The 144,179-nt window shown below is 41.1% G+C and overlaps 4 protein-coding genes across 7 annotated transcripts in view; 2 read left to right on the forward strand and 2 right to left on the reverse strand.

Annotated features, from left to right (window-relative positions):
- Positions 1-16,113: 16,113 nt before the first annotated feature.
- On the reverse strand, positions 16,114-28,971 carry nle1 (notchless homolog 1 (Drosophila)). Of its 2 annotated transcripts, XR_006080297.1 has the most exons (14): positions 28,863-28,971; positions 25,857-26,030; positions 25,455-25,675; positions 25,303-25,382; positions 24,773-24,849; positions 22,283-22,380; positions 22,002-22,194; positions 21,740-21,875; positions 21,545-21,591; positions 21,237-21,439; positions 18,857-19,016; positions 17,526-17,596; positions 17,171-17,440; positions 16,114-16,391 (listed from the first exon to the last, which is right to left on the reverse strand). XR_006080297.1 is itself a non-coding variant. In XM_024392848.2 (13 exons), the coding sequence occupies exons 2-13, from the start codon at positions 25,989-25,991 to the stop codon at positions 17,428-17,430; spliced, it is 1,434 nt and encodes a 477-aa protein (XP_024248616.1). In that variant the 5' UTR covers positions 25,992-26,030; positions 28,863-28,971; the 3' UTR covers positions 16,114-17,427. The 2 variants fall into 2 exon arrangements, 1 of the variants encoding a protein (XP_024248616.1); XM_024392848.2 differs by having other exon boundaries at positions 16,114-17,440.
- Positions 28,972-43,313: 14,342 nt separating this feature from the next.
- On the forward strand, positions 43,314-100,302 carry LOC112227875 (amyloid beta (A4) precursor protein-binding, family B, member 1 interacting protein). Of its 2 annotated transcripts, none has more exons than XM_024392847.2 (13): positions 43,314-43,334; positions 82,127-82,186; positions 83,258-83,345; positions 83,815-84,101; positions 85,234-85,311; positions 90,110-90,269; positions 94,281-94,402; positions 95,186-95,260; positions 95,391-95,534; positions 96,139-96,249; positions 98,518-98,616; positions 98,730-98,853; positions 99,048-100,302. In XM_024392847.2, exons 2-13 carry the CDS (start codon positions 82,127-82,129, stop codon positions 99,743-99,745), a joined length of 2,046 nt encoding a protein of 681 aa, XP_024248615.1. In that variant the 5' UTR covers positions 43,314-43,334; the 3' UTR covers positions 99,746-100,302. The 2 variants fall into 2 exon arrangements, with proteins under 2 accessions (XP_024248615.1, XP_024248614.1); XM_024392846.2 differs by lacking the exon at positions 43,314-43,334 and adding an exon at positions 69,818-69,964.
- On the reverse strand, positions 49,040-55,630 carry nell3 (NELL (neural EGFL like) family member 3). The gene is made up of 4 exons (XM_024392845.2): positions 55,437-55,630; positions 54,527-55,206; positions 51,987-52,622; positions 49,040-51,823 (listed from the first exon to the last, which is right to left on the reverse strand). The coding sequence occupies exons 2-4, from the start codon at positions 55,185-55,187 to the stop codon at positions 50,286-50,288; spliced, it is 2,835 nt and encodes a 944-aa protein (XP_024248613.1). The 5' UTR covers positions 55,188-55,206; positions 55,437-55,630; the 3' UTR covers positions 49,040-50,285.
- Positions 100,303-121,084: 20,782 nt separating the features above from the next.
- LOC112245115 (solute carrier organic anion transporter family member 5A1) overlaps positions 121,085-144,179 on the forward strand; it is a 109,530-nt gene continuing 86,435 nt past the window's right edge. For both annotated transcript variants that reach the window (XM_042308661.1, XM_024413091.2), the window contains exons 1-2: positions 121,085-121,240; positions 121,765-123,467. In XM_042308661.1, coding sequence (XP_042164595.1) covers positions 122,465-123,467 — 1,003 coding nt within the window. In that variant the 5' untranslated portion in view covers positions 121,085-121,240; positions 121,765-122,464. The remainder of the gene's footprint in view (positions 121,241-121,764; positions 123,468-144,179) is intronic.

Below are 144,179 nucleotides of genomic sequence, written 5' to 3' on the forward strand. Positions count from 1 at the left end.
CACATTTACAGTCCTCATGCCTCCTTGCAGCATGCCTAAGGCACGTTCACGCAAATGAGCAGGGACCCTGGGCATCTTTCTTTTGGTGTTTTTCAGAGTCAGTAGAAAGGCCTCTTTAGTGTCCTAAGTTTTCATAACTGTGACCTTAATTGCCTACCGTCTGTAAGCTGTTAGTGTCTTAACAACCGTTCCACAGGTGCATGTTCATTAATTGTTTATGTTTCATTGAACAAGCATGGGAAACAGTGTTTAAACCCTTTACAATGAAGATCTGTGAAATTATTTGGATTTTTACGAATTATCTTTGAAAGACAGGGTCCTGAAAAAGGTATGTTTCTTTTTTTGCTGAGTTTAGGTGTGTGTGACCGAAACACATGACGGGGAGTAATTCAGGCCAAGTTGTATAGTCAGCCATGTTGTTTGTACCTCTCAGTAAATTGATATACACTGAATATACCAAACATTAGGAACACCTTCTTAATATGGAGTTTTAACCTGTCTCCTCCCCTTCATCTACACAGATTGAAGTGTATTTATCAACGGATCATAGCATTCACCTGGTCAGTCTATGTCATGGAAAGATCAGGTATTCTTAATGTCTGGTACACTCAGTGTAATTCTGTGGCAGTGTCACCTTCTTGGGATAGACATCAGACCTTGTAGAGCAGAGTCTTCATTGGAGAGAACCTGTATTTGGAGTGGAGTGAAGAGATTGGGTCAATATACTGCTTATTCATGGGGCCAATGAGCGATTAATTACATGTAGAAACTGATAGAATTTTGATTTGAGTATAGGCACTTCACCAGGCTTGCAGCTATACTTGACATCACTTGCACAAAAGCATAGGGAAGAGAGGTGCCTCCCTTATCATTGTGGTTGAGGCATCTACAGTGTATTAATTCTCAAGCAATTACGTATTTATCTGGCCAATAAAAAAAGTTAACAAGCATCGTTTTGGTCAACTCAGTAGTCTACAAAATTAGATGATCATATGAAAGTGTCAAAAAAATGTATAACTTACAAAAACATTGTTAAAAGTTATGGACAATTGCATAGGTCAGCAGAGGGCAAGCCCTGCTTCACTATAAGCAGGGGTTTTGTAGCATTGTCATTAGAACACAAGTTAGAAAAGCACAATTTCCTCAACATGGTTTGTCAGTGTACAATCCCTTTTAATCATAGGTTGTAAATATAATTTTTAGATACCATAACTGTAGTACATATCTATGTGTATGCATTTGTGTATACAAAAGGCATATAATCAGAGACTATTTGTGAGGTAAAAGGATTCATATTTTCTCTATTGAAAAAACAGTATTTTCATCCCTGTTAGTTGATATTGCTTCTTCCTGTGTTTTTATGTCAAAATACTTGACTTGATTAGTGTATGATAGCTACTTCAAAGATAAATGTGTTCAGGGACTGGCTTTCAAAGGAAATTTTCCGAATTCATCTTGGAAACCATTTCAGATTACGACTATGGTACAGTGTAGATTTCAAATGAGTACGCAAAGCCATTTCTAAACTCAAGCCCTGTGGTTTTTGTGTACAAGTGATACAGTACTTGACAGTATGTGCCAATGTGTACTTTTGTGTGTTTGTAACTGTGTTGCCTTAGTATCAATCGCCAGTATTGTCTAGTTCTCCTCAAAGGGAAGATTGTGCACTTTAGACTAAACGCATAAGATGACTTAATAATGTGCAATGTCCAATGGTTGTTCATAGTTCGATGTTAAAAGACATACACAAAAAATGGAAACTGTCATTAGTCTGAATGTGTGGCGACTTAAGGGTCTGTTGGAAGTACCGGGTTTGATTGGAAAATGCTTGCTTTTATTGTTCCGTTGTTTTGTAGTTGGAGTGATCTTTAGATATTATGAAGTCCATCAACTGTCTTCAACAATGGAAGTTTAAATATTTAAAAATAATACAAAAAAATGCTGCATCCTTAAATCTATTTTCTGAAGTGATTCTATCTTTCCATGCCTTATCTAAATTGTCAAGCACACTGTGACACAAGCAACATTGGGTATTGAATCATAGAAACAAAAATAGGAATCTCACTGTGGTAGTCGGAAAGTCAGCCATTTTGTTTCTCTTGCTGCTGCTACTAGATTTACTTCCTTTGCATGTGCATGAAACGCCTTGCCTTTCCAGCTTGTGAAATACAATCTACGGTATATGTAGTCCGGTTTCCACTAGTTACCATAGCCACAAGTCAAAATGGTCTTTTTCGTGAAAATGTATTTAAGGATAGGGTTAGGCATACGTTTAGCAGTGTGGTTAAAGTTAGGGTTAAGGTTTAAAACCACATTTTATGAATATACATTTAAGAAATAGGCAGGGTTTGTGTATTTTTGGCTGTGGTAACTAGTGACAACCATGTAGTCCCTCTTAATAGCTTTAGCGTCAAATTAATAGCTTAGTTTATACTATAGTGTGCACTGTCGCTAGCCTTTAACAGCTGCTTTGTGTATGGTTGACGTCCTGTAAAAAGTTAGCTTCTCGATCAGCAAGCATGCTAATCTTGCCTTGCAACTGTCCTCTCTGTGCTAATCTAACTTTCTCTATACTGTATCTCTTTCGCTTTAAGTCTGTCGCTATGAACGTAGAATAATATATCTTTATGTGTAGATCCCAAGCATGCCTTTCTAAAAGCTCTTCTATACATATATATATATATATAACCTCTCTATCTCTCTCTATCGCTCTCTAGCTTTGCCCTAGTAGCAATCAAATCTCACTAGGAATAATGTATTGCTTTCCTCTGAAGTTTCTTGGCTACCCACAATATTCGCAGTCTGTTTGAGAATGTTTTTGGCTTATGCTGGCTTGTGTCATGGTGATGGACTTGATAAACAACATTACATAAGTAGTTTCATTTAATCGTGTCAGTGGAATCTGAATACAAGCGGTCCCTTTTCTGAGGTCCCTAATTGCCTGAACTGGTGTCTGGAAACAATAGATCCTGTACAGTCAAGATTCCCAACCTGGTTTCTGGGATGAGTCTAAAATATATTATCTTTGCCCTGTAACAAAGTATGTTTGAAATGACAAATCTGAGAATTGACTGTGTTTACAGAAATAAACACACAAACATGCATTCATGTGATACAAAAAGAATGTATTATATAAACTTATCCTGTAAACTTGGTTACTGGTTTTGAATGAATAGGAACCCTTATGTACAGTCGCATGTATACAAGCCTCTCTCAAACATCCAGTTATCTTGAAATGTGTGTCACTCTCTTGGGGAAATACAAATAAATATTCTTCTTGCCAAAAGTAAAAGACATCCTCAGTTTTGTCTTTTATCCTGCCTCAACACAATTTCCAGACCTCTGGAAATGTCAGAAAACGTCCAAACATGAAAGAGCAATATTGCATAGTTGGGTGATTCTGCAACTACGGGAACTTATGTCCTCAGAGTCAATTTTGGGGATTTTTTTCTTTTTTTAATGATTTTATTCTTTATATGTTAAGTTCAACAATCACCCCAGATTTCTTTATCGCCTCTCTATCATGTATTTTAGCTACTTTTCAGATGCATTTTATACCTTAATTTCACTCTTTCGCCTTTGTCCCTGACCCAGACATTTGACCTACTACAATGAGAAAACATTAATAACTACACATTATGAAATGTTACCTTTCAGAAAAAGGTGTATACTGAGACCATGTGACAGATCATGTGACACTTAGATTGCACACAGATGGACTTTATTTAACTAATTGTGTGACTTCTGAAGGTAATTGGTGGCACCAGATCTTATTTAGGAGCTTCATAGCAAAGGGGGTGAATACATACAGTATGCACGCACAACTTTTCTTTTTTTCTTTTAAATAATTTTTTGAAACAAGTCATTTTTTAAATTTCACTTAACCGATTTGGACTATTTTGTGTATGTCCTTACATGAAATCCAAATAAAAATCAATTTAAATTACAGGTTGTAATGCAACAAAATAGGAAAAACTCCAAGGGGGATGATTACTTTCGCAAGGCACTGTATTTAGTGTAAACTATATGCTAGCTGTAATACTAGCATATACTAATAATACTATTTGTTTGTCCTTTGCCTCTAACCCCTTTCGATGTGTGGAACGGATGTGGGTGGCGCTAGGTCTACATAAGGGTGCAATTTTTTTTTAAATCACAAAAGCTCTGAAGAAGGCCGTGAGGCCGATACGTAAGCTTATTAAATATCAGTGATACTATCAAGAGCAGTGTGCGGTTTCCTTTTTCCTTCAGCTGGAATACTAGCCAAAGCATGCTAAGAAGTCTGTCATTTTTCTCCAGAAATAGTAGAAGCGTCATTTCCATCACAAACTTAACTGTGGTGGAAATAACAGAACGTGGTGGAAATAACAAAAATCCATTGTTATGACTTTTTTTAAAAACTTTAGACTTATTTAATCATGTTTTAATCTTTAATCCTTTAATCTAGAAAATGCTCCAAGATGTGCAAAATTGGAAAACTTAAGTAGTATTTTATTTGTTTTTAGAAGATGCCACATAAAACAGCACAGATGTCACAGACATAGAAACAAAATAAATTATCCTACACGATACAAAGAACATCTGCAAAAAGACAGAGAGAAGATAGTGAAATCTATCTCTGAGCTTACAAAGCGAGAACAAAGAAGCAAGAGATGGCATTTTTTTTTTTGCATGACAAATGTCAAACTTGATAAAGCTTAACGGAAAACTGAGGAATACAAAAAAGGTATGGTCGACTGAAAATGGAGAGACAAGATTCCCCAAAGACAAAACAGAAAATGAAGGGAACTCCGAAGAACTTGAGAAGGATTTTATTATTTCAAAATGACATCATTGCAGAGTTAAAGCAAAAGTATCAAGAAATGTGCAGTGCCAAGGTCAAAAATGCTCAAAGGCAACATCCTGAGAAAGTATGGCTTGGTCAAAGAATTTGGATTTTCAGCAAAAGCAATGAGGGCAAATAAAAACAGGCCAACAAGTCTTCAATACTCCAGGAAAAAGCAGTGTAACATAATTAGCACAGTCAAAGAAGAGAAAATCACTAGATTCTATGAATGTGATGTCAACAGTGGAGCAACAACAGGGAAAAAGGACACACAAGGAAAAAAGCAGAAGCGCTTCTTGTGTGGCACAATTCAGAAACTTTATCAGACTTTTAAGAGGGAATATTCAGAGATTAAGATGTCCTACTATGAATTCTGCAAAATACATATTTTTGGGTTGTCAAACCAACAGTCCAGGATAGGGACACATGACTCTGAAAAACCCACAACTTCCAGTTCATGGTGGACAAACTACAGCATCACAGAGTGATCAGCTGTAGCAACAATGAGAACCTTATTGAGTCTTTGTGCTGTGAGAACCTGAAGAAGAGTGCATGTACACAGAGTGCTCCCTTCTCCAAGCAAAAGAGCTTAAACATCTGACTTTGATGCTAGTGAGCAGACATGGTGGTTTGAGTGGAAAAGCAAAGTTGAAGAGAGCGAAAAGGAAAAACAAAGAGGGAAAGTTCACTGTACATTTTTTTCTTTATTTATTTCACCTTTATTTAACCAGGTAGGCTAGTTGAGAACAAGTTCTCATTTACAACTGCGACCTGGCCAAGATAAAGCATAGCAGTGTGAGCAGACAACACAGAGTTACACATGGAATAAACAAGACAGTTAAAGAAAAGGTTTGTGGCACACTGCATATTCTACTGGAGAAATTCTCCAAAGTATTGAAAGAGAAGTTAGGGAAACACGTGTACAACATTTGACATCAATACTCTAAACTGAGAGAATTAAAAGAGAATCTGCGGAAAGAGGAGATCTTCGTGCATATTGACTTTCCAGAGAACTCAGGGGCGCAACTTTCAATTTCACCAGTGAAATCCAAGCAGTTAACTTGTGATTCTCACAAGCAGGTGACCCTCCACACCTGTGTTGGGTATACCACAAATGATACGGTTTCACTTTACTCACTGAGGTCTTCTATGAGGATGACATTTATTTATCCGTTTTAGATAGGGAAATCATATGGTTGTTATCATAATTTCACAAAAAGGTTGGGTGGAAATATCTTTTTTTTTTAATGATAAGTAAATGTTTCAGCGGTCACAAAGGCAGGTTTATGCATTCAGGCGTTGTTTAATTATACATTTTAGGAAAACCTTAAAGCACAAAAATATTCAGTGCAAGTTCATGTACAAATGTATAAGAAATGTGTTATAAATTAATTGTATGATATTTCATTTTCAACTAAAATTGATCTTTAATGACGTGATGTAAATTACATTTGTCTATGGCTGTCAGAAAAATGACAAAAATATATCAATTCCCGAATAGTACAATTGCAGCCATTATCAGATATTATTTCTAGACAAATCAAAGAGAATTATAATACTGTTAAAATGTTTTTTTTTCAATACATTTTCATTTCTGAAAGCTTGCAGGGCCAAAGTGCTCAAAGTTGCAGAATCACCCAGTTACATTTGAGCCATTGGGTGTGTCAAACAAAGCACTATTTCCAGAAGCCTTTAGGATTGGTAAAATCGGCACTCACAAGGCTTCCTGACACAGTGCTTCCAATCACAGAAATAATGGGATATGACTACTGCTTCTCTCTCATACTGAAATATGGTCTAAGGCATGTGTCAAACTCATTCCATGGAGGGCTGAGTGTGGGTTTTCGCTCTTACCTTGTACTTGATTGATTAATTAAAGGTCACTAATTAGTAAATTACTCCCCTCACCTGGTTGTCTAGGTCAGTGTTTCCCAACCCTGGTCCCCCAGAACACCCAACAGCCTAACCCTGGTCCTCCAGAACACCCAACAGCCCAAACTTGGTCATTCAGTACCCCTAACAGCCCAACCCTGGTCCTCCAGAACACCCAACAGCCCAAACTTGGTCATCCAGTACCCACAACAGTACACATTTCTGTTGTATCCCTGGACAAACACACCTGATTCAATTCGTTGAGGGCTTGATGATTAGTTGACAAGTTGAATCAGGTGTGACTATCTAGGGCGACAATGAAAAGGTGTACTGTTGAGGGTACTAGAGGACCAGGGTTGGAAAGCACTGGTCTAGGTCTTAATTGAAAGGAAAAACCAAAAGCCCACAGACACTAGGCCCTCCATGGAATGAGTTTGACAGCCCCAGTTTAAGGGATAAACCAGGCGCATAACCTGCAGAGGACATGGGGGTCATGACCCCCACCCCAATGTTAGAGACAGGCCAATTTGACCCCCTCAATAATATAGCCAACCATGATGAATTTGATGGATTGGAAATGATTTTCCCACCGTAGTTACTGGCTTTCTGTGGCTTTCCACTACACACTATTACTCAATTCCCCATTTTATGATTGCATTCCTCCGCAACAAATTATGCTTTTGGTTCGGCCAGGTCGGTTTGTGAAGGGAAAAAGGTTGCGCAAGACTTTTAAGGAGGATGGAGCAATAGCTCCTGTCTTTCTCTCTTCTCCTTGACAAACCCTTAATTCTGTGAGCTAACTTGAAACAAATAAAGAAGTACAGTTTTATTTAACGGTGGTAAATTCATAACAAATAAGAATTATATAGAAAAGGATATTTTTCAAATGGTTAAAGTTTCTATTGCAAAGTGATGAGATGAACATCTAGCATGTGAGCAGTATTTCTCAAAACCAGCAATCATTTTTAACTCAATTTTAGCTCAATTTTGTGAGTTCAAAGACAACTTTGCTAGTATTATTAACTTTGAAACAACTGGTTTCTAGTAGGCGACATAATTAGGCATTAGGCTAAAGAAAGCCTGTATCTCAGACTCTGACAAGCAGCAGCAACCTACTGCCTTATTTATGTTTAGAGGGCAAATTTGAAGGCCAACATTGTGCGGGGAAAGCACTCATCTTTATGCAACCTATATTCCCCCTAAGAATACTTCCAGAACCACCTTTATATTTTATTTTAATTGAGAACATCTACAAAAGAAATTTGCCCACCCTAGTCTTCACTAACCACGTTTCCATCCACAGTTTTTATGTGAGTAAAGTCATACCATATCAAATTAAATCACAACAGCTATGATGGAAACACAAAGTTTCTGTACAATTTTATGAAAGCCAACAGATCATTTGTTCGCTAGACAGGGTGGGATCTTTTTGTGTCAGTAAAATTGATTGGCAAGAAATGGTAGTGGAAATGCCTTTATAGACAAATATTGATATAATAACCATCATATCGAAGTAAACTTGGGGAGTCACGCGATGATATGGTGTGTGGTCCTCCCACTATGACTAGACTGCATCTCAGTGCTGGAGGCCTCACTTCAGACACCCTGGTTCGAATCCAGGCTGTATAACAACCGGCCGTGATTGGGAGTCCCATGGGGAGGCGGTTTGGCCGGTGTAGGCCGTCATTCTAAATAGGAATTATTTCTTAACTGACTTGCCTAGTTAAATAAAGGTTACATTTAAAAAATATGAATAAAAAGAGAGACATGAAAGGGGGCCATAACAGAAAAAGTTTAGAAAGCACATTTTTGGAGGGGAAAATTATATTGTAATGGTGTCACCATCATTTTATTTTCATTCATTTTGGAGTAGAAAAGTCACCAGGGCTGCGTTCAGTACAAATAAACATGATGCAATGTTCAATTAAACAGAAACAGCGCTGTTCTGAATGTCCAGTTGAAAAACGGGGAGGTGTTGGGTTATGGGCTCAAAATGCATCACTGCCCTTCAAATATGTCACTCTTTGCTTCAAGCCACACACCCCGCTCCCCTCCATTGCCGAATGGAGCAAACGTAGGTTACCTCAAAGTTTGTTTAAGAACGTTGAACATTTTGGGGAAACGTGTCGTTTCATTACAACCCATTATGCAACGTAGCAAACGTTCAATCGAACTGAACGCACCCCACACCTCAGAACTAACTTTCTCACAGCGTGGTTACTTTTTGAACTGATAGTTAAACCAACCTGTTTAAAGTAATATTTCATTTGGACCCCTAGAAGGGTATTGACCCTGGAACCCACTGACCCGGAACCCCACCCCACAATATGCAATACAAAGTTACGCCCTTGGGATGAACTATGAAACAAATTCATTTCATAGGGCCATTTGTCTGAATTGGAAGTTGTGTAATATTCCATTTATGCTGAATTTGCTTTAAATATGCATTATTGTCGAATTAGATATTAGTGTATGGGGTTCTACAGAGCAAAAATACCATAGTGACTGATTCCTGCTGTAACCCAAGGTACTGTGAATACAGTCTCCGCCAACGCAGGAACATTACCTTTACATTTCAATCGCACTATAAAGCAGGGCTTCCACGATAAGGATTGAACCAAGTCCTAAAGCTACATTCCCTAGGGTGCGAACAACATCACCAGCGTATGAGGGAGGACATTGTCCTCAGAAGCACGACGTCAGTGGCTCCATCTAATCTCTAGGTGGCACTGCTTCCTCAAGTTTCCCAAACCTGGAGAGAGCATTATATCAATTCCATTTCCACTCTTAACATGAAAAATAGTCTATCTGAAAGCCCTGTGTCACACATGGTTTATTTGTTTGGTACCGTGCATGCTTTTCATCTTTCGGGTCATTTTGGTGTGTTATATGCTTACAGTTATTTAGCTGAGGATTGTTTTATGAAAGCCTCCTTTAAAGTTGGTTGAACATCAGATGAAAGTGAAATTTACTGTAAGCAGATCTTCACTTCCAAAACTCTGTAAAAGGTTTCCAGATGGGGGCTCCCAAGTGGCTCATCGGTCTAAGGCACTGCATCTCAGTGCTACCACTACGGACCCTGGCTTGATTCCAGGTTGTATGACAACCGGATGTGATTGGGAGTCCCTTGGGCGGCACACAATTGACCCAGCGTCGTCCTGGTAAGGGTTTGGCCAGGGTAGGCCGTCATTGTAAATAAGAATTTGTTCTTAACTGGCTTTCCTAGTTAAATGAAGGTTAAATAAAAATGGTTTACCTCCACTATCCTCTCCTTTTCAGGACGAGAGTTGCTCGCGGAGATAGATTGAACACTGATGCAAGGGAACTGGCGCCATTTGTGTCTCTAACAGACTTCTGGCCCACATTAAGATAGGGTCTTACCATATTTGTTTACTTAATGACAAATGTCCTGATCTGATCTGTTCCCTAAGTGTTATTTATTATGTATGCTAAACATTTGGAGACCACATTATTAGCTGGCTCAGGCCTGCAGTTCTCTCCAATGAGATGGGTGATATCTTGAATGTGACATGGTGGTAGTAGCCCACTTATTTAACTCGTTCCACACTACAGTAAGTCTCATCAGTTGCCGAAGTCTGTTCGGGTGATGTTTGGCTACCCTTCTAGTTTCCACACAGACATGGGCATTGTTTTCCACTGGCCTTGATAGCAGAAATTAGGTCAGGAGTTGATTGATTCCCATTCTAGAGCTTCAAAGCCAGTTTCCTGCTCTACATTTATAGCAACATCTCTAGGCCCTGGTCTGACAGTTGTTATGACATGGTTGCCCTGTCCCAATACAATAAGTCACATTCAACTTCCTCCTCTACATAAAGAATCCTCTCGCCAAAGCACATGTCCTCTCATGTTGTAGATTCCCTTGGCTGGGCCGTTTATCAACAGTGTATCGGTTTAGTGTCAGCCATGACCCTCCACATGTGGCCCACATCTCATGGCCTATAAAGCACTAACACTGTAATCCTCAATGTGATTATTCAAAGAAGAGGAAAGCCCTCCAGTCCAAACACTGGTTCTGCATAAACCAAATATGTAGCCGAAAAGGCCGGTGACAGTTTATCACTTTGGTGCCATTTTCGCCAAAGCAATAAAAGCTGTGAATTATCTAAACTCTTCGTACAAAAACTGAAAACTGGTACCACGTGTAACGCAGCAAGTCTTACATTCAAAACCTTTTATCGGGCATTCATTTTATTTGGAGACATCTTTCACCACACATTGACCCAAAATCACTGTGAAATAGCATGAGAACATTGATTCAAGAAAGATCAGTGGACCAGTGTTCCCTGGGCCACACCCCTCTGAGTTCTTTCCAGTCAGAGTGGCAGTCCTAGTAGTGCACCCTTTGTTTTCGGCCAGCCAGAAAACTACAGACCCATGGTAGCATTGCTGGTCTCACGCCCAGTTGGATCAGACACTCTATTACTGTGGTGTGGTCAAAAGGCTTTGGAAAAGTCTGGTGATTAAGCGGATATTGTGGATGGAGTGTCAGCCGCTTTGTATAGGCAATCAAGCATACGGACCAGGGCATGGGTGGCTGATCTGTTCAGCCTGCTCCAAAATTGTCTAGGCTCTACGTTTGGTGACATGTCCTCTAATCCAGGATGCAGCAAAATTCTCTGCTACTTTAGAGAGCTGTGGAGTTAATGACAGCCGTTTTTCTGTGTCTGATGGGCCGTGTGAGAGTAGAGGTTTCAAGCGAGGAGAATGCTCCTCCCAGACGTGTCAAATCCCATGGTAAGGGGGCTGGGAACACCGGGGGACCAACGCAACCAAGCCGGGCTGCTCCCCAGAGATTTACCACACCTACTCGGCTATAATGATGCTGGTGGCCACGGCGGTCAGAGGAAGGAAAGTCACCCACCTGGGGAAGGCCATTCTAGCAGGCGAATGTAGCAGCTAGCTACTGTTATAGAAATATGATGTAACACTGTAGCTCTAGCAGAGACGATTTCATTGCACAGCAGTTACTGTAGCTAACGTTAGCGGAAAGCTGTAATGCTAGACAGACAGCTCACCCCATGGAACCGCATTATCGAAATCTCATCTCAGTGAGCTAGCTAGTGGAACTAGGTTTAATGACCTCACCCAGTCATTCATTCTTTGACAAGACAAGCTGGCGTTGCTATGGCTAATGCCTAGCTAGATACACAACATTGTGGAACAATGATCATGTCTATCTAGCTAGCTATTTTGACAAGTGAAGTTCGCTATCCTAGATACCTACAACATAGGATACGAGTAGCTATAGCCTGTTAATCACTCCCTCCCAGTCAGGTTTGGGACGTTCTAGGTGGTGATACAACCATCACCTAGATAACACACGCAGCCCATGGTGTGGCCTGGTGGCAGGCAAAGCGGAGGCCATTATCATCGTCTGTCCAATGAAAATGCTTAAGGTGGGCGAAGCTCCAAATGAGATATAAAACATGACACATTGTAACAACTGGCCAAGAGATAGAACATTAACATTATGTATGTTATCACAGCCAAATCACTAATTATATCTCAAGGCCATCAGACTGTTAAATAGCCATCACTAGCCCAGAGAGGCTTCTGCCTATATACATTGCTCGTCCATATATTTATATATTCTTAATTCCATTCCTTAGATTTGTGTGTATTGGGTATATGTTGTGAAATTGTTAGATATTACTACACTGTCAGAGCTAGAAACACAAGCATTTCGCTACACCCGCAATAACAGCTGCTAAACACATGTGACCAATAAATGTGACGCACACACACACACACACACACACAGGGACAGAGCGAAGCACTGTGTGCGTTTAGGAATTTGTAGGATTTACCGGTGTGTGTGTGATACAGAAGAAGCTTGATAATGCAAGCTGGCCACCTAAAGTTAGCAAACCTAATGCATAGCTGGAGCCCTGAGCTGGAGGAAATGTATTTGGATAGTAACTAATAGTTACACAATATTTAGCAGGCAAACAGTAGTTGTGAATTTCAAGTGTAACTTGATCGCCTCTAGTGCTGCTCAACAGTGGATCGTCACGTCATGTTTGTTCCGTGTGCTTTTTGTAAAACAATCATACCATGTGACTGGCTCAATTGAATTAAAAAAAATACCCTGATATACCACCGAAGCCTAAAGTAGGGGTTAGGCTTCGGTACAGCAGCACGATGGACTGTGCCTTCCAGATCCTCAAGAACGAAGGACCACAGTTGTGAGTATCACTCTCTCTTGCTCTTCCTCCACTCTTTCGCGTGGATGTGGCCATTGTCTAAACCAATCACCCTTTGTGCGTGGCTAGGTTCTATAAGGGTACGGTGCCGAGGCCGGGCAGGATGTGTATATCGTGTTTGTCATCTATGAAGAGGTGGTCTGACTACTCAACAATGTCTGGAAGTCTGACAACTAAAATCAGGGGACAGGTGGAGGACAGAAGAGAGGGGGAGCATGGGGAATGACTAGATTGCTGATGTGTTTGATAGGGATCACTCAAGTGGCACTTTTTTCAGGCAAAATGAGAATTGAGATGATCAGAGTGCACTTGTATCCCAACTACAGCTTGTAAATATTACAAAACCAATGTGCGCATCTTGTCTGCCGAGACCTGTTTTGTAACATGATTCGCTTTGAAATACCGCCAGTGTCGCTTGTGTTATATTTATGATAGTTTGACAGCTTGCAGATGAAGTTAGACATGTTTTTGTTTTCAGAAATCAGTCCTGACCACGCAGCCAGACTTGTCTCGAGACTGTATGCAGTGCACTGACTAGTTATTCCCTGCACATTTTACTTAAATAAAGAACAGCACCAAACACCTTAGATGTATAATTGCGTGACTAAGATCTCTTCATCTACAAAAAAATCTAAATGAGTTATTTATTGAATTATCTTAAAGATTAATTCGTATTATTTTGAGGAAGTGGCTAGTTACTCAGAACAGACCCTGACATGGTACGATATGCGAACATAACACACCCACATCAAACCCCACTCCCAAGGAAACTCTCATTTGGCATCGGTAATGGCTGCTAGCATTTCTTAATGAGCAATTTTCCAAACGAGTCCAAAACAGGAAGCACAATTATCCTTTACGTAACCATACCAAATATAAAACATCATTCTAATTTGAGTGTCACAGATATACATTTATGTTACGTCTACGGAGGCCAGGCTGAGCACTTAGAATGTTTATACAACTTCTATACAACATAGTGACCCAGCTGTCTTGGTAATGGCGTTTGAAGAGTATGATTGAGCTACTGTGTCTACTCCAAGTCTGTATAAGTCAGCTTGTATCCATGATACTGAGTATTACCATAGACCAACACATGATGCTGTAGTCCACACTAGCTAGCTGGCCCTATCGATCTATGGATGTCTGCCGTCTATAGGATATCCCATAGACAATTTTCCTGCAATTCTACAGTTTTACATGGGGAATCTATATTTATGAACAGAACCATTTTAGATTTTGCCACAATAAAGTATATTGAAAAGTGTTTATGACTAGATAACCAATCTACTCCCTTCCCTGAAAATCAGACCCCCAATAAATAAGATGGCTCTGAAACCCCGAGTGGCGCAGCCGTCTAAGGCACTGCATCTCAGTGCTAGAGGTGTAACTACAGACCCTGGTTCGATTCCAGGCTGTATCACAACAGGCCGTGATTGGGAGTCCCATAGGGCCCAGCGTCGTCCGGGTTTGACCGTCATTGTAAATAAGAATTTGTTCTTGCCTAGCAGAATCAAATATTAAAAAAGAAATACCAACCCATTCAAACAGTCAAACATCCCACCCATTTCTCTGATGAGCCCACCCACAGTGATCAATTGACAGGCAGGAATATTCATGTGGCCTGAATAAAGCATGACAATGAGGAAATAAAATAAAACATTTGGAGGAACAATTTTGTTTTACCTAATAAAAATAATTTTGTACTTGGTAGGTTAAGAAAAGGTTTGTCACAAATAATGCAATCACAATAATGTAGTAGAATTTTTTATAAATCTTTTAACAATGTTCTTTCCCACTATGGCTGTGTTATCAGGTAGGGCACTGAACAAGAACTTCCAACTTGAAAATGCAAACTGGAGTATTTATTTATAATGATCAAATTAGATTTTTTTTGTGAGGGCAGCTTTATTTATATATACAGTATATAAAAATTGCAGCCATAATCTGCAATAAAAAAATGATATATAGCTCTAGTAATATGGATCACTGACAAAATGAAAAAAAAAAGGTTTTTAGAAATGTATTTAAATTTATAAATTGAAATACCATTTACATAAGTATTAGGACCTTTTACTCAGTACTTTATTGAAGCACCTTTGGCAGCGATTACAGAGTCGAGTCTTCTTGGGTATGACGCTACAAGCATGGCACACCTGTATTTGGGGAGTTTCTCCCATTCTTCTCTGCAGATCCTCTTAAGCTGTTAGGTTGGATGTGGAATATTGCTGCACTGCTATTTTCAGGTCTCTCCAGAGATGTTCGATTCGGTCCAAGTACAGGCTCGGGCTGGGCCACTCACGGACCTTCAGAGACTTGTCCTGAAGCCACTCCTGCATTGTCTTGGCTGTGTGCTTAGGGTCATTGTCCTGTTGGAAGGTGAAGCTTCACCCCAGTCAGAGGTCGTGAGCAGGTTTTCATCAAGGATCTCTGCTCTTTGTTCTGTTTATCTTCCCTTCGATCCTGACTAATCTCCCAGTCCCTGCCGCTGAAAAAAATCCCCACAGCGTGATGCGGCCACCACCATGCCTGATTGGTGGAGTGCTGCAGTTGCTTGTCCTTCCATCTCCACAGAGGAACTTGAGGTCTGTCAGTGACCATCAGGTTCTTGGTCACCTCCCTTTTGGTGATTCCAAACATTTTCCATTTAAGAATGGAGGCCAATGTATTCTTGGGGACCTTCCATGCTGCAGACTTTTTTTGGTAGCCTTCCCCAGATCTGTGCCTGGACACAATCATGTCTCGGAGCTCTACGGACAATTCCTTCGACCTCATGGCTTGTTTTTTTCCTCAGACCTGCACTGTCAACTGTGGGACCTTATAGACAGGTGTGTGCGCCTTTATAAATCATGTCCAATCAATTGAGTTTACCACAGGTGGCTCCAAGTTGTAGAAACATCAAGCATGATCTAAATGGTTCTCTGATCCATGTCCCTACTTTTTTTAAAAAGGTATCTGTGGCCAACAGATGCATATCTGTATTCCCAGTCATGTGTAATCCATAGACTAGGGCCTAATTTGTTTATTTAAATTGACTTATTTCCATTCTTGAAGTCGGGTAAACCAATCACAGAGACTGTTCTATCTCCAGAAGACAGTTCTGTGAAAGAGTACATTTTATTCCTCTCTGGTTCTATAAACTAAGGAACAAACACAAATTGACATCCACAAAATGACAGAGTACTCAGAACCTTCGATATCTAAGGTGTTTAATGATGAAGCACTATGATCTTGGTTTACATAGTAGAATACAGAGGGAGAGGTCCTTCAGACAGTGACTAGATCAGACACAGCAGATAACTTAAAAATAGAGCCATCGGGCTAGGTATAGAGGACCAGTCAGTCAAAGGACAGAGCAGCTAAGGATCCTGTCACTAACGTAGAGGGAAGCAGCAGGGCAGGACTTCGCCTTTCAGTTGACTGACCACAGAGGATTAGAGCAGAGACACAGCAGGTGTCAGGAACGTAGGCTGTATTAGTCAAGAGAGAACCAGCAGGTCAGAAGCAGCCAGGACCAGGGAGGTGATTATAGTTTGAGTTGTATAGAAAAATTGCTATTTCGTTTGTATATTATTTAGTTTCAGTTTTAGCTTTAGTGTTAGAGATAGAAAGCATGCGTGGGAGACTAGGAGAAGGGGGGGTTACTTCTTGCCACTGGGGGGCAGTAATACAAAAGGAGATGGTCATTAGGTTGTTTATATTATAAATGTGGTGCCAAAAATATAGAAGGAGGAAACCCTGTTGCACATGTTTACACCAATCCAATACTTTTCAACTTTAGTAGTACATTTAGATGTTTTCCTGATAGCTAGTGATAACTAGTGATACACAAGCTAGGCCTATTTGAAATATCGCCATCTTCTGGCAGCACTTACCCCCCAGATTCAGTAGCTTGAACCCCCCCTAAACCTTGAAAACCCAATTACATTATTGCAGAACATTAGGGGGGAAAACTAAAACTGATCATTCAAGATGGCTTTTATTTTTTAAGTCGTTTTGGAGTCAAATATAGTTTTCATTTTTCAAACGGGTTTGTTAATTATATTTATTTCAATTTACTAAATCATTTTTTCCTGATTAGTTTTACTTTACTATGTTAACCTTGAGAGAGAGGGGATGCATTAATAGAAGACACCAGGTGTTCCAACTACCTGTATTAAGACTCCTTTATTCCTACAGTCCCCTTGCTGTGTACCTGCCCGCTAGGGCTCAGGTATAGACGTCAACACACACCTATTAGATATAGTACCTTACTAGCCTCCGGCTCCCTCCACTACTTCCTTGCCTCTGGTTATATCCTCCTCTCCATTTCTCATCACTCGCTCCCTCCTACATCACTTTGATCAGCAGTCCTCGGTAAGTGTGGTTGTTGTTGACAGGTAAAGCAGGGCATTATGTTCCAATGTAGGACCAGGAAGTCTCAGATCACTGGCCCCGCCTTCTGTCCGTCATCCTGGCTTCCTGATTGGTGGAGACAGGGGCTAGTAAGGCACGTGATTGGTGTGGCTACCTCCTCCATCTGTTAAGATACAGGAAATAGAGCGGTTACTCTACTGACCACGGGAGAGATCGTGTGAGGTAGTGACTGTGTGAGAGGGACTTACATTCTGAGACACTTGTCTTTTCCTCCACTGACTACTCTCTGGCCATCAGGACTCCAGTCTACTGCAAACACCTGTGAGTGAGAGAGTGACAAACATGTGCATCTTCAATATGTTCCCATTGTTTCTCTTTAGTTAATTTAACTATATGTCACAAGTAAAAGCCTTGGGTAGCAAGTTGATACAATTCCAAGTCTGGAAGGTTATAACCACCCTCCGTTTTAGGAAGTGTAAAATAAAAACATTTAAAAAACTTCCCCTTTTAGTCTACACATTTTATCTGCCCATATAAAGCCTTATGACCAAGAATACTTTTTTAAAGGATCTACTCAGTGGGGTAATTGTTATTACCAAAAATAAACAAAAACTTTGGGAGCCATGCCAGTTATTATTTTTCTTACTGCCATCATTTCATACATTTTATATCCTTAGATTTTAGAGTAAAGGAAACCTGCTAATTTTGTTTATATTCATGTTTACCAATACCTGTTACCTTTGGGTCCTGTCTAATTCTTTCTGCAAGTGGTTCATTTGCCAGTGCAAACAGGAGGGGGGAGAGGGTACATCCCTGTCATGTGCCGTTTAAAAAGGCAATCTATTGGTTTTTAAAACAATAACACTTAACAGAATTCCCAGTCAAATCCTATTGCCTGGTATGACGACTAGGGAGCAATGAAGTTCTAACGCAGTCACACAATAGCTTGAATTTTGTACCGAAGTTGACAATCACGTCGACTGTTGTTCCTTTAATTTGTTATGTGCATACGCGACTCAACAAAAATAGCAAGTGATCACAGCTCTTTCCCTTAGTTACGGGTCTCACTCAATTTCGATCCGACCGCACCCAAGATCCCATTAGGCTTACAGAAATGATTGCCTATAAAAACATATCTAACAGATGGGATACACAAACAAAACTGTAGCAAAGCTACATTCCTTGCCAAATCACAACACTTTAATCACAAATACAAAATGGACTGGTTGATTAAAGTAGTGTTCCAACCATGAGCTGCAGCTTTGGAATAAATTAGTCTCGTCTATGTTGTGTTTTTTTCCGAACTGCTATAGTGTGCCATTTAGAGTAGGTTCCAACCCCCAACAGACTCTTACAAGATTCTTTAAGAAGAAATTAGTGGGTCAGTTAAGTATTTTTTTTAAAATAAATAATATACTGCAATTCACAAAGAGTTGCAAACACTTGTTGAAATTCCTTCACTCATTTAACTGATGGAGGTTCCATCACTTCTCTTAACACGTGTGGACCCAGAACTTAATTGAGCATCTCTTTTAATTTTAGAGCCCCATTTGTGGAAAACACCATCCCTCCCTCTCACCTCATCTGCGTGTCCAGGTAGATCAGTGTGTAGTTTGCCAGTCTTGATGTCCCAGACCTTCAGAGTGGAGTCACTGGAACCACTGACCATCAGTCTACTGTCTGCTGACCACGCCACCTGGTACACTGCTGCTACATGACCACGCAGGGACTGTAGGTACCTACACACACACACACACAGTTAGAGTCCCACCCGGTGGAGAGCAGAACTACTACATACAGAGACAGTGTTTATGTAGGTTTACATATTGTACCAATGTTTTTATTCTCTGTAAACAGAACTGGTGCTTAGTGAATCAAATGTTCAGTGTGAATCAGAATAGAACAGAGATCTGGACTCTGTCATTATGCAAGCACAGTCGATAGAACATGGTGCTGGCAGCCCCAAGGCTTGTCGGCTCAATTCCCGCTGGGGCCATTCGTATGTCAAAAAATGTATGCATGCATGTCCAAGTCACCTCCAAGTCACGTCTGATAAATGGCATACATTATGGATTAGAATTCCCCCACTCTTATTACATACTACCCGGAGCAGTTCCCCCACTACTATACATACTTCCCGGCGCAGTTCCCCCACTACTATACATACTACAGTTCCCCCACTACTATACATACTACCCCGGCGCAGTTCCCCCACTACTATACATACTACCCGGCGCAGTTACCCGGCGCCCCCACTACTATACATACTACCCGGCGCAGTTCCCCCACTACTATACATACTTCCCGGCGCAGTTCCCCCACTACTATACATACTATACATACTACCCGGCGCAGTTCCCCCACTACTATACATACTACTCCCCCATACATACATTACCCGGCGCAGTTCCCCACTACTATACATACTACCCGCAGTTCCCCCACTACTATACATTACCCGGCGCAGTTCCCCCACTACTATACATACTACATACCCGGCGCAGTTCCCCCACTACTATACATACTTACCCGGCGCAGTTCCCCACTACTATACATACAGTTCCCCCATACATACATTCCCGGCGCAGTTCCCCCACTACAGTTCCCCCATACATACTACCCGGCGCAGTTCCCCACCCCACCCTACAGTTCCCCCACTACTATACATACTCCCGGCGCAGTTCCCCCCCACTACTACCCGGCGCAGTTCCCCCACTATACATACTACCCGGCGCAGTTCCCCCACTACTATACATACTTACCCGGCGCAGTTCCCCCCCACTACAGTTCCCCACTACATACATACCCGCGCAGTTCCCCACTACTATACATACTCCCCACTACTATACATACTTCCCGGCGCAGTTCCCCCACCTATACATACTCCCGGCGCAGTTCCCCCACTACATACATACTACCCGGCGCAGTTCCCCCACTACCCCATACTACAGTTATACATACTACCCGGCGCAGTTCCCCCCCTATACATACTACCCGGCGCAGTTCCCCACTACATACATACCCGGCGCAGTTCCCCCACTACTATACATACTTCCCGGCGCAGTTCCCCCCCCACTACAGTTCCCCCACTACTATACATACCCGGCGCAGTTCCCCCCCCATACTACAGTTATACTATACATACTACCCGGCGCAGTTCCCCCCCACTACTATACATACATACCCGCAGTTCCCCCACTACTATACATACTACCCGCAGTTCCCCCACCCATACTACAGTTCCCCACTACTATACATACTACCCGGCGCAGTTCCCCACTACTATACATACTACCCGGCGCAGTACCCGGCGCAGTTCCCCCACTACTATACATACTACCCGGCGCAGTTCCCCACTACTATACATACTTCCCGGCGCAGTTCCCCCTACTATACACAGTTCCCCCACTACTATACATACCCGGCGCAGTTCCCCCCTACTATACATACTAGTTCCCCATACTATACATACTACCCGGCAGCAGTACCCGGCGCAGTTCCCCCACTACTATACATACTACCCGGCGCAGTTCCCCCACTACTATACATACTTCCCGGCGCAGTTCCCCCCCCACTACTATACATACATACTACCCGGCGCAGTTCCCCACTACTATACATACTTCCCGGCGCAGTTCCCCACTACTATACATACTACCCGGCGCAGTTCCCCACTACTATACATACTTCCCGGCGCAGTTCCCCCCTATACATACGGCGCAGTTCCCCATACTATACATACTTCCCGGCGCAGTTCCCCACTACTATACTACAGTTCCCCCACTACTATACATACTACCCCAGTTCCCCACTACTATACATACTTCCCGCAGTTCCCCCACTACTATACATACTTCCCGGCGCGGCAGTTCCCCCACTATACATATACATACTTCCCGGCGCAGTTCCCCCACTACTATACATACTTCCCGGCGCAGTTCCCCCACTACTATACATACTTTCCGGTGCGTCCGTCCCAGATCTTGATGGACTTGTCGAAGGAAGCAGAGGCAAGGAGGCGTGTGTCGGGGGAGAACAGGACCTCGTTGATCAGAGCGCTGTGACCCGTCAGTCTCGCCAGAGGCTTCTTATCCTCTGCTGGGTTCCAGAGGAACAAGGTGAAGTCATCAGAGCCCGACACAAGACGCTCCGGGGCCTCACCCTACACAAAGGGTAAGAGGTTCAGTGGACCCCAGGACCCCCTTGGCGGCAGCTAATGGGGATCCTAATAAATACTAAATACACAGCAGAGACAGGAGACACTCACCCGGACTTTGTTGTATCTCTGCAAGGCTTTCTCTTTGAGTTCCTCAACTGTGGAGAGAACAGAGGTGTCAAAACTATGTTCAATATCACTACTCCAAGAGTTGGGCAGAGACAGAGGTTTACGTATAAAGTCAGAAAGAGCAAATAGAGAGGCACAGAGGAAGGAGAGAGAGGCACAGAGGACAGGTGTACGTACATGTGCCAGTCTGGTCCTGGGGGTTGATGGTAGCGTCGGCGGGTTCAAAGGCACCAGTCCGTAGCACATAGTCAGTACTGAGAGCCAGGGTGTTGACCCAGTGAGCATGGCCTTGAAGAGTCCTGCACTGGACCCCCTGAGGAGGAGGGGGAAGAGGAGAGGGGTCAGATGAAGTAGAATGTCTGCCTCCCAAATGGTACCTTATTCCATATAGTGCACTACTTTTGACCAGGGTCTCACACACACACACACACCCACTTACATCTTTTGCCCTCCAGACTTTAATGGTCCTGTCCTGTGATGATGTGTATAGCAGTCCGTCTCCTCCCCACTTCACACAGGTAACAGACTGGGTGTGCCCCGTCAGGATCCTCTCACAGCGCCCCAACACAACGTCCCAAACCCTCACCGCCCCGTCCTTACTGCTGCTAGCCAGGTAACGGCACTCTGGGTTACTGAGAAGAGAGTGCACAAGATAGTTATATTAGAGAGAAAGGAGAAAAGAGAGCAAGATGAAAAGATAAATAGAAGAGTAAATCTTACAGGTGTAGAGGTTCCCAGGAGATCCATGTGATCCACTTGGTGTGTCCTGTCAGGGTCTTCCCCATCTGCTGTCCTGTCACTGGGTCCCATATACAGATCTACACAGAGAGACACTGGTTAACACACACACCTGAGACTGGGTCCCAGATACAGATCTGAGGAGAAACAGTGAGTGTGTGTGTCAATTCCAATGTCATTTCAATTCTGGAGTTGAAGCAAGAAGTGGAGAAATTACTTAGAAATACTATTTGGGGAATTGAATTATAATTAAGACTGTCTCAATTGGAATTGAAAAAGAAAGCCATCCTTGGAATGGAATTATAATTTTAAAACTTGAATTGTATTATAATTGTGCAAATTCCAAATTACTGGAGTTAATGCATTTAGCATTGAAATGGAATGAAACTTTGTTTTAAATCAAATAATTATATACATGAATGTGTATACATCATTTGTTATGTTTTCTAATGAGGAATTGACATGCAATATATTTCCAGTTAGATCATTTTTTGTCCAATTAAAGTGATAGTTCAACTAAATTACATATTGGTTTCCTTACCCTTAGGCAGTCTGAACTATGGCATTGTCATTTTGTCATTTGGGTGAACTATCCCTTAAAGGGTAGGAAGCACGACTTTTTACTCACCAAAGTAACAGTGTGGTCAAAGACAGTTGTAGTCACAATCTGGTTACATATAACTACAAACAGTTACGGTTTTTATACATATTTATTAACTTATCTGCGAACATCTTCTAAACGACCCACAATGCACCATTCTTCAACATCATATGGAACCCAATATACTGCCGTTACAAGAGCCATGCTCTACTGAGCTACAGAAGACTACAACATGTTGCATTGCTTACTTTTAACTTGGAACAATTCTGGTGTCAGGGGGCTGATGAACATGTTTCCCTGCATGCCATTTGACTGGTCCATTCTTTGTGTCGGTGTAGATTGAGCGCTCCTTATATTATGCCGCACAAAGGAATATATATATTTTTTTTTAAATCTACTCCAATCCGTCAGCGGTTGGATTTACTGCACCCGTTGTTGAGATGGTGGAGCCAGTTCGTATGGTTTAGGTTCTCTGGTCAACTTGCAATCAGTCGGAATGCAAAAGGTGGGCGATGAACGATCCTAAATACTGCAAATTCAACAATTGGTTGGATTTCAATGGGAAATAAACACCACCCTGAAGGTTATCATGCGTCGTCTGGTATTTGAATAAACGTACAATTGCATATTAATTTATGCAGCCCTTGATAAGAGGCTGGACATGCAAGTGAAGGCTACAAGGTTGATAAGAATTGAATAAAACAACCATCACTAACAAAACAGTCATGAGTGGTAATTCCAGTGTTCACTCTAAAGGCACACTGGGATATATGCAAATATCTGCATATATCCCAGAGTAGAGTGCCTGTTAAGTGAACGTTGGAATTACCACTCATGACTGTGTTTGCTAGTGATGGTTGTTGCATTCAATTCTTATCAACCTTGTATCCTTCAACAAATGAGCGGATAGTGAATATAGTATCCTTAAAAATGCAACCCTTTATGAAAATCCATTACATATCGCAAGGCTATAGCGCAACAGTCTAGTTTTACCCTAACACAGATACTGAAACAAACCATTTTTATTAAAAAAAAAAAATCTGCCTGCAATAAAGTATGCTGGAAAACATGATAATGATGGGTGTGGTTTTGAGTGTCTGAGTGTAACTTTACACAGTAAAGTAAAAAGACAATCACACTCAACTCAGTTATTAACACCTAGGGGTTATTTTACAACACTGAATGTTAATTTAACTCCTCAACGAATAAACCTCTAATCCATTTTTATTGAGACAGGGACTCCACTCTACTTTCAGTATTGCTGCTTTCATGAAAGGTGGAGATGGGAATTGAACCCTGGTCTCCGGTGGGGAAGCACACATTTGCTTGTTGCTGGGAGTGTTGCCCACATGACCACGGCTGTCTGCTGTGAACAAGCCTCTTATTTCTATCATGAATCCGTTTGTAAACTATGCATTTAAGCAAATAACAACATGTTTAAATGTTACATAAAGGGTATATTACAGAAATGGTTGTTTGAATAAAATAAATAAAAAACGTAGCAAATGTGTTTTAGGCGTTGCCCATTCTCAAAAAATGGTTTAGCGATTGTAATAATTTATAGAGCATGGAGCTTTGTTCCCACACTGTGACAAACAAATTGGGGAAAAACATGTATAAAGAACACAGTAGCCATTACCGTGTGGAATAGAGTATTTCATGCTGTTCATATTAAACAGCTTTCATTTATCTAGAATAATGAAGTAGGAATTGTATTTTTGAATAATTAGAATTCGAGATTAGTTGAATTGACTCAATTTAAGAACTGCTCAAGAACTACTCAATTTAAGAATTTTGAATTGATGGGTTTTCTGGGGAGAGGGAACTTAATTTGTGGAATTGACCCCAACCCTGGTGTAAGTGTGTCTCACCTGGCTGTTCTTGCAGCCAGAAGCCAACTTCCGTCCGTCAGGTGACCAGGAAATAGTCAGCACCCAGTGGGAGTGGCCTAAAGGAGGAGAGGAGACCGTGAGTGTTCACAAGGGTCAGGTCGATCAATTCTACACATTGCTCTCTGTGTGTGTGATGGCCCGATTATTTGAATATTCGAACGGACGTTAGTATTCGATTACCTGACAGAGTATTCATTTAAAAATAAATAATATACTGTACAAGTATTCACAACACTGACTTAGGTCCTAAGTCTTAGGACTTAAGACCCAGTTCACGAGCTCTATGGCTTCTTCTACATGTCGCCAGTCTTTAGGCATTGTTTCAGGCTTATACTCTGAAAAATGAGGGAGATACAGCACTTTCAATGAGTGGACAGTGGACATTTCCAACACCTGCTGGTTAGTCTGGCTTAAACACTTTTTTGCTGTGGTATAGTTTTCGGTATCGTCATACTAAACCTGGTATCGAAGTAAAAATTCTGATACGGTAACAACACTAGTGCGTGTACCTCTGGAGGTATGTTGTGGTGTCTCGGTGGTCAGGTCCCAGAACCTCACTGTAGTGTCTCCAGAACCACTGGCCAGGTACCTGAGGAACACACATTACAGTTAGCCCAGTGTGTGTGTATATCTCCGTCTTTGTGTGTGTGTATATACTTACTTCCCAGTAGGGCTGAATGCGGCAGAGATGACAGCCTCTGTGTGTCCCTGTAGGGAGGAGGTACAGCGAGCGACAGCCCTGACCCTGAACACCGCCTGGGGTTGGTACACTACGGGCAGAACCGCCTCAGTCTCCACCCCCAGGGCCTTCACACACACCCTCAGGCTCTCCACCACCTCCGCCTCGCCACGCACAAAAAATGCCAATGGTACCGGCTCCTCCTGGAGTGATATTGAGAAGAGGTATTAGTTTATTTGGATCCCCGTTAAGATTTGACTATCACAACAGCCCAGGACAGAGTAGAGGGAAGGGAGTAAGAGGCAGGGTTAGAGAGATGGAAGTTAAGTGTGGATCCTTGGGGATTCAAAGCAATACGTTGCAGTGTGTGAGCGTTGTGTGTACCTTCTGTAGCAGTGCATTGCAGACCAGCTGTAGTTTGTCAGGTGTGATGTCCAGCGGGACATCAAAGGGAGAACCCAGCGGCTCCCCCGCTTCATCCTGAAACTGGATCAACAGCCGCTCCACATCACTGGACATCCTTTCTGCTCGGGGATGGATTAGGGGTTGGAGCTAGGGCTGGGACGATACAAGTAGATCCATGTTTTTCCATGGCAAAAATAAAAACACACGAAGCAGACCAAACTCATTGGTCGTTAAAAAAAAAGTTACACATGTCAAATACCATGCAATGCTACAAGCTATACCAAAACGTCTGTACTTTTCCCCATACTAGACCATGAAAAAACGGTCCAGTACTAGAATTTGTTACTTTCAGTACTTCTATCAAATGTGTCTCATGGATCAACTCGCATACTCATGTCTATCAGCGCAGCAGAGGTCCGTCCCCCTTATAGCGTGAGACAGGCACTGTGCCCTGCTCCAGTTACCCATTGTTAGCCTGCCCTGCACTGGGAGTCTGGGCTGCATCATAGCTCCTCAGTCATGCTGCACAGAAGTTAACACACTAATCATGTCTACACGGCATGTAGAACATTTTGAAACTCAATAACTAGGGATGCCAAAAATTGACAGTTCAGGTTCATGAGTCTGCGTTTAAAAAAGCTGTAGTGTAGTCTACCCTAACAGACAAACAAACACGCCATAATAAAGGGGCCACAACATTATATCTGAAAAGGGTAATTGATGTAATTTCATATTATGAGACAAAACACCAGCAACAAAAGACTAGCCCAAAGATACTGTATCCCTGTGACACCGGCCCCATAAATGGCCTAAACTAGGATATTCTACACACAATAGACCGAAGACTGAACACATCCAGTCATTAGAAAACAGCAGGCAGGCCAGGGAGAGAAGAGGAGCAGGCAGAACCGTGGGCATACACTACCAGTCAAAAGTTAAAACACCTACCCATTCAAGGGTCTCTCTTATTTTTACTATTATCTACAATGTAGAACAATAGCGAAGACATCAAAACTATGAAATAGCACATATGGAATCATGTAGTAAGCAACAACAACAAAAAAGTGTTTAAGTCTAAATATATTTTACATTTGAGATTCTTCAAATAGCCACCCTTGGCCCTGACAGCTTTACACACTCTTGGCATTCACTCAACCATATTCATGAGGTAGTCACCTGAAATGCGTTTCAATTGACAGATGTGCCTTGTTAAAATAATTGATTTCCTTCTTAATGCGTTTGAGCCAATCAGTTGTGTTGTGACAAGGTAGAGATGGTATACATAAGATGGTATTTGACCAAATATGGCTAAGTCCATATTATGGCAAGAACAGCTCAAATAAGCAAGGAGAAACAGTCCATCAGCTGGTCTTCAAGACATGAAGGTCAGTCAAAACGGAACATTTCAAGAACTTAAGAATGTTCCTTCATGTGCAGTCACAAAAACCATCAAGCACTATGATGAAACTGGCTCTCATGAGGACCGCCACAAAAATGGAAGAGCAGAGTTACCTCTGCTGCAGAGGATACGTTCATTAGAGTTACCAGCCTCAAATTGCAGCCCAAATAAACACTTCACAGATTTCAAGACATCTCAACAGCAACTGTTCAGAGGAGACTGCTACAAAGAAACCATTACTAGAGGACACCAATAAGAAGAGACTTGCTTGGGCCAAGAAACAAGCAATGGACATTAGACCGGTAGAAATGTGTCCTTTGGTCTGGAGTCCAAATTGTAGATTTTTGGTTCCAACCTCCATGTCTTTGAGAGCCGGTGTGGGTGAACGGATGCTCTCTGCATGTGTATTTCCCACCGTAAAGCATGGAGGAGGAGGTGTTATAGTGTGGGTGAACGGATGCTTTCTGCATGTGTATTTCCCACCGTAAAGCATGGAGGAGGAGGTGTTATGGTGTGGGTGAACGGATGCTCTCTGCATGTGTATTTCCCACCGTAAAGCATGGAGGTGTGATGGTGCTTTGCTGGTGACACGGTTTGTGATTTATTTAGAATTCAAGGCACACTTAACCAGCATTGCTACCACAGCATTCTGCAGCGATACACCATCCCATCTGGTTTGGGTTTAGTGGGACTATCATGTACCTGTCACCTGCAAAACAATTTAAATACCTGCTGACTTCAGTTAGTATGTATGTATGCAACATGTGCACGCATTTACTCATGACCGAAGGCACGAGCAAAAGACAGAAGTACGTGCACACTAAGTGAAGTCAGCAGGCTTTTACATGGCTTTGCACATGTGTAACCGGTGTGAAATGGATAGCTAGTTAGCGGGATGTTGTTTCCCATACTCTGCAAGGGCCGAGGCTTTTGTGGAGCGCTAAGTAACGATGCTTCGAGGGTGTCAGATGTGTGCTGAGGGTCCCTGGTCGAGCCCAGGTAGGGGCGAGGAGAAGGACGAAAGCAATCATGTTACATGCACCAGGTAATATACATGTCTTCTTCAGCACCGCACTCTAGAAAGTGGGTTAAACATTAAGTTACTTTTCTGTCTCAAATTTCCTACATGTGAAGGCCAGACAACACAGACAACCGGTAGAGTAAGATCAAACGTAAATGTAAACATTCTGGCTTGGAAATAACTTCTACACGATTTTGCAGTGTAGCTATCCCAAATAATTATGTATTAGAACCTGATTAATCAGACTAGGCGCTCGTAATCCACTAAAGTATGTGAAGCAACAGGGAGAGATGGCTTCCCATCTAACGTTATGGCAACAAACTAACGTAAATAATGATAATAATAGAAGTCAATAAATTATATCATATATTTGGTTCAAACAGTAGCCAGGCTAACATGCTAGCTTGTTTCCCAGACATGTTATTGTGGCCAACTATGCCGGTTCTGATCATTTGTTTCGGTCCTCCAACAATCACATCCTCCTAACAGCAGCCGACAACTCAACCTTAAAACCAAACGATTTTACAACATCAATCCGTAACGTTAAACACAAATAGATAAATACCTTTTCAGTGTTCCAACAACTTCTGAAATGCACGTGTGTATGAAGTTCACGCAGCAGCAACGGAAGTTTCTCACACGTCACTAAAATGCGACTGACTTGGTTAGAAGTGAAAGGGAGGGGCTCCCGCTGGATAGGAGAAATCTGTGGCTTTATCGTACACATTCATGAACAAATATTAGCTTTAAGGTCTTAATTGAATTTTAGGTATAAGCTTAGTGTGGTTGAGGATAAGGTTAGGTTTCAAATCAGATTTGAAGAAGATAAATTGTAGAAAGGGGCGGGGTTTATGACTTTGTGGCTGTGTTAACTAGTGACGACCGAAATGGAGAGGCTATACCAAAGAGTATCTATTATATTGACAAGATAGAACTGTCAGTCGACTAATTGTCCGCAAAAGGCAGGCGGGAGGAGGCGAGATCAGGTGGGAACATTCTAGCCAATGAGTGGCTAGATTTGCGCGTGAACAGATAATTCCGATATAAAACGGTTTTAGTCAAAATTGCCAGAATGCCACGTGGGAACATTCTAGCCAATGAGTGGCTAGATTTGCGCGTGAACAGATAATTCTGATATAAAACGGTTTTAGTCAAAATCGCCAGAATGCCACGTGCGTCCATTTATAGCAGTACATTTGTAGCCAGTAGATGTGGTGGGTGCAATCACCGAGGAAGCCAAGCAAGTAAGAAGCCAGATTAAGTTGTTTACTTACAAACAATTCATTCATACACCACCATGATATACAATAAGGCAGTGACAACAAAAAGACAACAGTCACATAGTGGCAGAATAAATTCATCTACACATACTTTTGTCAGGTGAAGTCCACAAAGGAAATATTGCATGAACCAAAACATGACATAACCTGCAGCATGGTCAAGGATGTTAATGTTTTCAACAGTTTACTAAAGAACTACTGATTTAGAACCACAGAGTTACTGCAAGTCAGAACAAAGACAACAAGAGCACTGCCTCCACTATTCCAGCACCATATCAAGAAGGCTATATGCCTAGTTTAATACACTGAAAACAAACTTAAAGATTACAAAAATAATTACGTTCAGTCAATGTTGCTCAATATTATGTGGCTGGCCAGGATTTCTGTCTGTTTGTTTAAAACAAAAAAGTCGACTCACCCTACTTGTAGACTTGTTGAACGCCAATGCCATCCTCATTGTTGGCAAAACGTTCTGACTATGGCTCGGTCATACAGTACACTTTTTATTTTGTTGTCATAGGCTACCGAGCTAAAATGCTAGCCTAACTTCCATGCATGGGCAACAATGAACCACAGAACCAGCAAAGTTATCTAGCTAACAAGTTAACACGAGCCTACTAGGCGACATATTGAACAATGGTCTCAGGCCATTGGCACAACATTCATTTATGGTTCGATCATAATCATTGGCCTATACAGAGAATGTGAAAACCACAAATCCCCATCCATGGCTTAGGAAAGGGACAATTTAGCAAGCTAGCTAGTGCAGGACATCAACACAAGCAGACCAGAAACAGACACGTTTTTCTGAAAATTAGTTTTGGCTTAGGACGCGATTTGATTGGTCTGAAGCCACATCCAAACTGGCCTCCCTTCAGCTGGGGTTTGCTGCACCAGGACAACACACAGGGGTAGCCTAGTGGTTAGAGTGTTCGACTAGTAACTGAAAGGTTGCAAGATCCAATCCCTGAGCTGACAAGGTAAAAATCTGTTGTTCTGCTCCTGAACAAGGCAGTTAACCCATTTTTCCTAGGCTGTCATTGAAAATAAGAATTTGTTCTCAACTGACTTGCCTAGTTAAATAAAGGTAAAATAAAGAAGTTGAGCTCAGCTCAATGCTTTTGGGAGCAGGTAGGTATTTTGTTCAGTTCAGCACCGAGGTAAAATTAGTTTTATACTGGATATTCGGTTCTCTCTCATCAATAGCTATTGAACCAAGCATGCCATGAAAATGGTATATTCGGATTTGGGGGAGGATGGAGAACAATCAACGCTTTTTTATTTAGGTTTTAATCTTCCCAAAAAATGTAAAAGAAAGTGTGTATTGTTCTCCATCCTTCCCTGATTCAAAATATATACATTTTCTTGTCATGGCATGCTTGAAGAGGAAGCCGCCCTGATGGGAGCCCGAATCGCTCTCAATACCTAGGTTTCCAACCAATTGTCAACAGATTTAATACAAATATTCTAAAATCTGCATAAAAACATTATGCACATTTTCCCACCAGAGGTGTGTTTAGATCTAATCAACTTTTTTAGGATAAAAGGATGTGTGTGATGACGTAGAGCACATAAAAATACCATTTGCAGTTAAACTCCCATGTACCGAATAAAAACTACAAGTTAAATGGGTTTCCATCGCATTTTCAACTCTACTGATGGTTTTCCCACAAAGAAGTGTGTTATTTATATCATGAACCCACTCTGGTATTGGCACGTGCTCTCTAGCCTGCTATAAAAATAGAGTCGCACACTCTATATGTAAAATGCATGTGGAAAATATTCAGACCCCATGACTTTTTCCACATTTTGTTACGTTACAGCCTTATTCTAAAATGTTTTATAAATAGTTTCCCCCCCTCAGTCTACACACATTACCCCATAATGACAAAACATAGTATGGATATAGTTAGTATGCCAAAAGTTCCCGGATGTCATACTAAATTTGCCAAAATAAATTGTTGCCAGCAGCACAGTTACAGTCACCAACGCTCTGGATAACATGAAAACAGCCTAACCAGCTCTGCTAGACCGTTTAAAATGGTCAGAGTGAGGTGTTCTCTCATTTGTGTCTGGAAGTAGCTTGTGAGCTTGACTGCTGTTGAACACTTGGATCAACCCTACTCCTCGACCAAAGAGTCTGAATGCTCCGAGAGCGAAACACACTGAATTTACAAATGATGATCCAACAGAGTGCACTCTTGCACTCGAGAATGAATTTACGAACACACCCGAAATCGTAAAACGTTTAGCTAGTCATTTGTTATGCTAACAAGCTAGCAAAAGGTTGCATAGCAACAGCATCAACTTCCGGTAGACAGGCAAAGCTCTAGTATGCTCAACTGAAACGATACCGTTAATTTACAGTATACTAAAATGAACTAATAGTATGTAGTAAATACTCATTAAGTATGTAGTATACAGTATGTTAGTATGGGTATTCGAACACAGTTAAGATAAGCATTGAACTACAGAAATTCAGCCATGGCAATATATTCAATAGATATTCTGCCGGTTAAAGCAACTGGGGCATTAGTCCATATACTGAGGTTGGATTGAATTGATGTGTGTGTTCTGTTATAGTTTCTGGCAATGGTTTTATCTAAGGAAGGAAATAATCTATTCCCAAATATTTCAAATGGGAAATTATTGGGATTCCATAAGTAGAGATGGAGTCCTCCGTCGGGGTCTTGAGAGGCAGAAGGGCTGATTTGGTTAGATTTATTTTATAACTTGGAGCTTAATTTGTCTTTTATCTTCAAAGCTTTTGGGAGGGATTGAGATGCATTGTTTCGATAAAGTAACATATCGTCAGAATATAATGAGATGACGTGATCCGTAGAATTTAGAGATATCGGTGTCATTTCTTTCGATTGTCGAATTGCCTGGGCCAGGGCTTCCATAGATAGTAAAATCTAGATATAGAACTGCCCAAGGAGCTTTAGTTTCTGATTAAGTATGTACGATATTTAATAGACGGAGGTTATCTGAGGATAATAGTTTAACAAACTGCTTTGGTCCAGATGTATCAATTTAGGTAAGTAAGTTTTCAGACAGGACAACAACATTTGAGCAAACAGTTTAATATCTGTGTTAATTAAATATAGGGGTGATAATGAGAGCACTGGCGGGCATCCTTATCTTTTTTTAATAAAAAGCTTAGTGCTGTATTTTTTCCTAACTTGACCTATTTAACTAGGCAAGTCAGTTAAAACTTCTTAGGGCTACAATCCCGTTAACGGGATTGATATGACAACAGCCAGTGAAAGTGCAGAGCACCAAATTCAAACAACAGAAATCTCAAAATTAAAATTCCTCAAACATACATGTATTTTATACCATTTTAAAGGTAATCATGTTGTTAATCCCACCAAAGTGTCCGATTTCGAATAGGCTTTACAGCGAAATCACCACAAACGATTATGTTAGGTCACCACCAAGTCACAGAAAAATTCAGCCATTTTTCCAGCCAAAGAAAGTAGTCACAAAAAGCACAAATAGAGATAAAATTAATCACTAACCTTTGATGATCTTCCTCAGATGACACTCATAGGACTTAATGTTACACAATTACATGTATATTTTGTTCGATAAAGTGCAGAATTATATAAAAAAATCTCCGTATACATTGGCGCGTTATGTTCACTAGTTCCAAAAACATCCGGTGATATTGCAGAGAGCCACATCATTTTACAGAAATAATCATTATAAATGTCGATGAAAATACTAGTGTTAGACATGGAAATATAGATACATTTCTCCTTAATGCAACCGCTGTGTCAGATTTCAAAAAAGCTTTACGGAAAAGCAAACTATGCAATAATCTGAGAACGGCACTCAGAAAACAAATAGAGATATCCGCCATGTTGAAGTCAACAGAAATCAGAAATAACATTATAAATATTCACTTACCTTTGATGATCTTTATCAGAATGCACTCCCAGGAATCCCAGTTCCACATTAAACGTTTGATTTGTTCGATAATGTCCATCATTTATGTCCAAAGAGCTACTTTTGTTAGCACGTTTGGTAAACTTATCCAAAGTCATGAAGTGCGTTCCCTAGTTGCAGACGAAATGTAAAAAAGTTCCGTTACTGTCCGTAGAAACATGTCAAACGATGTATGGAATCAATCTTTAGGATGTTTTTAACATAAAACTTCAATAATATTCTAGCCGGAGAATTCCTATGTCTGTAGAAAAGCAATGGAACGAGAGCTAACTCTCTCATTAAAAAAAAATCGACCAACCTCAGATTTCCCACTTTCTGTTTGGATTTCTTCTCAGGTTTTTGCCTGTCATATGAGTTCTGTTATACTCAGACATCATTCAAACAGTTTTAGAAACTTCATAGTGTTTTCTATCCAATACTAATAATAATATGCATATATTAGCAACTGGGACTGAGGAGCAGGCAGTTTACTCTGGGCATCTCTAGGCACCTTTTCATCCAAGCTACTCAATACTCCCCCTTTAGCCAAAATAAGTTATTAAGAACAAATTCTTATTTACAATGACGGCCTACCGGGAACAGTGGGTTAACTGCCTTGTTCAGGGGCAGAACAACTGATTTTTACCTTGTCAGCTCGGGGATTCGATCCTGCAAACTTTTCGGTTACTGGCCCAACACTAACCACTAGGCTACCTGCTGTATTTACAGCCCTTTCAAATGAACCTTTGTGAACAGCTGTGTTAATAATTTCAAGTAATAGTGGACCCAATTGGTTCCAACATTTTAAATAGACCTCATTAGGAATATTGTCACAACCAGGTGATTTGCCTTTATTCATGTTATCCAATGCCCTTGAGTTCATGGAGAGAGATTTGGGCTCCCAGCAAGCCGGCTTCCTCACTTGAGAGAAGACAAGTTAATATATCTTTGAAAAATTGATCTGGCTTGGTGTGGATTTACAATCAGATGTGTACAATTCTTTACAGAAAAGGGATAATCTTTGGTTGATTCATTTAGGTTCTGATAGTAATTCACCTGATTCAGATTCAATAGTTGTAATATCTGCTAATTGGTCCTTACTGCTAAGCGTGTTAGCCAGTAGTTGACTGGGTCGATTACCATGGAAGCCATGGAAGTCTAATTCGATGGATGGCAAGTTCTGCTCTCTGTCTTATCAATAGATTTAGTTCCGTCTTGACTACCTGGTCTCAAAAAAGTGTTTATTGAGAATGCTCTAACATCGTTAATACCTTTTCCCATTCTGATATCTAATTGTGATTTATTCAGCCCAGATGCAAATGCAGTTGCATTGTTTTTAATAAAACATTTAATGGCGTCCCATGAAATCCGAGGATCATTGACAAAAATGTTGCTAATCATTATCAATTAATTCAATTCAGTTTCAAATTGTTCACATAAAGTAGGATTTTGTAGTGAGGAAATATTAAAGCACCATCTTGTGGCTCTTTTATGGGATTCTGAAATGTGTATTTGGCAGTATTTTGCATGATCTGCTCATATTTCTATTATCTTGATTAAAGAAAACAGAGGAGTAGATAATAGTACGAAATCGATTCGGGAGAATGTTTTTTGCCTGTTTGAATAGAAAGTGTAGTCTTTTGCTTCAGGGTTATGAACTCGCCAGGCATTGATGAGGTTGTAATCAGAGAGTATACTGTATGTTCGAGAGCCTTGGTTGCCTGCGGATTGTTGGGCTTATTGGATTTGTCCCGCATGTCCAGAATGACATTCATATCTGTCTCAATAACCAGTTGGAATTCAATATATTCTAAATATGCTGTTCAAAGAAACGTAGGATCATATACATTTGGCACATACACATCAACAAAGGCAATTGTCTTTCCATTAAGGAAAGTGATTCTGCCTTCTCGGTCTTCGCCTTTACCAAGGATGGTGATTTTGTTTCTTATGTATCATTATGATTACACCCGTAGTTTTGTTTGGGGCACATGAAAAAGCAGCCAGTTTGTACAAATGGTTCTTTATTTTCTTGCTAGCATAACGGCGAGTGGCAGCCTTATATGTGAGATCTCTTAACCAGCATATTTAGGGTCTTTAGGTATAATAATAATAACAATTAAGTTAGCCGACTTGACGAGTAAGAGTGGGTAATGAAAAAAACAATTATGAGAATGAAAACAAAAAGATATGACAGATATGCAAGCCTTAATACCTAAAGTGTCAGAAATAGGATAGCTGTAGGATCCATATACAGTGCATTCGAAAGTATTCAGACCCCTTGACTTTTTTCACATTTTATTATGTTACAGCCTTTAATCTAAAAATGGATGAAATAAAAAATCTGAAATCTACACTCAATATCCCATAATGACAAAGTGAAAAAAAAGGGTTTTCGAAATGTTTGCAAATGTATTAAAAATAAAAAACAGAAATACCTTATGTGCATAAGTATTCAGCTCAAGTGCATCCTTCAATTGATCATCCTTGAGTTTCTACAACTTGATTAGGGTCCACCTGTGGTAAATTTAATTGATTGGACATGATTTGGAAAAGGCACACACCTGTCTAAAGTCCCACAGTTGACAATGCACGTCAGAGCAAAAACCAAGCCATGAGGTCGAAGGAACTGTCCGTAGAGCGTTGAGACAGGATTGTGTCGAGGCACAGATCGGGGGAAGGGTACCAAAACATTTCTGCAGAATTGAAGGTCCGCAAGAACACAGTGGCCTCCATCATTCTTAAATTGATGAAGTTTAGAACCATCAAGACTCTTCCTGGAGCTGGCTGTCCATCCAAACCGAGAGATTGGGGGAGAAGGGAATTGGTCTGGGAGGTGACCAACATCTTTGTATACCATGGTTTATATTTGTACCTATGTTAGCAAATGTTTTAAACAAAAATACAGTTTAAAAGTCACACACAATATATAAATGTATAAACCATAGCAAAGGTTTATACAAAGATTTAAAAAATGTTAATTTTATAACACATTTCATTCAATTCTACTCATTTTGCCATGGGGAACTGAGAACGTTTTGCTGTTTTAAGGCAAGTTTTCTGCAGTTCTACACACTTTGCCATGGGGTGGACAGAAGTTATTGCAGTTGTAAAGGGCAATTCCACCACTTTTCAATCTCATAGTCACAATCTCTGCTGCAAAACCACCTGAATAATCAGAATAAAATATTTGTAAAATATTGGGTGAATGTCAGTGACTGACAAAACCAGAGAGAAACTGTTGATGCACAACCACATTTTCAAACACCTTGTGTATTCTGCTATTCTAACAGTTGAGACCCCAACTGAGCCCTAACTGCCGGGGTCCCGCTTTATGCCTGGAGCCGGCCCTGGACAATGTAAATGAGGCTAATCATTATACCAGATTTTGTACATTCTTTGTGCTGACATGAAATTGTTTAGTGCAAATCCATCTGGAAGCAGAATATGATGAGATCCTTAGCATACACACAACTACCAGTACAAAGTTCAATGCCAGATACTTTTCTCCCAGAAGGCCTGAATGGCACTGTGCCACTGTGATAAATGAACATGGTTTGCATAAGACTACTACAACAATTTAAAATGTGTTTAAATTGTCAAATGAAATACAAATAATTGGGCTATAAGAAATGCCTTAATCCATTAAATAAAATGTAAAGCAGAGATAACACACACACACAATACTTTTCATTTCACACACACAACAATATAGCCTATTGTTAAAGTACAGAATGTTTACAATATCATAAACAATAGTCTTTTGCATGTTGTTCCAAATTACATTTAATTTATTAATGTGTACATAAATACATTACTGTGAAACTGTTTCTGTTTGATCAGCAGTAATTGATTCACCCTTCGTTCGGTTCAATGGGGCACTCTTGTCACGAAGACAAAGCGAAAGGTGCTCTCTACTCAAATGGCACAGCATCATCGTTCAGATTCACAGCATATGACAACCATTTAGTCTACCTGAGGGATGTCTCCTTTTCATATCTGGAAAAGGTAGAAGCCCATTCTGCTGCAGCATTGCTCATCTTCACCGTGGGAATCCAGTTCGACATGGGTGTCCTGATAGAGGTCAGCTAGTGAACCTACAGTACGTAAACAACTGAAAAGCACACCCGATGTTAGAATATCACTTCTTCGGGTCACCTGTACCATCAGGGCTCTTGATTGTTTGGTTGTGTTTAATTAATTCAGGTGTTTTAGTGGCATATAAAGATTTGATCGATTGTTGGATTAAACACATCCGATTGTCCTATTCCGTTGAGGCCTTTGCCCTATGCTGTAATATCCATACATTTCCCCTCCTCTTTATGAAACCAGTTTTTATTTTTGTATTTGTTTTTACAATGTCCTCCAGGCTGGATGGATGTCATTTATTGTACAATGTGCGTCTCCCCTTTTCAAAGGCATCGCTTTTGATGGCTGCATTCAAGACAAGGTTGTTGTTATTGATCTGTTTGTCGGTGTCAGCAGAATTGGCTACCCTGTGAGTTGTCATGTTAAAAAAGATTCTGCTAATGTCTCCAGCCATATAACGTGGAATAGAATTGCATGAAATGTGTTTATCAAAGGCCACATTTTTTTCTCTCTGTGCAAATGAAAGAGACGTAATGTCTCTGGTATAGCCTCTAGGCCTATGCTACTATGAGCTCAGCCATACACAGTGATTAGATTGAGCTTTAATAGTCTAGATTATGACTATCCAATCCACCCATCACGTTAGGGTTAACAGGCTTGCAGTAGTCTGCAAATGCGATGATAGATGCATGCAATGCTTTATTTATGAAGATTCATTCTTATGGTGAAAAAAAAAGCCTCCCCAAAACTTAACCCATGCACTACCTATGAGAGAGATGCATGCTAATAGCTAGACTTCAAGCATCTAGCAAGCTAATGTTGACTAATTTAGTCTTGTTAACACTTGGTTAGCATGATCGCTAACAGCTAAACTCGAAATCGATCTGATTTACCAGTGATGAAATGATTGGAGCTGACTCTGTACTGACGGCTGTCAGTACAATATTATTTTGCTTTTCTGACAGTTCATGCATCTTATCTCCCTGGTGTTTCATGATTTCACCATCTGGAAAGGCTGCTGGATGTTATAGGCACGATGTGTCAATAACAAAGGGGGCTCTTGTTTTTTTTACTGACTGGTTCTCAGCTATGTCTCTCACTCAAACACCCACATGGACTGTCACACACAGCCTCTGAGTGCCACCCCCTTCCAATACAATGGTTGGATTTTCAAATCCAACCAATGTGAGGTCTCCCCCCCAGGAAAGAATCAATCAAAGCTCAGTCCATTTCTGTGTGAATATTGCAGTAAAAATGGACTCCTGTTCAGACTAGTGTGTCACAGCTCTCCCTTGCTGTGTACCACGTCACGTAACCCAGGCTTTAAAAGTAGTGCCATATTTGGAAAAGGGTGTGATATGAGATTTATATTAGGTTGTTTTGATCAGTATGGTGGATGTGGGAGGTCAAAGTGGAGGAAGTGGATCCACCATTTTGAGAGTTTTGTAAACATAATTTTCCTGATGACTCTCAGTGATTTATGACCAGGTTCTCTATGAGTGGACCAACATGGTGAGATCTTCCTCCCCGGTCACATAAAGTCACAGAATGATTTTGGGTACTGTAAAAACCCACTACTGGTACACAATTGTAGGCCTATGTTTACAATGAAACATTTGTACGTACACTGTAAATATAATTGTTACATTAGCTTCATAATTAAGAAAATACAGACATTGTTTCTCTTATGGAGTAATAGAAGGCAGTTTAATATTTCATGACTACACAGAGACACATCTTATAGAGATCAATTACATACATATTTAGACATAGTCGGTATAGATACTCATAGATGATTTAAGGACATTTGAAGGAACAGTTTGAGGACAGTTATAACAAAGAAAGATGATTGGTCCAGCCGGTATGTTGATGTAAATACACAGTGAACATAAACCAATGATATCACTGCCCAGGGAAGAGTGGTCAACACATCATTAATAAACTACACTATAGTAATAATACATATACTAGGTACAGTAGTCCATAGCGACAGTCCTATATGTCGACTAGTGGTATCAGACATGCATATATATACATGGTCATGCAAACACACACACACAAATAAAGAAACAAATTATACAATGTCATTTTGAACATCCATTTGAACATAAGTTCTGCAATTTTTGTTTCATTCTTTAGACACACAAAGAAACAGCATCCTGGAGTCATCCTGATAGAGAGAGCAATGTTAGACTGATAAGATAAAACACATATTTCAATAAAACTATTCATTGTAGTGTAGCTTTTTGCATTAATCCATTGTGCACTTGTGTGATAAGAGTACGGTACAACTTTTGATTAAGATGTTGATTGTTTCAACACTGATACAACAAAAATGTCTATGGGGATGGCACTTGGTACTATCCCTGATTTGGAACCCCAATCACAAGCACACACCGTAACCAATCTCACACACACACACCATATTGTACTTTTACAGGACCTTCAGAAAGTATTCACACCCCCTTGACTTGTTCCACATTTTCTTCTGTTACAGCCTGAGTTTAGATGGATTACATTGAGATTTGTTGTCACTGGCCTACACACAATACCTCATAATGTCAAAGTGGAATGATGTATTTTCTAAAGTTTTACAAATGAATTAAAAATGAATAGCTAAAATGTCTTGAGTCAATAACCCCTTTCAAGCCTAAAATAAGTTAGGGAGTAGAAATGTGCCTAACAAGTCACATAAGTTGCATGGACTCACACTGTGTGCAATAATAGTGTTTAACATGCTTTTTGAATGATTACCTCATCTCTATACCCCACACATACAATTATCTGTAAAGTCCATCAGTCAAGCAGTGAATTACAAACACAGATTCAACCACAAAGACCAGGGAGAGTCACGCCCTGACCTTAGTTATCTTTGTTTTCTTTATTATTTTGGTTAGGTCAGGGTGTGACATGGGGGATTTATGTGTTTTTCCTGGTCTAGGGTTTTTTGTATGTTTATGGGGCTGTATCCTTTCTAGGTAGTTTGTAGGTCTATGGTTCTCAATTAGAGGCAGCTGTCTATCGTTGTCTCTGATTGGGAACCATATTTAGGCAGCTATATTCTGTGGGTATTTTGTGGGTGATTGTCTTCTGTCTTTGTGTCTATGCACGAGATAGGACTGTTTCGGTTTTCACATTTATTGTCCTTAATAAAACATGTTGAACACAAACCACACTGCATTTTGGTCCTCCTCCCCTCCTCTTCAACGGAAGAAAACCGTTACAGGGAGGTTTTCCAATGCCTCACAAAGAAGGGCACCTATTGGTAGATAGGTAAAATACAAACAATGAATATCCCTTTGTGCATGGTGAAGTTATTCATTACACTTTGGATGGTGAATCAGTCACTATAACGATACAGGCATCCTTCTTAACTCAGTTGCCTGGGATGAAGGAAACCGCTCAGTGATTTCAACCAATGGTGACTTTAAATAAGTTACAGAATTTAAAACTTCTCAGGGCTAGGCGTCCCGTCAGCGAGACACCTGTCAACAACTTCTGGTGAAATTGGAGGGCGCGCAATTCAAATAAATAATCATAAAAATTATTCTTGTTAATCTAACTGCATTGTCCGATTTACAATAGGCTTTAGAGCGAAAGCATGCCATGCGATTGTTTGAGGACAGCGCCACATATCAAAATATCTTTCAACCAGCACAGGCTTCGTAAAATAACAAATAGCAATTAAATATTCACTTACTTTTTTGAAAATCTTCCTCTGATTTGCAATCCCAAGGGTCCCAGCTACAACATGCATGGTCGTTTTGTTAGATAAAATCCTTCTTTATATCCCAAAATGTCGGTTTAGTTGGCGCCATCGATTTGAGTAAACCACTCGTTCAACATGCAGAGAAAGGAATCCAAAAAGCTACCGCTAAACTTTGTTAAAAGAAGTCAAAATACATTTCTACTCAATCTTCAGGTACCCTAAAATGTAATTAGACTATAATATATCATACGGAAAGAGGTATGTTCAATAGAAAAGCTAAGCAAGTGCGCGTCCTCTTCGCCGCACACGCACAGACTGATTTCCAACTCTGACTACCTGTACCAAAACTCAAAATTCTTCCATGTTTGGGAAGAAACAAGCCTGGAACCTTGAACAAAGACTGAGCTGGAATTGCATAGGATCCATAGCTTTCCATTGAAAGAGCATGGGCTCTCAAAAAACAATATTTTCCGGTTTTTCTTTGGATTTTCTCCTACCATATCAATTGTGTTATAGTCTCATACGTCATTTTAACATTTCTACAAACTGCAAAGTCTTTTCTATCCAATGGTACCAATTATAAGCGTATCCTGGCTTCTGGGCCTGAGTAACAGGCAGTTTACTTTGGGCATGTCAGTCAGACAGGAAGGGGAGAAAAATAGACCCTAGCCTGCGATATAGGCATCCTTCTTAACTCAGTTGCCGGAGATGAAGGAAACCGCTCAGGGATTTCACCATGAGGCCAATGGTGACTTTAAAACAGTTACAGAATTGAATAGCTGTAATAGGAGAAAACTGAGGATGGATCAACAACATCATAGTTACTCTACGATACTAAACTAATTGACAGAGTCAAAAGAAATAAGCCTGTACAGAATAAAACATATTCCAAAACATGCATCCTGTTTGCAACACTACACTAAAGTAATACTGTAAAGAATGTGCCAAAGCAATGTAACTTTTTGTCCTGAATACAAAGTGTTATGTTTGGTGCAAATACAGCATATTACTGAGTACCACTCTCTATATTTTCAAGCATAGTGGTGACTGCATCATGTTATGGGTATGCTTCTAATCGTTAAGGACTGGGGGGCTAGGCACAGGCAAAATCCTAGAGGAAAACCTGGTTCATTCGGCTTTCCACCAGACACTGGGAGATGAATTCACCTTTCAGCAGGACAATAACCTAAAACACAAAGCCAAATCTACACTGGAGTTGCTAACCAAGAAGATAATGGTTGTGTAGCAATGATCAACAACCAATTTGACAGAGCTTGAAGAATTTTTGAAAGATTAATGGGCAATCCAGGTGTGCAAAGCTCTTAGAGACTTACCCGGGAAGGACTCACAGCAGTAATTTCTGCCTAAGGTGATTGTAACATATATTGACTGGTGTGTGTGTGTGTGGGGGGTGTGAATAGTTATGTAAATGAGATATTTCTGTATTTCATATTCAATAAATTTGCAAACATTTCTAAGAACATATTTTTACTTTGTCATTGTTGGGTATTGTGTGCAGATAGGTGAATTCAGGCTGTAGCACAACAAAATGTGGAATAAGTCAAGGGGTATGAATACTTTCTGAATGCACTGTATGTATTGTAGTGGTGTAATGTGTACACTGGGAGTCAGGAAGCAAGTTCAGGGAGTGTATTTAAATAAAAAAAATTGAACATAGACCAAAACAAGAAAACCGGGTAGCCTACAGCCATGAACACTGGAACAGAAACAATATCACCTGGGGAAAGAACCAAAGGGAGTGACAGATATAGGGAGGGTAATCAGGCAGATGATGGAGTCCAGGTGAGTCTGATGAGGCGCTGGTGCACTTAACGATGGTGACAGGTGTGCGTAATAATGAGCTGCTTGGTGATTTCGAGCACCGGAGAGGGAGTATGCATGACAAGCGGTGCTGTTTGGCTTAGATAGTAAGCACATGTCACTAGCAACACCAGAGTAGTGGGTTTGATTCCCACTTGGTTCATGACTCACTGTCGTCACTTTGGATTAAACACCTGCTACGTAAGTGGTATGTATTACAGCATTGGCCAATGCAATTTCAGTAAAGCAGTGTGAAAAGACCCCAGCAACTTTATTTTGGATGCATGTATACTGCATAGGGCATGCATTACATGCAAGTACATCTCTGATCTTGTCAATATCAGACTTTGTTTCAACTTGCTGTGAAGTAAAATCACAATAGTTATGATAATACATTACAGTAAATCATACTTTTATATATTTATGCAAACATCAATTTTCATTAAATAGTTCCAAATCTGTTGTAGACAAACCCGTTTAAAATGTATAGGTTTACCAAAGGTTAAGTGATTATTGATTAAGAGAGGTCGGATTAAGTTATAGTAAAATGTATTTTAACAAATGAGAAGACAATCATATCAAAAATGATGTGAGCATTGCGAAAAGCAATTACTTTATATTAACGTGTATTGCAATGTGAAACATGTGTTTCTAGATAAAACACAAATTAAGTTTGGTTAAAGTGACTATGATTTGATGTGTTGTACTTAGTCAATTGAAGATGTACTCAGAGTTTTGTAACAACTGCCTTTTTGATGATCTGTTTTGAGTTTTGTTGTAAGTGTTGTGAAAAAGTACCACATACTTTTTTCAAATGGTACCAAAGCAGTTGGGAAAAAAAAAAACAATGTCAACGTTTAACCGGACAAAGTCGCTGCCACATTAGATTTACTGGTGAGAGCGACAGAATGTAACGCATGAATAGTTGTCTTTAGAGAGGGATTCATTCCCTGACTAACCCAAAAAGATTATCATGGACCCGTGAACCATTAGCATCTCTGCTATGTTATTCCTATTTTAAGTCGTGCATGTGATTATATTACCTTCCTGCAGTAGGGCAGCTACACCTAACCAGATGTTTGTGTGTTTTGGGGTAGGTGTTTTTCATCTCGCACTGTCTTCTAATGCTATGAGGTTGAGGCAATACATCTGATGTCAGGGTCGTCTTCTCCCCTTCATTTCTCCCCATGACTCTGTTCACCGGATCCATGACGGGATGGAAACAAGGTATAGGGGTCACACGAAGAGTGTCAACATCGTTGATGCCCTATTTCAACTGGGCAGCTTTATTGTCCTTCCCATTCTTTGTCTTGTGTTGTGTGTTTCTAATGGGCTCTTCTTCTTCGGTAATGTACTGAGCTTCCACTTGGGGGAAGTATCTGTAAGATAATGGAGCCTGACTGTTACAGACGTGGAAAGGGAAACGTCTGTACAGGTTCCACTGACCTGTTTTAAGCAGTTATAGGCTAAGCTAATTTGCTAACATCTGTAACAGTGTCAATGGTCTTGTAACATAAACAGCTTTGTGGTCGAATGCACAATGCATATTCACAGACCTCAACCGGCTGCGATCAGTCGTTTGTGTGGATGTATTCAGAGATAGATCATCTGTAAGCGCCTGCTGGAGAAGGCAATTAACTGTAGAGTCCACCAGGGAGTTGATGTGAAATGGGGAGCATTCATCCACTGTTTCAAAAAATATACACCACAGGGACATGCTTGCTCATATCCAGCCAAGAAGCTATTTATCGTCAGCGTTCTAATTGGTTATTCATGAAGATGGCCGCAATCTCTCTCTGACATGTTTTTTATAGAGACACACAGCTTTTTCTCAGCCTCATTGAGATTCTGCATGACTCGATCATTCTGATTGCCTTTGACACCAACATGATTAAGGTTGTAAAAAAGAGTATGCAAATTAAATGGTACGATCTTGGTAATCAGAGAATTGGCCAGAAATCAGGGTGAAATATGCAGAGCTGTGGCCAAAGCTGAGAATCGAAGATATTGTGAATTGAATTCTTTTTTTAGTTGCCCTAACATTTTTAGCTGCCCCAATAACTGCCCCAAACCTTTACTGATAAGAACATAAACTTGGTCCAAAATGTGTCTAGAAAAGGCATATTTCATAGTTCTAGTAAATGCTACTCTTTCAGCATGCTGTGAGCAAATGGGAGTAGAAGAGAGGGGGCAGGCAGGCAGGCAGAATTTTGCAGCCTTCTGAACTGAAAGGCTTTTGCTTGGGCCCGTTAACAGTAAGTTTCAGCCTGTGTTTGTGGCTAGTGACCTGCTATTTCATTCCAGCATGCATCACTAACCCCTCTGAGGGATAAAGAGAGTGAAAGACTTGCACAGATGGAGAGAAGAGGAATGAAAGAGAGGAAGAGATTATCTATAGCCCCATTTATACCTGCTGCTAACATGCATCCTGATATTGTCCTGATCTTGTTCTTATCTTGTCTGTTAACAAAATAAGATATGACCTGTCTAAAAATTGTGGGCACAGTCAGAATGTGGACAAGATCAGGACAAAGGACACACACGGTTTAAACGGGGCTTTAGAGCAGGAGAGAGAAACATAATATGGTTATAATACTGTAGAGGATGGTAAGGAGAGTGAGACGTAATCAGTGGCCAAGAACGTTAGACTGAAACCTCGCAACCAGCGGTCAGAGGGGTTCATGCGCATGCATACGCACGCATATACACAGCCATACACTCACACACACACACACACACACACACTCCCTCCCTGTTCTATTCCAGTGCTGTTAGCTATAATTGGTGAACCATTAGTTACTTATTAGCAGAGAGAGTGGGCGGTGTAATTATTAAAGTAGCCAAGCATGGAATGTGGTCTGTAGCAACCAACTGAGATCGTGTCGCAAAGTGCCCCTGTCTTTTAAGAAGGTGCGTTAGCATAATGGAAAATTACTACTTTTACTCTACTACTCCAACAAGAAATGTCAAAGCTGTTAGATGAGATACAAATAGCAGTGGAGTTTTAGAGCCTCACAAAAAGCTAAATACACACTATGAACATTGCAATAGTACATAACTCTCATCCAATCCAAACAGACACGTTCAACTTGTTCTTCTAATGGATTATGCTCATCCAGTACAGTGCAGTATGTCTGCTGGTTTTGAGTAAATGATTATGGACATACTCTATATAGAGTGAGCCATCACAAATGTGTTTTTCTCCCTTTACCCTCTTTTCAAAGTGACGCTATGTAATGATGTGGTGTGTGTGTGTGTGACATCACATCCTCTTAAAATATTTTTTGGGGTTAGACGTCAACCTTGGGCCTAAATGCTTTTTTTAATAAAGAAGAACCGGACACGTTTAACAGTATACAACACGAAGACAGACAGCCAATCCATGTTAGGCTAACCTCCTGTATTGTGTTTATTTGGTGGCTTGTGGCCTCAGAGAAAAACAGCCCACATGGCTTACATTGACTGCAGACAAGAGGAATGACTGGCTTTCACATCCGCTTTTGATTAGACTCCTTCTCTGGGTTTGTCCTTTTTAAGTCAACATTAAGGTAAAAGGGGCCAGGTTTGGGTTTGGAGAGGGTTCAGCGAGGACTACAAATCACTGCAACTGATGTTGCTATAATAGATAGGCCCATGGGGGACCGTGGAACTAGCTAGGGCTTCAACCAGGATTCCTGGAAAACCAGGGAACTTATTTAACATTCCTGGAATATTGTAACCCTAGGTCTAGTTATCATACTGTACATCCCAGTGTTGCAGTTGAGGATACTTAATAAAGTTTATAGTATTTACCTAATTCCATGTAGTTACTGTAGCCTATTTCATTGTGGTAATAAGAATGTAATTACTCAATATAATTTCTAGATACTTAACGTTATGGCAGTTAAATAGCACTCAACACCCTCCCACAAGTGAATGCATTGCAATCAAATAGCATCCAGTTTAGTACTCATTCAGAAGATAGGACTGTTGTGGAAAAAAGATGAGGATGGAGTTGGTTGTTTGTCAGTGTGACCTCAAGTCTTAATGGCCCACTGCAGTCAAAAATGTTATTTTCCTGTGTTTTATATTTTTATATATGTATGTATATATATTCACACTATGAGTTTGGAATAATACTCTGAAATTCTGAACATTTTGATAATGGCCTTTTAGTGTAAGAGCTGTTTGAAACGACAGCCTGAAATTTCAGCCTGTTTTGGTGGGATGTTTTAGCCTGCCTGGTGACATCATTAATTGTCCAATAAGAAAGAGTTCCAAACCTCTCTGCCAATAACAGCTAGTTTTCAGTTTTCAAATTCAGTCCAAGCTAAATTCTTGTTTGAGAAATACTCTTTGCTAGGAAGCTATTTTTGTTTCTTTTTGACCATTTTAATTAAAAACAATCATAGTAAGGTACTTCATTGTTACCCAGAAATGATTTGATATTAAGATAAGAATGGCTACATTGGACCTTTTTAAAGGTTTAAAACATGCAAGCAAAGGAAAGGACTTAAGCCCAATTATTTATATATATACTAGATGACCGAAAGGGTGCGATGTTTTGAAGCCACCGGGCCTCCATCTTGACACTCCCCCACCTTCGTAAAAAATATTTTGTAAGCTATAGAAATGCAATTGTAAATATCTACATTAGTTTTTGCCACATATATTCTATTACAGAGACCTACCTTCATGGATACGTTTACATTATATTATGTGAGCTAAAAAATATATAAAACACTTCCTTAAAGTATAATTGTGTGAAAGTACTAAAAAAAAAATGTCTTCAAAGCCTCTCATTGGCAAATTCATTGCATCAGAAATCCAGGGTTTATATACATCAGTGGTTAAGCCATAAGAAGGTAAATAAACTCACTGCACATATATGCTTTGTGGTGGTGAATGATGTCTCTCCAAGCACCACTGGATAAGTTTACAGTGATTCAGGTTTCATAGCACCTTAATGGTCTATCTTTTAAATGATACTGGACTGTCTTTTTATGAATTAACACTGACTGTCACACACACACACACACACATGATTTGTGTCAAACATTTGAGTGTTAATGAGTATGAGAATTGTAGAAGAAACACATGGTTCGAATTAAAAAGTGAAAATTCAGTTTGAATACTTCTGTCTTAACGGTCCATAGTTTATAATGCACACTATTGTTTTGCTCTAGACACGTGCACAACGTACGTACACGTAAACACCCACATACACGCAGATGCACACAGACATCCTCTCTCTTCTCGTTTTCCCTCTCTCTCTCTCTCTTACACACACAGCTCTGTCTCTCTGCTGCCTTTGATGTTTCCCCTCATACACTGTGGGTCCCATTTGATCGACAACATGAGAAATCTGGAGCGTCGCTCCATCTCACACACCTGTTTTCAATTCAGACTGCAGACAGACACATTCGATTATTTCTCACAATCAGTTTTCGTTCCGATTCAGCCGCTATTAGTCATGTCTGGAGAGGGATAGTTTACCTGTGTGTTAAATATGATGGATTGATTCTAAAATGATTCAAGACCAATAATTAGTACAACTGTATGATTTATTTCTGCAATTTGGACACCTACCTTGCTTAAAAAGTTGATTTCAAATAGGTTCAATATGTTTGGGACTCCATGACATGAGTAATGTCTGGCTGTTAAGTTTTCTATTTAAGCTGTGGAAAATACTGGGTATTTCATGTATGATGGTTGTCAGGATGGTGGGGTCAGTTTTAAAGCTGTCATGGTTGAAAAGACTGAAGAATTAGGCTCATATCATGTGATTCAGTCACATGGTGGAGGTGAGACTGTGTGCCGTCATTCACATTTTTAATCAAAGCCTCTATATCAGGACATACATTTTCTACATGAATGACATCTCAATCAATCTCAGTTCATCCCAAAAATCACACCTAGATGCTGACCCCCTCATCACTTTTTGGTACATTTTTATTTTATTTTTTTAAGCAAGAGGGAGAATCAACCTCTTACAAAATTTGTGAATTTTTATTTGGCTTTGAAAAAAACAAGAATACACTCATTGTTGTTCTACAATACATGTGAAGTCAAACAAATCACCAAGCATTGCATGGCGAAGTGAAAATAAAGCAGAGGTATTTCAGTGACCGACCGCTTTGCTTCGCTTCGCTGCCAAATCGCTGAAACACTTCATTGTGTCTAATTGTTTGGGGGACAGAACATGCACAAAGGCAATTAAGAATGCTATGCATAGGCAGCACTTCCACAGGGCCAAGAGTATTGAGGCTAAAGCACAACATACATTATGCAGTTAACGGTTAACATATTGTTGCTACATAAAACCTGATTTGTGTGAATTATCAAATGTAAAGATGATAATAATCTGAGGATAAACTTTCCCTACACCATTTACGTAAGTATATGTAATGTATACTACACTTATACTGTAGTTCCATGGTCACATAAATATTTGTAACATAATTCTATTGTTTGACATACATGTATCCTAGAAGCACAGTATTGACACAACTGTGATCGTTTTATCAAAATAGATTGAAGTACAATTCTGTTTATGAAGTAAGGTATTGTTTCCAATAGTATATCGATACATTTTTTTCCAATGTTACTCTACTATTATTTTAAGTGACATAAAATTCAGAATAAGTTATTGAAAATATGAAATAAAAATAACAGCTTGGTGAAAGTTAAATATAATACATTTTAAAATATTTAAATGCTCTTTTATCAAAATACTCTAATACACACGCATTGAAAGGCAACATTTCATATTCATGTGCAGGAAATTGATGGAATAAGATATAGCATAATAAAAAGCATAACAAACATTATAAACACACACACATCATTCAGCTTACTTCATACAAAATAATTGGTCACTGCTCAACCAGCCGAAGTACTTCGAGCAACATCAGTACTTGTCATCCCCCCCAAAAAAATCAATGAATCAACAAAGTATCAGTCATAAGATACAAACAACATTAACATAACAAAAATGTTAACATTAGACAAAACACAACCTTCCATTTCAAAAAAGTTCCTCTACCTTGGAAGCACCTGTGACGTTAAGTGAGGTTCCAAATTTGCTCTGTAATTTGAAATTGTGCGAAACCATGTTTGTTTTTAAAACGTGTTGACAAAATGTGACAGAGTCAACAACAAAAAAGGTCCTCTTTTTGGATCACAACGCCACCCAGAGGATGGATATGTTAGTGCCTCCCTTGTGGGTGATCTGGTTAACACGACCACGTACGCAGTCCAGTGTCACATAGATGGCTGTACCGTTTTGGACCTGGAAGGAGGCCCTCAGGCCCACGTTGGCCCACTCGCTGCCCTCAGGCATGTGCCCAGAAATCTGCTGGGCCACAGGTGTAGCCTGTCCACTCTCCCCGCTGCCCCCCTGCCGGTGCAGAGTGAGCTTCACCACGTTACACGAATGGATCAGCTTCAGGTTGAGGGCCACGTTAGCTGTCCCATCCCCCCAGAAGACAAAGTTCTTTTGGCCGTTGGGTTCCCCAGAATGGGCCAGGCGCACTTGGTCTGATTCTGGGCTGACCTGCTGGAAGAGGAGGGCTTTGTTGCGGACGACTCCAGAGGGAAGGCCTGTCCTGGACACTGTGGCAGTCAGGGCAGAGGAGACAGCTGAGGGGATCCAGATAAGGCTCAGTATACTGATCCCAGTACTGTCTCCAAAGTAGCGGATATTACACTGGGATGGGGATAGGATCTCGAAACTAAGCGAGTGCCCACTATCCACCCTGACAGCCCCAGAAAGGGTGATGGATGTGTCCCTGTAGTTGACGCCCGACTTGAATGCCTGCATCAATTCCTGGTTGGTCCCGTTGCGGTTGGCGTAGGCCACCAGAGAGAAGCCCTCTCGGATGCAGGTGTGGCCCATGGAGTACAGTGCTTGCTGTAGGACAAATTTAACCACACCACTCTCTGTGAAGCGCACCCCGCGGCTGTCGTGGGTCAACCCCACCATGTAAGGGTCAGAGACGGAGGTGATGCGGAAGGTTGGACGGTAGTTGGTCTGGTAGTGGGCTGACATTGACATCTGTGCTGTCATGGCCACGGCTCCAGTATCGTGGGACAGCCAGAGCATGCTGAAGGAAGGCCCGTTGAGTTCGTAGACATGAAGGTCCTTGCTCTGGTTGCAATGCTGGTTGGGACTCTTCAGGAACAGAGTCAGCATGTGGTTGGGCTCGACCTCTGCGATGCCACTAACACTAACTCCCTGGAAGTACTTCCCGTCTGGCTGCTCAATGCGGACCCCACTGAGGTCGTGGCCCTCCTCCTCTTGACTGCTGTTGAGTCGCATGCCCACCTGGAGGAAGTTCCTGCAATTGTGCTTTAGGGCAAAGTTATGGTCCAGCCACATCAAGCCGTGCTGCTGGAAGGATAGCCGGCCGGCATGGTTGGACAGCAAGTCGCTGGCTTCTTTGCTCTGGACATTGAGCTGGAGGCCAGGGAAGATGTGGCTGCCGGGGGCCCTGGCTGGGGGCAAGGTCACGGTGGCACCCCAGGACTGGGACATCAGGTTGTCTGTGAAGGGTCCACAGACAGAATCACTGGTGGCTGTACAGGGGATGGCAATGGGTTCTCCATTGCAGTCAGAACAGGCCTGGCACTCCGGAAGCTCCTGGTTGTAGAAGTAGTCATGGCCACATACTCCAGCAGCAGCCTCCCTTTCCGACATGCCCAGGCACCTGAACCCTCCTGCTCAGCATCAAACAACGACAAAGAGATGGGAGAAGGAGATCAGAAATATGAGCATGTGCCAAATTGCTTGATACTCTTAGTTGACTATTCAGTAAAAGGACTTCTGGAACCAGGATGGATATCATGTCTAATTACAAATTAGAAATGTTGTAAGCCTTACCTGGAGTGTTGATGCACTTCACTCCCTGTCCACATAGGTTTGGTAATTCAAGGCATTCGTCTCTGTCCTGGCATATTCTGTCTGCATTGGGAGAGCACTGGGAGACCAGGAAGAAACCAGGTGGGCACATGGTACACTTCTCACACTGCGGTGGCTCCCTCTGGAAGTCACAGTAATCCTCCGGTCCACACGGGGCGCCACACCCCAGCAGGGGGTGCGGAAGGTGGGCTTCCCCGACCACATCCATCAATTTAGCATCTACATCCATGTGCATGTCCTTGCGAACGGCATAGGACTTCTGCAGGTGGCTCCGAGCCTGGCTCTGGAGGCCTGCCAGGTGGCTCTCGAAGTAGCTCTGGAGCTCCCCTTGGAGGCCTTGGAAGGACACCTGTTTGACGGTGTCAGAGAGCAGGCCATACTGTGCCTTGACCACGTCCATCTGCTCATACATGCGGCGCTGCTGCTCCAGGATCTCCCGCTGCTGGACCAACAGCGCCCCCTGCTGTTCGGCTAGCTTTTGCTGCAGGTCGCGGATGATCGTCTGCTGAGCCTGAAGGGCCTCTACCAGCTTCTCCTGCCCCTTAGCCAGTTGGAGGTGTAAGATGAGGGCATCCTCTGAAGGCACCTCATTCTCCCCTGTGAGATGGAATAGGGCAGGGTTTATCGTGTGGAGTAGTCAGAGATAGGATGTGGAACTATGTATAGCTAGCTATTAAACTGGAATCAAGTACTAATAGTGTGCTCCTGTACTCTAAGATGATTAGACTTCAAAACCGTTCAGCAAATCATTAGTGAAATTAATGCTAAGTTAAATATATTGTGAAATTATGATAATACAGTACATCCCTTTTTGAGATTAAATACTTTTTGTTTTTGTTTTGTTAAACTATTTTGGTACAAAATCTAAAAGTCCAACATCAAGTAATGGAAGTTTCCTAGGCAGGCTTTTTATAGACATCAAAGCATTCTAAGTTTTCTTGACTGCCAGACATTTTCTAGTTCAATTGGACTGCAGTCAATGCATGCATAATCTTGGGTCTCAAACACAAGAAGATGGTAGCAATGATGCCTAATGTTGCATGTTAAATGAATCCCAAATAAATTTAAAGTAATTATAGGAATATTATGTGATTTCCATGTAATTTCTAAACAAAAATCTATGTAGCCTACAAGACAAATAATCGCGATGAAAACCGCTTGTTCTGGAATGAGACTACTTTGGTTATTTTGCATATGCATTGTGTAAAGGGGTTCCAAATTGCGCACACATCCACGGAGTTCAATCTGGCACGAGTTGGAACCCCTTTTACACACTATGCATCTTCCCTCGTCTGTCAATTACGTTCTTCTCAATAGACAGCCTACACTGTAAAGGTGTTACTGTGGATTTGACAGTAGATTACAGGCAGCTCGTGGCAAGTAAAACTCTGTATTTCATATTACAGTACACCTAATGTAATATAAATACGGCATCAAAGCAAGTACTGTGTAATTACACAAAGTACAATACCATAAAATATACTGTAAAAAAAAGGTAAATGAATGGATGAATGAAATTCATTGAGGGAGGAGTTAAGGGATTGGTGCAAGCATGTTGGCTGCTAGGTAAAGTGTTTACACATTATAGCATATTAATTAATATTTGGGTATTTATATCACTTGCACTTCTAGAGGTCTTACCAAAGGCTTCCAAACTGGCATCGACTACAGGGCAAAACAGTAGTGATGTTATGTTGAATGCTGGAGCTCCGAGGCATGCGTTGGAATCGAAGCAGTGTGCCGATGACTGTATCACTTTATCAGAAGCATGTGATCAATGATGTCTGAAGCTTTGCTGAACAACCTTATTGGTTTGGTATTTATTTGGCAGAAGACAAAGGCTACACTACGCTCACGCTATGGGACATCGTCTATAGTAATTTGGCAGCTCTAAATTATTTTGACCAGCAGGTGCCACTAGTGTATACTGTGTTGATCAAAGCCTTGAAAATAAGTTCATCATTCAACACAATTGGATGGAAAATCTCAATGCGTCAGGAAGCTTTGTACTCCCATCACTACAAAACAGACCAAAAGGACATGGTAAAGGTTTAATAGTTGCTGCCCATCCAAATTGATGGGGCACTATAACCACAGAGTACAGCATTCTCACTCGAGGGTGCAACAAATATAGCCTACTACATGCCCAACCCTCAAAATATGTTAATGAACCAAAAACAACAATACCATGCACCCACTAGTGGTCAAACGGTTATTAGCGCACCAAAGATATGGTATGGTATTCTGTGGGGTGGAATGACAGTACCATACGACAGTACCATACGAAATACAGCAATGTCTTGCTATGCCCAAAATATTTTCCCACAATGCACCATAATGTACAGTGTGATGCAGTAAAATGTTTCAGAGTATTTGACTGTTTATAATACCCCAAATCACCATATAATTTACAGTTTTCTGTTACTGTGTAGTATTTTAAGGCATTATAACACTAATAATAATATATTTCATGTACAATTGATGTGTGGGTATATACTAACCTGGGTTAATGTCACATGTGAGCTGCACTCCCAAAGGCGCACTGCCAAGTTCAGATGCAGGATATCCAAACTCTGGAAATTCTCCCAGAAACTGAGCAGCTCTGTCCGGCATATGGACAGGGGAAGGCTGGCTGGAAGCTGCGGCATCATCAGCCAGACAGCCCTCTCCCACACAATCTTTTGGACGGGGCTTTGGCCGTATCCTTAGTGGTAATTTACATTCGATTCCTTTGCAGTCTCTGGTGTCGTTAAAAGCGTGGAGCTGTTTCTGAGGAGTAACGCAATCCGCTCCAGTACATCCTGAACCGAAAACTTCAGACGTTTGCATCCTTGCGCTTTCTCTAACGCTGTCACTGTGCCTACCGCGCTGTGGTTGAACAACATACGTGTCTGTTGTGTCTCCTCTTGACTGAGAGCTGTGGTACACATGGTGCTGGCTGGGGACTGCCTGTCCCGATCTGCCCTGTGTTGTTGGATTATATTGCCGCGGTGGTCTGGATGATCTACCCCCCAGGCATTGGGCTCCGACGCACGGTCTGGGATCCCCAGTCTCGCCACCGTGGCAGTGAGTCCCCCGGCATATCTCTGCGACACCTCTTACTGTGTCATGTAGTGATAACGAGTACACCAATAACAACAGCACTGTTCTGGACAATGCCATTTTGCATTTGTTTATCTCCCTGGAGAAAATGAAAAGGATTTAAATTTCAGCATCTTTTCGCTCTTATGACACCAGTGCGCAAAAATGTCATTTTTGGATAGATATGCTTATTTGATTAAATTACATTTGGTTTAGTCTGGATTCCCCCTGTATGTATTTTCATGTTTAACTATAACAGTTAAAGTAGGCTACCTGAAATCCAGATATGACAAAGTAAACTCCAACAGACAAAACAATAGGGAACATTACCTGTGGCTCTGGTATTTGGTGTGGATGCCCTTTTTGAATGTCGTCAATAAGAAAACAATTTGAAACGTGCATCGCTCCCCTCACTCCATGTCTGACCCACTCTGAAGGCTTCTGGAATAGAATGCTAGTATGACATTCCAAAGACTTAATTAGCATCAGGTTTCCCCAGCCGCAAATTAACCCTTCCCCTTCCTATTCTTCCTTCCTATCGGAACACACTAAAAACAAATGGTTCTATATCGTGCCAAATACGGGTTATTGGGCTTGTAAGAATAGCGGAATCGTTTCTGGTACTTTACACTCTTCAAATCAAATCCAGCTTCATTATATAGCACATTTCAGACATGGAATGCAACGCAAAAAACATTGACAATAAAAACTGAAATATTTACTACACAACAAACATAAATGGATATAAAACAAAAATAATAACGCAAACTGAATGAAGGAAAAACAAAGCTAAAAATGTGTGTTTCAAGATCTCTTTTAAATATGTCCACAGTTTCTGCCCCTCTCAGGTTCTCTAGAAGGCTATTCCAGGGGCATAATACCTAAAGGCTGTCTCTCCATGCCTCTTGGTCCTAGGCTTTGGGATAGTTAAAAGGCCAGTGCCAGAAGACCTGAGGGACCTACTGGGTACATAACTTAAAAGCATGTCTGACATGTATTGGGGAGCACAATCATGGATTGATTTAAAAACAAACAGAAGCATCTTTTAATGAATTCTAAAACTCAGGCAGCCAGTGCAGAGACATTAAAACCGGTGTAATATGTGCTCTCCTTTTGGTCTTGGTCAGTACCCGTGCTGCAGTATTCTGTATGTTTTGCAGTTGACTACTGGCTTTCTTGGGTAGACCAGATAGGAGAGCATTACAGTAGTCAAGCCTGCTTGTAATAAAAGCATGGATGAGTCTCTCTGGATCAGCCTAAGAGAGAATTAGTGGTGACTCGAGGAAACCTGGAGATCCTCAAGGAACCCATGGAGGTCCTCAAGGAACCATTGCAAGTCAATGGTTCATATTTGCACCTTTGGTTAGTTGAGGGGTTTTTGAGGGACCTTTTAATGGTTCAATGTAGCAATGGGTTCTTGGAGGAACCCTGGAGTTTAGGTGTGGCTTAGTAAGGGCGTGGCTTTAAGATATATATTTTTTGGGCAACCTGTTAGAGTCAAAATCATTGCTGTTCATCTGTTCAGTTGTATTGTTTTATTAATGAGATGTTGTGCTCTTCAAATGGACTTCGATTTTTTTTTTGTCTTGTTCAGTTAAAAGAATGAATCTTATGACTAATTTTGTTAATTTGAGTCAGTAATCCTTAGAACACACAGGACCCCCTAACGGCCAACGATGGACTGAAATCTTGAAAGAGTCATGATTCTATGAGTTTCTCGTTCACATGTTGTTCACCAGCTTTTTGGAGCTGTCATTTGTGACTGGGGCTTGTAGACATGTGCTTTAAACAATGTATATTTGTTGATTGCTAGGCATATAAATATGATTATTTCTTGATGCATTTGAAACCTATCAAAATGGTATTTGTCACATGCGCCGAATACAACAGGTGTAGACATTATAGTGAAACGCTTACTTATAAGCCCTTAAGAAAAACATGTTAAGTAAAAAATAGATAAGTAAAAAATGCAAAATAAAAGTAACAAATCATTTAACAGCAGCAGTAAAATAACAATTGTGAGGATATAAACCAGGGGTACTGGTACAGAGTCAATGAGCGGGGCACCGGTTCGTCAAGGTAATTGAGGTAATATGTACAGCTGAAGTCGGAAGTTTACATACACCTTAGAAAAATACTTTTGAACTCAGTTTTTTCACAATTCCTGACATTTAATCCTAGTAAAAATTCCCTGTCTTCGGTCAATTAGGATCACCACTTTATTTTTAAGAATGTGAAATTTTAATAATAGTAGAGAGAATGATTTATTTCACCTTTTTTTCCCATCACATTCTCAATGGGTCAGCAGTTTACATACACTCAATTAGTATTTGGTAGCATTGCCTTTAAATTGTTTATGTTGGGTCAAACATTTCCAATAGCCTTCCACAAGCTTCCCACAATAAGTTGGGTGAGTTTTGGCCCATTCATCCTGATAGAGCTGGTGTAACTGAGTCAAGTTTGTAGGCCTCCTTGCTTGCACACGCTTTTTCAGTTCTGCCCACAATTTTTCTATTGAATTGAGGTCAGGGCTTTGTGATGGCCACTCCAATACCTTGACCTTGTTGTCCTTAAGCCATTTTGCTACAACTTTGGAAGTATGCTTGGGGTCATTGTCCATTTGGAAGACCCATTTGCGACCAAGCTTTAACCTCCTGACTGATGTCTTGAGATGTTGCTTCAATATATCCACATAATTTTCCTACCTCATGATGCCATCTATTTTCTGAAGTGCACCAGTCCCTCCTGCAGCAAAGCACCCACTCAACATGATGCTGCCCCCCCCTGCTTCACGGTTGGGATGGTGTTCTTCGGCTTGCAAGCCTCCCCCTTTTCCTCCAAACATAACGATGGTCATTATGGCCAAACAGTTCTATTTTTGTATCATCAGACCAGAGGACATTTCTCCAAAAAGTACGATCTTTGTCCCCATGTGCAGTTGCAAACCGTAGTCTGGCTTTTTAATTGCGGTCTTGGAGCAGTGGCTTCTTCCTTGCTGAGCATCCTTTCAGGTTATGTCAATATAGGACTCGTTTTACTGTGGATATACACTACTCAAAAAAATAAAGGGAACACTAAAATAACACATCCTAGATCTGAATTAATGAAATATCCTTATTAAATACTTTTTTCTTTACATAGTTGAATGTGCACAAAATTATCAATGGAAATCAAATTTATCAACCCATGGAGGTCTGGATTTGGAGTCACACTTAAAATTAAAGTGGAAAACCACACTACAGGCTGATCCAACTTTGATGTAATGTCCTTAAAACAAGTCAAAATGAGGCTCAGTAGTGTGTGTGGCCTCCACTTGCCTGTATGACCTCCCTACAACGCCTGGGCATGCTCCTGATGAGGTGGTGGATGGTCTCCTGAGGGATCTCTTCCCAGACCTGGACTAAAGCATCTGCCAACTCCTGGACAGTCTGTGGTGCAACGTGGCGTTGGTGGATGGAGCGAGACATGATGTCCCAGATGTGCTCAATTGGATTCAGGTCTGAGGAACGGGCTGGCCAGTCCATAGCATCAATGCCTTCCTCTCGCAGGAACTGCTGACACACTCCAGTCACATGAGGTCTAGCATTGTCTTGCATTAGGAGGAACCCAGGGCCAACCGCACCAGCATATGGTCTCACAAGGGGTCTGAGGATCTCATCTTGGTACCTAATGGCAGTCAGGCTACCTCTGGCAAGCACATGGAGGGCTGTGCGGCCCCCCAAAGAAATGCCACCCCACACCATGACTGACCCACCGCCAAACCGGTCATGCTGGAGGATGTTGCAGGCAGCAGAACGTTCTCCACGGCGTCTCCAGACTCTGTCACGTCTGTCACATGTGCTCAGTGTGAACCTGCTTTTATCGGTGAAGAGCACAGGGCGCCAGTGGCTAATTTGCCAATCTTGGTGTTCTCTGGCAAATGCCAAACGTCCTGCACGGTGTTGGGCTGTAAGTACAACCCCCACCTGTGGACGTCCGGCCCTCATACCACCCTCATGGAGTCTGTTTTTGACCGTTTGAGCAGATGGGAGGTCATTTTGCAGGGCTCTGCCAGTGCTCCTCCTGCTACTCCTTGCACAAAGGCGGAGGTAGCGGTTCTGCTGCTGGGTTGTTGCCCTCCTACAGCCTCCTCCACGTCTCCTGATGTATTGGCCTGTCTCCTGGTAGCGCCTCCATGCTCTGGACATTACGCTGACAGACACAGCAAACCTTCTTGCCACAGGTCGCATTGATGTGCCATCCTGGATGAGTTGCACTACCTGAGCCACTTGTGTGGGTTGTAGACTCCGTCTCATGCTACCACTAGAGTGAAAGCACCGCCAGCATTCAAAAGTGACCAAAACATCAGCCAGGAAACATAGGAACTGAGAAGTGGTCTGTGGTCACCACCTGCAGAACCACTCCTTTATTGGGGGTGTCTTGCTAATTGCCTATAATTTCCACCTGTTGTCTATTCCATTTGCACAACAGCATGTGAAATTTATTGTCAATCAGTGTTGCTTCCTAAGTGGACAGTTTGATTTCACAGAAGTGTGATTGACTTGGAGTTACATTGTGTTGTTTAAGTGTTCCCTTTATTTTTTTGAGCAGTGTACATACTTTTGTACCTTTTTCCTCCAGCATCTTCACAAGGTCCTTTGCTGTTGTTCTGGGATTGATTTGCACTTTTCACCCCAAAGTACGTTCATCTCTAGGAGACTGAACGCTTCTCCTTCCTGAGCGGTGTGATGGTCACGTGGTCCCATGGTGTTTACACTTGCATACTATTGTTTGCACAGATGAACGTTTGGAAATTGCTCCCAAGGATGAACCAGACTTGTGGTGGTCTACAATTTATTTTCTGAGGTCTTGGCTCATTTCTTTTGATTTTGAAGGTAGGCCTTGAAATACATCCACAGGTACACCTCCAATTGACTCAAATGATGTCAATTAGCCAGGCAGAAGCTTCTAAAGCCATGACATCAGCTGTTGAAAGGCGCAGACAACTTAATGTATGTAAACTTCTGACCCACTGGAATTGTGATACAGTAAGTTGTAAGTGAAATAATCTGTCTGTAAACAATTGTTTGAAAAATTACTTGTGTCATGCACAAAGTAGATGTCCTAACCGACTTGCAAAAACTATAGTTTGTTCACAAGAAATTTGTGGAGTGGTTGAAAAACAAGTTTTAATGGCTCCAACCTAAGTGTATGTAAACTTCCAACTTCAGCTGTATATATTGTTTTTTCTCACAATGTAGTGCAGATATTTTGCCTGCATTAGTTCTTCGTTTGTTGATGAGTATTTTGACAGTTTTGGTGAAAACTGTTAATATTAAACTTCTGTACACGTGACCATGCATTGATAATAAACAGAGAGGGCACTATGCATAAATATTGAAGGAACTTTTTAATTTGCAGTATACATACTTAAGATGATGAACAGGAATGACATTTACGCTAACGGCTGACCAGAAATAACCATCTAAAAGCCACGCCTACAATCTGATAGGCTGCCACCCGTACAATATATTATTAAAAACTTTCACAATTGAACCCCTCCCATCACAAATAGGTTCTGGATTTAACCTTTACACAGGGGTTCTTCGAAGATCCTGTTCAGAGGGGTTCCTCAAGGAACCTTTTCAACTGGAAAGGTTCCGCCAGTGTGTCCAAACCATTACTTCTAAGAACATGAAGAGGTTCTAAATGGAACTTGTAAGGTTCTATAAAGAACCATTAAAAAATATTTTCTATAGCACCAAAAAAAAGGGTTCCGCTATGGTTACATCCATTTTTGGGGCTATATAAAACCCTTTTTTATGGTTCTTTAAGGAGAATGGTTCTATAAAGAACCTTTCTCAAATCTCAAAGGTTCTTTGTAGAACCATACAGGGTGTTTTTTTTCTGGTTTAATAGTCATATTATGTTGTTCAAATTTCATTGATTTTATTATTTTGTTTATCAACAAGTTGAATCATGTGTGCTAGCTAGCTTTGGAACGACTGTGTGGTCCATGAGGAAATACTAAAGAACTACTGACTTAATTAATCATCCTCATGAGAGTAGATAAAATGGAATTGACACTCTCACTCACAGTTGCACAAAAAGAGCTGTGAAAAAAACACGCCCCAAAATAGCCGCCCCTACATTTAAATGATCACTAAAGGAGGAAAGAACACATGTTTTAACTGCAAAGAACCATTGAAGGGCTCAAAGAGTTTTTTGGGTCAGTATGGTTCCACATTGAACCAAAGAACCTTTGAGGAACCATCATTTTTGATTATCCTTTGATGTCACTTTTTAAAATTAATTTTACCCCATTTTCATGGTATCCAATTGTTAGTAATTACGATCTTGTCTCATCGCTACAACTCCCGTACGGGTTCGGGAGAGACGAAGGTCATGTGTCCCCCGAAACACAACCCGCACTGCTTCTTAACACAGCACTCATCCAACCCGGAAGCCAGCCGCACCAATGTATTGGAGGAAACACCGTGCACCTGGCGACCATGCACTGCAGCCGGCCCACCACAGGAGTCACTGGTGTGCCATGAGACAAGACTTACCGGCCAAACCCTCCCTAACGACGCTAGGCCAATTTTGCATCGCACCATGGACCTCCCGGTCACAGCCAGCTGCGACAGAGTCTCTGGTGGCACAGCAAGTGCTGTGATGCAGTGCCCAAGACCACTGCGCCACCCGGGAGGCCCTTGAAGTCACTTTTTATGGCGTGTCCTTTGCGGTGTAACGTATATTTCCAATGCCAACGTGCCAATAAAATATTATTGTCAACATTGATTTTGTTAAAAAATAATGTACTAGCTATTATGCAAATACATAACGAAGAGGAAATTAAATGTCTGAGCCTTTACCAACATCAATTTATAGCCAAGGCTACTAACTCTTATTGCACAGTTCCATAGAAGCTGAAAGTATTTCTAGAACAGCTTACCCTTTATTGACTGGCATGTCTCATTTGCCCTGAATGAACTCTCTGATGACCTTGTCGTCAACAGTGTTGTCCGAGGTGTCAGTAGGTTTTTGCTCTGGACATCTTTATTGTTGAGACAGCTGTTGCCCTTCCAATGTCTGTCACGTCAAACTCACCATGTCTAGGGTGGTGACTAGGGTAGTCAGGAAATGTCTATCTTTTGTTGAGGAGACCTTAGGTGAAAGTCAGGAATGTGAAACATTAATATTGGACTTTCTCCCAATCTCATTAGTTAATTAGACTAGACTACAACTCTTGGGACTGGCTTGCATAGCATGTCAAATCAAATCAAATTTTATTTGTCACATACACATGGTTAGCAGATGTTAATGCGAGTGTAGCGAAATGCTTTAACGTAGTCATTAATATCTGAGTGAATATTTGAGACATTTTGTAGTACTGCCTATCAATAATTTTTTACATAACTAGGCAAGTCAGTTAAGAACAAATTCTTATTTACAACAAAGGCCAAACCCAGACGACGCTGGGCCAATTGTGTGCCACCCCAATCACATTGATACAGCCTGGATTTGAACCAGTGATGCCTGTTGTACTGAGATGCAGTGCCTTAGACCACTGCACCACTCAGGAGCACCCCATTAAAGACATACAGTACACACAGCTATAAATATATATTATTTAAGTGTTGTTTGCTCTTTTGATTGCTAATGAAATCTTGTTAGAATAGCTATTTTCCACATAAACTCAGCAAAAACAGAAACGTCCCTTTTTCAGGACCCTGTCTTTCAAAGATAATTAGTAAAAGTACAAATAACTTCACAGATCTTCATTGTAAAGGGTTTAAACACGGTCTCCCATGCTTGTTCAATGAAACAAACAATTAATGAACATGCACCTGTGGAATGGTCGACACTAACAGCTTACAGACGGTAGGCAATTAAGGTCACAGTTATGAAAACTTAGGACACTAAAGAGGTCTTTCTACTGACTCTGAAAAACACCAAAAGAAAGATGCCCAGGGTCCCTGCTCATCTGTGTGAACGTGCCTTAGGCATGCTGCAAGGAGGCATGAGGACTGTAGATGTGGCCAGGGCATTAAATTGTATTGTCCATACTGTGAGACGCCTAAGACAGAGCTACAGGGAGACAGAACGGACAGTTGATCATCCTCGCAGTGGCAGACCACGTGTAACAACACCTGCACAGGATCGGTACTTCCGAACATCATACCTGCAGGACAGGTACACGCTGGCAACAACAACTGCCTGAGTTGCACCGGAAACACACAATCCCTCCATCAGTGCTCAGACTGTCCGCAATAGGCTGAGAGAGGCTGGACTGAGGGCTTGTAGGCCTGTTGTAAGGCAGGTCCTCACCAGACATCACTGGCAACAATGTCTCCTATGGGCACAAATCCACCGTCGCTGTACCAGACAGGCAAAATCTGCTCTTCACTGACGAGTTGCGGTTTTGTCTCACCAGGGGTGATCAAATCAAATCAAATCAAATGTATTTATATAGCCCTTCGTACATCAGCTGATATCTCAAAGTGCTGTACAGAAACCCAGCCTAAAACCCCAAACAGCAAACAATGCAGGTGTAGAAGCACAGTGGCTAGGAAAAACTCCCTAGAAAGGCCAAAACCTAGGAAGAAACCTAGAGAGGAACCAGGCTATGTGGGGTGGCCAGTCCTCTTCTGGCTGTGCCGGGTGGAGATTATAACAGAACATGGCCAAGATGTTCAAATGTTCATAAATGACCAGCATGGTCGAATAATAATAAGGCAGAACAGTTGAAACTGGAGCAGCAGCACGGCCAGGTGGACTGGGGACAGCAAGGAGTCATCATGTCAGGTAATCCTGGGGCATGGTCCTAGGGCTCAGGTCCTCCGAGAGAGAGAGAAAGAAAGAGAGAAAGAAAGAATTAGAGAGAGCACATGTGGGGTGGCCAGTCCTCTTCTGGCTGTGCCGGGTGGAGATTATAACAGAACATGGCCAAGATGTTCAAATGTTCATAAATGACCAGCATGGTCGAATAATAATAAGGCAGAACAGTTGAAACTGGAGCAGCAGCACGGCCAGGTGGACTGGGGACAGCAAGGAGTCATCATGTCAGGTAGTCCTGGGGCATGGTCCTAGGGCTCAGGTCCTCCGAGAGAGAGAAAGAAAGAGAGAATTAGAGAAAGCACACTTAAATTCACACAGGACACCGAATAGGACAGGAGAAGTACTCCAGATATAACAAACTGACCCTAGCCCCCGACACATAAACTACTGCAGCATAAATACTGGAGGCTGAGACAGGAGGGGTCAGGAGACACTGTGGCCCCATCCGAGGACACCCCCGGACAGGGCCAAACAGGAAGGATATAACCCCACCCACTTTGATGATGGTTGGATTTGCGTTCATCGTCGAAGGAATGAGCGTTACACCGAGGCCTGTATTCTGGAGCAGGATCGATTTGGAGGTGGTGGGTCCATCATGGTCTGGGGCGGTGTGTCACAGCAACATTGGACTGAGCTTGTTGTCATTGCAGGCATTATCAATGCTGTGTGTTACAGGGAAGACATCCTCCTCCCTCATGTGGTACCCTTCCTGCAGGCTCATCCTGACATGACCCTCCAGCATGACAATGCCACCTGCCATACTGCTGGTTCTGTGCGTGGTTTCCAGCAATACAGGAATGTCAGTGTTCTGCCATGGCCAGCGAAGAGCCCGGACCTCTATCCCATTGAGTACGTCTGGGACCTGTTGGATCAGAGGGTAAGGGCAAGGGCCATTCCCCCCCAAAATGTCCCGGAACTTGCAGGTTTCTTTGTGGAAGAGTGGGGTGACACCTCACAGCAAGAGGTGTGTGGGGCGGCAGGGTAGCCTAGTGGTTAGAGCGTTGCACTCGTACCCAGAAGGTTGCAAGTTCAAATCCCCAAGCTGATATGATACAGATCTGTCGTTCTGCCCCTGAACAAGCAGTTAACCCACAGTTTCTAGGCTGTCATTGAAAATTTGATATTTTACCTGACTTGCCTAGGTAAATAAATAAAGAACTGGCAACTCTGGTGCAGTCCATGTAGAGGAGCTGCACTGCTGTACTTAATGCAGCTGGTACGGACTGTTACACCAGATACAGACTGTTACTTTTGATTTTTACCCCCCCTTTGTTCAGGGACACATTATTCCATTTCTGTTATTCACATGTCTGTGGAACTTGTTCAGTTTATGTCTCAGTTGTTGAATCTTATGTTCATACAAATATTTACACATGTTAAGTTTGCTGAAAATAAAAGCAGTTGACAGTGAGAGGACGTTTCTTTTTTTGCTGAGTTGAGTTATTTTGCCACAACACGATGAAAGGAAAAAATATTCAGTCAATAGAGCAAAGTGATCAAAACCCTCAATGTTTCTGCCCTGACACTTTTAAACTTCTGCTCCTGCTGCTCCCCAATAAATGTACTCCTGTAAACATTTTAAGTGTTCAGACTTATCAGTCTTTAGAAAGGTTCAAGGTTGGTGGCATTGCCTACCCTCACACCACCCACCAAGTTCAGTAGCAATTAATATGAGACCAAAGGAAAGCTAACGTTACCTCGCAGTAGAGGGCGCTACTGCACACCAGGAAAACATATTTGTGTATGCATAACTTAATAAAACACTGACCTGGGTCTTTGTGTTGAATTACATTTTAACAGACACTTTATTGTATTTCAATGAATGTTTTAGGGTTTTCAAACTGCTTTTACGATTATCACACAGCACTTAGGTTTGGAAGGGCATTACTTGGAAAGCCAATGTGAGGTGTGGACTAGCACATAGCTTAAGAGAAATAACACGCTGGAGACATAATAATAATGGTTTTAAAGTATGCCATCTTACCTTGCCTTTCATGTACGCCACAACCCTCACACCTTACCATCTGGCCTTTTGCAGTTATTTGAAACCTGGTATGGATTTTCACAACCGCTTTCCTGTACTGAAGGCAAGACTGATCTTTGTCAAAGAGAGCTTTGTCAAAGTCCATTTTTCTATTCAAACTGCCATTTCACTGTATCAAATCCTGCCTCCATTAAATGTGTGTTTAAGTTTGCTGTTGAAGCTGCACAGGCAATGGTCAGAAGTTAAGTTGTTGTTTCATGTTCCTACATCTCAGAAGCGTTATCTCAAATGTCTTCCTATTAGTCAGCTATAGATAAACAGAGTCAATGGTGCGGAAAGCCTGCTATTGTCAAGTGCTTTTAAATAGATCCTTAAAGCAATAGGTGAAACAACGCCAGCCGCCCCAGGGGCATTTATTCTTGAATTTGTTCCAAGGAAATGAGTATTCAACATATGTAAAAAATATATATACCTAAGAGGCATGCTTAGATATACAGAAAAACATATTTTTTACATGAAATTAAGCATAATGATTATGGCTGTAGATTGCAGGAAATATCCATTTCAGGTGTTTGAAAAAGTCGACATTATCTAGCTTCTGGACCCCCCAGCTATCCTCACATACTTTGTGCCCCCTCAGATTTTTGGGGTGCATGACACCACTTTGTGCATTGGAGGAAAAAACAGTGTAAAAAGTATTTTGTTTGTTTTGATAGTGTAAACGGATGTGGCAGTTTCACAGCTATGGATTCCAGCATTAAAACACATGGTATGGGGATGCTATAGCAGGAACATAGCTCCCTCATCGTAGGGTTTATGGATGGAGCTGAAATCTGATGAATAGCTGACATCAACCATATACCGGCGAGGGTGACAACACAGTTTTTATTTACCCTCTCCGCTGACCACCTCCACCCAGTCAATGAAAGGTGAACGGACAGCAAAGGAAAGGGACAATAAACATTGCTTCTTAACTCAACAATGGTGATCTTTCATTCAGTGAATTTATTTGGATAGGGCTCAGGAATAAGTAACATAAGAGGTCGATTAGGGCCCCATGCCGCTAGGGGGGTCCCAACCACACAAAAAAAACACACAAAAAACCCCAACTTTCTTTAGGGACTTTAGTAAACTTACTGGAAGTCGGTAGTGTGGTTGTGCATCAACAATTTTTCTGTTGTTATGTCAGTCACACCGTCAATCAATTAGCCATGTCAGCAAAATGGGTAGAATTGCAGGAAATCTTGCTTTGGGCTCCCAAAAGACTAGAGCTGGCCCTGATAGAGCTCTCCAAAATATGACTGTTAGCCTTTACGCTATCATATAGAGTTAATAGGGGCAGCAAAGGCAGCCTATGGCTACCATCTGTTTTTCAACCCCTGGGATAGGAAATAAGAGTGGGTGGAGCACATGCTTTCCCCAAGTGTTTATTTAATACATCACATCTGATGAAAGGCTCTAGACTCATTCAGAGCTATTTTGTTTCCCCCCATGGAGTTCAACCACACAACATGTTGACAGCCTCTCGCCACAGAGAGAGAGGGTGGTCTGTGTTTCCCATTGGAGCCAAAGGCCCCCAAGAGAAAATAGGTTCAAATATTACAGCTCCAGTGCTAATAATGGCTGAATAATGGACAGAAAATATGGGAAGCTGGCTGCTATTTTTCCACTTTTAGTGAAGTTCTTTCCACTGTTGGTTGCCAAGGTGGGGATGGGGGTCAGTTCCCTTTTAGTTAGGCTCATTAAGGGAAATACCCTAAATCCAGTTCACGTTGAAAATGGACTAAGATTCCCTGTGAGGTTTTTCATAATTTTATAGCATTTTAACGTGACTGGCCAAAAATGAATCCTAACCGTCTTGCTTTTAACTACAGTTACTCAAAGGAAGTCTCACTCTTTTATGATCACTGATAATATCTGGCACATAAGTCATGATGGGTCAAGATTTTATTTTGTAACTAATGTGTTCTGTCTTCTTGGCCAGGCTTACTGGACAAAGATATTTCAAATCTTAATATAACCTTCATCAATTATATATTTGGATAAATATAAATGTCTGCGTGTCTGCTTTACTAGATAATGGCCCTGAGTATATTCATAGCTTTACAGTCCCAGCCCCTGACTTTACCCTGCACAAATCTGAACTCACACCACAATACACACTATATATATATATATATATACACCAATATTCAAACAGCTTACGAAAACAAAAATAGTTATTGGTATATTAGTATTTTTAGTCATCTTTCAGAGTTCTGAGTTTTTGTGCTCCCTTTCAGTAACATCTTTTTCTTTCGCATTTTTATTTTCATTAACGTTTTTAGAATAAACCTGTCCAATGACAATCTCACTTTTAAAAGTGAATAGTCTGTTAACTCGTGGCCAAATAATGTTGACTCATCTTATACTTGTATTTGTGGCTAAAGCATCCATTGGATAAAAATAAAACACTTAAAAAAAACTCAAACTGATATCTCAAACAGAGATCTATTTCTGTTTTGGGATCGGTGTCCCTGCCACGGGACGGTTGAGCTAACATAGACTAATGCGATTAGCAACAAGAAAATTTCCCAGGACATAGACATATCTGATATTGTCAGAAAGCTTAAATTATTGTTAATCTAACTGCACTGTCCAATTTACAGTAGCTATTACAGTGAAATAATACCATGCTATACCGTGCACAATTTTGAACATGAAAAGTTATTAATAAACAAATTAGGCACATTTGGGCAGTCTTGATACCAAATTTTGAACAGAAATACAATGGTTTATTGGATCAATCTAAAACTTTGCACATACACTGCTGCCATTTAGTGGCCAAAATCTAATTTGCACCTGGGCTGGAATAATACATTATGGCCTTTCTCTTGCATTTCAAAGATAATGGTGCAAAAAAAATACAAAAGAATGGTTGTTTTTGCTTTGTGTTATCTTTTACCAGATCTATTGTGTTTTATTCTCCTACATTCCTTTCACATTTCCACAAACTTCAAAGTGTTTCCTTTCAAATGGTACCATGAATATGCATATCCTTGCTTCAGGGCCTGAGCTACAGGCAGTTAGATCTGGGTATGTCATTTTAGGCAAAAATTGAAAAAAAAAGGGGCAGATCCTTAAGAGGTTTAAAAAATGCTTGCTATTTCCTCATAGAGAACGATGTCATCCTGCCTCATTGGCTAAACTGGCCAATCAGTGGTCTACTCGCATTAATATTTGTTGGGGTATGCCCACACAATTGCGACAAAGAAAATCTGCTTTTTCAGCATATTTAAATACGATTTTTGTGGAAGTTAAAGTATTTTACTCATATTGTAATTAATTACAGGTCATATTTAAAAGAAATTTGGAAGCACTGGACAGTTACTTTAAATGTGTTCTACATCATTTGGCTCCGTTGGCACCATGTAATATAGAATTCTGGTCAAATTGAGCCAAAGGCAACTCCCCATTATAAACCCTAAGGTTTACATGTCATAGCATACACCCACTCATCTGTTAATCACTTTCAAAGGAGAAAATGATTTCTGAACCTAAACACCTCAACAATCGCTGCAATGCTTCTACCTTCTCTCTTTCTATTTTCCTCTCCAGACACTCCTTTCCCAGTATCAACATTAATGAACCTCAAGTGTCTCATTGACACGCATTGTTTTCAAATTTAGATCTGCACTACACGAAAAATAAAAGAGACTATTCTCTAACTTTTAATGCTAAATCACACCTATCAGTAATGTACATACTCACCATTACTTTACACTTAAGCAAGTGGATATGCGAACTTTGGCACTGCCCAGAGCTCAGTGTTGTAAAAGTGTTCAGCTCTGCTCTGGATGGAATGCACTGACAGGTCTAGACCTGAACTTCCGCATAGACCAGGAAACTAAAGTAACAGTTGTTGAGTCAGATACAGTCCAACTCCACACACCCAACCCTTCATGAGTTGTGGCGTTTGTTCAGTATTATTAGAGAGAAAACTAGACATAATTGACGTCCAATAACCTGTTATTATTCTATCGATACGTGAAAAAGGATTACACAGGTATCAAAGGTGAGTTCCATTTCTGTTATTGTTGGGATCCACTCGATCCACTGAAGAAACTATATAACTAACCATTGTCTTCCAATGCTGCTTGCGTTCACAGTAAGTACTGAAAGAGTACCTCTACTAACAATAGGATCATCTCCTCATTTGTCAATGTCAATCATGTTTGTTATTTTCTCTATATCAGGCTTAAGCAAATTATTTTTTTGTCTTTATCTAAATGTCAGATACCATCAATGTGAAAATCATGTACTTTCCATAGACATGTCAGATGACGTATGTCTGTGTTGTCAAGTTTTCCTGAGTGATACATAGCATTGATATCAGATTAAAAGAGGGCAGAGTTGCAGAGAGTGGCCAGTTTATTAGGTACACCCATCTAGTATTGGATCGGACCCCCCTTTTCCTACACAACAGCCTGAATTCTTCGAGGCATGGATTCTACAAGGTGTGGCGTTCAAACGTTGCTCAATTTGTATCAAGGGACCTAACGTGTGCCAGGAAAACATTCCCCACATTAATACACAGTTTCCACGGTAGAGTGTGTTAAGAGTGTCTGCTCTGAGATTGGAAGGATGGGAGTTCAATCTCCAGCCGAGTCATACCAGAGTCATAAAATGGGACCCGATGCGTCTCTGGTTGGCACTCGGCATTAAGGAGAGAGATTGGGGTTAAGACCCTGCGATAGACTAGCGTCTTGTCCAGGGGGTGTACTTGTACATCAAGCTGCCTCATGCTACAGAAACAGGAGATCTTCTCCTATGAGCCATTCTGGATCGTGCCAGTTCTTGTGTGTTTTATCTCTCCAACTAGGGTTGACCATTAACTAAATTTAGGCTGATGTATGACTCAGGAGCCAGGCTAGAAGAACTTGGTTAGCCTCTAATTCCACCAGGAAGGCCAGTAGAGTAGTTATTTTCTCCCTATTGGTGTTCAGAAAGTTGGCTCCTGGCAGCTGAAATTCCTGCTGAGATGACAACCAATGAATGCAGACACTATTACAGAGAGAAGCAAATCACTTGTGAAATATCTCTCTCAATACTTTGAGAGAGATATTGAGAAAGGAAGGAGTGAGCAGAGGGAAAACCAATTTCAGAAGGTCAGGCGTATTTGAACTTTCATATGTATGCGGAAGGAAGTACGCAGAATTTTTCTTGACTGAATGTTGGAAGACTTTGACATAGATTGCATTTCTCTCAAATTGGAATTAGTCTGGTCTGTTTGACATCTTGAGTTGTTTTCATGCAAGTAACTGTCATATTATTACACTATTTTGAAGTGCCAGTTTTTCAAGATGGAATATGTGGGTCCATATTTTAGTTGTCTACATAGTCTTTACAATGTCGATATCAGGGTTGGGGTCAATTCCAATTTAATTTCAAATTCCAAATTCCATTCTGGAATTCAAGCAGGAGGTGGAGAATTGGACAGTTGAATTGGAATTGCAGCAATCTTCAAAAACATAATTAGAATTGAATAGGAATTGTAAAAGAAAATGATCCCTGAAATGGAATTGGATTTGAATTGGAATGTAGACTGTCTGAATTGGAATTGATCATGATGGACCCACTTTTGGAATTTAATCGGAATTTAGACAGTCTGAATATTAATTTAATTGGAATTGAAGAAGAAATCCATCCTTGGAATTGAATTGGAATTTAGACTGTCTGCGTTAGAATTTATTTTGAGTTAGAAAAGAAAACATCCTTGGAATGGAATTCCACCCTTGAATTGTATTATAATTGTGCAAATTCCAGTTACTGAGTTAATGCATTTAGAATTGAAATTTAATGAAAACTTAGTTTTAAATCAAATAATTATAATTATATACATTACTTTTATGCAGCATTTTTTGTATCTTGTTAGTTAGAAGTTAAAATGCAATTTTTTTCCATTTAGGTTATTTTGTTCCAATTAAAGTGATAGTTCACCAAAATTACCTTACCCGTAAAGCTGCAATATGTAACTTTTTGGTAGACCTGACCAAACTCACATGGAAATGTGTGTTATTGATCTGTCATTATCATTGAAAGCAAGTCTAAGAAACGGTAGATATGTTCTATGTGGGGGCCTGCCTTAGACCGCAGTGGTCTAAGGCATCGCAGAGCTAGCTGTGCCACGTAGCGATTCTGGGTTTGAGTCCAGGCTCTGTCACAGCTGGCTGTGACTGGGAGACCCATGTGGTGGCTCACAATTGACCCAGCATCGTCTGGGTTATGGGAGGGTTTGCCCGGCAGGGATGTCCCATTATGCACTAGCGACTCCTGTGGTGGGCTGGGCACAGTGCATGCTGACATGGTCGCTAGGTGTATGGTGTTTCCTCTGACAAATTGGTGCAGCTGGCTTCCAGGTTAAGTGAGCATTGTGTCAAGAAGCAGTGCAGCTTGGTTGGGTTGTGTTTCAGAGGACCCATGCCTCTCTCAAGTCTGTATGGGATTTGCAGTGATGAGACAAGACTGTAACTACCAATTGCATGCCATGAAATTGGGGTAAAATAAAGATATGTTCTATGTGTGCTATTTCTATGCTTCATGTTCTTAAGTTTCCTTTTTGCATCTTTCACTGAAAATACAATATTATTTTGGTTATGGAAAATATATTTAACAGCAGTTTAGATGGTACAATGATTCTCTACACGATACTTGCTTGTTTTGTCACATAAACTGAAATTAGGCAAGCTATTAGAATTTTTGAAACCAGGAAATGGCAGAGCCATTTCTGCATAGCGCAAGTCTATGAACTACGACATTGTCATTTTGTAATTTGGGTGAACGATCCCTTAAGGATGCCTTTTATATGGATGCATAATTCTAATTCCACTAAGTATTGTTTATTAAATTATTCTGTATTGATTTATAATTCCACAACATATGCCACATAGCAGACACTTTTGTATTGCTTACTTTTAGCCTTGGAGAAATACATTTTAAATGGTGTCAGAGGGCTGATTAACATACAGTGCCTTCAGAAACCATTCACACCCCTTGACGTTTTGCACATTTTGTTGTGTTACAGCCTGAATTTAAAGTGGATTAAATTTAGATTTTGTGTCACTGGCCTTCACACAATACCCCATAACGTCAACGTGGAATAATGTTTGACATTTATTTTTTTTATTTTTTTTAATGAAAGCAAAATGTTTTGAGTCAATATTCAACCCCCTTGTTAAGTTCAGGATTAAAAATATGCTTAACAAGTCACATAAATTGCATGGGCTCACTCTGTGTGCAATAATAGTGTTTAACATGAGTTTTGAATGACTACCTCATCTCTGTACCCAACACATACAATTATCTGTAAATAAAAAAAGCACACATTGAATATCCCTTTGAGCATGGTAACTTTATTGATTACACTTTGGATGGTGTATCAATACACACAATCACTACAAAGATACAGGCTTCCTGCCTAACTCAGTTGCTGAAGAGGAAGGAAGCCACTCAGGGATTTCACCATGAGGCCAATGGTCACTTCAAAACAATTACAGAGTTTAATGGCTGTGCTAGGAGAAAACTGAGGATGGATCAACAACATTGTAGTTACTGCACAAAACTAACCTAATTGACAGAGTGTAAAGAAGGAAGCCTGTACAGAATACAAATATTCCAATCATGCATCCTATTTGCAATAAGGAACTAAAGTAAAACTGCAAAAAATGTGGCAAAGAAATGTAACTTTATGTCGTCAATACAAAGCATAATGTTTGGGGCAAATCCAACATATATCACGCTTCATACTTTCAAGCATGGTTGTGGCTGCATCATGTTATGGGTATACTTGTCATTTGCAAGGACTTGGGAGCTTCTTTTTATGACAGAAAGAAACAGAATAGTACTAAGAATAGGCACAATCCTAGAGGTCTGCTTTCCAACACACAATCACCTTGAACACCAGGCCAAATATACTGTTCAGTCGTGGCCAAATGTTTTGAGAATTACACAAATATTAATTTTCACAAAGTCTGCTGCCTCAGTTTGTATGATGGCAATCTGCATATGCTCCAGAATGTTATGAAGAGTCCCCCTTTGCCATGCAAATGAGCTGAATCCCCCCAAAAAACATTTCCACTGCATTTCAGCCCTGCAACAAAAGGACCAGCTGACATCATGTCAGTGATTCTCTCGTTAACACAGGTATGAGTGTTGACGAGGACAAGACTGGAGATCACTCTGTCATGCTGATTGAGTTCGAATAACAGACTGGAAGCTTCAAAAGGAGGGTGGTGCTTGGAATCATCGTTCTTCCTCTGTCAAACATGGTTACCTGCAAGGAAACATGTGCCGTCATCATTGCTTTGCACAAAAAGGGCTTCACAGGCAAGGATATTGCTGCCAGTAAGATTGCACCTAAATCAACCATTTATCGAATCATCAAGAACCTCAAGAAGAGCGGATCAATTGTTGTGAAGAAGGCTTCAGGGCACCCAAGAAAGTCCAGCATTTGCCAGGACTGTCTCCTAAAGTTGATTCATCTGCAGGATCGGGGCACCACCACTACAAAGCTTGCTCAGGAATGGCAGCAGGCAGGTGTGAGTGCATCTGCACACACTGGGAGGCAAAGACTTTTGGAGGATGGCCTGGTGTCAAGAAGGGCAGCAAAGAAGCCACTTCTCTCCAGGAAAACATCAGGGACAGACTGATATTCTGCAAAAGGTACAGGGATTGGACTGCTGAGGACTGGGGTAATGTCATTTTCTCTGATGAGTCCCCTTTCTGAATGTTTGGGGCATCTGGAAAAAAGCTTGCTCCGGAGAAGACAATGTGAGCACTACCATCAGTCCTGTGTCATGCCAATAGTAAAGCATCCTGAGACCATTCATGTGTGGGGTTGCCATTCATGTGTGGGGTTGAACACAGCCATGAATAAAGAATGGTACTAACACATCCTCCGAGAGCAACTTCTCCCAACCATCCAGGAACAGTTTGGTGACGAACAATGCATCCAGCATGATGGAGCACCTTGTCATAAGGCAAAAGTGATAACTAAGTGGCTCGGGAAACAAAACATCGATATTTTGCGTCCATGGCCAGGAAACTCCCCAGACCTTAATCCCATTGAGAATTTGTGGTCAATCCTCAAGAGGCGGCTGGACAAGCAAAAACACACAAATTCTGACAAACTCCAAGCATTGATTATGCAAGAATGGGCTGCCATCAGTCAGGATGTGGCCCAGAAGTTAATTGACAGCATGCCAGGGTGGAATGCAGAGTTCTTGAAAAAGAAGGTTCAACACTGCAAATATTGACTTTTTGCATCAACTTCATGTAATTGTCAATAAAAGCCTTTGACACTTATGAAATGCTTGTAATTATACTTCATTATTCCATAGTAACATCTGACAAAACATATCTGAAGACACTGAAGCAGCAAACTTTGTGGAAATTAATATTTGTGACATTCTCAAAACTTTTGGCCACGACTGTACACTGGAGTTGCTCACCAAGACAACATTGAATGTTCTTGAGTGGCCTAGTTAGTTTTGACTTAAATCGTCTTGAAAATCTATGGCAAGACTTGAAAATGTCTTTGTAGCAATGATCAACAACCAACTCGACAGAGCTTGAAGAATTGTACAATTATAACGTATTGTACAATTGTACAATCCAGATGTGCAAATAATTTACCTAGAAAGACTCACAGCTGTTATCGCTGTCAAGGTGATTCTAACATGTATTGACTCAGGGGGTTGAATACTTACATAATCAAGATATATTAGTGTTTTTAGTTTCATATATATTTTTTACTAACGTTTGAATTTTTGTTCCACTTCGACATTACAGACTATTTGGTGGAGCTCATTACCAAAAATTTAAATCAAGACATGTTAATCCCTCTTTGTAACACTAAAACATTTTTGAAGATAAAGACTAACCATGCAAGTGAATGCAATGAATTCATCTCTATCACTAACAAACACAGTCATGGGTGGTATTTCCAACTTTCACTCGAAAGGCACACTGCGATATATGCTAATGTAGGTAAATATCTGCATTGATCCCAGAGTGCCTGTCAGTGAATGTTGGAATTACCACCCATGAATGTGTTTGCTAGTGATAGAAATGTGTTTGTTGCATTCAACTCAGCATATGTATGTGTGTCTTTTGGAAGGGATAGGATAAAGTGAAGGGTCAAATTTGGGTTGAACCCTGTGTACAAGTATTCTGTACAGGCTTCCTTCTTTTCATTGTCATTTAGGTTAGTATTGTGGAGTAACTGCAATGTTGTTGATCCATCCTCAGTTTCCTCCTATCACAGCCATTAAACTCTGGAACTGTTTGAAAGTCACCATTGGCCTCCATAGTGTAATTAGTAACTTCTCAATGTTCAAGGGGATATTCAATATCTGCTTTTAAAATGTTTACCCATCCACCAATAGATGCCCTTCTTTGCGAGGCATTGGAAAACCTTCCTGCTCTTTGTTTGAAATTCACTGCTCAAACAAAATGTGGAAACAAAATGTGGAGAAAAAAAAAGTCAATGGGTGTGAATACATTCTGAAGGAACTGTACAAGTTGTCACGTCCTGACCTTAGTTCCTTTTTTATGTCTCTATTTTAGTTTGGTCAGGCCGTGAGTTGGGGTGGGCATTCTATGTTTTGTTCTATGTTTTGTATTTCTGTGTTTGGCCTGGTATGGTTCCCAATCAGAGGCAGCTGCCTATCGTTGTCTCTGATTGAGAACCATACTTAGGTAGCCTGTTCCCACCTGGTGTTTGTGGGTAGTTATTTTCTGTTTAGTGTGTTTTGCACCTGACGGAGCTGTGTCGGTTGTTCTCTTTTGTTGTTTTGTTAATCAGTGTTCAGTTCCATTAATAAAAGGGTGAACACGTGCTGCGATTTGGTCCTCACCTTCTTCCACCAACGGCCGTTACAACAAGCTTCAAGTCTGCTCAGTATTTTGATAAGGAAAAAAGCTACACAAACAAGTTATAGAAAATTATACCAAAAGGAATTGAGAACAAAATCTCTACTTTTGTGCTGTCGATAAAATGTGAAATTCATCATAATTCACTATACTTACCCAGAGGTCCTGCAATGGCTTGAGTTGGTCTGCCTCTGGCAACCATGTCCAATTGACATGGAAAACAGGTCAAGGTTCGGGAACACATTATCCCACTGCCTTGACACTGTGAAAACATACACAGCTTTGGTCATGCTGGTCGCCTCAATGCCAAACACGAAGCACTTCTATTCTCACTGCAGACCTTCTGTATATTTGGCCTAAAACACAAGATGTTTCTTTCCTGTACTTTTTTTGTTGATGATCGCTGAACAGAAGAAGTAAACTGACAGATGTCATGCCTGTGGGCACTGGGGCACGTGCTCCTTCAGATTTGTCCTGTTTAAAATAAAAAGACAGTATTACAGTTTATCTACAATAATCATATTTAATTTACAGCTAAGACCTGAAGCTGGTTCAATTGGACACCTTCTACATTCCTTTACAGTTTATCTGTAATAATATGAACCACCTAGCAATTATATGGAGTTGGCTTTCGCTAGCCCTGATTGGTTCTCAATCTCCCAACCTTTAGAAAAGCAAGCAAAAATGAAATGTACTGAATAAGACTCACATTCCTTTGATCTAGATTGTAGCAGAGATACAGAGAAGCATATTTTGTTTCTTAAAAAAAAAAAAAACACCAGTCAGGAGGATACAGACAGCTGAAGAGACATTGCTTAGATATGCATAAAAAATGATTTTTTTCAACATAGAATTGCAGGAAAAAGCCGTTTGAGTGTTTGAAAAATGCAAAATTCTCCAACTTCCGGACTGTCAAACCACCCCGAGCCATCTTCACATACTTCGTGCACCTTCAGATTTTTGGGATGGATGACGCCCCTGAGAACACATGCACTCTTCATCTGAGTCTACAAACCTCCATGTTGATGAGATCACACTACATTTCAAGAAAAATGGCTTCCTCATACACACAGTTTGAATTGCAGCTCAGTTCAAGTTGATGCGATGGTTGAATGACCTAGTAGTTTTGTGTTTGCACAAACTGTCATTGTAACAAATGCTGTGTCTGTCTTGCTCAACATTTCATGTAGCAGGATGATGGGTGTTAACTCACAACTAAGATAGATGTTAGTGGTTTTGCTGACATCACTTTGCAGCTTACAACTCAACTGTTTGTTTTTAATAGTTGTTTGTTTGTCTACATCCTGTGTTCAAGCCCATGTCTTGACATGGGTGGAGATCATGAGCAAAATGAAGCTATGAGGTTTGACAAGCATCTTACAGTAACATGGCTTTCTTGGCTTCTATGTAGAGGGGTGGGGTCACAGATTATCATGACAGCAATAGGTTATTGCACCAATCAGATAATAGAGTCTTGAACATAAACTAGGTCACTGCTGCCAACGGATTTCTGTTGAATATCTTCTACCATGTTTGCTCAGGGTGGAATATAACCACTAACCAGAGCCGACGGATTGAGTATTGTACCTGGCTTCTCTCAATCCGTCCTCTCTGGCGAGGTGGAATTTGTATTTATGAAGGATCCCCATCAGACCTTCCTGGGGTTGAAGCAAAATAATATATAAGATATGATATGATATGCCGTAAAGATAGTTGTAGGTGTTGTTAGCTCACGTTTCACCTCATTCTCTAGCTACTGACACTGGCCTCTCATTCAAGCTAAGGGTGTTAGTTACCACTATGATTTAGAGGGGTTCAGGTTAAATGCAGAAGACATTTCAGTTGAATGCATTCAGTTGTGCAACTGACTAGGTATCCTTTTCCCTTTCCCTGTTCTGACCGTTTGCTGAAAAGTCAACCCCTTAGTGATTTTTCAGTCACTTCAGAGAGGCAATTTTGAGATTTGGCACTGTGCACTTTAGTATCCTCTTCAAAATGATGCTTTTAAACACAGCTGGCTGGATCTACATGACCGATACACTAATTCTTTCCTCCTGTGACGGCCAAGGACTAATTGGAAACTGACATCAGCTACACAATGTGTTTGTATGTTTTGTAGATTGCTGACATTTCCAGAAATCACCAAGAGATGGCTATTGTATGATATTCTGGGGTTGACATAACATAACACAAAGCAAAACAGAAACCCAATGCAGAGTGGAAAACAACTACAGAGCATAGAAGTGGGGGAAACCTAGTAAGAAAGGATGCTCTGTCTAATTTTCTCCTTGTTTCATCTGCTGTCTTAAACAGTTGTAACCACACACACCCCTGCTACTGGGCTGCAACCTGGTCTCAGAGCATTTCGTATTATTCTGTATGTAAATCTGAGGGACCCCATTTAGTAACACATAATACGGTTTGTAATTCGTAATATATGTATGGTATGTAATAATTAGTGGATGTCCATCACCCATTTCCTATGATATATTACAAATTACAAACCATATTATGTGTTGTGAATTTCAAAATATACAATATGTTACGATTTTGCATAAAGTACTATATGTTACGAATTTGCAAATGTATGATATATTATGAGTTCTAGCTAGGTGGCTAATGTTAGCTAGTTGGCTAACATTAGCTAGGCTAGGGGTTAGGGTTAGGGGTTAGGGTTAAGTTTAGGAGTTTGGTTAAAGGGTTAAGGTTAGGTTTAGTGGAAGGGGATAGCTAAAAGTGTATTATGTGTTACGCATTTCTAAATATACAACATGTTATGAATTTGAAATATTTACTATATGTTTTGCATTTGAAAAGTGTATAATATGTTACGAACAGGTGGCTAACGTTAGCTAGGATAGGGGTTAGGAGTTAGGGTTAAGTTGAGGAGTTGGGTTAAAGGGTTAAGGTTAGGGTTAGGGGAAGGGAATCACTAAAGGTGTTAAGGTTAGGTAAAGGGTTAGCTAAAAAGGTTAAGGTTAGGGATAGGGGAAGTGTTAGCCAACACCAACCTTACGTAACCATACCAAACGTAACATGTCTTACTAATTTTAGTGTCCCGGATTTATGTTTACTATATTACGTCTATGAGACCAGGCTGGCTACATCTGAGGGGCAGAAGGAACTTTGTTTACATTTGGCTGTATTGTCGTGAATTTGCTCACATTTAATACTGAATATAGGATTTTCAACTGTTCGCCCATAATCTGATTTTGAGTGAAATAAGAGTCATGTGTTCTGAGTGTTAAACTGAAAAGATATGATCATGTTAAACTCATGGGGTATTTAGAGAGGACCAAATACATCAGGCGTATAAGGTTGCAGTGCTTGCAAAAGACATTGCATGTTACCATCTCCTGCAACCTTCACAAATACTTTCAACATCACGAGAAGCAAGAGGAAGTTGCCCTGTAACCACTTCCCTCTGTTTTGGGACACACCGGACATTCTAGCAAGGGTGGGGGAGCAACACACGTACCCACACACACAGGTGTTATCTGTACAAACAAGTGCTCAATCTGTTATGGGTTAAAATAGTTTTAGAGAAACTTGATATCACTAACGTTCCTGTATATAAATGATGCATGCATGAAGCAGTGAATCCCATTTTTCCTTGAGAAGTTTTAACGTTCGTCGAATGCCAGTCTAGTTGGTCGTAGATTACGGTCTTGACAAAACATTTTATTTTCAATGGTTTGTTTTGATATGAATTATGGATTTGACATGAATTGTATGTGAATTACGCATGAGTATATTTAATTACATATCCTATACAACTCACCAATCCTACATCACTACTAAATTAGCCATATTATACGATAGAAAAACACGACTTGTGTTTTGACTGCACAGTCCGGCACACCGTAACATTTGTTCTACAACAGATAATGGGGCTTAACATATTGTGTGTGAGAAAGAGACAGCATAATGTACATCATGACTACGGTAGCTCTCGATATGGCTCCCAATCAAAAACAATTACGTTGAATTAAGTCAATAAAAATGGATTGCTTCTCGTGATGTTGAAAGTAGGTGGCCCCATGATAAATTAAGCCTACACACTCATGCCAACAATAGTACCATGGGAGTCATAGTATGACAACTGAGGATCTGATCATGTCTGTTAAAAGTGGGTCTGGATTTTCCTTCTTGATGCGTAATTTGATAAGCAACTAATTCAGGGGCGGCAGGGTAGCCTAGTGGTTAGAGTGTTGGACTACTAACTGAAAGGTTGCAAGTTCAAATCCCCAAGCTGACAAGGTATAAATCTGTTGTTCTGCCCCTGAACGGGCAGTTAACCTGCTGTTCCTAGGCTGTCATTGAAAATAAGTATTTGTTCTTAACTGACTTGCCTAGTTAAATAAAGGTTTAAAAAAATGATGGTATCGTGATTGAGTAATAATTTCTGGTGTAACTTACTCATTCAACCTTTTCCTCAGTTAATTTAATGATTTACCAAAATTATACTATTTTAACTTAATTTACCATATCATCCACATTATTTTCCTGAGTTTAAGAAACTAAAAGGTGGTCTTGAATGTAATCAAGGCAATGACAAATGATGAGGTCATTTTAAAAGTATCGAAGGGGAAGATATTGTCTGTCATTTGAAATGCATAAAAGCCTCAGCCCCAATCTAAGATATCAACGTACTGTACATACTCTATCAGTGATGTACAGTAGGTGTAGCATTTCTGGGCAAGGGGAAGGTCTGTTTGAAAGTTTTTTTTTTTTTTTTTGGCCTAACCAGGAAGTGAATTCCAGTATCTGATTGATTGACTTTCTATAAATTCCACATTATTGGATTATCAACCAAACAACGTAAGAAACAAGTAATGAACTATCTTTCATAATTTGTTGTACTCATGCAGTTCCCCAAAAAGGAGTTTTGAAAGGCACTGCACGTCTTGACAAGGAAGGAATGCCTGGAGTCATACATACCATGCTTTACTTCCTGGAGTCTATGTTGGGGAGGTTGAGCAAGAACATTTGGCCCTTGGCTACATATTACGAATGAAAACATTCTATAGTGCATTGATCTCCTACAGTTGGCGGTTCAACACAGAAATGAAGAAATGCGATGTGTGTGTGTCGAAGTTAGTGTGCACTCCTTCAAAGGTGATACAGTATGTTTGCGCATAACAATCTTAAATATAATCTCAAACTCATTCCTAACATTCTCCGGTTGGAAATAGCTTTCTTGTGCTGAGATGTAATGTATCAGTCTCAATCTACGACTTTACCTATTGCCAATGTGATAGGTTCTAGGGCCTTCCTCACTCATCCCTTGACTTGTCTTCAACAGATGGACGACATAGACGCTATGTTTAGTGACTTGTTGGGGGAGATGGATCTCCTCACACAGGTGAGTTCAGTCCACACACAACAGCAATGCCTTGGGCATTTGTAACTCACCCTTTGTAAACACTGTATTAACAACTACCCTGAATAAGCCTTTATAAATACTTACAAATGTTTATACATTCTTAGAAATGTTAGAAATGCCTGTGAATTGTAACATTTGTCATGCTGCATGTTTAAAACATCTTCACAACGGATGCCACACAGGATAGACATGTCCAGATAAAATCCCCAACAACTGTTGATAAAAGGACCTCACACGATCTAATATACCGTACACAATACATGTCCCTAAGTTTCAAACTGACAGTAGTCATGACTGTTGTGCTTTCACTCACCAGGGAAGATAGCATTCATCTCTCTTCATTTCTTCAAGGTGATCCCCCCCAAATGCCAGCTGTTGCTGACTATTATGCAAACCCGCAAGAAAAACATGTATACATTATTCATACACACAGATCTGCAATACAATGTGCTCAGTATTATGGACCCCATCTTCCTGTAAGGATGCATATGTTACTCCTCATTCCGTTGAAGAGTTGCTAGTAACATAATAACAATGATATTCTATGGGCAACACAGTAGCGATGTTTCGGATTGTTCCCTGTCTATTTGGACCGAAACCACGGGTAAATAAAGCACTGCTTATGAGAAACAGGACAGTAACACTAAAGCACACGATCAACGATCAACAAGACACTTCAGACTGCCAGGCAGCCGCGAAACAGCGAGAGAACCACCGTTTAAAAAAACAAAACAGCCACACTCTCCTTTAAGAAAGGGGGGTAAAATGTTAAACTCATAAGCAGGGTGGACATTAGCATAACTGTTTGAAGACACGTATGATCACTTGATACTTTCACACTCACTTTTTGTTTTCTATTAAAACTCCATGTTGCCTGAGATACCTAATATTGAATGTCATTTCTCATTTGATTTCATGAATTTGACATTAGTCCTTCAACTGTTTTCTATGCAAGACAATGGATTTAGAAATCCAGATGGCTACATGGGGACTGGAGTTGTTGTCTTTGGTTTATTGTTAAACTCCTTTGCTCTTCGTTTTTCCCTGCAGAGTCTTGGGGTTGAAACGCTGCCCCCAGAGCCACCTTCTAGCTCAAGCAAAGAAATGAACTTCTCCATGGGCTTTGCTGATATGAACGGTAAATCACAAGCCTAATTATGGCCCTACCAAACACTGCCAGTGTTAAAAATATAGTGTTCAAATGTCTCAGATATCAGTTTAAAAATCCCAGAGGCCAACGTCGGCCTTTTCTAACTTTGGTAAAGTATGACGCCTATTATTTCTCCAGTGGGTCACTTTTCTTGGGGAAGAATGACATCAATTACCTAGAAAATTACCAGAAATTAAGATTGAACCAATGACGCAGAGAGGTAGAAATAGAGTTACTAATCATACCTCTGGAATATGTCTGGCTACTGTTCAGGCTCTAATTTCAGACAGAGATTAAGATCCAGCCGACACACCAATTATAGCTGAAGGCCTCCGGCTTTCACTCAGTGCAAAACAAGCAGTATTTGTCTGGAGCTTGTGTCATAGCAAAGTCAAACTGTCCTTTGTTATTATACCGTAGCTTGAGCTTCATTTTGTGTTTCCTCTTTTCTACACAGTCGAATCCCTGAATGAATTGGAGGAAAATGACTTGGACGCACTAATGGCCGATTTGATGGCCGACCTCAATGACACAGAGGAGAAGCTGGGAGGGCAGAAAGAGGCTGAAGCGCCGCACACGGACCTACCTCCCGCTTCGCATGGGTTCAGCTTCTACCCAGAGTCCTCACTCTCCACCCCCACCTCACCTGAGAGAGGCCCCAACACCTTTAGCGCCCCACTAGCTGACTCCCCCGCACCCATTCTCTCGCCACCTACACTTCCACAGCATGCTAAGCTCTCCATGGTGAGTCAGCTAAGGTTCGACACTTAGGCCAGCACTAAAGGCCTTTAGCTGAGCACAGAGGAAGTGAACAAGCTACACTCTACCATCGTTTTAAAGTCTGTCAGCCACATCTCATCCTGACAGAGACAGCACAGACTCATTTGATTATATCCACATTTTTTTCACTTTACTCTAGCAGACACTCTTTTCTAGTGTGACTACAACAAAGGAATTGGAAATTGGAATTTAGATCAACACAAACTCATTGTTTACATTAGGTGCTTGAAACAGATACTTGCATGATAGAGGGCCTGTATAATGAAGCTATACATGCACTTGAAGTCAGGGAAGGATGGTATTGTATTTACCACCTTCTCACAGTGAAGTCATAGTGAGATTGTTTCCTGGCCCAGGCCACTGGGGCATCTATTACAATACCTCAGAGGGAAAAGCAGGGATTCTGTCTGTAATGGCCCAAACACACACATAGATAGGGAGGAAAGAGTAACAGGATCGATAGAGGGGTTAGTGTGAGAGATTTGATTCATTTAACAGTCCTTCTGACTGCCGCCGAAGGAGGTGAAAAACACCAGGTATCCATCACAGTCACACATAACACTACCCATAATACTGTCCATCATCACTCAGCTCCTGCTTTGCTATTGGTCCATTCAGAGACATATACTGCATGGAGATGTATGTATCCAGTATATGGCTCTGGGTCCATCATTATCTGACCTCATTCAATAGCCATCCAGCATCATCCGTTTTTCATAACCTATGCTACGTAACATATGACTAATGTACATTATATACAGTAGCAAGGATTTGTTGTTATAATCTGGTTTGTTTGAGCCCTGAATGCTGATTGGCTGACAGCCGTGGTATGTCAGACCGTATACCACATGTATGACAAAACATTTATTTTTACTACTCTAATTTCATTGGTAACCAGTTTATAATAGCAATAAGACACCTCGGGGGTTTGTGATAAAAGGCCAATATACCACTCCGCAATGCGTTGTGCCTAAGAACAGCCCTTAGCCCTGGTATATTAGCCATATACCACATCCCCTCGGGCCTTATTGCTTAATTATAAACCTACTGTGCTCTATGTCACTTACTTAAAAAACAATCATTGATTTTCCTTCAGGAAGAAATAGAGGCACAAATGAAAGCAGACAAAATCAAACTGGCATTGGAGAAGCTGAAAGAGGCCAAAGTCAAAAAGGTAAGTAACATGACAGAGGACGAAACACTATACAAAATCCAATACATTGTCCACCAACCAAAAGAGGCATTTCGGGGAGAAGGAAAGAAAACCCTGAACAGCAGTCAAGCTGAATGATCATTCTCTTTTCTGTTTCCATTCATCCTGATAATTGATGTCTGCCTTACATAGGACAAAATGGTTTCCTTCTCTGTGTGATTTGTGGACACTTCCACATCTTCAAAGCAGCCGTCTGCTAAATTACTGACACATGTGGCCTTTCAGGCACTACTGCTAGCAAGAGAGAAAATAGCTTGGTTTGTGAAATCTACAATTTTACTCAGATTCACCGCAAAAATGCTTTTGAAAATAAACCATCATTAATATTATATAATAGATGTAATGAGCTGTCATACAGCATCATAACATGACATTGGAACATGTCAAACATTGTCACTCAGTAGCGGATTGGCAGCTTTTCAGGCAATTGCAAAATAGATGCACTTCTTCAATTAAGAAAGATAAAATCAAGCTACACTCTTAAGTTCTATCTTAGACTGCTGGTGATCTCTCTTAATTTTGGAAAACAGTTAAACTGCTCTTCCGTCTCCCAGCCTCTAGTTTACTCAATGAAAGATCTGTCAACTTCTAGTCAATCTTTCTTTCATTTCAACTAGACGCCTTGCTTGATACTTAAACATTTTTTTAAATGCACTTGGGCTGATCTGCTTGATCCTTTCTTTTTGCAGCTTTATGTTCCCCTGATTGAGGAATCATGGACACATACTTTTAACCTGACGATTATCTCTGGTGCTAACTCCAGGGTTTGGAAGGTTGCCCATGTGCTTCCTCTCCACAAAGCTGGTGACCCCTCCGACCTACATATTTATTGCCCGATCTCTAAACTGTCTTGCCTATCAACTTTCCGTTTATGTCTTCCCTAGCTAAGAAATTCATTCTAAGTGCTTATCAATCTGGTTTAAGGTCAAATCATAGCACCATCTCTGCTGAATCACTGGTTTTAAATGATGTGGTAAATTGTAGGAAACTCTGGAAACTCTGTGCTGCCCTCTTCATTGATCTGTCAAAAGTGTTTGATACCGTTGACCACTTTCTACTAATTCAAAGACTGTCTGAAGTTGGTCTGGATCAGGCATCATTTAATTGGTTTAAAAACTACCTGACAGAAAGGACACAATGTGTATTCTCTGATGGTGTTAAGTCAAGTTTCCTTGATAATACGAAAGGTGTCCCACAGGGGTGGATTTTAGGTCCTGTACTTTTTACTGTCTATAAAAACAATATTGGTCTATCTGCAAGAAATTTGAACATACACCTGTATGCAGAAGACACAGTTGTGTATGCTATTGCCCCACAGTTGACCGGTCTCTTTCAGAGCTACAATCTGCCTTTATTCCATTGCAGAAAGGCTTTGTTGAACTGAAATTGGTACTTAATGCAGGTAAAACCAAGTATTTGTTATTTTCCAAAACACTTAAAATGGTATATGATGATTTATGCATAAGAATATTGGATGGTGCCAACATTGATTGTGTCCTTGCTCATACAGTGCCTTCAGAAAGTATTCACACCCCTTGACTTTTTACACATTTTGTTGTATTACAACCTGAATTAAAATTTGATTAAATGTAGATTTTTGGTCACTGGCTTAAACACAATACCCCATAATGTCACAATGGAATAATGTTTTTCAGAATTTTTACAAATGAATAAAAAATGAAAAGCTGAAAGGTCTTGAGTCAAGAAGTATTCAACCCTTTTGTTATGGCAGTAGTATACAAGTATACGTTGCATGGACTCACTCTGTGTGCCATAATAGGGTTTAAAATATGTTTTTATGACGACCTCATCTCTGTAAACTTCACATACAATTATCTGTAAGGTCCCTCACTCAAGCAGTGAATTTCAAACACAGATTCAACCACAAAGAACAGGGACGTTTACCAATGTCTCGCAAAGAAGGACATTTATTGGTAGATGCTAAAAAAACAGACATTGAATATACCTTTGAGCATAGTGAAGTTATTAATTACACTTTGGATGGTGTATCAATACCCCTAGTCATTACAAAGACACAAGCCTTCTTCCTAACTCAGTTGCCGGAGAGGAAGGAATCCGCTCAGGGATTTCACCATGAGTCCAATGGTGAATTTAGTTTAATAGCTGTCATAGCAGAAAACTGAGGATGGATCAACAACATTGCAGTTACACCATAATACTAAACTAAGTGACAAAGCGAAAAGAAGGAAGCCTATACAGAAATAAAATATTCCAAAACTTGCATCCTGTTTGCAACAAGGCACTAAAGTAACAGTGCAAAATATGTGGCAAACCAATTAACTTTTTGCCCGGAATACAATGTGTTATTTTTGGGGCAAATCACATTACTGAGTACCACTCTACATATTCCAAGCATAGTGGTGGCTGCATCATGTTATGTGTATGCTTGTAATTGTTACGGAATGTTTTCAGGATACAAAATAAACAGAATAGAGTTAATCACAGTCAAAATCCAAGAGGAAAACCTGGTTCAGTAAGCTTTCCATTAGACACTGGGAGATGAATTCACCTTTCAGAAAGATAATAACAAAAAAAGGCTAACTCTACTCTGGAGTAGCTTACCAAGAAGACTGTGAATGTTCCTGAGTGGCCGAGTTACACTTTTGACTTAAATCTGCTTGAAAATCTATGGCAAGACCTGGAAATGGTTATCAACAACCAATATGACAGAGCTTGAAGAATTTTGAAAAGAAAAGTGGGCAAATGTTGCACAATCCAGTTGTGGAAAGCTCTTAGAGACTTACCCAGAAAGATTCACAGCTGTAATCGCTGCAGAAGATGATTCTAACATGTATTGATTAACAGAGGGTTGAATACTTACGTAAACAAGACACAGTATATTAGTATTGTGTGTCGATTGTTGACAAAAACTTTATAACACAACAAAATAAGGGGTGTGAATACTTTCCGAAGACTATAAATATCTGTGCATCTGGACTGACGAAATGGCATATATAAGTTAGTTAAGAAGCAGAGAATAAAAATGAGCTTGTATTTAGATATAGGTCATGCCTCTCACTAAATAACAGAAAGCAGATCACTCAGTCAACATTCCTGCCGGTCCCAGACTATGACGACACCATCTAAAAATGAATGCAGCTACCAATACATTGAAACCATTGGATGTATGTACTGTGGTTTATCACAGCGCATTTCGCTTTATTACGGGCAATAGGCTCAGTGCACATCACTGCATTCTGTATCGGAAAGTAGGTTGGCCCTCTTTGAAGTCTCGTAGGTTGATGCATTTCTCTCTTTTTGTTTATAAAGCTATTTTACAAAAACGTCCGCTTTAGACATAGGCATTACCATGCCGGTCTCAGGGATGGCTAACTCTGGAAATTCCTTCGGTGTCTACAGAGTTAGGTAAATCAGCTTACTTGTGGAATAATCTCCAAAACGTTCTAAAATTGGGTGAATTGGTGCATCTAGGGCATTTCAGACAGCTGATTGAGGACCTTTTTAATGAAGAATGTGCTTGTTTTCCAATGACTGTGTATTGCATCTCTGTTTTGTTTTCATATTGTATTGATGTGTATATGCTTGTAATTACAGGGCTCATCTGTAAAAGAGACCTTGGTCTCATCCTGACTCCATGTCAAAATAAAGGTCCAATGCATTTTTGTTGTAAATGCCTGAAGCAGTGTGTAAGGTAACTAGATTAGGTAACATTGCAGTCATGTCGGCCTATGTGCCTAATGGTAATATAAAATGACAGGAATGAAGGTTCAGGAAACAGACTTTCTGCGGTCTCTGGCCGGTTTCATAGAAACACCTGTCCTGAGCAGAGAGGCGTTTCATTTCTCTGTGGTCTGCAGTGTCGTTCTCTGTGGTCAAACGCCAATGAGGCCTTTTCCTTTACGTGCTCTAAAGGTTAAAGCCAAGGTTCCAGAATGAACACATTTCATTTGAGAATCCACTTGTTTGAAGACACCTAGTTCTATAAGAGATCCATTACACACACTACTTAACCATATGGTGCACATCCATCCATTATTCTTCGTAGGAGATGGGGGGAAAAAACCTGATCTAAAACGACAAATCCTCTACGACGCTATCGTCTTCGAAAGACACATTTTTATGTTTACACAACTTGGCTGACCTCTGGATGGTCTGCGAAGCTTCTCTGCTTCCTAAGTCGGGATCTGTTGCCAGACGACAGGAAGTTCAAGGCCACATGAGCCAGGATGTGTGAGCTTAATTCCAGTCTATTTTGGGCTTTATTTATGGGGCGATAGCAAGACCACGACCACCATAGCTCCATAGAGGCTAATGATCATTCAATGCTCACCTCAATGCTCACCCCCCTGTACTGTTTTCTCATCAACATCATACTGGAAACACACTCTGGGCTATAAAGCTGTCATATACATTAAAGCCTATGAAATTAAGCTCTGCATAAGCGTTCATGAAAGAATTATGAAGCTATATGGAGAGGAATATGAAGCTATCAACTGTTTTACCCATACATTACCCAGGTACTCTACAGCTTTATCATGCAGGTGAGAAGTCATTTGTTATGAGCTGTCATGAATAGGACACACCAGGTGTCGTGAGTCATGATTAATGAAAAGCTCACATCTCGTTCTGTAACACATAAATAAACCATGAAACGACAACCTGAACAGTGTCCTACTGTCATTACAAGAATTACTCGGATTTAGTACACAATACATACTTTCCAATGCCGCCAACATTTAAATGCTCATCTCTGTAAATGTCTCGTATCTCTATGCAGCTGGTGGTGAAAGTGGTGATGCATGACGGTAGCTCCAAGACACTGATGGTGGATGAGAGACAGACAGTGAGGGATGTTCTGGACAACCTGTTTGAGAAGACCCACTGTGACTGCAACGTGGACTGGAGCCTGTCTGAGACCAACCCCGAGCTGCAGCTTGGTGAGCCTGATCCTCTCGCCAAACACACACAGACCCACGCAGGCACGCACACACAATATATACTGTTCTGTGGTTTCAATGCGCTCACTCTATACCACACATACAGAGGGTGATATACCAGGTGGGATTTTATTCAGGTCCAGATGATGGACTGTGTTTTCATTGGCACGATGACAGCCTTGCTGTGGTGAGCACACAATGAGGCGTTGATGTAACCCACCACACACAGGCACACACACACACACACACACACACACACACACACACACACACACACACACCAGGCAGGTGGGCTTCATTTCCTGCATTGGGCACGGTCAGTCATCCTCCCTGTTTTGCGGAAATATAGTCCTCATGACCTCAATCCTCCATCTCTCTCACCCAGCATCTGTTGGACTTTATAGGCAACATGTTTGTTCAGTCAGCTCATTACCATGTCTTTGGTTTGCTCTGGAGAAAAACATGCAAATCATGATTTACCTGATGTAATACATTTCTGATCATCTGTAATCCTTTCTGGTTTCCTATAACACTAAGCTCATTCCTCTAATTGCAGTCAGTTTATGGAGAGTCAAGACAAACCTTCAAATCATTGCCCATATTCTATAACGGCGGATCCCAACTTGACTTCATGATAATCTTTGAATTCCTGTTAGTGCAATTTGAGTACAGTGGTGCATTTGCATGTATTCTAAACCCCAATGGAAATGAGTGGAAAAAGGAACTTCCCATTGGTCAACACTTGGTTTATTTTTTGCCATGAGGGCTATTTGAAGACCAATGTCGGCCACCTCACCCACATGACATTTTGGACTGTTAGCTCTTAAGACTATATTCCATGACAGGGTGTTTATCTGTTACTCTTGAACAAACCAGAAGTACTGCTGATATGACTCTATGCTCAATGCTACATTCCTGTCTATGACACAGATACGCGTCACTCGCAACAAAACGTATTTTTGTTTCAAGGCATACAGTACGTCTGCTTCTATAAAACCTCAAAACATATCTGATTGATTGGAAATGAAATAGATTTTGATCTGCGTCCTAAAACGTCCTTGTGAACATAATGTTTTACTGTACATGTTACATGGTGCAAATGTTCTGGAAAATTGTCAAATGTACACTCATAGCTTACCTCTGTTGGCATTGAAGTCTACCCCCTTAAAGTGCCATTTACTTAATCAGATAGCTGATGTTCTGAAAGAGCTGCAAAATCTGGACCCGAACAAATCAGCAGGGCAAGACAATCTGGACCCTCTCTTCCTAAAATTATCGCCGAAATGGTTGCAACCCCTATTACTAGCTTGTTCAACATCTCTTTTGTATCGTCTGAGATCCCCAAAGATTGGAAAGCTGCCGCGGTCATCCCCCTCTTCAAAGGGGGAGACACTCTAGACCCAAACTGCTACAGACCTATATCTATCCTACCCTGCCTTTCAAAGGTCTTCAAAAGCCAAGTTAACAAATAGATCAATGACCATTTCAAATCCCACCTTACCTTCTCCGCTATGCAATCTGGTTTCCGAGCTGGTCACGGGTGCACCTCAGCCACGCTCAAGGTCCTAAACGATATCATAACCGCCATTAATAAGAGACAATACTATGCAGCTGTATTCATCAACCTGGCCAAGGCTTTCGACTTTGTCAATCACCACATTCTTATCGGCAGACTCAACAGCCTTGGTTTCTCAAATGACTGCCTTGCCTGGTTCACCAACTATTTCTCTGAAAGAGTTCAGTGTGTCAAATCAGAGGGCCTGTTGTCCAGACTTCTGGTAGTCTCTATGGGGGTGCCACAGGGTTCAAACCTCGGGCCGACTCTTTTCTCTGTATACATCAATGATGTCGCTCTTGCTGCTGGTGATTCTCTGATCCACCTCTACGCAGACAACGCCATTCTGTATACCCCTGGCCCTTCTTTGGACACTGTGTTAACTAACCTCCAGACGAGCTTCAATGCCATACAACTCTCCTTCCGTGGCCTCCAACTGCTCTTAAATGCAAGCAAAACTAAATGCATGCTCTTCAACCGATCGCTGCCCACACCTACCCACCCGTCCAGCATCACTACTCTGGACGGTTCTGACTTAGAATATGTGGACAATTACAAATACCTAGGTGTCTGGTTAGACTGTAAACTCTCCTTCCAGACTCACATTAAGCATGTCCAATCCAAAATTAAATGTAGAATCGGCTTCCTATTTCGCAACAAAGCATCCTTCACTCATGCTGCCAAACATACCCTAGTAAAACTGACTATCCTACCGATCCTTGACTTTGGAGATGTCATTTACAAAATAGCCTCCAACACTCTACTCAGCAAATTGGATGCAGTCTATGACAGTGCCATCTGTTTTGTCACCAAAGCCCCATATACTACCCACCACTGCGACCCGTATGCTCTCATTGTCTGGCCCTCGCTTCATATCCATTGCTAAACCCACTGGCTCCAGGTCATCTATAAGTTTTTGCTTGGTAAAGCCCCGCCTTATCTCAGCTCACTGGTCACCATAGCAGCACCCACCCATAGCACGCGCTCCAGCTTGTATATTTCACTGGTCACCCACAAAGCCAATTCATCCTTCGGCCGCCTTTCCTTCCAGTTCTCTGCTGCCAATGACTGGAACGAACTGCAAAAATCACTGAAGCTGGAGACTCATGTCTCCCTCACTAACTTTAACCACCAGCTGTCAGAGCTGCTCACAGATCACTGCACCTGTACATAGCAAATCTGTAAATAGCCCATCCAACTACCTTATCACCATATTGTTATTTATTTAGCTAATTTGCACCCCAGTACCGCTACTTGCACACTCATCTTCTGCACATCTATCACCCCAGTGTTTAATTTGCCATACTGTAATAATTTCGCCACTATGGCCTATTTAATGCCTCACCCTCATCATCCTACCTCATTTGCACACACCGTGCATAGACTTTCTCTATTGTATTATTGACTGTATGTTTGTTTATTCCATGTGTAACTCTGTGTTGTTGTTTGTGTCGCACTGCTTTGCTTTATCTTGGCCAGGTCACAGTTGTAAATGAGAACTTGTTCTCAACTCGCCTACCTGGTTAAATAAATAATATTTTTATTTCCGTGAGACATCCATGTGTTCACCATACACAGCATCCTGCACTGCAACATACCACGATGATACAGTAATGTCGTTCAATGGGATTTTAACTAGTAACCACCCCCTATGGGACTCCTTTAGGAGCAAAGTCTCACACCCTCACCAGCCATTTAATCGCAGTAATAGGCCTGGCCACAGACTACAGCCCTGAAAGCGATTGGCTAATGCTTAAAGCCTGTCTCTGTTTTAATTAGTACTAGTAGCCTGTCATTGAGAAACATGGTGAAACCACAGTGAAACTCCCAGACATGATGATGAAACACCAGAGTGTGGGTGGGCAACGTGGTGGGAAGAGGCAGAACGTTCTCTTAATAGTTCTCTTAATGTGTTGTAATGCCACTTTAAATCTGTAAGCAAATGAGCGACTTGTCTTTTATTGGGCCCATTTTAAGCTCAATACCATTCTGCGTAGAACTGTAACATGGAGAATTTAATGTTAGTGAAATCTACTTCAAACCATGTGTGTCCATGTGCTCGATACATTGGTCTCGTAAACTATATTTGGTGATACGCTAGAATTGTTTAGAAAAATAACAGTACCGTACAAAACTAAATGAATGTGTGCAGTGAAGAATGTACATTTTCATAGCTGTGTGTGACGTTTTATCAGGGTTAGGGTCACCATTATATTCTACAGCATATTTTTCGGTGAAAAAAAGGTGTTGCAATAATGATATTGATCAAACTATCAATAATCTCAGACAACATAAGTAAATGTAAAAAGGAGGACATGTTGGTAGGCCAAAGGCTCCATCTTATCATTATTTGACTGACCCCTGATATATTCTTTTCTAAGGACTAACATAATAACACATTATAATAGATGAATAACAGGTTATTGTGTGAGCTCTGTGTGCCTTTGTATTGACAGAAAGGGGTTTTGAAGAACACGAGAACCTAGTAGACCCACTGTCTGCATGGACAAGGGACAGTGAAAACAAAGTTCTCTTCCAAGAGAGACCAGACAAATACGAAGTCTTCAAAAACCCTCAGGTGAGTTTTTCACCTTGCTTTCTCAAACTGCAATCCCTTTTTAAGGGTATAATTTGTGCTGAGTAAACATAGAACAAATACACATCCTGCATAGTTATCATCAGAAATGCCTGTTCTGTAAGAAGAATTGAAAAAGGTTTTGCCGACTGCCCCGATTTCAAATAGAGTGAGGTGGTCTGGTCATGATATCCCGGCAGCTCAATACTCACCAGACCATTTTTCTTGGCCTCTGTTTTTGCAAATCAATCTCTCCATTATTTCAACCCTGGTTACTTTCAAGTGTTTGCTCAATCATGAGATATCCTTTCAAAACAGACAGACCCCTTTATGTCATCTTCACATTGATGCATCAAACAAAATGTCCGCCAGTGAATGACATGGCAATTTAATAATGTTGAAACAATGTTTATTGTTCCAACAGAGCCCTTTGTAATGTATTAATGCGTTTTGGCTGTTGGCAGTGAGAGGCTGTCGTATCATATGCAGGCCTGAAGTGTATGGAAAAATGTGTGAGGGACTGTCTCATTTCCAAAATACTACATTGTGTATTCTTACAATTATTAACTGCTTTTATTCTTCCGTGGAAACATGATTACCGTGTAAATCCTTGTGAATATAAGAAAATATAATTTCACTTAAATCCCTCTTGAATAGCATGGCTACTATTGCTATCTAAACTCTTCACATCAGTTAAGATAAAGGTTGAAATACCATGCGTGATGTTGTTGTTGTAAAATGTATATTTTAACAGGCATGGTAACGCTAATATTTTTCTCACGACAGAACTTTTATCTGTGGAAGAAGGACAAGAAAACTATCAAAGACATGAAAGACAGAGACAAGGAGTTACTCGTGGAGGTAAATAGCACAAACACCACCACGTAGACTAGACCATTGAAAAGATGTGAGACTTCATGTTGAGTGGCAGTTTCCAATGATGTGACCCTTCTGTGACTTCTTGCTCCCTTCCTGCCTCCTCCCCACACAGGAGAACTTCTGTGGGACCTCCATCATCGTGCCTGACTTAGAGGGGGTGCTCTATCTCAGGGAGGATGGCAAGAAGTCGTGGAAACAGCGCCTCTTCCTGCTGCGGGCCTCTGGAATTTATTATGTACCCAAAGGGAAGAGCAAGGTCAGCAGATCAAAGTTCAGAGGTCAAAAAGGGACATCTTGGGCTACAACCCAGATAAAGAAAACACATCCACTGAATATATGGCCTAGTCAGCCTCAGTTTAGTGTGAACAGAACACTGTACACTCCCAGCTAACCCAACATACATACACAGTTGCTATGTGATCAGAAGTAACCCGCAACAACAACAAAAAAGGTAAGAGAAAAAAAGAAGTCTGAAAATCTCAATGTCAACTGAGACCTTAATGAAACTGCTGGGAGGTTCTTTACTCTTGGACTACAAAGTTATAGTGCTTAATACTTTTTGCCGTATCAACCCCTTATTCTCTTCAAGCCGCTCTAAAAATACAACTGGAGTATTTGCACCTCACTGGCTACCGATATTCACTTACATCTTTCATCTTGTGGCAACAGTTATTCATACACACGCCATTCATACATGACATCCTTACATTTTAGGTGCTACTGTAAGGCTACAGTGGCTACTGGCTCTTGTTGCAAGGCATTGATTAAGTGATCACATTATTTTGAAGTTGGGCTTTAGTGTTCGAACACAATACTGTCATTCAAGATTCAAGTTTGACTACCTTTTTCCCCCCCCACAGACATCTCGTGACCTGGTGTGTTTCGTCCAGTTCGACAATGTAAATGTGTACTATGGCAAAGAGTTCAAAAACAAATACAAGGCCCCAACAGATTTCTGTTTTGTTCTGAAGGTGAGTGAACAGTTGAAAGCACCTTTTTTTTTTGGAAGGACGACCCCATTTTAGTCTCACGGCTTAAGAGTCACAGTTAGTGCAAGGTAGATAAAGAGAGAAACTACATGAGTGCTTCTCTTCCCCAATATTATCTTCAATTGCTACGTACATTTAGTGACTTTTAAATGAATTATGTATGCCCATTGATTCTTGATCGATGCCTCATTAGCTTCGTTCAACTGTCGTACCCCATCGGAACGCAGAATATGAGCTTGTTTCACTCCTTTGTTTGTAAACATTGTCATTCTAAACAAAACACTGTATCGTCTCAAAAAAATGGTTAAGACTATACTTTTGGTATCAATGGTCAATCCTTGCATCCAGAGCTCTGTCTATGAATTTGAGAGTGGTTACATTTTCTCCAGCCCCGTCACACAAGCTTTTCACTATTAACAGTAGCTGGGTGTCCTCTTTGTTATTGTTTGAACTGCAGATTGCTCCATTAAACCGAGCTTAACTCTTCCACTATGAGCTACTGTAATAGTCTAAATATTGAATAGCTTTATTTGGAAAGGTACAGTATCTCATATGCTGCAAGTGTAAGTACTATGCATGTGCATATTAAATAAGCACACAGTGAGGGTTTTGTTTATTATAATTGTAAATAACTCGGGTATATTTTTATGTCACTCTACAGACGGGTACTGTGGTCAACCCAACAGCTGCCTTGCTGGAATTGAGAACTTCAATATGTAGTGACAGTTCATTACTTTCAGGAAGTGAAAAGTCCCCCCTTTTTACAGGCCATTGAATTTACAAGTGAGTTAGATCAAATGAATGGCACGAGGAACAGTGTAAATGTCGCCCAAAAAAAAATGGTTATTTGGTTTGTAACACGTTAGTCATAATAGAGTGTTTGTCTTGGTGAAAACCCTTTACTTGGAGGCAATATAGTGGGCTCACTTCAGTTGGCTCGGTTTCACATTGTATCTTTCAATAAGATCCGCACTTCTTCTCAGAACACAAGTTCCTGACTGATTTGAAAAAACGAGAATTGGATGGGTTTGTGGTTATAGTCTTTTAAGGATCTGAAACTGTTCTTTCTTTTCTTCCCTCCTCTTGGAAACACTTGAATCAGCAACAACCATTATTCTCTAGGTCTAGGAGGTGGTGGGAATCAAAGCCAAAGAGCTTAGAGAGGGAAGGAGACAGAATTACATTTCACTGAGATATATCCCCCCAAGGCCAGAGGGTCGAAGAAGTGAGTCTGAAGGAAGATGATCTCAGTCAATGCAGCAGACAGGTTGGAACCCTGGGCAAGTTTAGCAAAGGTCTCTAATATCTAGCTCTGCATTGGGTTATCAATGCTCATACTGCAATCCTGAAGGAGTGAAACGGAGCTAGGCATTTAGACTCAGATGTTACAGAGAGCAATAGTAATGGCATCTTTCTGTAGGCACTAGTGGAGACTAACTCCACCATGGCTCGTTGGCCAAAGCTGATGGGGAAAATGAATGCGTTTTTTGTAGGGTTTTTCGATAAACGCTGAAAATAAGGTCTGTGGTAAACACAGGAACCAGAGGTAGAACATGCTAACTCGTTTTCGTTTTTTGGGACTACAAGCTGGACAGTTCTCTTATCTTACTATAGTGTGACACAACCCATGTTTACTGGGTTCAACACTCCAAAGTTTCAATCACAGTATATTACCCAGACAGTAGTGGTTACATCTGCCCAGTGGTGAGCTTTACAACACTGAGAGACCAAAACAAAGACCAAAACAAAATGCACTGGCCCACAATTTTAAACAGACTGTGACCCCTAGTGGCACTACCAGGCACATTCCGCTTCACAGTGGAAAACACTGAAACATACCAATCAGTGTGTGGTAATGGCCCTACAGCAAAGTCAAGACATTTTCTCTCAGATAGACAATGATCTCATACTAACTGCTGTGTTTGAACAACGGCAAGGGGAGCTTCAACAGCTTTTCAGTGACGCATTCAATATGGAGGAGTTCACTATCTTAAATCTCACCACTGTCATCAGTCTGTAACCCTTAATTCTGCTAATGTGGATATCTGATATTTTTATTCAATCTACATTCGAGGACTTTAGAGATCATATGGCTGGAATCACCCCCCCAAAAAAAAACCAACAACATTGTAAGCTCATACAGGGTAGTGATACAAAAAACCTGCGTTGGAGGTGACGCAATCCTTTTGTCCCACTGATTCGCTACCCTAAAGATGTGTCCTTTCTCTCCATCCCCATCCCTAACTTCAGCACCCCCAGATCCAGAAAGAGTCTCAGTATATTAAGTATCTGTGCTGTGATGACGCCTGGACCATGAATCTCTGGGTGACTGGGATACGCATCGCAAAGGTGAATGCAGACAGCCTGTATATCTAAGGCATAAACATAAACGGCGACGTGTTAGACAGACAGGGTTTGGTGGTCTTGCGTGTATTGTAACGGTTGGTGTTTGTCCCTCTCAGTATGGCAAGTCTCTGTACGAAAACTACAAAACTTCGATGAAGAAGGCTGCAATCACCACTGCATGGACCAACCGCACTGCCGGTACAACGTCCATTCCGTCAACACCTTCCCCCACCACGAAAGGTTAGTAAACCCCCTTTCTGCTGGTAGAGATTAGCTGTGAGCAAAAAGGTTATCAATGGATAGATCATCATTGTTTTACTATACTGGGTGTACAAAGTCAAGAACCCTTCAAATCAAACTTGAATTAATGACTGTATTGATAAGATGAAAGATGTTATTTATTGCTTGTCTGTTTCTCTCTGCTCTTCTTCCAGCCAAAGCTTCTGGTCAGGCCAATGGACATGCTCCCCAGCCCCCTGCAGAACCTGTGGCCAAGGTTGGCAATGCACCGCCTCCACCACCACCCATGTTACCTACACAGATCCTACCCCCGCCACCTCCTGACCCAGTGCTGCCTCCACCACCACCGCCCCTGGCTAACAAGAAAAGCCCACCAGCAACCTCTGTCCCACGACAACTGCCCAGCCTGCCCACCAGCTTCCCTCCATCACCGACATCCATGGCCAACCTCCCTCCACCACCTCCATCTCTCTCCCAGGACGACAGCTCTGAGTCACCGCCAGACTTCCTCCCTCCCCCACCTCCAACTCTTGGATTCGGTCCAGGTGCCGGCTCGTTACCCCCTCCACCTCCAGTCAGCTTCCTACCACCACCACCACCGGACCCAGGTTTTCCCCTACCACCTCCACCACCTGATCCTGCCTTCTGCCCTGTGACCAACAGGGATTCCTTACCAGCACCTCCGCCTCGCCAGTCCAATATAGGGGCTGGAGCACCCCCGCCTCCACCTCCGCCACCATCTGCCTCGGCAGGGTTACAATCAACCCCGTCGGTGAGGAGAACAGGCCCCCCTCCACCCAAGAGGACTACACCACCGCTAGCAGCGCCCGGGGGTGGGGACTTCATGTCAGAACTAGCCAAGGCTATGGCTAAGAAACGTGGCAATCAGTAAACAGGGGATTGGGGCACACACTCATCCCTTACATTCAGGAAAATCAACCACCGGTGATAGTAGTTGATACAGACTTTTAAAGCAAAGAGTATTACAGATCTGATTTAAGAACAGCAACTACTTTATGTTTACTGAACTGTGAGTGATAAATTAGTTGGGAAGTTATTTGTTTGTGAATCGGAGAGGCTTTTACATCAAAGAGATTTATTAGACTACTGTGTAAAGTGGGGTCACTTGCAAGATTGAAAAATATTCATGTTAATCACCAACTGAGGGGCAGAAGGAGGCTCAAGGTTAGAGAAGCCGGCCAGTAAGTGTTTTGCCGGTTCGAATCCGTTGGCCGACAAGGGAAATCTGGCAGGAGTCGGCAACCAGTTGGAGTTGATCTTGACAAAGTTTGTTGCAGTTGATCCAATGACTTTATGCATTGTACATACTGTAACTAGTTCTGCATGTATAAATACACATTTCTCAATAAGATCATTTTACTCCGAGAACAGACGTGTTTCCAATCTTCTCTTGTCTGAATAAATATATTATACAGAACTGCAAATTAATATTCTGTCCTCATTTCTTGAAACCTAACATCCGTACAGATTGTGTGGGTAACAAAACCTACTCTAAGAGACTTTCTTTGAACGATTGGAGGGAATGATAAACTTTGTCTCCTTTAAAAAGGAGAGTGCACCTGCTGCCATTAGCTGGCTGTATGTGACATATGTAACATGCAGCCTCAACCTCTCAGTTGCAATTCATCTTTCATAATGAACCAGTGTTAGATCCCCTTATGCATAATCCCCAACCAATACTCCACACTGTATAGTTGAGATTCCGGGCAACATTTAAGGGAGATAATGTTCTCTAGGCTAGAGAGTATTACTGTTCTTGTGTTTCAATGTCTGTTGGAGATGTCTGTTTGTTTTCTAAAGCATGAAAGGATAAATTAGCTCATTGCACGTTTCTGTATTCAAAAGGACATTTCATTTCATTCATTACACATTTATTACGACACCACACATTTATTACGACGTCACACATTTATTACGACACCACACATTTATTACGACACCACACATTTATTACGACGTCACACATTTATTACGACGTCACACATTTATTACGACGTCACACATTTATTACGACACCACACATTTATTACGACGCCACACATTTATTACGACACCACACATTTATTACGACACCACACATTTATTACGACGTCACACATTTATTACGACGTCACACATTTATTACGACACCACACATTTATTACGACACCACACATTTATTACGACGTCACACATTTATTACGACACCACACATTTATTACGACACCACACATTTATTACGACGTCACACATTTATTACGACGTCACACATTTATTATGACACCACACATTTATTACGACACCACACATTTATTACGACGTCACACATTTATTACGACGTCACACATTTATTACGACGTCACAGTGTTTCAAAAACAGCATCTGATTGTTCCCTTTTCTTTCTCATCTTGAATTACATGAGGTCAGCAAACAGGGTTACGTTCATGGTCATCCAACAGTTGCTTGAACATGTATACGTGCAAGTACTGAACTAACTGTATAATTGCAGATTCATTCCACCGTGATGGCTATGTAGATGTGAACTGCAGTCAAAATATGCTGAACAATGTTGAAACTGGTGTTGAAGAATTTTGTGATCCTGAACACACCTAAAATATTATGTTATGATGAGTCCCGTCATATTGAGGCAGAGGCGTCACTCAGGAGGAACAGCTGACCTTTAACCCCTGGGCCCACCATTGGGGTTGTGCTGCATACCCCGCCTCGGGAGAATGGACAATAGGAAAAGGAGGACCGAGCACTCCCCCATTCTCATCGATGAGGCTGTAATGGAGCAGGTTGAGAGCTTCAAGTTCCTTGGTGTCCACATCAACATCAAACTATCATGGCCCAAACACACCAAGACAGTCGTGAAGAGGGCACGACAAAGCCTATTCCCCCTCAGGAGACTGAAAAGATTTGGATGGGTCCTCAGATCCTCAAAAAGTTCTACATCTACACCAACAAGAGCATCCTGACTGGTTGCATCACTGCCTGGCATGGCAACTGCTCGGCCTCCGACTGCAAGGCACTACAGAGGGTAGTGCGTACAGCCCAGTACATCACTGGGGCCAAGCTTTCTGCCATCCAGGACCTCTATACCAGGCGGTGTCAGATGAAAGCCCTAAGAATTGTCAAAGACTCCAGTCACCCTAGTCATAGAATGTTCTCTCTGCTACCGCATGGCAAGCGGTACCGGAGCGCCAAGTCTAGGTCCAAAAGGCTTCTAAATATCTTCTACCCCCAAGCCATAATACTCCTGAATAGCTAATCAAATGGCTACCTAGATTATTTGCATTGCCCCCCCCCACCTCTTTTACGCTGCTGCTACTCTGTTTATTATCTATGCGTAGTCACTTTAGCTCTACCTACATTACATATTACCTCAATTACCTCGACTAACCTTTGCACCCCACACATTGACTCATTGTACCAGTACCCCCCTGCATATAGCCTCGTTACTGTTATTTTACTGCTGCTCTTTAATTATTATTATATAAAAAAATGGACTTATCTATTTTTTACTGAACACTTATTTATCTTAAAACTGCATTGTTGATTGGGGGCTTGGAAGTAAGCATTTCACTAATGTAACATTACTTTAATGTTAACTAGATAACCTGTGCATGAAAATGGGATACAGTTGCCCACCAAAATACAGCATTGACTAACTATAATCCGAAACCCAAACAAAACAAACTGCAATTCTTTTACATTTTATTTCACCTTTATTTAACCAGGTAGGCCAGTTGGGAACAAGTTCTCATTTACAACTGCAACCTGGCCAAGATAAAGCAAAGCAGTGTTACACAAACAACAACACACAGAGTTACACATGGAATAAACAAACGTACAGTCAATAACACAATATAAAAGTCTATATACAGTGTGTACAAATGAGGTAAGATTAGGGAGGTAAGGCAATAAATAGGCTGTAGTGGTGAAGTAAATGCAATTGAGCAATTAAACACTGGACTGATATTGCTGTAACGTGTTACTCGTCATGCATGTCTGTTTTCTGCTTTCCCACGACCCACCCCGCCCCAGCCTCCACCTGTTATGCCTCTGCTTTTGTTTCAGACAGAGGGATTTGTACAGCGTACCTTTCTCACTGCCTGTAATTATTATTAATATTATTATCTTAACATGATGCATCTCTGGCAGTGAGCTACCCCGAAGGAGCAGAGCTCGATGTCAGGACTAATGTATTGCTTTATTGTCATCTTTTTATAATACATTGTTAAACGAATGTGTGGCGTTTCCTGTCTGAACGATCGTCTCTACGGTGTATTGGATTCTTTTATCATATTCTCCTGTTGCTCCCCAGAAGAGCATGGGAAAACATGTTTGTATGGCGGCGTGTCAGCATGTGCCCATGCAGTGCAACTTTCCGTACAGTAACTGAGTGAGCGTTGGGGTGAAGGTAACAGAAAGAGATCCTCCAGATCCTCCAGATCCTCCAGCACAATCCCCATCTCTTACTCTACTTTCTCCCCCTCTCTCTTTCTCTCTCTTCTCCTCTAAGTGGACACGCTTATCCCCTTGCCGCGTTTATTGCCACGTTTATTTGCCTTTTGAAGGTGTTGGTCACAGAAGTAGGAGAAATGTAGGACACATTTAGCTGCTGTATTGCCCAGGAGGAGTGAGGGAAAAACAGGGAGATTCTGCAACATACACACATACAAAAACTCTTTCCTTAATCTTATCTTGCCATCTGCTTCTGACACACTCAAACACAGTCTACTCAACCAATACACTAAAACAAAGTCTCATATATACTGAAGCAAAGTCTATATTTTACTGTCAGTATGTGCTTGGCAGAGGTTTTCATTGTATCCAATGAAAACGGATTTGACTTATGAAACTGTGTTGTACGGCATCTCTCATCCCTTTCCTGTATCTTACCTTACCGTCTTCGGTTGACACTCAAACACAGTCTCCTAAAGTCTCAGTGGGTTACACTCCTACTCAAACAGGCCACTCAAAGCAGTCTGCAATTACAGAAGTTTTATCATCTACATTCCACACATGTAAACCACATGACATAACGATAATACCTTAGGCATGTCCTAATAGCCTACTAGAACTGCAACTGAAAACACAACCTCTCTTAAATAAGCGACAGTGTGGGGTCTTGGCTTGGGTCCATCCTCTGGGTAAGATAAAAGAACTGCACACAAATACAAGCCTCATCCTCAGGTAGACTACTTTTTGCCTACCTGGCCTGTACTAATCAAAAGGTTACAGTGCCATGTACTGACTGGTATTCAAGAGAAGTGCAATTTAAAAGTATTAGATGTGCCTTTTAGTTCATACCACTAGGGGGTGGTATCCTCCTTTATACTGAAAACCACCACATTCATCAATTAAGCAACCCATAAGGAGGAGGGTGAATTTACCCCTAGAGTGAATCTCAATTGTATTTCTTTGATTCCTCATGTCCTAGCTCCTCCCCTCCTTCTCAACCATATTGGAGGAGAAGGTCCAAAGTCCCTACCCTCTGACCTTCCAATACGTTTTGAGAAGAAGGCGAGGAGAGAGGATGAAAGACATTGAGGAAGGATGAATTGAGAGAGCCAAGGAGTAGGGTGAACATGCCCCTAGGTCAGTTTGGTATTTTCTCCCCTCATTGTTTAGGTAAAGATTTGGGGAGGCTAAACTGATCCTAGATCAGTGCCTGTGGGTAGCAGAGACACCTTCCTGTTCTCTCATTAGCACATCATAATATAGTGTGCATTCCAAATAGCACCCTAATCTCTATGAATTCAGTACTTTGACCAGGGCCCATAAGGTGCCATTTGGGACACATTATAGATTATGTAGATGATATACATTTTTGGTGAATCAGCAGGACTAGACCACAGGAGGTTGGTCGCACCTTAATTGGGGAGGACGGGCTCGTGGTAATGGCTGGAGCGGAATCTGTGGAATGGTATCAAATTCATCAAACACATGATTTGATGCCATTCCATTTGCGCCGTTCCAGCGATTATTGTGAGCAATTCTCCCAACGGCAGCTTCCACTGGACTAGACAGAATCTGTGGGGAATGTTGTTAAATCAATAACGCCACAGTCTGTCTGCATATCTAATCAATAAGTAATAAAACTGCAACTGTTCATGTTTTATATCAGTGTTTGGTTTGATTTCTGACCATATTTGTGTTGTAAACCCTGCGTGTGTACATATATGACATGTCGGTATACGTGTGTTTGTGTGTGTGTTTGCATGTGTGTCTGTTTGTTTGCGTGTGTGTGTGCGTGCATGCCTGTGTGTGTGCGTGCATGTGTTTGTGTAGGTCAGCCACAACTTTAGTCTCTGCTGGCGTGGGACAGCTGCTATACAGAGTGCTTAACCAATGGCAACGCCAGAGATCACAAAGATGCCAAATTCCTGGGCTGTGATTGGCAATGTCTAGTGATTATAACCAAAGCCCCTGGTGGCCATCTTTAGGGGCCAGCAGAGCCCTGTTAACACTAACAGTAGAGGAGCCAGGCCGAGACCCCAAACTGATGCTTATTTAAACAAATCAAAATATAATTTATATTTGAGAGATTTTTCAAAGTAGCCACCCTTTGTCTTGATGACAGCTTTGCACGTTCTTGGCATTCTCTCAACCAGCTTCACCTGGAATGCTTTCCCAACAGTCTTGAAGGACTTCCCACATATGCGGAGCACTTGTTGGCTGCTTTTGCTTCACTCTGCGGTCCAACTCATCCCAAACCATCTCAATTGGATTGAGGTCGGGTGATTGTGGACGCCAGGTCATCTGACGCAGCACTCCATCATTCTCATTGGTCAAATAGCCCTTACACAGCCTGGCGGTGTGTTTTGGGTCATTGTCCTGCTGAATTTTTTTTTAAGTCCCACTAAAAAATTATAGTCCTCCATGCTTTACAGTTGGAAATACACATGCGGAGATCATCCGTTCACCCACACCGCGTCTCAAAAACGGAAAATCTCAAATTTGGACTCATCAGACCAAAGGACAGATTTCCACCAGTCTAATGTCCATTGCTCGTGTTTCTTGGCCCAGGCAAGTCTCTTCTTCTTATTGGTGTCCTTTAGTAGTGGTTTCTTTGCAGCAATTAGACAATGAAGGCCTGATTCTCCTCTGAACAGGAGAATTGATGTTGAGATGTGTCTGTTACTTGGACTCTGTGAAGCATTTATTTGGGCTGAAATCTGAGGTGCAGTTAACTCTAATGAACTTATCCTTTGCAGCAGAGGTAAATCTGGCTCTTCCGTTTCATCATAGCGCTGGATGGTTTTTTGACTGCACTTGAAGAACCTTTCAAAGTTCATGAAATGTTCCGCATTGACTGACCTTCATGTCTTAAAGTAATGATGGATTGTCGTTTCTCTGTGCTTATTTGAGCTGTTCTTGCCGTAATATGGACTTGTCTTTTACCAAATAGGTCTATCGCCTGTATACCACCCCTACCTTGTCACAACACAACTGATTGGCTCAAATGCATTAAGAAGGAAAGAAATTCCACAAATAAATTTTTAACAAGGCACACTTGTTAATTGAAATGCATTCCAGGTGACTACCTCATGAAGCTGGTTAAGAGGATGCCAAGAGAGTGCAAAGCTGTCATCAAAGCAAAGGGTGGCTACTTTGAAGACTCTCAAATATAAAATATATTTTGATTTGTTTAACACTTTTTTGGTTACTACATGATTCTATATGTATTATTTCACAGTTGTGATGTCTTCACCATTATTCTACAATGTAGAAAATAGTAAAAAATAATACAAATAGGAAAAACCCTTGAATGAGTAGTTGTGTCCAATCTTTTGACTGGTACTGTACCTAAGCTATAATTATTATTGTCATTATGTGATAAATATGTGTGGAATGTAGAATATAAAACCACTTGTTTCAGTAATACAGAGAGGTTGGATTAATCTGTTTAATCAGAGATATCCAACGGGGAACAGAATAGAGACTTAAAACCCATCTAGCAGGACAACAATTTCTCATTAGTAGTTTTATATACTGTCAATAGATTTTAAGTGATGCTGTTTTATTGGATACAAAAAACTCTACAAAGCAAATAATAACAATCAAGACAAACATATAGACAATTATAGTAGAGTTGAAAAGGGGAATAATGTCTTCTCAAGTCATTTAAACAATTCATTTTTGGATGAAAACATTTTTTTTGACAATACCCTCATTGGCTTACATGCGTTTCGAACTAGGGCTTATCCGATTGCTATATGCTATGCAATTGACGTTGTCTTACATCATATTTCCGGATACTGTCTCCTAATCTTTTGAATTGGCTTGACGAGAATATAATCAAATCTCTTAAAACGCAGTAATTCAAGATATATATACAGTTACGTATATTCGTGCTTGTGGATGAATTTACTTCTGCCAGATTATTTTGATCTTGTTTTTTCTGCGCCGAAGAACATATAGCACTACATTTTTGACTATTGAAGACCATATAGCACTACATTTTTGACTATTGAAGACCATTGCACTACATTTCTGACTATTGAAGACCATTGCACTACATTTCTGACTATTGAAGACCATTGCACTACATTTTTGACTATTGAAGACCATTGCACTACATTTTTGACTATTGAAGACCATTGCACTACATTTCTGACTATTGAAGACCAGACTACATTTTGACTATTGAAGACATTGCACTACATTTTTGACTATTGAAGACCATTGCACTACAGACTATTGAAGACCTGCACTACATTTTGACTATTGAAGACCATGCACTACATTTCTGACTATTGAAGACCATTGCACTACATTTCTGACTATTGAAGACCATTGCACTACATTTTTGACTATTTGCACTACATTTCTGACTATTGAAGACCATTGCACTACATTTCTGACTATTGAAGACCATTGCACTACATTTCTGACTATTGAAGACCATTGCTGACTGAAGACACTACATTTTGACTATTGAAGACCATATAGCACTACATTTCTGACTATTGAAGACCATATAGCACTACATTTCTGACATATTGAAGACCATATGAAGACCAGCACTACATTTCTGACTATTGAAGACCATATAGCACTACATTTTTGACTATTGAAGACCATTAGCACTACATTTCTGACTATTGAAGACCAGCACTACATTTCTGACTATTGAAGACCATATTGAAGCACTACATTTCTGACTATTGAGACCATATAGCACTACATTTCTGACTATTGAAGACCATATAGCACTACATTTCTGACTATTGAAGACCACTACATTTCTGACTATTGAAGACCATATAGCACTACATTTTTGACTATTGAAGACCATATAGCACTACATTTTTGACTATTGAAGACCATTGCACTACATTTCTGACTATTGAAGACCATATAGCACTACATTTCTGACTATTGAAGACCATTGCACTACATTTTTGACTATTGAAGACCATTGCACTACATTTTTGACTATTGAAGACCATTGCACTACATTTCTGACTATTGAAGACCATATTGCACTACATTTTTGACTATTGAAGACCATTGCACTACATTTCTGACTATTGAAGACCATATAGCACTACATTTTTGACTATTGAAGACCATTGCACTACATTTCTGACTATTGAAGACCATTGCACTACATTTTTGACTATTGAAGACCATTGCACTACATTTTTGACTATTGAAGACCATTCAAAACGTCTGTAAAAGTAACTTTAGCAAATAGCGATGACAGTTGCTATCCAACGTGGCGCTGCGATAAATTGCCCTAAATTCTGGGCTGTGGTTTAGCGAAGGGTCAATTGAAGATGGCTCATGCTACATAGGTCCATACCGGAAGCAGAGTTTGACGAAAATCACAGGAACGCACCAATCTTTCCCCATTGAAAGCAGTTCAAAGAAGCATGAATTCAAGCATTAAAGACACACAAATTAAAACATTTTGTTTGCATTATAACCAGATTATAGCTCCCGTCAAAATGTCTTAAATTATATATATTAAGGTCACAGTCACTAGTCAGCTCCTTAGATCTGTGTTTATTGTTGTGAATTGTTAGATATTACTGCACTGCTGGAGCTAGGAACACCACTAGTATTTACAAGATAGATTATTTTTAATTCCTCTTTATTAACACAGAAATCATAATAGATTGTTTTATATTTTGTGTGTAGCTAGTTGCTTGACAAAGTCCTAAAATTTCAGAAGGATACAAAAAAAGATGACATTTTTTACCGCTTGGGGTCAAAATTGTCCCCTGTTGTCCCCTCTTAAAGGATCATGAACAGTCAAAATCATGTTTTTTATGAAATTGGATGATATTTAGATGAAACCAGATCAAAGTATGATGACTAAAGTATGAAAAATGACTTTTGCTTCTACAGTGATAAAGTTTGATCATAAAGTTACTGGTCCTCTCCCCCACATCCCTGGGTCACTCCTCTTTTTTCAGCGACTGGAACGAGCTGCAAAAAACAATCAAACTGGACCGTTTTATCTCCATCTCTTCTTTCAAAGACTCAATCACGGACACGCTTACTGACAGTTGTGGCTGCTTCATGTGATGCATTGTTGTGTCTATCTTCTTGGCCTTTGTGCTGTTGTCTGTGCCCAATAATGTTTGTGTTTTGTGCTGCTACCATGTCGTGCTGCTGCCATGTTGTGTTGCTACCATGTTGTTGTCATGTTGTGTTGCTACCATGTTGTTGTCATGTTGTGTTGCTACCATGCTGTGTATTCATGTGTTGCTGCCATATTATGTTGTCTTAGGTCTCTTTTTATATAGTGTTGTGGTGTCTCTCTTGTGATGATGTGTGTTTTGTCCTATATTTTTATTTTATTATTTTAAAGGAGGCCTTTTTACCTTTTGGTAGGTCGTCATGGTAAATAAAAATGTGTTCCTAATTGACATGCCTAGTTAAATAAAGGTAAAATATATATTTTTATAAAAATATCAAACACTTGGATTCCTTATTAAGTGGACAGGGTGTCATCACCCTACCTCTCATTTTAATACAACAATGGTAACATGATATTCTCTTAACTCATTTAAATAAGTACCGCCTTGTAACCAGAAGGCGTGTTTACAGAGAGGTGTGATTTCTATAGCTACTCTACTGGTGGCAAAATTTGACTGTAGGGTGTCAGCAAATATAATTAAAAGTTTACTTATATATTTCCCCTTACATCTGTGTCTGGTGTTAGCTAGTTACTGCCAAGCTAGGTCTTCAGCCAGCATGGAACAAAAGAGGGGAAGGGTCATTCAAAACTCTGAAGCAGTTGTCAAGTCAACAAATCCGTCAGTGCGGCGGTGACCCACATCACAACAGATGTGCCAAACGGGAGATGTACATATATTTCAAAAGAAATTGACATCATTGATGCAATGTCAATTTTTAAGTTGCTTTGGGTATGACCAAATTCACTTGAGATGATTTTACTGCAACACGGCTTAATGCATCTAGGTTTCCTGACAGGCATTTCAAAGAGCTGTCAGTCAAGGCAAGATTATGAATATAAGCTCCCCACCCACTCAGCCTGTCTTTTCAAACTTCCTGGTAGTTAGCCATGAGAGAAAATGTACTTTTCCTAAAATGTTGAGCATTTCTTTCTAAAACAAATATTAGTCACTCAAAGGGATATTTTGCATGGGAATCAGAATGACTGTTAAGAATGACCTTTAAGAGAATGAAAGGGATTTAACAAGGCGACCATGGGCTAATTTGAATGGGCACCAACAGCAGATTAGGATATTTTTTTACATCCGTGCCCCAGTGCGACCCACGACCACAGTGAAATTTCACAATGAGGGAGTACAAGTTCTTCCATAAATTCTTCCTCAAATGTTTCCGTAGACGTTTGTAATTCATAGAGTTTATATGCAATGCTTTTCTCGATGCCTTTCCAGTTAATACAACCTAACATGCTGTTGGGCTCTTTATAGTCATTGTATTGGTATTCTGACCCTGGGTGCATATAAGATATCTAGACACTTCTCATCTTACTCACTTCTGTCTTCGGGTCGTCCTGTGCCTCTCACAGGTTTGAATGCGTTTCTCTCGTCTGCAGTCTTTTGTGCTTTGGTATTCTCCTTTCTGCTCTTCTCCAGTTTCAACTGGTCCGCCATGTTCCTAGTCAGGCACAGTAGCCAGTCTGTTGATCCGGAAGCTTCTGTCTGTGACCGGAGCTCTACACTCAGGAGAGTATTAGAGGAGTCCAGTGTCCGTGGTTCTCTTGAAGGCATCTCTTGCAGAAGATGTGCTGGCGGCTGAGAGACACAGGGTCAGTATAGAGCTCAGTACAGAGGGGCAGAAGGTGGTCTGACAGGGCAAAGGAAGACGTAGCGAGAGAGAGAGAGAGAGAGAGAGAGAAGTGTGTGCTTTAAATACACTGTCAACTTAATGTGAGTTAATCCATTTACCTGATGGTGTGGCAGGAAGGACATTTTGCTGCCAAACAAGAGGTTGGGAGTTCAAATCCCAGGAAGGTCTGAGTCCCAAATGTGCTCACAGCAGAGAATGGCTTTTAATTGTGAAGTATTTTTACATGTTTAATTATCATCAGAAAGCTTCTATTCCTGGTATCCCGGCTTCCTTTAAGTTACTGTAAAATGTAGTGATGGGGAAACTAAGCTCCTTATTAAGCATTGATGCTTTCCAGCCAGTTGTGTAGAAAATAGGTTCATTACTCAAGGCTTTGATCAACACAATGTATACTAGTGGCACCTGCTGTTTAAATAAATTTAGAGCAGACTAATTAATATAGATGACTGCCCCACACACTTTAGCGCTTGCGCAGAGTAGCCTTTTTATCTTCTACCGAAACCAATACCATACCAATCCGGTGGTTCCATCCCAAATGGCACCCTATTCCCTATATAGTGCACTACTTATGACCAGGGCACATAGGATGCACTATATAGGGGATAGGGTGCGGATTGCACCCTATAGCGGATAGGGTGCAATTTGGGATGTAGACCTAGATACACATACAACCCTTAAAGACCTCCTTAGAGGAAAGCATGAGTTATATTCTCTAAAGGTTAATATACTCCTGAAGCGACAGAGCAGCTTGTATGTGTTTCTGTGGAATTGACTGAGTCTAAACGTCATGCAATGATAGAGAGAGCAACAAGCCTGTTATTGAAACAGAGCAGCAAAAACAAGCAGAGAATGTTCCATGTCCTTGGGTAAAAAAATATGTGACAGAGGCAAAACAAGCATGTCTGGTTTGAATTCATTAGCTAATCAGCTAATGGCTGTCTCTTGAGCTCTGTTCAGTCCTTTGTTGTACTGTAGGTTTATTATGGTATCATTCTGTTCTTAACAGACCGACCTGGGGCTCTATTTTAACAAACCTAACGCAATGGTAAATCCAAGCGCAGGCGGTAGCGCTATAGGTACAGGGTCTATCACACTTTTTTCTCCGCGGGCGTTGGCGCGAAAGGGCGGGGTTTTGATGAATAAACACGTCACTGGCCAATCAGAACATGCTACATTGCGGAAAATGTGGTTGCTTCAAGTTGTGTATGTATGGTCTTTTATATATTGCTTTGGAATCAACTCCAATTCCAATGTTAGTCCGTTATAGTTAGTTAAATGGTTTACAGAAACGAAATAACAAAATCTAGACTTAACTTTGCTAAATACGTTAGCTTGAACCCATTTGCAGTCTACATTGTTCTAAGTAATTGCATGACTTCAATGGCATTCACACTGATATAGGGGTTAGGCCTACTGTAAATTGCATTATGGCTGAGCATGGACATGCCACAAACATAGTCAATAAACAAGATTAAATTAAGGATTGACAAGGCCTGAAAATTGAACGAATAATTTGAATCAAATTCTAAACAAAACAATTTGTTTTATTTGGATTTGTCAAATTTACATTCGCCGTAATTTCTCACAGTGGGGCATATCATATTAAAACAACGCATACCATGGAGGGTTTTACGCACATCCAAACTTTTCACAGTAGCTGGACAAATACCCAATATAAATAGAAGGGGAGAATGTCCACTCACCGATATACGGCCGCCAAACAGGCCTATGTTTTATGAACATAATCGGAACCATTTTTCAGATCACATTCACACATCTCCAGAAGTTCCATTGCAAGCGAGCCATAAAACCTCAGTTTGGTTGCAATAACATTGAACGAAAAACAAGTCATTTCTACAGGTTACAGAACTTCTAAATACGAGGTTCTCTGGTATTCACCGGTACCGGTATTCAAGGTACTTATCTCTCGTTTCATGATGGGCATGGACACTTAGCCTAAATTATGGAGGGGGTTTTCCGCACGTCCAAAACGGGACCTGCATGGCTACAATAATGTGGGCTTGCCTACTGTCTAATGCATAGATACAAAAAGGATCTCTTTCTGCAATGTTGTCATTAATTGCTTTGCATTGTGTGTAACAATTTGAAGTGTCTAATTTCAGATATCATCCATCCATCCCCCAACCGGCTGGACTGGTTAATCATTAGCCAACTGGGAGGGAGGGAGGAGGATGGAGGAGAGGAGGAGGAGCGAGAAGAAAGGAGGAGAGGAGCACTGTAGGAGCATAATATATAGCCTTATATACAGGCTAGCATACAACTGTATTAATATAGACCTATGTATTAGTTTCTAATTTAAACATATCTCTTTCTTCACGGTTTCCTTATTGCACAATTCACTAAACTCCACTGGCATCTCTCCCTTCCCTACTCTCTATTCCCTCCTCACTCTCTTTCCTCCTGTCTCTCTTTCCTCTCTCTCTATTCCTCTTACAGCTCTTGATTGAGTAGTCTAGGTCACTAATGTTCAGCAACTTTTTAAATCTAATATAAGCCTGTTTGAGGAGAGAGGTAAGCTACCTTGCTCTGCAACCTGGACTCAGGGGTAGAAGTAACATAGCAAATGTAAATCTTCCTCTCCTGTGGAAGTCCATCATTCATTTAGTATGATATGTTAAGAAATGCAATTCGTACACATATGTTACGAATTTGCAATATTTACGATATGTTACAAATTCCAATTTGTTGTGGCTAACATTAAGATGGCTAGGCGGCTAACGTTAGCTACCCTAGGGATTAGGGTTAGGTGTTAGGAGTTAGGGTTTAAGTTAGGGGAAAGGTAAGCTAACATGTTAAGTAGTTGCAAAGTAGCTAAAAAAGTAGTAGTAAGTAGATGCAAACTTCCTAATTAGCTAAAATGCTAAAGATGTCAGTGATGTGATTCGAACACGCAACCTTCAGGTTAATAGATGTTCATGCCACAGGGGCACGTGCCCCTTCAGATTTCTCCTGTTTAAAAAATTATAACAATTGTTGTTGTTGTTGTTTCTCTGTAATACTACTAGCCACCTGTAAGAGGTGCGTGACTGGCTGCAGGGAAGTCAGGCGCAGGAGAGCAGAAACTGGGTAATAACCGGAGCAGTTTAATATGCAAATCCAACGGCACCCAGAACAACAAAATATGGGTATAAAATAACCCGGCGCGAACCAGTCAGAGTGCACAAACACTTTACAACAAACAATTTCACACACAGACATGGGGGGGGACAGAGGGTTAAATACACAACATGTAATGAGGGAATGTAAACCAGGTGTGAGGGAAAGCAAGAAAATGAAAGGCGGATCGGCGATGGCTAGAAGACCGGTGACGTCGACCGCCGAACGCTGCCCGAACAAGGAGAGGCAATACTTAATAAAATTGCTAGGTGGTGTCACGACTTCTGCCGAAGTCGGTTCCTCTCCTTGTTCGGGCGACTTTCGGCGGTCGACATCACCTCTCTTCTAGCCATCGCCGATCCACCTTTCATTTTCTATTTGTTTTGTCTTGTTTTCCCACACACCTGGTTTACATTCCCTTATTACTTGTCGTGTATTTAACCCTCTGTTCCCCCCATTTAGCTAGCCCAGATAGTTATGAGATTGGACGATTGGGAATCTAACTACCAAGAAGCCATGGAATATGACTTACATTGTTTTCACCATTCAGTGACCTCTCGTGCCCTGTGGACGAGGGCATTGTCATTTTTAAATTTGTTTTATTTCACCTTTATTTTACCAGGTAGCCTAGTTGAGAACAAGTTCTCATTTACAACTGCGACCTGGCCAAGATAAAGCAAAGCAGTGCGACACAAACAACACAGAGTTACACATGGAATAAACAAACATACAGTCAATAACACAACAGAAAAAAAGTCTATATACCATGTGTGCAAATAAGGTAGGATAAGGGAGGTATAAGGCAATAAATAGGCCATAGTGGTGAAATAATTACAATATAGCAATTAAACACTGGAGTGATAGATGTGCAGATGATAAGTGAGCAACTGGGGTGCAAAGGTGCAAAATAAATCAAATAAATAACAGTATGGGGACGCGGTAGTTGGATGGGCTATTTACAGATGGGCTATACACAGGTGCAGTGATCTGTGAACTGCTCTGACAGCTGGTGCTTAAAGTTAGTGAGGGAGATATGAGTCTCCAACTTCAGTGATTTTTGCTGTTCATTCCAGTCACTGGCAGCAGAGAACTGGAAGGAAAGGAGGCCGAAGAAGGAATTGGCTTTGGGGGTGACCAGTGAACTATAACCTGCTGGAGCACGTGCTATGGGTGGGTGCTGCTATGGTGACCAGTAAGCTGAGATAAGGCGGGGCTTTAACTAGCAAAGACTTATACATGACCTGGAGCCAGTGGGTTTGGCGACAAATATGAAGCGAGGGCCAGCTGACTAGAGCATACAGGTTGCAGTGGTGGGTAGTATATGGGGCTTTGGTGACAAAACGGATGGCATTGTGATAGACTGCATCCAATTTACTGAGTAAAGTGTTGGAGGCTATTTTGAAAGTGGCATTGCCGAAGTCAAGGATCGGTAGGATAGTCAGTGTTACAAGGGTATGTTTGGCAGCATGAGTGAAGGATGCTTTGTTGTGAAATAGGAAGCCAATTCTACATTTCATTTTTGATTGGAGATGCTTAATGTGAGTCTGGAAGGAGAGTTTACAGTCTAACCAGGCGCCTAGGTATTTGTAACTGTCCACATATTCTAGGTCAGAATATGGTGTGGGCAGCGATCAGTTGAAGGGCATGTATTTAGTTTTACTTGCATTTCAGAGCAGTTGGAGGCCACATAAGGAGAGTTGTATGGCATTGAATCTCGTCTGGAGGTTAGTTAACACGGTGTCCAAAGAAGAGCCAGAAGTATACGGAATGGTTTCGTCTGCGTAGAGGTGGATCAGAGAATCACCAGCAGCAAGAGCTACATCATTGATGTATACAGAGAAAAGAGTCGGCCTGAGGTTTGAACCCTGTAGCACCCCCATAGAGACTACCAGAGGTCTAGACAACAGGCCCTCAGATTTGACACACTGAACTGTCTGAGAAGTAGTTGGTGAACCAGGCGAGGCAGTCATTTGAGAAACCAAGGCTTTTGCATCTCCGGATAAGAATGTGGTGATTGACAGAGTCGAAAGCCTTGGCCAGGTCGATGAATACAGCTGCACAGTATTGTCTCTTGTCCATGGCGGTTATGATATCGTTTAGGACCTTGAGCGTGGCTGAGGTGCACCCATGACCAGCTCGGAAACCAGATTGCATAGCGGAGAAGGTAAGGTGGGATTCGAACTCGTCGGTGATCTGTTTGTTAACTTGGCTTTCGAAGACCTTAGAAATGCAGGCATAGCCATGGTAGCCAAAATTAATGACCTGCCCAGCATTTTTATACATGACCCTAAGCATGATTGTATGTTAATTGCTTAATTATCTCAGGAACCATGTTTGGAAGCACTTGCTTTCAATATACTTTGTATCCCTCATTTACTTGTGTTTCCATTATTTTGGCAGTTACCTGTATCTTAGCTGTCAATCCTGCTGGCGAGGTTGGTAGACATTAGAAAAGCAAGCAAAATCTAAGTGTACTGAATAAGACTTACTGTCACGTTCGTTGAAAGGATCGGACCAAGGCGCCGCGTGGTATGCGTACATTCTCTTTATTAAAAGAATAAACACCGAATAAACTAACAAAATAACAAACAAACTGTGAATTATACAATATAGTGCTGACAGGCAACTACACATAGTCAAGATCCCACACCAGAAAGTGGGAAAAAAGGCCTGCCTAAATATGATCCCCAATCAGAGACAACAATAAACAGCTGTCTCTGATTGGGAACCAGATCAGGCCAACATAGATATACAAAAACCCCTAGACCTACAAAAACCCTAGACATACAAAAACAGTAGACATACAAAAACCCTAGAGTACCCACCCTAGTCACACCCTGACCTAACCAAAATATATAGAAAACAGAGATATCTAAGGTCAGGGAGTGACAGTACCCCCCCTCCCCCCCCCCAAAGGTGCGGACTCCCGGCCGCAAACCTGAACCTATAGGGGAGGGTCCGGATGGGCATCTACCTCTGTGGCGGCTCCGGTTCTGGATGCCGCCCCTCTCCTTACGCTGATCCCTCCGCTTCTGTCGAACCGGACCGTGGATCATCGCCGGAGGCCCCGGACTGGGGACCGTCGCCGGAGACCCCGGACTGGGGACCGTCGCTGGAGGTTCCGGACTGGGAACTGTCGTCGGAAGCTATGGACTGTGGAGGCGCACTGGAGGTCAGATGCGTGGGGCCAGTACAGGTGGCACCGGGCTGATGACACGCACCTCAGGGCGAGTGCTGGGAAGAGGCACAGGACGTCTTGGACTGTGGATGCGCACTGGAGGTCTGATGCGTTGGACTGGTACAGGTGGAGCCGGGCTGATATTATATAATATTTTGGGGCTGCCTCTCGTTCTTGCCTCATTGGTAATACTCCTCGTAACGTCACCGTTCCGCTTTCTCTGCCTCAATTTCCTCTCTCGGACGGCGATACTCCCCAGCCTGTGTCCAGGGTCCTGCTCCATCCAGGATCTCCTCCCAGGTCCATTCCTCCTGAACACGCTGCTTGGTCCATTTTTGGTGGGATCTTCTGTCACGTTTGTTGAAAGGATCGGACCAAGGCGCCACGTGGTATGCGTACATTCTCTTTATTAAAAGAATGAACACCGAACAAACTAACAAAATAACAAATGAACCGTGAAGCTATACAATATAGTGCTGACAGGCAACTACACATAGTCAAGATCCCAAACCAGAAAGTGTGAAAAAAGGCCTGCCTAACTATGATCCCCAGTCAGAGACAACGATAAACAGCTGTCTCTGATTAGGAACCATATCAGGCCAACATAGATATACAAAAACCCCATGACATACAAAAACCCTAGACATACTAAAAACCCTGGACATACAAAAATCCCTAGAGTACCCACTCTAGTCACACCCTGACCTAACCAAAATATATAGAAAACAGAGATATCTAAGGTCAGGGCGTGACACTCACATTTCTTTAAATCTTTTACCTAGATTTTAGCAGAGATGCAGAAAAGCATATTTAGTTTCTTTAAAAAAAGAACCACCAGTCAGGAGGATAAAGACAGCTCAAGAGGTCAAAATCAAATCAAATTCTATTTGTCACATGCGCCGAATACAGAAGATGAGAGAGGACGAGGAGACGGCTATGATGGTTAACCATTAGCCAACCGTGACTGGGAGCGAGGGACCACAGGAAGGAGGAGAGGAGGGAGGAGGGAGGAGGAGACAGCTATGCTGGTTAGCTATTAGCCAACCATGACTAATGGTTATCTTAGCTGTCATTCCTGCTGGCAAGGTTGGTAGACTTTAGCAAAGCAAGCAAGCAATAACTGAGTGTACTGAATAAGACTCACATTCCTTTAAATCTTTTACCTAGATTTTAGCAGAGATGCAGAGAAGCATATTTAGTTTCTTTAAAAAAAGAACCACCAGTCAGGAGGATAAAGACCACTCAACAGGTCAAAATAACTCGTGCCAAATACAACAGGTAGACCTTACATTGAAATGCTTACTTACAAGCCCTTAACCAACAATGGAGTTGTAAGAAAATATGTTTAAAAAAAGTAAGCGATAAGAATAACAAATAATTAAAGAGCAGCAGTAAATAACAACAGCGGGGCTATATACAGGGGGTACCGGTACAGAGTCAATGTGCCGGGGCACCAGTGTCGAGGTAATTGAGGTAATATGTACATGCACAGTTGAAGTCGGAAGTTTACATACACCTTATACACCAAATTAATTTAAACTCAGTTTTTCAAAATTCCTGACATTTAATCCTAGTAAAATCCCAGTCAGTTAGGATCACCACTTAATTTTAAGAATGTGAAATGTCAGAATAATAGTAGAGAGAATGATTCATTTCAGCTTTTATTTATTTCATCACATTCCTAGTAGGTCAGAAGTTTACATACACTTAATTAGTATTTGGTAGCATTGCCTTTAAATTGTTTAACTTGGGTCAAATGTTCTGAGTAGTCTTCCACAAGCTTCCTACAGTAAATTGGGTGAATTTTGGCCCATTCCTCCTGACAGAGCAGTTTTAACTGAGTGGGTTTGTAGGCCTCCTTGCTCGCACACACTATTTCAGGCTTGAGGTCCGGGCTTTGTGATGGCCACTACAATACCATGACTTTGTTGTCCATAAACCATTTTGCCACAACTTAGGAAGTATGCTTTGGGTCATTGTCCATTTGGAAGACCCATTTGCGACCAGTTTGGCTTTTTTATGGCGGTTTTGGAGCAGTGGCTTCTTCCTTACTGAGCGGCCTTTCAGGTTATGTCAATATAGGACTCGGTTTACTGTGGACATACTGTAGATACTTTTGTGCCTGTTTCTTCCAGCATCTTCACAATTCCTTTGCTGTTGTTCTGGGATTGATTTGCACTTTTCGCACCAAAGCACGTTCATCTCTAGGAGACAGAACGCGTCTCCTTCCTGAGCGGTGTGACGGCTGCGTGGTCCCATGGTGTTTATACTTGCATACTATTGTTTGTACAGATTGGCATTTGGAAATTGCTCCCAAGAATGAACCAGACTTGTGGAGGTATACATTTTTTTATTGGAGGTCTTGGCTGATTTCTTTTGATTTTCCCATGATGTCAAGCAAAGATTCACCGAGTTTGAAGGTAGGTCTTGAAATACATCCACAGGTACACCTCCAATTGACTCAAATTATGTCAATTATGTCAATTAGCCTATCAGAAGCTTCTAAAAGGCATGACATCATTTTCTGGAATTTGCCAACTTAGTGTATTAAACTTCTGACCCACTGGAATTGTGATACAGTGAATTATGTGAAATAATCTGTCTGTAAACAATTGTAGAAAAAATGACTTGTGTCATGCACAAAGTAATGTCCTAACTGCTTTGCCAAAACTATAGTTTGTTAAATAATACTTCAACTGTAGGTAGAGTTATTAAAGTGACTATGCATAGATAATAACGGAGATGCTTTGATATGCAAGCCCGTCTCCGGACCACCCCCCAGCCATCCTCATGTACTTTGTGCCCCCTCAGATGTCTGGGGTGCATGACACCCCTGATTATAGTAGGTGTACTGTAATAAGACATACAGAATTGTACTTGCCACAGAGCTGCCTTTAAGATATGGTCAAATTCATGGCCACTTTACAGGGCTTTACAGGGTTTTTAACAGAGTACCCCTGCTCTAGGTTATTTGAAGGTGGGGGCTAATAGTTATATATTAATGCTTTATTTACAGTTTATTCACAAAGCTCCAGTGTGTTTACCTATGTAGGCTAATTAATAACAAAGCTAATAAGGTATTGAATAAAACATAGGCTACTTAAATACGTTTTACCTTATGGAGAACATTATGCTAGAAAACATCCTTGATATATATGGAGAAAACTACAGCAGCAAACAACAAACGCAATGCTTTAAAATTAATTCACATACATTGAGTTTACAAGCTGCATAGCATTTGAATTGAAAGTATTCCTTACTTTCAATTCAAATGCCATGCAACTTCTGGATAAGTGGCTGCAGTAAGGTTTTTTTCCCCAAGAATAGAGGCGATTGTGCAAATAGCCAATTCATTCCCGCAGTCAATCCCCGGTGGGGTCAACGAGGGTCCCAGCTGTCGATTATAATGCTGTGTTCTGAATGAGCTGAGCGGCTGACCAATCGTTTCGGAACTTTGTGTCTCACTGTCCACATAATTGATTACATTTATAGCGAAACATACATCATCTTTTCTGACGCTCCGCGTGTCGTTTTCACGACAATCAGAGTAGGCTAGAGCAGACAATCACCACTTGTTTCTCATGTTTGGAGAGAACGTAAGGGAAATTAAGGGAGAGCATGGCGATTGAAGGACTACAAATCCCGGTCGCTTGCGTGAAAAATAATTCGCCCCTTTACATTAGCCTATTCCCCCACACCATCCGCAATCTCATTCACTGAGTGGCAGCGTCGGAGACAACAGCCTACTTCCGTCTCTCGGTCCTGCGCGAGGATTCGAGCCTCAATACGGTAAACGATGGCATCTTACAGTCGCTTTTCTCTTTACATTGTCTGGAAGTTTGGTGTCAACATAACAGTTAGGTTCAAGAACGGTTACAGCTATATGTCTGAATAGTTACTTGAATCATGTAGCCTTTATTTTCTAAAAGGGTAACCAGTGGTGTTTTTCATTGTTCTCTGAATTCATCGCTTGACAGAACGGGAGATTTGCTATGGCAGGTTTTAATTTCGGCTCAATTATGTTGATTTGTTTTGTAGGAAATTACTGTTTCTTGTTGACCGTTATTCATCGAATATGTAACCTATATCGTATGACTTGTTTCTAAAATGACACAATGTTGCCAGTGGGATATAGGAAAGACGAACCACGATGGAGATGTAACACATGTAACAACCTTGTACACATGGAGAATAGCCTATTTGTCAATCAATCAAATGTATTTATAAAGCCCTTCTTACACCAGTTTATGTCACAAAGTGCTGTCAGGTGAATTCTTTTGTGGTAAATTGTCTCCACTGTCATTTCTCTGTAGGATTCTGCTCAGCTGTTTGAGAGAGAAAAAATCTTCCCCACGAGGACTTAATGCAGTGACAACTAAACAAAGAGCTATCAAATCACCACTGACCAGAAAAACGAAAAACAGGACTGAAAAAAAAAAACTATACAAAGGACCTATTATCTTCTCCAAATCCAAACATCTCACATAGTTCCCTTAGTGTTTTGCTTGCGTGTTGCCTGTCAACAGAATTACTTCATAGAAATAACGGTCGGGCTGGCTCGCTGGAATCACACAGTTGAAAAACGTTATGTTTTTCTATCCAACCCAGATAGCGCTGTTTAGTTGTTTGTGAGATATTTTTATTTATTTATTTTAGCCCAAATGAGGAGCATACATAGTATGTTTGTGATATAAGCAACGCAGCATTGCTCTGCTAAGTGCAAACAGCAATGCAGCTGAATCATGTCCATTGCTAGAGAGTCCCACCAGCACCAACACAGGTCTCCATATCTACTGTCAGGGCAGTGTACTTTCTATTGCTGTCTGCCCAGAAGTAGTGGTAGTCACACTAGTACTGTGTGCTAATGTGGTTCTAGCTATCCACTCTGAGACACTGGCCCCCAGAAAGAGTAGTTGCTGCCCGAGCAACAGCTAATGGGGATCCAAATAAGCTAAACTGAGATACAGTGATACTCAAGCCTTAGTTATCTTCAGTAGCCCAACAAACACAATAATGTCATCAGACAACGACGAGACGGGCTCCGACCTATCAGATTCCCTGGAGGTCCGTGAGGTCCTACAGTTCCAGAACCAGTATCAGTACATGACCCATGACACAGGGAGCTGTTTCAAGTCCAAGAGTCTCCCCATCCTGAATGGGCCCTGTCTGTCAGGCTGTGATGAGCCTCTGCTGGGTGAACCACGTCTGGTCCATACCACCCAAACCTCCATGGCCACAGCAGCCACCGACCACCACAGCAGCCAGCTCCATCGCCAAACCCCCACTGACCCTGACTCTAGCCTGACTCTAGAGTCTCCCTCCTCTCTGACAGACTTCAAGCTCCAGTCCCCCTCGGCCTCCAGCCTGATGGGGCTGAGAAGCTCCATGGCCACTGGAGCCAGGGATAAGAAACTAGGCTTCTCTTTAACCCGCTTCCTCCGTATCCCCGCCAGGAAGTATGTGCAAGCCATCCTGGCCGACTCGCGCTGCTTCCTGTTCTGCATGTGCTACCTGACGTTCATCCAGTCGCTGATGGTATCGGGCTACCTGAGTAGCGTCATCACCACCATCGAGAAGCGTTACAGCCTCCGCAGCTCCGAGTCCGGCCTTCTTGTCAGCTGCTTTGACATCGGCTCTCTCTTCGTCGTCGTCTTCATCTCCTACTTTGGAGGCAGGGGTCAGAGGCCGCGTTGGCTGGCGGTAGGAGGGGTGTTCATAGCCGTAGGAGCGGCTCTGTTCTCCTTGCCACACTTCATCTCACCACCCTACCAGATCCAGGAGCTCAACTCGTCCACGGGCCACGAGGGTCTGTGCCAGAGCGGGAACGGCAGCGGGCGGGATGCCTTGGACGTGGCGTCGTGCCCCCGAGACCAGGAGGGTAACGAACACAACCTGTACGTGGCGCTATTTATCTGTGCACAGATCCTGGTGGGTATGGGGTCGACGCCCATCTATACCCTGGGACCCACCTACCTGGACGACAACGTCAAGAAGGAGAATGCCTCCCTCTACCTCGGTAAGACACCTTTGATTAATCGTTATATATCTGTTAGAACAATCTAATTTCTACCAAGCTGAGGTCAGAAAGGTTTTTACTGGCCCCCTTTGCTGAGTAAACTGGGCTACTGACTGTTTCAGGTGTTATTAAATGTATGTAGCTTGTGCATACAATACAGTATATATATATATCCCTGGAAAGTGGAATTTTGCGGATCTTGAGGTTCACATCAAGTTCTCATAGTGCTGTCATATGTTCTCATCAGAGTTGGGGTCAATTCCAATTTAATTAGAAATTCTTGAATTCACTCATGAAGTGGAGAATTTATGTTTACATTAACATTGACATTTGAGTCATTTAGCAGACACTCTTATCCAGAGTGACTTAGTTAGTGCATTCATCTTAAGAATGCTAGGTTGGGAGAACCATATCACAGTCATAATAAGTACATTTTTCCACAATAAAGTAGCTATCAGCAAAGTTAGAGCTAGTAAGGTGGGAAGAAAAGTAACGTGCAAGTGTTAGTTCACAAAATACTTTTTGGGGGGTGGAGGTGAGGTTGTGGAGTGGAATTATTTAAGGTCGAATTAAAAAACATTTCAACAATCTTCAGGTTATGGGATTGGAATTGAATTGGAATTAAACTTTTTATATTGGAATTGTAAAAACATTTCATCTTTGGAATTGAATTGAATTAGAATTCAATATATGTACATTTCACAGTTATGTAATGGAGTTAATGCACTTAGTATAAAACATTGACTGCAGGATTTAAAAATAATAATTTAAACTTGTATTTCTATATTTCAAGTATAACTAGTATAGTGACATAATCATTCTGAGGAATTGAAATTGAATTGAATTTACAGTCAGAGGGATGGGAATTTAATTAGAATTGAATTAGTGGAATTAACCCCAACCCTGGTTCTCATATTGTACGTTCTTCAATGCGTTCTGTTTAGCATAGAGGTCGGGTGATGAACAGGGACGGGAACAGACATTCCTCTCAGAGCTCTGGGGACACACAATTAGCTGTCGCTAACAGAATTAGTCTCAATTAGCTTTGCTGATTGGGTTCCGTTATAAATGTGGCTAGACCGGCACATGTGGAGGTTATGGTGAGGGATGGTCTTCCATATCTCTCTACCATATCTCTACTCGACTAGTCTAGCCCCCTGTAGAACCCAGGTTCCTACAATGTCTCCTTATAACTAGAGCCTTTTCTCTGTAGTTCACCTCACATCTTCATGGAACTCTAACAAAGGCAGGCTGTCAGCAGTCTGTACACAATTATGTCAATTATGAGCAGACTAATGATGTGATAAATAATGTAAACACAGAGTGGTGGGTTGGACTCTTAAGGGCAGGATCTAGAGGGCAGTCTGCCCATACCCCCCAGCTGGGTAATTGGGGCAAAGGGGACAACTCTCAGTCTGGGGTAACAGCTGCTTAATGTCCCAACACTGGCTTAGAGACAGGGTGTTACGTCAGTGTTTCCCCTATACTGCTAAATCGTGGCTGCCACTGCATTTAAAATGCCAGAATCTACACACAATATCCCATAATGTTAAAGTGGAATTATGTTTTTAGAAATGTTTACAAATGAAAAATGAAAAGCTGAAATGTTTTGAGTCAATAAGTTTTCAACCCCTTTGTTATGGCAAGCCTAAATAAGTTCAGGAGTAAAAATGTGCTTAACAAGTCACATAATATATTGCGTGGACTCACCCTGTGTGCAATAATAGTGTTTAACATGATTTTTGAATGACTACCTCATCTCTGTACACCACACATAGAGTGGTTCGTCGTTTAAAAGTTGCAGCGTACTGCAACACAGCTTGCGTGGTGCCGCAGAATTCTATGGCACGTTATTTAATTGCCAACCACGGGTACCATTAATGCTAGTTAGTGCTAGTTTGACCACCAGAGGGCATCTTTGAGAAGCGTTTCATAGCCTTCAATAGTGGCTGTGCTAGAGAATTTAAAACTTTTTTGTAAGAACATAATATATGGGACTGATTTTAAGAAATGTTGCTGAATTAATTTGATTAATATTATGGTGTTTCTGTTGGAATGGAACGGAAAATATGGCACTGTACAACGTGATGGGCGGGAGTAGGATACAGTGCTTGGCTATTTAGCTAAAGAATCCCCGTGTTGTGCAGGCACGTGGGAGACCAGGGTTCAATTCCCAGATGGGGAGGAAGGAGTAGGCTGTCCTTGTAAATACAAATTTGTTCTTGACTGACTTGAATAGTTAAATAAAGGATACACTAAGAGCACAACATTTCTACACCCTAATTGTGTCATTTTCATCTAACCAATACCCAAACGAAGATTCAGTGAAAATAAATATATCATTGATTTATCAAGACCAGTCCCCATGCTTTTCTCAGAACAGAGCAAAATGGTGCTAAAATAGTTGTAGGCTATTGCTTCAAATCCTATTGCTTCTAACTTCAATATGCCCTTTAAATAAATAAAACCTACACCACATTACTCAGCACATTACTCAACACTAGTGAGACTCATGTCGCCTACGGTAGGCCTGCAGTATATAGAAAAATATGATGTGACTCTCCGCCAATAATTAGATATAGAGGATTGGAGGATTCTAAATTAAAACCAAAAGCCGCCTCATGGGTCTCCCGGTGGCGCCCAACCCATGTATCTGTAGCATCTCATTTTGCATTGCGATGCGGTGACCTAGACAGCGACGCCAATGGGGAGGCCCCATCCACAAAGTATCAAAATACAGAGAGGTTTTGGTTAAGGTATATTGTCCTGCTAACAGCCCATAATGGGCTATTATAATACTGTACATGGTGTCCAGGTCAGGATAACCAAAACTTGTCTTTATTAAAGACTGGGCTACACTACTACAGTAAGTGCAAAATCATCCAAATAAAACAATAAAAACCTTAGTGTAACAACAGTTTTAGTAAGTAATACTGAAGCTGTGCACAATTATCAGTTTCTATTTAGGTTTATGTCGCCCATTCATTGTCAATTAGAGACACATTGTAGAACCCAAAAGCATCATCAGGACTCTAACTTCCCCTTGCGCTGGTCTGGAGCAATGAAGTGGTGACGCAGGGTACCGTACTAAACCACAAATGACCTCTAAGTACCGCAGCATAATCACTAAACTTTTGGTGGAGCAACCACTGTACAATTATCTGTAAGGTCCCTCAGTCGAGCAGTGAATTTGAAACGCAGATTCAACCAGAAACACCAGGGAGGTTTCCCAATTCCTCACAAAGAAAATAAAAATCAGACATTGAATATTCCTTTGAGCATGGTGGTTATTAATTACACTCTGGATGGTGTATTAATACACCCAGTCACTACAAAGATACAGGCGTCCTTCCTAATTCAGTTGCCGGCGAGGAAGGAACGTGCTCAGGGATTTCACCATGAGGCCAATGGTGACTTTAAAACAATTACAGAGTTTAATGGCTGTGATAGGAGGAAACTGAGGATGGATCAACAACATTGTAGTTACTCCACAATACTAACCTAAATGACAGAGTAAAAAGGAAGCCTGTATGGGACCACGCAGCCGTCATACCACTCAGGAAGGAGACACGTTCTGTCTCCTAGAGATGAATGTACGTTGGTGCTAAAAGTGCAAATCAATCCCAGAACAACAGCAAAGGACCTTGTGAAGATGCTGGAGGGAACAGGTACAAAGGTATCTATATCCACAGTAAAACTTGTCCTATATCAACATAACCTGAAAGGCCGCTCAGCAAGGAAGAAGCCACTGCTCCAAATCCGCCATAAAAAGCCAGACTATGGTTTGCAACTGCACATGGGGACAAAGATCGTACTTTTTGGAGAAATGTCCTCTGGTCTGATGAAACAAAAATAGAACTGTTTGGCCATAATGACCATCGTTATGTTTGGAGGAAAAAGGGGGAGGCTTGCAAGCCGAACAACACCTTCCCAACCGTGAAGCACGGGGGTGGCAGCATCATGTTGAGGGGGTGCTTTGCTGCAGGAGGGACTGGTGCACTTCACAAAATAGATGGCATAATGAGGTAGGAAAATTATGTGGATATATTGAAGCAGCATCTCAAGACATCAGTCAGAAGTTAAAGCTTGGTTGCAAATGTGTCTTCCAAATGGACAATGACCCCAAGCATACTTCCAAAGTTGTAGCAAAATGGCTACAGGACAACAAGGTCAAGGTGTTGGAGTGGCCATCACAAAGCCCTGACCTCAATCCTATAGAACATGTGTGGGCAGAACTTAAAAAGTGTGTGCGATCAAGGAGGCCTACAAACCTGACTCAGTTACACCAGCTCTGCCAGGAGGAATGGGACAAAATTCACCCAAATAATTGTGGGAAGCTTGTGGAAGGCTACCTGAAACGTTTGACCCAAGTTGAACAATTTAAATTCAATGCTAACAAATACTAATTGTATGTATGTAAACTGACATTTCACATTATTAAAATAAAGTGCTGATTCTAATTGACCTGAGACAGGGAATTTTTACTAGGATTAAATGTCAGGAATTGTGAAAAACGGAGTTTAAATGTATTTAGCTTAGGTGTATGTAAACTTCCAAATTCAACTGTATTTAAATGAAATATATATGTAATTTAAAAAAAAACATGTTTTCACTTTGTCATTATGGGGTATTGTGTGTAGATGGGTGAAAAAAACTAATATTTCATCTATTTTCAATTCAGGCTGTAACACAACAAAAGTAAGTCGAGGGGTATGAATAATTTCTGAAGGCACTGCATGCATTAGTAAGTGTGCCTGCATGTGTCCTTGTTTGTGTGTATGTGTTTGTGTCGGAGAGAGAGAGCAAGAGAGAGAGATGAATGGAGGGTTGAAGGTTGAGCTGAAAAGGCCCCTCACATCATTACCTACCCTACGGAGCATGCTTAGCAGAGTCCACCTACACTACACACAAACTGCTCTGCTGCCTGCAGGACCAATAATTGACCGTCCCTTACGACACAAGACTCCAGCGTGGCTGGGACTGCACTGGGAGAAAAACATGGCTCTGATATTAGCCTTCTTTAACCCTGGCTTTAACAGGATGCTCTGGGCAAACACATCACCCCTGTAAGGCTGATTAGAGGCAGCATTCGTAGAGATGGTGGCCCAAATTGCACCATATTCCTTATCTTGCATTACTTTTGACCAGAGCATATAGGAATAGGGTTCCATTTGGGATACTGCCAGTGACAGAGGCACCAGTCGCTAGGCTCGCGTTCCGTTGACCGTGTTGGCTTTGTTCAGTCCGTCACTCAACGTTGATGATAGTCTGTTTCATTTCAACAGTAGTGTTGTTGGTGATTACATGGACTTGAGACTTGTCTGTGCATGTCAACTTACTGTGAATAGGAGATGAGCAGATAAAAAATCTTTTGGCTCTTCTAAGGTATGCGCGTGCATGAGTGAGGGTGTGTTGACTTCTACGTAAGGTCATTAACACTAGTGACAGATATCCCACAGGGTTTATTCTGCGTATGTTTTTTTGGTCCGCCTATTTCCAAACAGTAAAAAAAATAAATTCAGTGTTAACTTAAACGACTAAAAGCAGATAGAAAGTATGTAGAAAAGATCATGGACCTAAATATTTTTTAAATTAAATCATCTTTGAAAACCAATAATCATCAAAATAAGAGCTAGACAGTCAGGGGAATCTAAAATGCCCAAAATGACACATTCAGGAGTATTTTTGTCATGGCATGGTGCCCCCATTTATTTTGTTATAACATTTGAGTCACTCAGATAGCATAAGCCATGGCAAAATGCGTAGAACACGAAATTAGCTTTAAAACTGAAACATTTTCTCTCCGCCACATGTAAAAAGGTGTAGAATTGCAAGAAATTAGCTTTAAAACAGCTACATTTTGGCCTGCGGCCAACAGGAGGGTGACCGCACCAGTTACCACAACCCCTCCATGACCACCACCTCAGCTCCTTTTTGACCCAGAATAAACCCTGATACAGTTATTTTAAAAAATTGGATTGCCTTTGTATCCTTCTTCATCTGTTCAAGCCTTAACTCCCTTATCTTACCTCATTTGCACTCACTGTATATAGACTTTTTGTTTTCTTTTGTTCTACTGTATTATTGACTGTATGTTTTGTTTATTCCATGTGTAACTGTGTTGTTGTATGTGTTGAATTGCTATGCTTTATCTTGGCCAGGTTGCAGTTGCAAATGAGAACTTGTTCTCAACTAGCCTACCTGGTTAAATAAAGGTGAAATAAAATAAATAAAATAAGTGTGTGCGAGCGAAGGCATTCCTCAAAAGTGGCCCCCCATACCCGTAAAATGTTGACCTTATCACTATGGAAACAGCAGAGGCATGGGGGTGACTTTTACCTCTTCTCTTCCTCTCTCTCTCCTCACACTCCCACTCTTCTGTCCCTGGCCTTGTCCCAAATGGCTCTTTATTCCCCATGGACCCTGGTCAAAAGTAGTGCACTATAAAGGAAATAGGGAGCCATTTGGGATGGAAAAAGACTCTCTTCACAGTCCCCACCCCTCTCTCCCTCTCGCCTTTTAAAACATATGTGTACTCACATTGATCTACTCCTATCTATCCATCTACTGTAGTTCAGATTAGAGGTCGACCGATTAATCGGAATGGCCGATTTCAAGTTTTCATAACAATCGGAAATCAGTATTTTTGGACACCGATTTGGCTGATTTAAAAAAAATATATATATATATATATATATTTTTTTTTAACACCTTTATTTAACTAGGCAAGTCAGTTAAGAACGCATTCTTACTTTCAATGACGGCCTAGGAACGGTGGGTTAACTGCCTTGTTCTGGGGCAGAACGACAGATTTTTACCTTGTCAGCTCAGGGATTCAATCTTACAGTTAACTAGTCCAACTCTCTAAACACCTGCTAAACACCTGCCTCTCATTGCACTCCACGAGGAGCCTGCCTGTTACGCGAATGCAGTAAGCCAAGGTAAGTTGCTAGCTAGCATTAAACTTATCTTATAAAAAACAATCAATTAATCAATCATAATCACTAGTTAACTACACATGGTTGGTGATATTACTAGTTTATCTAGCGTGTCCTGCGTTGCATATACCGTAATTGCTGGACTATAAGCCGCTACTTTATTCCCACGCTTTGAACCTCGCGGTTTATACAATGACGCGGCTAATTTATGGATTTTTCACGCTTTCACAAGATTCATGCCGCCAAAAAACTGAGCACCGTCACATAATGTGACGTAAAATCGAGCGCGCTCAAACTTCCCATAATTCTGATTACGGTAGTAATTTTGTCACCCTCATCAGGGCAAAGACACGGAGAAATGCATATGATGCAGCTTTCAAGTTGAAGGCGATCGATCTGGCTGTATGAAAAGGAAAGAGAGCTGCTGCACGGGAGCTTGGCCTTAATGAGTCGATGATAAGTCGTTGGAAACAGCAGCGTGAGGAACTGACTCAGTGCAAAAAGACAACAAAGGCTTTCAGAGGGAAGAAAAGCAGATGGCCCAAAGTATTTGCAGCCACTCGACATCAGTGTAAATCGTGCATTTAAGGTGGCGCTCCTTGTTCAGTGGGAGTCTTGGATGACAAGTGGGGAGAAATCCTTCACTAAAACGGGCTGCATGCGAAGAGCAACTTATGGTCAAGTCTGCCAGTGGGTCCTGACAGCGTGGAGCATTGTCAAAAAATCCACTATCATCAACGGGTTTCGAAAGGCTGGACTGCTGCGTGTTGAAGGGGCAGCATGAGCTCAGCGGGGTATTTGCCTCCGGATGAAAGTGACAAGAGCGACAATGAAAACGATCCAAAATCGGATGAAGCAATTCTGAGGCTATTCATCTCTGACACCGAAGGAGATGACTTCAGTGGTTTCAGTGCACAGGAGGAGGAAGATAGTGACCAAGTTCATTTGTTTCAATGTACCGGTAGGCACCTGTGGCTTATAGAAATGTGCAGCGTATTTACGTACAAAGTACATATTTTTTAATAATTCAGTGGGTGCGGTTTATATTCAGGTGCGCTTAATAGTCCAGCAATTACGGTAATCGATGCGGTGCGTATCGTTGCTCCAATGTATACCTAACCATAAACATCAATGCCTTTCTTAAAATCAATACACAGAAGTATATATCTTTAAACCTGCATATTTAGCTGAAAGAAATCCAGGTTAGCAGGCAATATTAACCAGGTGAAATTGTGTCACTTCTCTTGCGTTCATTGCACACAGAGTCAGTGTATGGGCCAAATAATTTGCCAGAATTTTACGTAATTATGACATAACATTGAAGGTTGTGCAATGTAACAGCAATATTTAGACTTATGGAATATTGAAGACTCATGTTAAAAGGAACCACCAGCTTTCATATGTTCTCATGTTCTGAGCAAGGAACTTAAACGTTAGCTCTTTTCCATGGCACATATTGCACTTTTACTTTCTTCTCCAACACTTTGTTTTTGCATTATTTAAACCAAATTGAACATGTTTGATTATTTATTTGAGGCTAAATTTATTTTATTGATGTATTATATTAATTTGTATTTTATTTTAAATTGGCCGATTAATCGGTAGCGGCTTTTTTTGGTCCTCCAATAATCGGTATCAGCGTTGAAAAAAATCATAATCGGTCAACCTCTACTTCAGATTGCACTACTCTTGTCTTTCCAGGATTCTCTGGTTAGGCATGTTGTTGGTGATGGCTTTTGACCTGTCTCTGGACTGTTCTCCTTTTTACCCACAAATCAAGAGGTCAAAGGACAAACGCACACGACACAGAAACCTCTCCTCCATCACTGAGAATGATGTTTAGAAACAGCGTACTCGCCATCATCTAACATCATCTACCTCTGATTGGGAGGACACGAAGGACCCATAGATTTAACTGACACATATTCATGCACACACGCACACACACACACACACACACACACACACACACACACACACACACACACACACACACACTGCTGCAATCAATAAGGTCGTTTTCCATACAGAACGGCAAGGGATGGTTCAGTCCCTCCATGCACTCCTCGCCCCCCTCAGTGATACCAGAGCAGTGAAGTAGTGCTCTAAAGAATTAGCTCGAAAAATTTATAAACTAATAATAATTTGAGAGCTCTTCTTGACAATTGATGGCCTGATAAAGCCTACCCCTGCAAACCTATGTGAACTTTCCTCCAAATGTGATGAGTTTGCAGCATATTTGAGAGTTAAGATAACAATGAGGGGTTTGATGATATACGTGCCCAAGACTACCATGCAGAGGCACTATGGATTTATTTTCCCTGGTTGACACAGACATGCTCAGGAAAGTAATATCACAACTTAGGCCTTCTACCTGCCTATCCCCACCACCTTCTTCAAAACAGGTTTTAATTGCATATCTGAAGAAGTGCAAGCTATTGTTAATCACTCCCTGTCCACAGGCACTTTCCCCACCGCACTAAAAACTGCTGTGGTGAAATGCCTTCTGAAGAAAAGTAATCTAGATTCTTCAGCTTTTAGCCATTTTCAGCCAATCTCTAACCTTCCATTATTAAGCAAAATTCTGGAGAAATTGGTGTTCTAAAAGCAAAATTATTTTCTATCTGCCAACTATATATATATATATATATATATAATTAAAAAAAATCCAATCTGGTTTTCGGGCCCACCACAGCACAGAGACAGCCTTAGTTAAAGTGGTATCTTAGAGCCAACACAGATGCCAAACAGCTCTCTGTCCTTGTACTTTTGGATTTAAGTTCCGCATTCAACACTGTTGACCATGACATCCTTCTGGATAGACTGGAGAGGTGGGTTGGCTTCTCCAGTCCAGTTCTAAATTGGGACCTATTTAACCGGTCAAGAGTTTTTTGTCACCCTTGGTGAACATAACTAATAGAAAATACATATCACATGTGGCATTCCACAAGGTTTGATTTTGGGTCCGGTACTGTTCAGTTTATATTTATGTTCCCCCTTGGCAGCGTTATCAGAAAGCACAGCATTTATTTTGACTGTTCCGCGGACAATACACGACTTTACATTTCTGTGTCACCAGAGGATTTTAGCTGCACAAATAAATGATTAGACTATATTCGTGATTTAAATACTTCGATGGCTCACAACTTCCTTCAGCTAAATCAAAACAAGACTGAGGTACACTACATGACCAAAAGTATGTGGACACCTGCTTGTCGAACATCTCATTCCAAAATTATGGGCATTAATATAGAGTTGCTATAACAGCCTCCACTCTTCCACTCTTCTTCGTTTACTGCTATAACAGCCTCCACTCTTCTGGGAAGGCTTTCCACTAGATGTTGGAACATTGCTGTGGGATTGCTTCCATTCAGCCACAAGAACATCAGTGAGGTCGGGGCACTGATGTTGGGCAATTAGGCCTGGCTTACAGTCAGCGATCCAATTCATCCCAAAGGTGTTCGATGGGGTTCAGGTCAGGGCTCTGTGCAGGCCAGTCAAGTTTTTCCACACCGATCTCGACAAACCATTTCTTTATGGACCTCGCTTTGTCCACAGGGGCATTGTCATTCTGTGACAGGAAGGCCTTCCCCAAACTGTTGCTATGAAGTTTGAAGCACAGAATCATCTATAATGTAATTGTATGCTGTAGCATTAAGATTTCCCTTCACTGGAACTAAGGGGCCTAGCCCTAACCATGAAAACAACCCCAGACCAATATTCCTCCTCTACCAAACTTTACGGTTAGCGCTATGCATTTGGGCAGGTAGTGTACTCCTGGCATCCGCCAAAACCCAGATTTGTCTGTCGGACTGACAGATGGTGAAGCGTGATTCATCACTCCAGAGAATTTGTTTCCTCTGTTCCAGAGTCAGCAGGTAGCCTAGTGGTTAGAGCATTAACTGAAACGTTGATAGATCAAATCCCTGAGCGGACAAGGTAAAAATCTGTCATTCTGCCCCAGAGCAAGGCAGTTAACCCACTGTTCCCTGGGTGCTGAAGATGTGGATGTTGATTAAGGCAGCCCCCTGCACCTCTATGATTCAGGAGGGTTGGGTTTAATGTGGAAGACACATTTCAGTTGGATTCATTCAGTTGTACAACTGACTAGGTATCCCTCTTTCCCCCAATGGCGGCAAGCTTTACACCACTGAAGTCAACACTTGGCATTGCCCATAGTGATCTTAGGCGTGTGGAAACCCATTTTCATGAAGCTCGCGACGAACAGTTCTTCTGCTGACAGTGCTTCCAGAGGCAGTTTGGAACTCAGTAGTGAGTGTTGCAACCGAGGACAGATAATTTTTATGTGCTACTCGCTTCAGCACTCGGCGGTCCCGTTCTGTGAGCTTGTGTGGCCTACCACTTCGCAGGCTGAGCCATTGTTGCTCCTAGACGTTTTCCACTTCACAATAACAACATTTACAGTTAGTGATGCACCGATATTACATACCGATATCCAATATTTTCATTGCCAAAAAAAACGATACAGATAACCGATATTACTTTTTTTGTGGCCTTTCAAGCATTCTAGAACAGTTAAATAGTTCACACACACACACACACACACACACACACACACACACACACACACACACACACACAGCGGTCTAAGGCACTGCATCTCAGTGAAGAGGCGTCACTACAGTCCCTGGTTCAAATCCAGGCTGTATCACTTCCGGCTGTGATTGGGAGTCCCATAGGAGCGGCACACAATTGGCCTAGCGTCGTCCGGGTTTGGCCCGGGGTAGGCCGTCATTGTAAATAAGAATTTGTTCTTAACTGACTTGACTAGTTAATTAAAGGTTACACACACATACACACTAGAGGTGGATCGATTATGATTTTTCAACGCTGATACCGATACCGATTATTGGAGGACCAAAAACCGATACCGATTAATCGGCCAATTTTTAAAAATGTATTTGTAATAATGACAATTACAACAATACTGAATGAATACTTAGTTTAACTTAATATAATACATCAATAAAATCAATTTAGCCTCAAATAAATAATCAAACATGTTCAATTTGGATTAAAGATTGCAAAAACAAAGTATTGGAGAAGAAAGTAAAAGTGCAATATGTGCCATGTAAGAAAGCTAACGTTTATGTTCCTTGCTCAGAACATGAGAACATATGAAAGCTGGTGGTTCCTTTTAACATGAGTCTTCAATATTCTAGGTAAGAAGTTTTAGGTTGTAGTTATTATAGGAATTATAGGACTATTTCTCTCTATACCTTTTGTATTTCATATACCTTTGACTATTGGATGTTCTTATAGGCAATTTAGTATTGCCATTGTAACAGTATAGCTTCCTTCCCTCTCCTCGCTCCTACCTGTGCTCGAACCAGGCACACATCGACAACAGCCATCCTCGAAGCAGCGTTACCCATGCAGAGCAAGGGGAACAACTCCTCCCAAGTCTCAGAGCAAGTGATGTCACCGATTGAAACGCTATTAGCGCGCACCCCGCTAACTATTTAGCCATTTCACATTGGTTACACTACCTAATCTCGGGAGTTGATAGGCTTGAAGTTATAAACAGCACAATGCTTCAAGCATTGCGAAGAGCTGCTGGCGAACACATGAAAGTGCTGTTTGAATGAATGCTTACGAGCCTGCTGGTGCCTACCATCGCTCAGTCAGACTGCTCTATCAAATCATAGACTTAATTATAACATAATAACACACAAAAATACGAGCCTTTGGTCATTAAAATGGTCGAATCCGGAAACTACCATTTCGAAAACAAAACGTTTATTCTTTCAGTGAAATACGGAACCGTTCCATATTTTATCTAACAGATGGCATCCCTAAGTCTAAATATTGCTGTTTCATTGTACAACCTTCAATGTTATGTCATAATTATGTACAATTCTGGTAAATTAATTTCGGTCTTTGTTAGGAATAAATGGACTTCACACATTTCGCAATGAGCCATGTGGCCCAAACTGCTGCATATACCCTGACTGCTTGCTCGGAACGCAAGAGAAATGACACGATTGCCCTAGTTATAAGAAAGTCATGTTAGCATATTAACTAAATATGCAGGTTTAAAAATATATACTTGTGTATTGATTTTAAAGAAAGGCATTGATGTTAATGGTTAGGTACATTGGTGCTTTTTTTGCAAATGCGCTTGTTATATCACCCGTTTGTCGAAGTAGGCTGTGATTCAATGAGAAATTAACAGGCACCGCATCGATTATGTGCAACGCAGTACACGCTAGATAAACTAGTAGTATCATCAACCATGTGTAGTTAACCTGTGATTATGTTAAGATTGATTGTTTTTTATAAGATAAGTTTAATGCTAGCTAGCAACTTACCTTGGCTTCTTGCTGCCCTCGCGTAACAGGTAGCCAGCCTGCCACGCAGGCTCCTCGTGGAGTGCAATGTAAGACAGGTGGTTAGAGCGTTGGACTAGTAACCGGAAGGTTGCAAAAACGAATCTCCGAGCTGACAAGGTAAAAATCTGTCATTCTGCCCCTGAACAAGGCAGTTAACCCACTGTTCCTAGGCCGTCATTGAAAATAAGAATGTGTTCTTAACTGACTTGCCTAGTTAAATAAAGGTGTAAAAAAAATACAGATTACCGATTGTTATGAAAACATGAAATCGGCCCTAATTAATCGGCCATTCCGATTAATCGGTCGACCTCTAATACACACACCACACCACACTGACCGAAAAGGTATTTTGTTGGAATTTACGTATGTCCCCGTTACCAGTAAAACATAATCAAAACCTATTTCTTTCACTTAATTGCTGTGCTGTTTCATTGTTCATTTGTTCAATCGTTTCATTCTCAACCAGAATTTCATCATACATGTCAAGCAGTTAAGTTTCAGCTCTGTTTGTCCGTGGCCTCTCTTCCTCGGTGCGCCCTGTCACTGTGTCTGTTTCCATCTTATCCAGCTGTGTATGGAACATTTCATGTAAACACTGTTTCTCATCTGCATCAAAATAGCTGTCCTTGTACCTAGCTTCGAACATGGTGGTGACACAGTAAAGAGAGAATGCTACCGAATCGCTTGTTCACAGCCTGTGTCGGCAGTTTTGTTGAGCAGGCTTTTCAGTGCCGTGACCGAGGGTATCACGTCTGCTACAAGCGCAGTTGATGAGCTTATTTCTCAAGTCAGTTGTTCGAATGGAGCTAGCTAGTGTGTTCATGTTTCCAAGTTTCAAACATGTTCTCAAATGCCATTGAAATGGCAGCATCGGTATGACAACCAGCACATTCTTGAGCATGCAATACAGCTTTCCTTAGTACGAAATCCTCGTCGACCCACTGTGCTGTCAGACTCAGCATGCTCATGGGGCTGACATCGCTGGTCCAAATGTCAGTCGTGAAGCTAATAGCAGTGACGCTATTACTGTGTAACTCCGGGAGGGCAACATCTGAAAAATAGTGTGTAGTGTGTACCGCTGCTTGACCAGTCGGTGAAAGCCAACATCACCTACGACAGACAACGGTTGATTGTCAAGGGCAATGAATTCCATTATCTTGGCTTTAATGGATTTCACATTTAAGTTGTCTTGCTGAAATAGTCTTACTCTTTCAAATGACTGCTTGACTTGTTGACTGCTCGATCCAAGCAGCAGACATTGTGTGCTAAGTTAGGAATGCTGTGTTGCAAGTGGCGTCATTACGTCATGTACCTATGTTGTATAGGTATGCACGTCAGCTTTGACATCGGTTTTGCACATCGGCGTTAAACTAGACTTCGGGCCGATGCCGATGTTGGCATTTTTAGCTAATATCGACTGTTTCCGATATGTTCACCGATATATTGTGCATCCCTACTTACAGTTGACCGAGGCAGCTTTATCAGGGCAGAAATTTGACGAACTGCCACGTTGAAAGTCACTGAGCTCTACAGTAAGGCCATTCTACTGCCAATGTTTGTCTATGGAGATTGCATGGCTGTGTGCTCGATTTTATATACCTGTCAGCAATGGTTGTGGCCGAAATAGCAGAATCCTCTAATTTAAAGGGGTGTCCACATACTTTTGTATATATTGTGCTTATTGTTCGTGCCAAAGCACAGAGAGAGAATCTGGCCGCACATTGTAATTCACGGACAATAAAGATAAAACACCAGGTAAAAAAACTAGGTTTTATTTTAGATTCTGAACTCAATTTCGAATCACACATTAGGAATGTGACCAAAATAGCTTTTTACCACCTGAGGAACATTGCCAAGGTGTGGCCGTTTCTCTCTTAGTCTGATACAGAGAGACTCATCCATGCTTTTATTACAAGCAGGGCTGGAACTGTGGTCAGTTTAAAAAGAGATCTTAAAATACATATTTTTAGCTTTGCTGTACCTTTGGGTGCTTTTTAGTCGTTCAGTTTTTATTGTTTTTCTTTTGTTTTTAATCCTCTTATGTTTGTTGTGTAGTAAACATTTCACAAAAACACATTGTTTTTGTTCGTTTTTTTTTCTCCTGTGAAGCACATTGGTGCATTCCATGTCTGAAATGTGCTGTATAAATAAAGCTTGATTTGATTTGATGCCTGCAATGACTGCAGTCAGCTGAAAGGACTGGTTTGTTTGGATTGCTCTATGTGTCTGTCTGTCTTTTTCTTAACAGTGCATACGAACTCCTGTAAGATCTCACTGTCTTTATCTTTGAGCATAAACTGTTCTGCTATTGTGGCAAGCAGAGCTCACACACACACACACACACACACACACACACACACACACACACACACACACACACACACACACACACACACACACACACACACACACACACACACACACAGAGTGCTCTCCTCTCTGCTCTCCTCCGATAAATTTAGACAGAGAAGAGCTGCTCAGAGTCTTAGTCCCCCCCATGCTTGCTCCCCCTGTGTGAGTGAGTACGGGAGTGCGTGTGTGGATGGAGTGTGCTTTGTGTGTGATGTGTGTGCTATTGCAACCCCACATGTACCTTATGTTGTTGTGTTCTGAGAGTAAGGACAGAAGGTTTAGCACATCTGTCTTCTTCTGCTTTTCAGTCATTCAGGGGATATCTGTAGTGGTCTCAGTCTATGGCTTTCTCTCTCTCTCTCTCTCTCTCTCGCTCTTTCTGCTCGCTTAGTCAATTTACCTATATATCCTGTCCTGATTAGAAACAACCAAAGGTAGTGTACTAACACACACACACACACACACACACACACACACACACACTGTCCCTCTGGTCTGGTAGATCATGTTTCGGGTGCAAACAGGGCACACGTTTGCCCTTCTCACAGACATATCCCTGTCCTGCTCTTTCAAAGTCCCATCTCTCTCTCTCTCTCTCTCTCTCTCTCTCTCTTTCACTCTCTCTCGCTCTCTCTCTTCAATTCAATTCAATTCTAGTGGCTTTATTGGCATAGGAAACATATGTTAACATTGCCAAAGCAAGTGAAGTGGATCATTTACAAAAGTGAAATAAACAATAAAAATGAACAGTAAACATTACCCTCACAGAAGTACCAAAAGAACATTACAAATGTCACATTATGTACAGTGGCTTGCGAAAGTATTCACCTCTCTTGGCATTTTTCCTATTTTGTTGCCTTACAACTTGGAATTAAAATTTGTATCATTTGATTTACACAACATGCCTACCACTTTGAAGATGCAATTCTTTATTATTATTGTGAAACAAACAAGAAATAAGACAAAAAAATACTAAAAACTTGAGCGTGTATAACTATTCACCACCTCAAAGTCAATACTTTGTAGAGCCACCTTTTGCAGCAATTACAGCTGCAAGTTTCTTGGGTCATGTCTCTATAAGCTTGGCACATCTAGCCACTGGGATTTTTGCCCCATTTTTCAAGGTAAACTGCTCCAGCTCCTTCAAGTTGGATGGGTTCTGCTGGTTTACAGCAATCTTTAAGTCATACCACAGATTCTCAATTGGATTGAGGTCTGGGCTTTGACTAGGCCATTCCATGACATTTAAATGACATTTAAACCACATTCCATGACATTTAAACCACTCGAGTGTTGCTTTAGCAGTATTCTTAGGGTCATTGTCCTGCTGGAAGGTGGACCTCTGTCTCAGTCTCAAATCTCTGGAAGACCGAAACAAGTTTCCCTCAAGAATTTCCCTGTATTTTGTACCATCTATCATTCCTTCAATTCTGACCAGTTTCCCAGTCCCTGCTGATGAAAAACATCCCCACAGCATGATGCTGCCACCACCATGCTTCATTGTGGGATGGTGTTCTTGGGCTGATGGGAAGTGTTGGGTTTGCGCCAGACATAGTCTTTTCCTTGAAGGCCAAAAAGCTCAATTTTCATCTCATCTGACCAGAGTACCTTCTTCCATATGTTTGGGGAGTCTCCCACATGCCTTTTGGCGAACACCAAACGTGTTTGCTTATTTTTTTCTTTAAGCAATGGCTTTTTTCTGGTCACTCTTCCTTAAAACCCAGCTCTGTGGAGTGTACGGCTTGAAGTGGTCCTATGGACAGATACTCCAATCTCAGCTGTGGAGCTTTGCAGCTCCTTCAGGGTTATCTTTGGTCTCTTTGTTGCCTCGTCTATTGGCAGGTTTGTTGGCAGGTTTGATGTGGTGCCATATTCTTTCCATTTTTTAATAATGGATTTAATGGTGCTCCGTGGGATGTTCAAAGTTTCTGATATTTTTTTATAAACCAACACTGATCTGTACTTCTCCACAACTTTGTCCCTGATCTGTTTGGAGAGCTCCTTGGTATTCATGGTGCTGCTTGCTTGGTGGTGCCCCTTGCTTAGTGGTGTTGCAGACTCTGGGGCCTTTCAGAATATATACTGAAAGGCCCCTGATATATACATTATATATATGTGACACTTAGATTGCACGCAGGTGGACTTTATTTAACTAAATATGTGACTTCTGAAGGTAATTGGTTGCACCACATCTTATTTAGGGGTTTCGTAGCAAAGAGGGTGAATACATATGCACGTACCACTTTTCATTTTTTTCATTTTTTATTAATTTTTTGAAACAAGTAATGTTTTTCATTTTACTTCACCAATTTGGACTATTTTGTGTATGTCCATTACATGAAATCCAAATAAAAACCTATTTAAATTATAGGTTGTAATGCAACAAAATAGGAAAAATGCCAAGGGGGATGAATACTTTTGCAAGGCACTGTATATGTACAGTGTTGTAACAATGTATAAATGGTTAAAGTACAAAAGGGAAAATAATTAAGCATAAATATGGGTTGTATTTACAATGGTGTTCTTCATTGGTTGACTTTTTCTTGTGGCAACAGGTCACAAATCTTGCTGCTGTGATGGCACACTGTGGTATTTCACCCAGTAGATGTGTTAGTTTATCAAAATCGGGGTTGTTTTCGAATTCTTTGTGGATCTGTGTAATCTGAGGGAAATATGTGTCTCTAATATGGTAATACATTTGGCAGGAGGTTAGGAAGTGCAGCTCAGTTTCCACCGCATTTTGTGGGCAGTGTGCACATAGCCTGTCTTCTCTTGAGAGCCAGGTCTACCCACGGCGGTCTTTCTTAATAGCAAGGCTATGCTCACTGAGTCTGTACATAGTCAAAGCTTTCCTTAAGTTTGGGTCAGTCAGATTGGTCAGGTATTCTGCCACTGTATACTCTCTGTTTAGGGCCAAATAGCATTCTAATTTGCTCTGTTATTTTGTTAATTCTTTCCAATGTGTCAAGTAATTTGGTTGGGTCTAGTTGTGTTGCTGTCCTGGGGCTCTGTGGGGTGTGTTTGTGTTTGTGAACAGAGCCCCAGGACCAGCTTGCTTAGGGGACTCTTCTCCAGGTTCATCTCCCTGTAGGTGATGACTTTATTATGGAAGGTTTGGGAATCGCTTCCTTTTAGGTGGTTGCAGAATTCACACCTCTCTCTGTGTGTGTCTCTATCTCTCTCTCGCTCTCTCTGTGTGTGTGTTTATCTCGCTCTGTGTGTCTCTCTCTCTGTGTGTGTCTCTCTGTGTGTGTGTGTGTCTCTCTCTGTGTGTGTCTCTCTCTCTCTGTGTGTGTCTCTCGCTCTGTGTGTGTGTTTATCTCGCTCTGTCTCTCCCCCCCCCCTCTCTCTCTCTCCCTCTCTCTCACCACTGGGTCCTGTTTCAGAGGGTTACTCAGCAGAAGAGTATTTTTATAACCTTGCTGCCACAAGGTTACTACAGTCCATGACTCTATAACTTCTATTCCCACCGAGTGGGCTTTACTACCCACTGTCACTACTATACTGAGTAGGTTTTACTACTGACTGTCACTACTATACTGAGTAAGCTTAGTTTACTACTGACTGTCACCACTATACTGAGTAAGCTTAGTTTACTACTGACTGTCACCACTATACTGAGTAAGCTTAGTTTACTACTGACTGTCACCACTATACTGAGTAAGCTTAATACTGACTGTCACCACTATACTGAGTAAGCTTAATACTGACTGTCACCACTATACTGAGTAAGCTTATCTTAATACTGACTGTCACCACTATACTGAGTAAGCTTAGTTTACTACTGACTGTCACCACTATACTGAGTAAGCTTAATACTGACTGTCACCACTATACTGAGTAAGCTTAATACTGACTGTCACCACTATACTGAGTAAGCTTAGTTTACTACTGACTGTCACCACTATACTGAGTAAGCTTAGTTTAATACTGACTATACTGAGTAAGATTAGTTTACTACTGACTGTCACCACTATACTGAGTAAGCTTAGTTTACTACTGACTGTCACCACTATACTGAGTAAGCTTAGTTTACTACTGACTGTCACCACTATACTGAGTAAGCTTAGTTTACTACTGACTGTCACCACTATACTGAGTAAGCTTAGTTTACTACTGACTGTAACTACTTTACTGAGTAAGCTTAGTTTACTACTGACTGTCACTACTTTACTGAGTAAGCTTAGTTTACTACTGACTGTCACTACTTTACTAAGCAAGCTTAGTTTACTACTGACTGTCACTACTTTACTGAGTAAGCTTAGTTTACTACTGACTGTCACTACTTTACTGAGTAAGCTTAGTTTACTACTGACTGTCACTACTTTACTAAGCAAGCTTAGTTTACTACTGACTGTCACTACTTTACTGAGTAAGCTTAGTTTACTACTGACTGTCACTACTTTACTGAGCAAGCTTAGTTTACTACTGACTGTCACTACTTTACTGAGTAAGCTTTCTACCATCACTACACGTACTTCTCCCCTGCTATTTACTACACACTAAAAACATCTGGTTTCCTCAAGGGTTCTTTGGGAAGGGTGATGCAGTTCAAAAAAGGGTTATTTCCTTTTCGTGATAATTCAAATTTATGGATGGTGGTTCATTAGAATATTTTGTGAGTGAGAGTGTTATTCCAATTGATCTGTTGTGTTATGCGTATCTATTTTAAATATGACTGCTGATGGTGTCTTATGAAAGACTTGTGAATGACCTTGTGCCACCTTCAGCCAGCTCAGACCCCATCCCTTTCCCTCCCTCCCCAAAGCCACAAACACACCGTCAACCACCCCACCAGACCAATCATGACTGATTGACTGGCTAATGTAATGAATTTTGGAATAACCAAATAAATTGAATCAGTAGTTCTCTGTTCTCTCCTCAGTGACCCCCAATATTTCCAGAGCTAGCACACCTGATTCGACTTGTTAATTAACACAATAATTAAACCTATGGAATTTTAACAATATAGTATGGCTATAAATCCAGAATAAAAAACCCTGTATGGTTCTACAAATAACCTTTTTGGTTCTATGTGTAACCCTTTTTTAAGTTTCTATAAAGAACAT

The sequence above is a fragment of the Oncorhynchus tshawytscha genome, linkage group LG29 (assembly GCF_018296145.1).
Source record: "Oncorhynchus tshawytscha isolate Ot180627B linkage group LG29, Otsh_v2.0, whole genome shotgun sequence".
Taxonomy (NCBI): domain Eukaryota; kingdom Metazoa; phylum Chordata; class Actinopteri; order Salmoniformes; family Salmonidae; genus Oncorhynchus; species Oncorhynchus tshawytscha.

Bases quoted from the DNA above. Each gene is read 5' to 3' on its own strand.
- nle1 (XM_024392848.2), bottom strand. From the start codon at position 25,991: ATGTCCAGTGATGTGGAGCGGCTGTTGATCCAGTTTCAGGATGAAGCG. The intron at 22,381-24,772 runs GTGAGACACACT...CTCTCTGTGTAG, and splicing joins CTGGCTGCAAGAACAGCCAG to ATCTGTATATGGGACCCAGT. The intron at 22,195-22,282 runs GTAAGATTTACT...CTCTCTTCTCAG, and splicing joins TCCTGGGAACCTCTACACCT to TAACCCAGAGTGCCGTTACC.
- nell3 (XM_024392845.2), bottom strand. From the start codon at position 55,187: ATGGCATTGTCCAGAACAGTGCTGTTGTTATTGGTGTACTCGTTATCA. The intron at 52,623-54,526 runs GTTAGTATATAC...TCCATCTCACAG, and splicing joins CACATGTGACATTAACCCAG to GGGAGAATGAGGTGCCTTCA. The intron at 51,824-51,986 runs GTAAGGCTTACA...GATGCTGAGCAG, and splicing joins GAAGTGCATCAACACTCCAG to GAGGGTTCAGGTGCCTGGGC.
- LOC112227875 (XM_024392847.2), top strand. From the start codon at position 82,127: ATGGACGACATAGACGCTATGTTTAGTGACTTGTTGGGGGAGATGGAT. The intron at 94,403-95,185 runs GTGAGTTTTTCA...TTCTCACGACAG, and splicing joins AAGTCTTCAAAAACCCTCAG to AACTTTTATCTGTGGAAGAA. The intron at 98,854-99,047 runs GTTAGTAAACCC...CTCTTCTTCCAG, and splicing joins ACCTTCCCCCACCACGAAAG to CCAAAGCTTCTGGTCAGGCC.